General features: G+C 41.0%; 3 protein-coding genes across 3 annotated transcripts; 2 read left to right on the top strand and 1 right to left on the bottom strand.

Moving 5' to 3' along the window:
- Positions 1 to 37,148: 37,148 nt before the first annotated feature.
- On the top strand, positions 37,149 to 48,407 carry rab4b (RAB4B, member RAS oncogene family). Its single transcript, XM_067594785.1, has 8 exons — positions 37,149 to 37,346; positions 40,723 to 40,803; positions 42,016 to 42,130; positions 42,349 to 42,411; positions 44,968 to 45,122; positions 45,290 to 45,385; positions 45,539 to 45,715; positions 45,821 to 48,407. Exons 1-7 carry the CDS (start codon positions 37,331 to 37,333, stop codon positions 45,652 to 45,654), a joined length of 642 nt encoding a protein of 213 aa, XP_067450886.1. The 5' UTR covers positions 37,149 to 37,330; the 3' UTR covers positions 45,655 to 45,715; positions 45,821 to 48,407.
- Positions 48,408 to 49,185: 778 nt separating this feature from the next.
- ap2s1 (adaptor related protein complex 2 subunit sigma 1) lies at positions 49,186 to 55,641 on the bottom strand. Its single transcript, XM_067594786.1, has 5 exons — positions 55,478 to 55,641; positions 54,819 to 54,968; positions 54,228 to 54,341; positions 51,708 to 51,767; positions 49,186 to 50,861 (listed from the first exon to the last, which is right to left on the bottom strand). The coding sequence occupies exons 1-5, from the start codon at positions 55,478 to 55,480 to the stop codon at positions 50,760 to 50,762; spliced, it is 429 nt and encodes a 142-aa protein (XP_067450887.1). The 5' UTR covers positions 55,481 to 55,641; the 3' UTR covers positions 49,186 to 50,759.
- A 5,741-nt stretch (positions 55,642 to 61,382) lies between these two features.
- Positions 61,383 to 127,382, top strand: arhgap35a (Rho GTPase activating protein 35a). The gene is made up of 7 exons (XM_067594784.1): positions 61,383 to 62,159; positions 102,012 to 105,861; positions 111,991 to 112,132; positions 117,705 to 117,782; positions 119,408 to 119,539; positions 121,007 to 121,112; positions 123,052 to 127,382. Exons 2-7 carry the CDS (start codon positions 102,124 to 102,126, stop codon positions 123,533 to 123,535), a joined length of 4,680 nt encoding a protein of 1,559 aa, XP_067450885.1. The 5' UTR covers positions 61,383 to 62,159; positions 102,012 to 102,123; the 3' UTR covers positions 123,536 to 127,382.
- The last annotated feature ends 1,340 nt before the right edge of the window (positions 127,383 to 128,722 follow it).

The raw sequence follows: 128,722 nt of genomic DNA, 5'->3' as shown, positions 1-128,722 counted from the left end.
CTGCTGGACGAGAGTAATGACCTGAGTAGTGTCCAAAATAGTTTTTTGATTTTGCCATGTGACTCACTGTATAGTCCTCTATATAGTGTTCCCTATGCAGTGAATAGTGAATTGTTAATAAGTTAACAATTTCAGATGCAGTCAGTTTCTAAAATTGGGAAAGGGTTAAATCTGACTTCAAAGATTTAGCCTCACAGGTTTTGTCGGCACCAAGACTTGTAACTATGCTGGATCAGATGATTATAATTGCCCAAAATAGGCTTTTCCTCCTATTCATAGTTACATGTCTACACCGCAGTATACAACAATGGGCAGAGAATGACAGTTAGCTAGGTATCTTGTACTTGTTTAGAAGCGCTAATGATAGGGTAGGCAGCTAAAAGAGACTTTGTGTTGTCTGGCAGACTGCAGATGATTATGTTGTCCAGCCTCAGAGTGGGTGAAACTACAGTAGGAGTGGTGCCAAGTGGCTTAATTATGATAGTCACATTGCCTCCGCTTTCCACCAATATTTTAGCAAGAAACCCTACTGTTGTGTCTTAGCAAAGCAGCCATCTTGTGAAATGTCCTGTATACTGTGCCTGCTGTATCTCTGTGTGATTTAGCTGTGTGGTTTGTGTGTGTTTGACAGTAATACCTACCTGTCTACTAGAAATACAGGTTATTGTCTGTGGCAGGAACCTTCAACTGTCAGTCATGAAACCAACGGACAGGAGACATAATCAATGAGCCTGGAACACCTCTTAAATCTCACAGTGAGATGATTTGACTGTGTAGCTATGTGTAAGTGTCTTTCCACTAATTTAGACTGCTCTGCTTAATCCACATACCAAAACTATCCCCTAAGGTGCAAAAGGGAATTCACTACTTTAGAAAACAGGTGTGCTCAGTGTTAAGCAAACATACAGTATGTGGGTGTATCTGTGCAACTATATGTAAACATAAAACATGTCAATGAGCCAGCATCACCAAAAACCCCAAAGACTGTGGAACTGACAAAATATTATCATTCACTGGTGATGTGACTGTATGCAATGGAGCCATTTCATGGTCACAGGTTTATGGGGGTGAAACCAACATGGCTTCCACTTTGACAGATTTAGTTCAATAGGGCTACACAGTTAAGAAAAGCTGTAGCTCTAGTTTCTGTCATTATTTATGAGGTCATAAGTCCAGTTCCTAAAGAACAACTCTGCCCACTTAAATTACCCTGCCACCAAGAAAACTGTAAAATTTAAAAAGATTGTTTAAAAAGAATCACAAATTCACACTATTTAACATGTGTAAATTTTATCTCCATACATTATGGTCTGTTTTTCAGTCTTCTCTATCATTTGTACGCATGGTAGAGAACACTAAATCCATTTTATTCTGGTTTATTTTGTTTTTTCCTAAAAATCTTAAAGGAATATGTTGACATTTTGGGAAATATGCCTATTCTCGTATTGCTAAATAAGTGTTGAGTGCTGAGAAGATCAATACTCCTCTCTATGTGATAGCAATAGGATCAATCTTCTCAGCTAACTCTCAGCAAGAAAGCAAAAAGCATATTTTCCAAAATGTTGAACTATTCTTTAAGGATATTTAGTCTAAAAATATAAAAATCAGCCTAAAATAAAACTAGTATGTGTGTAATTGAAGAATGTAAACTTCGTGTCATCAAACCTCCAATTCCCATAGACACTGACATGACCTCATCGTCCTCAGAGGTAACTATGACCCTGGGTGCTGAATAGTTGTAGATATCCCTTTTAAATGAGTATTGTTTGAGGAGATAATGGTATTAAATGGGTGACCCAGTTGGTTGTAACCTGCTTTAACTGTAAAATGTCAGATGGTTGTTGAACTTCTCCCTCCTGTAAAACCACTTCCTTACATAACTTCTGAGAATCATTTAGGTAACAACTGAACTCTGACTCCACATGAAAGAGCAGCTCCGTAATCAGTTTTGATGTCTTAAAGTTGGTGAAGGATTTCTCCGGCACCCCTCAGATAATTGCCAGCATAATGACTGGAGCTCAGCCCACAGGGCGGGATTAATGCAGGACATTAACTACGTGGGTCAGGTTTGTGGGGTGGGAAGACATCCAACCAGTAGACTGTGGTCCACTTTGTACTTTGTCTTTAGGATTAACTGTTGCCCAAGCTCTTGTAATGCGATGCAATATGTCTGGGGCCCTGATTAAAAGACAGCCACATATAGAGTTAACCAGCAATTGAGTACAGTTCATTATTCTTGACAGAAATCAGCTTTCAAATTATGCTGAAGACCCCAGACTCTCTCTCGTAACCTTCCTGGAGCAAAGTCTTTTTACTTCAGTGACTTGTTCTCACGTTCTCATATGTTCACGCTTAGTGATTATGACACATCAGGTTTACTAAGAGGTGAGAATGGTGTTAAGGTTTGTGTGTGAGAAATGAACTAGGTCATTTGACATGTTCATTTTCACACACAAAAAAAAAACTATGGGCAATTCTGTAGGTCTAATTGAATTTATTTCTTACTTATATTCTTGTACCTCTTCCTCGGTGCTTTTCCAGGTAAAGTATTGATGAAGATGTTTTAGTGAGCAGACACAAGTCACATTGACACCCGCCATGCTTTGCATCAGTCAGTACTCCTGAATAACTCCACATAGGTGGTGAGGTGCCAGTTTACATAGATAAGTAAAATTTTCATTCAGATACTCTTCTTCCCTCTGTGCAGAATTTGGTGTGCATGGAAATAAGATCCATCCAGTTGGGTGGATGGGGAGGTAGTGACCAGCTACAGTGGTACAATGTTCCTCACTCCACTGTGTATTCCCAAATCCACAACCATGATATTATAACCACATTTCAGTATATTCCCCAAGGGTTTGATTATTGGGCCTCTATCTGTACTGTATATTCTTCCTCTATTGGCCAAATCTGGCAAAACATACGTAGATAACATGTTCATGTATCATGTTCTTATAATAATATAGTAATTTGTGCTCCTTTGGTTTTTTATTTTTATTAAGATTTTTTTTTTTTGCCATTATCGGTCAGTGGGCAGAGAAGAAGGAAACAAGAGAGAGAGATATGAGAGAGATGACATGCAACAAAGGTCTCTGGCTGGAATCGAACCAGGGATGTTGCAGTTATGTAGCATGTACATTAGTCATTCAGCTCCTTTGTGTCTGTTTTCTAGGCAAAACACAACCAAATAAGACGAAACCGTGTTGAACGAAGCAAAGAGTTTTAAAATTGTGGCCTCAGACAGATCACATTGCCTCTATTGCTTCAATCTATAGTCAGCCAGTGTCACAAAGATTTTTTTCAGCATTTCTAGGAACCATTTGTGCCCTGATAGACCGACATATTGCTATTCCGATTTATGGATCTTCCTTCTGTAAGAAAGCAAACCTTTAGAACGAGCTTCTGACAGCTTCTGGAATACTGAGTAAATATATAGTATGTTTGGGAGAACTTCTGTATAATGTTCTCAGTGCAGCAATGAATTTTGTTCTGACATTTGGTTGGCTGCATACACTGCAGGTGTCTCTCTCTCTATACACACGCCTATAAACACAAGAAGTCTGCAGCACTATGTTCCCATTCTCTTCGCTGATCATGTACAAGTTAGTAGGTTTATACTGCAAAATCTCTTAACTCATACAAGGCATACATTTTGTTTTCACTCTTACAAACATCTGAATATGGGTCATTGGTGGTCTTGTGTGACAGCAGCGTATTATTATATGGCTCACTGTATGTTTCAATGTAGTTCTCACCACCTGTATTATACTGTAATTATATAATGTTATGTAATTATATAGTTATACTGTAACAGATGTGGGGAATACAGAGCTTCTATACTATTGAACCAAGACAGGAAAGATATGAGGCACAGTAAATTGAAGGTCATTAATATCAAGTGTCTAGAGTCTATTAGGAAAAAAAGTGAAGGGAACAGAGATTACTTTGCAGGGGTTAGGTTGGTTTTATCCCAACAGAGCTGAAACATTTATTAATAGAATTTATGAAAGAATATTTAATCAGAGTTAAGGCTCTCTCCTTCCCTCTGAGGACTAAAGCTACTAACCTGCTGTTAGCTAACACTGTGGTAGCAGGAGTGGCCTGTCTGGCATGCTACAGTATGGCGTTGCTAGCAGGATTATGTTTTAATAAGCTTATATAAACACCCCCCACAGTGCGGTCTCATTATGGGAAGCTAATTGAGTCTCTCTGTGCCGGGGTCAGCGGGGCCTCTTTGAACAGCTCAGTGTTTTGCTATAAAGAGGCCCATCTCTGCCTCAAGAACATCTGTCCTGTGGTTTGTGGAACATGTGTCTTTCCTTCAGGCGAACTGTTTGGATGTCCACGTCGTTGCACTTGCACATGCAAATGTGACCGTGTAGGTGCTTCAGCTGTAGCCTTGATTTTCATCCACATCTTTATTATGAAAGTTACTACAAACTGTGATACCTCAAGCATTTTCTTTCTGAAGTAATTTTGCCATTTTGTCAGCCTGACATAGTTCTTTGTCCATGTTTGAGTGCTCTCACACCATTCCTCTATTCCTCTGAAAGCACCCATATAATGTGCAGCACCAATGATCATGTGAATTTTTTGCATGTCAGATTGTGCACTGAAGATTAGTGCTATGATGTACATAGAAAAAAAGTGTATGAAAGCAGAGGCACAACATCAGTAGGTGTCATCCATCTGTGCTGCTTATAAATGAAACAAAGTCACACAAACTACTTTTTTGTTTCAGCTCCATCATTTTGGTTTTTTTGTGCCATGGACATTATGGAGAACGAGTGTGTAAACTTAATTTTTTTTAAAAACGCACTTACAAAATGTCCCACCAGCTAGTATATTCTGTGTCATTTCATGTTGTACTCTGATTGGTTTGGTCTTGGACATGGGGTGTAGCAGAAGTCATATTGGGAGAATTTGGTCTTAAATTTGTGTCAGAATTTTGCAGCAGGCTGTCTTTGGTCATCAAAGCTCCACATCAGCTGTGAGTGCACATGTCTCACAGTGCAGTCAAAGACCACGGTTTTGGATTGACAGCCAAAGATTTCACCACGTTTTTCTCACAAATGTCAACTTTCATTCCAGAAAGCCCAAAATTGCAAAGGAGCCTTTAGTTTCCTGTAGATTTGCTTGTGGTTCGGTCTGTCCTAATGCTTATATGTTAAATTTTATTGCTTATTATGTTTATCCACACTAGCAGCATGGCTCTAGGGATGGTAATATCTCTCAAAATATTTTGGATGGACTGCAATTTTGTGATCCCCTGATGTTACCTCTAGAGCCATAATCAGGTAGACATTTAGTTTTGAGTCAAATATCTTGACAGCTATTGGGTTGATTGCAATGAAATTCAATACTAACATTCATGTCCCCCTCAGGATGAATTATAACTTTGTTGATTCTCTGACTTTTCAATTAGCACCATCATCAGGTTGATATTTTAATCTGTCCAGTACTTTGGTGTATGACCAAGTCCTGAAATTTCCATCAGCCTCAAAATGCTAAATTTGCACCTGATAGACCTGGTAAACATTATACCTAATGTATTTAGCTCAAAGCAACAAATAAAAAAAAAAAGAAAAGAAAAATGCTATATCTCCATTGTGATTTCTCCAGTTGTGGATGTAGAGCAGTACTGTAAACAACGTTGTCATTGTGGTTCATGCAGTTCATTGCTTCATTCACACACAACTACATGTGTGTGCTTATCACGTATGGCTTTTACAATGTATTGGGTTTTTGAAGAGGTAAAGACAGAGTGAGGTTGTATAATTACATTCTGTTGTTGGCTGAACATACAGTTTAAAAGATAATTAACCTGTTTTAGATACAATGTGATGACAGAAGTGGCTCCATATCTGTTCCTTATCTCCAGCTCTGCCACACAATGGAAACTCTTCTCCAGTGAGGATTTAATTTAATCATTGACTTGAGTTATGTCAGAATTTCACACAAAGTCTTTAAGGTTTCGATGGTAAACACTTTGGATTTATATTCTATGATGTTCAGTCATTAACCAGATGCTCTGTGCTTCTTGATAAGGAGAGCATCTGCTGTTTGCAGAGCTTCTCAAGTTGCCTGTTACTGTACTTGGTTTCGGCATTTAGTGCCAGATTGTATCTGGGGAATGAAAATGAGTCCTTCCCTGACTCCAGTAAGTGATACTGCTGATGAAACTGGAGCGTAGGAGTAAAGACTTTAGGGTCTAATTCAATAAGGTTTTGATTGAGAAACCACCTTTTTAATGTTTTTTGTACTTCCTCAGTGGATATTCCCTGGTTTGAATCCAACTGTATGTCTGATGTCACTAACTGAGATTGTGATTGGCTCACAGCTGCAGCCCACTTGGCTGATGTTATCTGATTGGCCTCCAGAGACATACATTGTTCTCTGTGTAGAAACGGCTCATGTAGTGACCTCATTTACTCAGGGACATATGTGAATATTTTTCTCTCCTTTCTTCTTTGTCTCGTTGTCCTTTACTGTTTATATCTCTTTACTCTGTGCTTCCCCTTTCTTTCTGTTGCCTCTATCACGTGTTCTCTCTTTATCAGTTTATTTTGTTGGCGTTCCCTCATTCTCAGTTTTATCGCTGACAGCCCGCAGTGCTTTGATCTCTCATATGGGACAAATAAAGCTACAGAGGGTGTGTGTGTGTTTGTACTCTTGTATCCATATGCATACACACATTTATGTCCCAGCCTTGATGTTGTCCCGTCGTTCACCACTGTTTGGACTGCAAATCCAATAGCCTCCAGTTTGACTGATTTACACAGGGCAAAGGCAGCTCAGATAACACGCAAGTGACTCACAGGGTTTAATATTGATCGCACACTGTGACTGTTTCCAAACCTCAGAGCAAAAATTACATTATCAAGAAAAGTGCAATTTTATTTCCAGAGTAAACAAACGCCAATGAATCAGTCTGCAGTTTTTGTGGTTACTGATAATGTTGGAGGTGGAAGCTGATTATTTACCCACCCCTGTGACTCATTAGTGGACTGACCAGCTCAACAGGACCAATGTGCCAAAGTGTACCTTGTTGCAAAAGTAAACATTGATAATTTTTTTCCACACATGCAAGATTGTGTGAGCTTGTGGTTATCAATTCTTACGAGAAATGTTGTCCTCCCAGGAAAAATGAAAGCATCAGTTGTTTCAGCTAGTGTGCAAAAACATTTGTTTTTGTTCAAGTGACAAAGCCCTCTGGCTGCCCTAGAAATGACAACTTCTTTCCATCAGATGCAAAAGAGGAATAAGTGTGACATTGTTACAGAGCCACAAAGCCTGCAGAGGGAGAAGGTTGGGGTGGTTGGATGGGTCGGACTTTGACATGGGAGACCACTGTTTGCTTCCTGTTTCCTTCCGACACTAAAGGTTAGTTTCCTTTATCCAAGACCATGATTGTTCACTAATCTTAAACAAAGTATTTTTTTAACAGTGACGACAAAGGTCGCCTAACCTTAACAAAGTAGTCATTTAAACCTAAACCACAATGTTCCCCAACCCTAACCAAGTCGTTTTCTGTGCCTAAACCTAACCTAACTTCAACCATAGCCATGTCAGATCATAAAACACTTTTATTTGTGCAACAGTAATGGTTTTGGAAGACGTGATGAACAGAAAAAAAACCTATATGAGTGTCTGAAATTGCAACTATAAATGATATCATTTGTGGTTTAATTTGCACTATTTGTTGGAAATGTTTCTGATTGGAACAGTTTATCTAGAGAAAAACACTTATTAGATATTGCAGGTTTAATAGCATCATATTTCCTTCACATCCATCAACTTTTCATCTTGCAGTGATGCAATGAAGATATAAAGTTTACCTTATGTTGATCCATTTTAATAACCGGTCAGTGTCTGAAGCTGGGTAATGTTACATTCCCTCATCATTTGTTTCAAACTGTTTGAAATGAATCATTAATTAAAGAGACAGTGGTGTCTTTCTCAGTTCTTTGGCACTGGATCAACACATATGCTTGGGCTGAAGAGATGTATCTTTACAGGAAACAGAACCACTCATGTCCAGGGACTCTGTGTCCTCCTCTCTGCTCTAATAGACACATGAAATCTGGATTTGGACCCTTAGAGGCTTTAGCACTGCAAGCCCAGACCAAGCCAGCTGTTGGCAGTTACAGGGCCAGTTACGTAAGCATGTCCCTCTCTCCCTATGCAGCCCCGGCTCCTTGCCTCACGCCACGCTGTGCGCAAAGCTCTTTATCAGTGACTGAGATAACACCTGCAGAAGTGCTCTACTTCCCTGTCCCTGTGCAGTGGAGCAATTTTACAGCCCATTTGAAAAACAGGATTCAACTTGTACCTTTTACGTAGTTTTAGTTCTTCCCCGCTTTTTCTTCTAAACGTTTTATTACAGGTTCTTTTCATTTGTGCTCTTATGAACTGTCTCTCTGCCTCTTTGTCCTTCTTCACTCTTGGCAGTCTTCACTTGTCTTCTTTTGTTTCTTCCACACCCACACTCACTCACTCCCTCTTTTCACCCCCCACTTCACTCTCTTTCCAGAGTTGCCCTTTATCCCACTTCTGAATATCTGCATTCACTCCTCCAATCGAATACAAAACACAATGACTTATTCTTCAGACCCTGGCCAGCAGAATGACCTTTACCTTCTTCTCTCTTTGCTCTCCCAAGTCCCTTTCTTTTATATCTTTTGATCACTCTCCATCTCCAAGTTACACCAACTTTCAGGATATTTTCTTTATCCAGTACTTTCTAGTCACTCTGTGTGGCGTTTCTTCTATAAACTTCATTTGTCTTTACCAGTCCACCATTCATCACCACTATCAAAACTACTAACACACACTCCTGAATCTGCCAGACCTAGTCGTCTCTTATTCCTGACAGTGAGCTCACACTGAGACTGTGTTTGTCCACTCAAGTCAAAAGCAGCGCTGCCCTCAATGATTGATTGCTCTGTAATCCCGCAGTAACAAAACAACAAACAAAATCTCTGTTTAAGCGTGTGCTGCACTGAACAGTAGGTAAGGAGCCCCAAGAGACGGATCACATGACTGGTTGTCCTGATGATCATCACTGTCCCCCTCTTTCACCAGGGGATATAAATGCTTCCATTTTTAGTGTTTAATTGCGGAAGCATTACCATCATCCACAAAGACACAGCAGCCCTAACTAGAGCTGAACTACCCACAGTGACCCCACGACCTCAGCCCCCAGCAAGCTTTGAAACCTGAGAAAGCAGCGCCGACCTCTGACCTTCAGCCTACCACCTCCCACGGTAACAGCAGCACCCCCCCTTCTCCCCGTTTCTCCCCCTTTGGACAGGATGTGACCTATCAGGAGGGCTCTGTAGGAGGGCCTTGACCCCAGACACTGTCCAGACTAAGTGTCTGAGACTGGCAACCTGACAGCAAGATGTAAGAGGTTCAGATAAGTGTTGAAAGAACAATAAAATAAACTGTTTATTTAATATTGCAGCTTATTTACTATCAATTATGTACACTTTAAATAACTGCTGATCACTTTCCAGATTATTTACTTATCTACCTTCCAGACTTTTTAGATTGCCATCTGATTCCCTATGTTACTTTAAAATAAAATCCTTTTATTTTGGTCAGTTATGTTATTGTTAAGTAGTTAAGCAGTTGAAAGTGATGGATGTGAAATCGCTGCACTGGGCCACAAGGCAATGATAACGTATCTTTGACAACAGACAGACATGATGTTAACTGTGATGGATTACTGATCTCAAGCAAGTTTCAAGTGTCTGCAAGTTGATTTTCATAACATACTGAAAAGAATGGAAGCAAATGGCTGCCTTGCATACAGTAAAAAAACATGCAGACATCCACTGCTTCGAAGAAATGAAAAGTCTATTTGATTTGTTATTTGATTTGATTTCAAATCATGGATATTCAGTACAATTTATCAAGCACAGATTCCCTACAGTGCTTGAGCCAAAGTTTTTTTTCCAGGTTACTTACTTTTTTACTGGTCCCACTTTTTACTTTTATCTTTTTTTCAATTGTTATTGTTTCTATTCTTTTCAGTGTCCTCTTCTACCCATTCTGTGCACTCTCCCATCCTCCCCTTGACATTATGAATGTGTCCAGTCACTGCCAGTAAAGTTTATAAGAACAAACTCTCTTTGTGATGCCACTGGGCAAAGTGAATCCACATCATCCATTTGCTTTTGTCTCTCTGTTTAGCAAGGGCTTTTCTCAGAGTGCACCAATGAAAGGTAGTCAAACCACCATCCAAACTTCCCTATTCATTTCAGAAAATGGCTTTGATGCTTTTGATTGAGGTGTTTTTGTCCGACTCCTTTTCAGTTTCGACTGTTGATTCCTTTCTGTGTTGGTCTGCAGAGCATCAGCCAACAAAACATCAGGAAGAGCTGAGTTGTTAAGAACAGGGAGAGGGTTTGGACGCGTTGGAAACAGGGTCATGACGTCTGGTGTGTGTCAGCAGCAAAGCTGCTTTCACCAGAAGAATGAGAACAAAGACCTGCTGGAGGATTTCACAGAGTCTAAGTACCTGCAGTTTAACAACGTGATTTGTTGTTCTGGTAAATGAAAAATTACCGGTTCAGTGGTTTAGTTTTTTCCTGCAATTCTCATTATGAAATGTCCTGAAAGTGGACTGTTCAGTAGTTTTCTGGCTTAGTTTGTGTACATGCACATTTTAGCCAGCTGAACCTCTGAGATGAGTTAAGGGAAGTTATGGAAAAGTAAGCAGATCTACTTAAGTACTGAACTGTTGTGCAGTAATTTAACTTGACTTCAGTATTTACATTTTATATATGTTTATATCCACTACATTTCAGAGCTAAGTTTCAGAGCTAAGTTTCAGAGCTAAGTTTTGTACTTTTTATGCCTCTACATAATTTGACAGTTATAGTTACTGTGTTAAGAGTTAAAGGCACTCTGTGGATTTTTTTTTTTGTAAACTGCTGAAGTTATGTTTATATTCAGTGTTTCTCACTAAAATACGGACTCATAAACTGGGACAGGGACAGAAACTATTCATTGTAAATGAGACCTGGCTTTACAGTCCAGTGACACCCACTGAGCTAGAGAGATGCAGAAAGCACCCAGCAACACTACAAGGGAAAGTTGAGAAAAGCTCAACTTTATGTCCTCTGACCCGGTGCCAGCGACAACCAACGAGAGCCAATCACACTCATTTTGATTCATGTGGAGACGGAAGCACAGCGTTAACTAATCCACTCCACTATGTGAAATAACTCTAAACAAAACAGAGGAAAAGCTGATCATCACAGTCTCTAGTTTTTCTACAATGTGTATTTAACGAGCTGCCAAGACCCTTAACAGAATGACGATGTGTGGAAACAAATCGCCAAAATTGTTGGTTCATTAGTATGGCAGCTACCTCAGAAAACAACTGCCCAGTCGGAGTAGAGCATGTAAATAACGTGCTCAACACAACACACCCACAGAATTACAGATTCATGAGAGACCAGACTGCCTACAACTTTGTATCCATATGTGTGAACACACTGTTAATAGCATGTTAAATGCATTTTTCCTTTTTGCATGCTGTGTTTTTGTTTTCCTCCTTGCTTAGGTTGGCACATTGCTACATTTCTGACCTTTTAAACCACCACCAACTGTTGATCAGTGCAATGTTTAAAATCATCAGCATTATTGTTATCACATCACCATATGCTAAAGGTAACAAAAAGGTAATCCACTCTTAAGAACATTGCTCCACAGCACTACTAGTGGTCGAAACCTCCACAGGATACCTTTAATGACCATATTGTACCATGCCAGGGAATAGGCATGTGGGAAAGCCTGCCAACATGTACTGCATTCTTACTGGTGTTATTGTAATTTACGCTGTGTTCTGCAGTGTTTTCATGTACTTTTCCACGTGTCATCTCTTCTTATACAATTAGTTCCCAAGTGATGTGTGCAAGATTGGTGACGTTCTCCCTGAACTGTTCAAGTTGAAGACTTCTCTTCCCATGTTCGCCACAATATGAAATACGATGCAGTTTTATGCGTTAAAGTAAATTACCTCTCAACAGTATATTTAACAGTTAAGATTAGTTTCACCTCAGTGAACTACAGACAAGAGTCACTCTGCTGCACAATGAGTACTGCTGCATTTTAAGTGCTTGACTTGTTTTATGTGACATTTAGCGAGTATAAAGGCTTAAAAAAAACAACAACAAAAAAAGATATTTTTATTGTAACAGACATTGAATGAATTTGAATTCTTCTTTCCAGTTGGGAGTGAGAAGGATGTATGTCGGTAAGCTGATCATGTAAATGTTTCCCTCAAGCTTTACGTCCAAAACAATGACAGAAAGAAGGATTGGATGTGATGTGTGTTTTACTTTAGTAAAAGTTTGAATGGAAGACTTAAACTTGTACATACTACCTAACTAAGATATATTGTACTTCTGCTACCAGTGGTTGATAAAGTGAGTAGGCAGATGTTCAGTGTCTCAGCCAAGGTTGAACAGCACACATGTTAATGGACACATGCTGGCCACTATGGGAATCAAACTGTGTGTGTGTGTGTGTGTGTGTGTGTGTGTGTGTGTGTGTGTGTGTGATCTCTCATATGGGACGCTGGGATGATGGGAGTGAACCGGAGAGAGAAAAGGAGGGAGGGAGGGAGTGAGGGAAGGACAGTGAGATACAAAAAGTCTGGGAAAAACAGAGGGCGGGAGAAAGAGAGCGTAGTTGACAGTGAGGGAGTGTGATGTGAGTGAAAATGAGAGAGTGAATCGAAAGTGGTGCCATGTTGCCCAGCTGTGGGAAAAGAGTCATATGACAGCTGCAGCCAACAGCCGAATCCAAGGAGAAGCTGTATTTATTGTTTTTAAGGTTTTTGTAAAAATGAGGATCAATTCCAAGGACAAAGTGAGGCTTTATTCTCGAAGGGATTTGAGAGGGATGGAGACAGAGAGAGATTAAATACCTCCTTGCGGCAGCCTCCTAATTGGTCTCATTACTGTGTAACTTCCTGGTGAATGCAGGCCGTTCTGACCTTGGCCTTTGAAATATAGACCCATGGCGTCTCAGAGCTGCTGGCCGAGGGAGGACTCGGAAGAACAACCACTCTCTCTGTCAACCAGTGTGTGTGTGTGTGTGTGTGTGGATATATGTGAATGAGCATGATGTGTGTGCTTATGGGTGTTATTGTGTTTCTTGCCTTTTGCCCAAGAAAGAATAGGGCATATGTGGGAGTTATTTGTGATCCGTCTGACGCAAATCTGGTACACTGACACAGAATCTATTTCCATGTCCAGTCTGCTGCTGATATGAATACTACATGAGGTCTGAGCCCTGGATTAGACAGCCAGTGAGTTTCCCAGATTGATGGAGGCTGATGAGTGTTGACGTACTTTGTGCTTAGACCTGCAACTTGTAAATTTCCCCTTTTTTTTCTCTGCACATTCCTCCCCCCTTATCTTTTCGCTTTTTCAGCTCAAACAGGAGCACTGAGGCAGTTTTACGATGTTTTTCTCTGCTGTCACACACAGTGGATGCTTGTCACTTGTTTGAGTGAAGGAGTGCAGGGAAAAGTCCCTGAGGCCAGTCGATGTCCTGGCTCATACACAACCCAGCCTGTTTGAACCCAGTATGAACAACTGTTCTGTAATTGTACATCACTTACACCATTCTTCTAAATCACAAAATCCATCCATCTTTTCCATCTTTAGTTTAATGTTCTGTCACTTTCTTTTTCACTGCCCTCTTTCTTTAAATTTCAGTCATTTCAGCTGCTCTCTATTAACCTACCATTATATTCAACCTTAGACATAGTTGTGGTAAATTTGAAGAAGTGATGTCTTTTACTGTATTGAAACTGAAATGGTCTGTTCTTGCAGTTTTTGTACATCTACAAGAAAAATAATTGCGATGTGGATTATGTTCAGTGGCAACATTTTTCCAGGGAAGGAAAGTACTACGATTTCTTCAGGTGCATGATGTTGACTAGATTGAATACGTTTCAGCAACACAAACACATTGTTTAAGGTCAGGGAAAGATAGTGGTTTTGGTTAAATGTTACCGTTATGAAGAATACATGGTGTCTCATACTTCAAGTCACTTTTGACTTTTTCAATATATAACCAAGAACAAAGAACACTTGCACGCTAAATAGAGGCTCCCAAAAAGGCAATTTACTGAGAACAATTACAAAGTTTGGACTTCATCAGGTAATATTCAGCATGTAGCCATGACGTCCATATATAGGCTTCACCTGATTCGACCCAGGTGTGGATCACAGGTTGAGTCAATCGATTACATCGACATATAGGGCACATATCAAGCTATTTACAATATTTACAACCTGAAACTCAAAGCTATCAACTTCATATCCACTACAAGGGTACAATCAAATTCCCTGACAGAAAGACCATCTGAATATAGTGATGGAGCAAGTAAATGTTATGGGTTACATCTTATTTCACCAGAAGGAATAGATCTATTTATACAAAAAGACTGCTGCTATAAACCCACTTAACCCAAAAATATATATAATGGTATACATGAGCAACCGAACACAGTAGATGATGAATCATCAGAGTAGGAGGGTTAGGAGATACAGTATATCTCCCTTTGGAGGTTTTCTTTCTTCACCAAGACCATGAAATTTCCCTAACCTTAACCAGGTGCACTGAGTTCCTAAACATAACCATAAAAAACATGAATCATGCTTTAGTCCCTATGAGCGGATATTGTTTGAAAGATTAGATATTGTAGGGAAAACAAACTAAATACTGTATGTTGTCAATAATCATTCAGCCACTTAGAGAATATGTTTATTACAAATGTTTTATGTCTTGACAAACTGTTGTGTTGACAAAAAAGGTAATTTATGTGGCATTGCCTTTCTGTCCACTTCTTCAGCTCTCTTTTATTTAAATATTTGCATTCTTTATTGCCCTTCATTTTTTAAAGAGATGAGCACTCCTCCGGTCATTACTCTCTGTTTGCTAAATTATAATGAATTATGCAGCACATTCTACCTCATTTCACATTCATTTCCCTGTTTGCCTTAACAGTAGGCTTTACCTCTCCAAATATCTCCCCTGTCATTCACCAAAAAGCACACACTCATTCTATCTATTCCCCCTCTTTCATTTAGACATCCTGCCATTCTGTGTAGCCTAAAATGAATGTTTGCCTGGTGACTGTGTTGGCCAGCTGCTGCAGATGTCTCAGTGGGCCTATAGATAGACTCTCTCTAGACTGGCAGGCCAATCTCCGAGCTGAAATCAGCTCATCAAACTACACACACACACACTGGGGAAATGTGGCACGGTCAGGCAGCACTGCTTTCAGTGAAATCCAGATGGATTTAAGGCTGCAAGACATATCACACAATACAAAAAAACCCGGCTTGAGTCCCTGTTGCTTGATATTCTATAATATATTCAAAGTGGAGAATAGAAGCAGTTTTTACATGGCAGTATATCAAATACCGTAGTACCCTAATTGTAGTTATTAGTATCACGTTGCCGCCGAGTGAGTTAAAGTTGAGCCAAAGCACTGTTAGCCATGGAAAACTTGAGTCCAAGTGACACCTGACATCTGTTTAAACAGTGTTGTCATCAGGGTGTCTGTCTGCTGTTTCCACCTGGGTCTGTCTGAATAACAATGTGTCTTTATTGTACCAAACTGGCTCACAATCTCTTATCTAAAATAATACAAGCCCTGGGCAATCAGCTGACTGCGGAGACTGAACATTCAGTGCAGTTAGCTTGTGGAAAAGAAACCAAAGAAAAACTGCACGCTCCTACATGTTATTTAAGAAACATGGGTGGGATGATATTTATAAAGATATTATACTGAGTATGTTTGTGTTTTTGAATGGATTTTTTGTTTTGTTTGATGGAGGTGGAACACAAATGGGAACGTTTGGGGGGTTGTTGGGGGGGTCAGCTGGTGGGAATGAGCAGCAGGTTGACGAATGACACAAAGTCTATCTGTGTCTCTGTCAAAGAGCCTTATTTATGAGTCGTGGAGCGTAGACGCAGATAAACAAGAGGCGGCATTCTCCTATCCCAACATGTCACAGCATGGAAAGACAGTGTACTGTATGTCCGCCCTTATGCATTACCCCATCCTTCCATCAACCACCCCTTGTTACATAACCCACCCCAAACCTCAGCACTGTAATGTACTATTCATCCACACACACATTCACACTCCAGTGAACAATGGACTAACTGATAGGCACACATGCACACAACCCACAGACCTTTGCAGTCAAAAGTCCCATATTTACTGTACTGAGCAGAATTTGCACATGATTTAGAATCCCCCATGCACTCTGTGTTTTATAGTCTAAATCTATTAAACAGACTTCTCTCAGACATTTATCCAGCACTCGCAGCTGCTTCAGACCCCACTGACTGCAGAGTGAATCACACACTAGAAACACCCAGTAACATAAATATAGTAAGATAAACACAGCCGACAAGCTGCTGGATGAGGCTGCTGCGTTATATAAAGCTGACGGCCTATTTAAGACATGGTGGCTAACGCAAATGCTGTCTCATCTCTTCGGCTGAAATTAGACATGCAACCGTGGCAACTTACACCTTACTACCAAAGAAAATATAGAAAAGATGTCATACCAACAATATAGTAAGTGATATAGTCTGTGAGCTGATGGAAAGTGGGCAAGGTCGGATGAGTGCTGTTTTATGGCCTGTTGAATGACAGAAGCCCCAGGCTGCAGACGGAGGGTATGACGTAACAAGGGGATATAGAAAAAAGGTAAATGATGGGTGCAATGGTGCGACTCCAGGCAAGACACTCTGGGGAGAAAAGGGGTGTTTGAAGAAAGGAGATAGTGGAGGACACAAGGGGGGTGGGAAGCAGACCAGAGGGGGCATAAAGAACCGATAAGGAGGTGGGAGTTGACATAAAGTTTAAAAAAAAAAAACAGTGTGGAAAGTTGGAGAAGAAGAGGAGTGGGGGAGAGACGTTATCATAAATCTTTTGTTAGTGAAACAGATACAGGCCATAAAAACTGTCCCCAGAATGAATTGCTGTGAAATATACACTTGAGCCGCAGAAACACTCATCAGTATCTCTGACGTCAGAGTCTCTCAGTATAAGAGGGAGAACAGTAAATATCAGGCTGGTTTGGAAAGTGGTTTGTGAGGATTAGGCCTAACAAAGGACACCTGCTTACCATAGCTGCTGCTGTGAAAGGCGGTAAGGCCGTTTACTGGAAGTCAAGCACACACACCCTCTCTCTCTCTCTCTCTCCCCCTCTCTCTCTTTCTCTCTTTCTTTGAAGGGTTATTATGGTGAACCTATAGTGGACTTTGTTCTCCTATGTGACAGAGGGAGCCCCTTCCAGCAGTATAGATAAGGCTTAAGAGGCCTGTGTGTCAGTGTGATCATGGAACCATGTAATAAAAACAGCTCTGGAATGCCTGTAGATGTTCATGTGTTTATTTAAGTCCACTGACACACACACAACACACCTGAGCGGCCACAGAGGTGTGGTGATGCAACTCAACTTGACCTGACTAATGCAATCAACCAACTCTCCACATAAACATTATTAATGTACTGGGTTTGTGTGTGTGTCCATGCATGTCAAACCCAAAATGTGTGTTGTTAGGATAGAAGGGTGATTCTCAGGTGTGACATGACCAGTAACTAAAGGCGGACGTATTCTCAGGTTTGAAGGACCTGTCAGTTGACTACGTCTAAAGGCAAACATGTTTATAGCTGTTCTGAGGGGTATAACTTCACACACTTGCAGATTGTCCCTCCTGGAAGGTATTATTGGCATTGCACTCTGTTGCACACACAAAACGTGACAAAAGATGGCTTCCCTCAAACATATGCAACTGTGGAATCTCTTCTTCTTCGCTCTATTTCAGCTGCCAAACAACAAAACTGAGTCACAACCAACATCTGGCGAACGGTTAGACAAACACAGCCCAGTAAACATTAAGTTTTTCCCTTCCACTCTCTCACTCTCTATCACTATAGCCAAATTCACAACTTAGTGGCTCTACTAAACTGGTTGTTTCTATTGTCAGACAACTTAAAAAGCATGAAATAGTGATTTGATCACAGCTCATAAATGATACCTGTTAACCAGATAAACAGTAATTCCTGCATTGAAATTAATACAAGTTAATGACAACAGCTGTACTGTGTGATTGTTATATTAATATTTAAAATGGGTGATCACAGAGTGGGATAGAGGTAACAGAAATAAAGCTGTCCCCTATCTTTACTTCACAATGTCTGTTTGTTTTTGTCCACAGTAAAACACAAGGTATCCATTTTCCACTCAGGAGAGAAAAACAAGCAATTTTTAAAATTTAGCCAGCTTAGTGTGGACATAGTCTGATATACAAAACATGTGATGGACATCACTCTGTCACATTTGTCCCCTGACTCCCTTGAGAGGAGGAGAATATGGACAACGAGGGCTGGAGAGAAGAGAGAGATTAAACACCCCTGCCGGGCCAATGAGGGCAAACAGGGGGCATGCATGTCACACTGCTGAGAGCAGAGCCCCTTTAAGCCCAGTCGCAGGGGTTTATCTCACAGCTCAGAACTGTAAACCACATATCAGCCTTCATGCCAAATATCAGATTTAAGGCTATATAGAGCATACATGTTACTTAGAATACTTCTTTAATGTTTTTGGCTTTCATCACTCCGAATCTAAATGTGAGTGTCAGCAAGGTCAAGTTATATCAACACTTTCTGGTTCTTTGGAAGTTTCCTTTATCCAAAATGATAAGAGCTCAGTGTTGGAAATGTGTGTTTGGTGTTTAATAAATAATATCCCCTATGCTCTACATTGCCTTGAGTCTCATGTTTGGCCTAAACACAGACACGTGTTTGATATGAGCCAAAACACTGTCGCTGTTCAAATATGTTTTGGATTCACTGAATATCAATAAATTCTTAAATAAAAAGTCAGGACACATCAAAAATGGTCTCAGTACTTAGAAAGAAATAGGTCGTCTATGAGATTTTCAGGTTTCTAGTCCTGGAAACATTTTGAATGCTTATTTTCCTGATCTCTCCCACTTTCTGTCCCACTGTCTCCATCATCCCCTCCAAACAAATAATCTCTATGGGACACATTATTTGCTCAGTCAGTGGACTGTTTGGAAAACAAAGATTTCATCAGAACCTTCCTGTTTGCAATGTGACCTCAGGACCAGGACACACACACACACACTTTGCATTCGTGGAAACACACAAACACGGGCACGTGTTGACGGGCACACACACAAACAGGGAAACAGAGGAGAGACAGATGCAGGAGTGTAATTTAATGTTTGTAGTCAAGCAGTATGCTCAGGACAGCATGAAGCAGCATTGTTGTGGTTGGAGTGCTGTGAATCATCCTGTTCAAATTCCTGACATTTAACATGTGCTCTTGAGGACACTAGTGTATTGATTGTCCACTTGTGAAACTGCCCCTCAGATATGACGAAATTACTTGCACCTGATTCAAGCGCAGAGGGCAGTTAAGGCTCAAACTCGGATCCATCATCCTCACAGATTTAGCGTGGGAATCCCGTGACAACTGCTATCTCTGCGTTAGACATCTGCCCCTGGACACTATCATGTGTCACATATGTATGCAACACACATAACATATGCACATGTATGAAAAAACACACACATACCATGTTCCCCAGCTGCTGTGGGTCACTTGTTTTTGTCACAGTGACCCATGTCTTCTGTCACTTGGGAGAAAACCAGAGCTCGTCTCAGGTTACGCTCAAGCATCTGCCACGTTTGACGCATATCTTACCCTCTCTGTCTTTCTCTCTCCAACTCACACACACACACACACACACACACACACACAGAATTTATCATACTAAATGACTGCAGTAAAAGTAGCAACTCCACCTTTTAAAAACACAAGTCAAAGTTATGAATTCAAGACAAGACTACAGAGGTACAAGTATATTGCCAAAAGTATGTGGACACCCAAATCTTACACCTAATTCATTAATTCATGGGGATTAATTAGCTGCTATAACAGTGTACGCTCTTTTGAGAAAATTTCCACAAGAAATTAAAGTAAAAGTACCTAAAATGGTTCTTAAGTACAGTATTGGAGTACACATACTTTGTTACCTTCCACCTCAAGCCCCATTGTGATTGTGAGGGTGAAATTTTAGCTCCTTGTGCCTTTTTTCTGAGTTGGAGAGATTACTCGAACAAGACACAAAGGGCCAAAACATTTGTTTAGGGGGATTTTGAAACCTGGAGTATTTACATAGTGCAAGCTGTCCTCATGACAGAAAATCTAAATCAACTCTGCCTTAAAATTGAGAAAGGAAAATATCAGAAACACGATATCTTTCTTGCTGCCAGGCTGTTCACCAAAATCCCCCTCATTTCTCCAAGAAAATCTCCATTGTGCTGATTCCCTAGAACAACCCCACCACCCTCCCTTTACTTTGCTGAAACTGAATGTTTCACTCACAGGGACTCATGTGATATGAACCATTTAGCCTTGTACACGATCATCATTACCTGCCTGGCTAAATGAGATGTTTGTGCGTAATGAAGAACACATCCTTACATGAACTTCTCTCTGTATCTGTGCCAGCAAATGTTTTAATCCAGAGTCTGTGATTTAGTGTAATTAAAGAGCAGGCAGAGCAGCTCATTTGAGAGAGTTATTGCATTTTTTTAAAACTTTTACTCAGTGTTCATAGAAACCACACAGGTGAGTCAAACACTGGTGTTTATTTTCGAATGCATCTGACAAAGTCTGAAAGATCTCCTCCCCACCTTATCTTTGTATCAATTAATCAACGACTCATGTCTGTTGCAGACACACAGACACACATTCCAGCGCTGATATGAATAGCAGCCATTGATGCATCTCCCTTTGAGGCCTGCTCCCAGCATGAGTGTTGTGCTGAGCAGGTAAGTGGTGGTGGGTAAACTGATCTACCCCTGGGCTCTACAGCACCCCACCTCCTGCAACCACATACACACGCACACACACATACGCACACACCGCTGCTATTGTCCCTCCCTCTATGTTTTCCCATGTCTCCCTGCTTCCTGGGCCCCTACGCTACCTGCCGGCACATTCCTGCCCAGCCGTGTCAAATCTCTTTATGTTCACACTCTTTGTTGCTCTGTTTCCACTGTCACTCTTTTTTTATTACCCTGTTTGACTGTTCCTCTTTCCCCGCCGTCTGCGTGTGTGTTATCTGTTATGCTCTGTCCACTGCTGACCAAACACAACATGACACACTGTCAGGACAACACAGCAGTAGGTGTACATAGACTCTGATCAAATATGACCACTTATAATTTAATTTCATTGTATTTCCTGCCAACACAATCTTGAATTACCATCATTTGACTTTATTTTTTAAAAAGAAAGACCTATCACTTCTGTGACATTGAAGGCTTTACTCATAATATTTAAAATATTTAATTTTGAAAATATTTTTACTGACACAACCTTGTAAAAATCCATTCATGTTGTATGATCACTGGCATTTGCCATATATTTTTTTTTTTTCATTGTGAAATTTGAATGTAAAATGAATTTCTTGATGTGTTGTGAGAACCTTGTGAAAATACATTCATGCCATAGAATAACAAGCGTTGACATTATTTTTAAAGAAAGATTAACTGTTTTTTGGAATTATAGAATTAAATTGTAAATTGATGGCAGAAAATCTAAAAGCAACTATTAACTGTAAATTTATAGACATTTAACAATATTCTTCAAAAATGTTAAATGCAAGTAAAATGATGTGAAATTTTACCATATTGTCTGTAAATTTACATGTATTTTTTTTTACAGTTAAGATCTATATTGCAATGGTATATTTTTAGGGCTACAGAGGTTTTCTTAAGCTTATAACTCCCTCGTGTAATCTGAATTCACCATGCATTGCAATGATAAATACATAATTTTCAATTACATTTAAATTGTCATATTTCAAATAATAACATTTCTCAATATTTAAGCGCCAAACCTTGTGCTGTTTGTTTTGAATACTTAAGCCCATTAACTTTAAATTGTGTAACTTTGAGTAATAAGCACACCATTATGATTTTACATTGATTTCCTTCCTTCCAGGCAGCCATTGACTAACATTAATTTCAGTAAGGTATGAAAATCTTAAAACATTATTGTTTTAAGATTCTTTTCCTGCCCACAGTCACAGAGGGGAAATAAACTGAAATTGCAATTTATTTAATATGTGCATATCATTAAAGTGATATTTTGGATCCATTTTTTAAAATCATGCTATTGTGTGGCCATGCATTTGTTACCATGTAAATTTTCAAAACACTCCTTGATGGTCTGACATCTGAGAATTATTAGTCAGCTGTCAAAAGCACCACAGTGACGAGTGATGCTGTCAGAAAATCAAATCCAAAACAAAACATTAATTTCAAGAGAGAGATACTGTAAAGTGGAGGTTTTAGTTTCTTGCAATAAATGGTTGCTGTCTATCTGTAGTCAAATACTACTCACAACATGACCACACAAAAATAATGTAACTTTGACAAAAGGATATTGGTGAAAGGCGTCTGACAGTGCCTACAGTAACCATTCCGAAACACTAGTGAGACTTTACAGCCTGATGATGTGCTGGCACAATCTGGCAGCTTTATTGGGGGTGCCTTCCTGCCTGGTGAATGCCCTGGGACCATTATTTGGTAGGTGATAAAGAGAGATTTACAACTCAGGGACAAAATCAGTCTATCTTCACTCCATCAGTCCTCCTCACTCCTGCACCAATGTTATCACTTCACCCTGTAGCACCAACCGTACTTCAATCAGTGAGGTTCTTCATCTTTCTGATAGGGAGGAGCAAAATCACACAAATCAAGTAAGACCACATCCTCAGGTGAGGATAAGAGAGATACCAGTTTCAGTACAAGCATATTCCCAGATGTCAGTGTTCAGTGTTTCCCTGTCTGTCCTTTGGTGGTTTAATGAGGCACTAAGTGACCCCGACACCCATTCACAAAGTTTAAAGCCCCTTTCACCCCTCCCTCCCTCTTTCTTCCCATCCTCCGCTCAACTCTAAACCCCACCACCAACAAATACATGTCTCTGATCTTCTTCCCCTTCCCTAACCTGCCATAATGCTGTACCCTGAAGTCATAGCCCCACACCCATCAGCCATCTTATCCTCAGGGGGCCCCCTAAGAGCCTGACTGGGTGGTCCCTCCCCCCTAGCCCAATCCAACCCCCCTCTTCAGGGTCAGAAGTCAGAGGTGAACCCCAACAGTGTGTGAGAAACGTGCTGCACCGTGTGCTGTGCTGAGCCAGGCAAGGAAGAGAGGAAGGAGTTGAGGCTGCCCCGTTTCCTCCCTGGCCCCTACGAGAGCCAGTTAATGGGGCTCCTGGGGTCAGCGGGACAGAGAAACACAGGCGTGGTGCTGGTGTTGGTTACAGTTTTGATTTATAGGACCAATTTCTTCTCCAAACGTGAGTTTGTTTGGGTTGAGAGGGAGGCAGAGCAGACTGGCTTAGGCTGAGGGGATCAACAGAGACGCCGTACAGGATGATGAGGGGAGATTGTGTGTGTACTTGTCTCTGTTCATGTGCTTATGTGTATAAATGTGTCTGATGTCTGTATATGTGTGTGGCAACCTAGATCCCTTTGCTGAGTGTGCGCTAACTTGAAGCATTTATTAGGGACTGTCTAGCCAGTGCCGTGTCAAAGGAGCTTAAAGTGATTTATTTGAATGGCTAGTAGAAGCTGGTTATTTAACTGGCAAATTGCTGTGTATTTTATAAATGATGGCCTTGATGCTGTCCAGCAGAGGATAACAAGCCTAGCTGGCAGGCAGAACCTATGCTGAGCTGGAAAATCTGTGATAATAACCGTTTCGGATGGATAACTGAGATAATATGAGGCCACCTTCAAAATATTTCTAAAAAACACAAATATACAGACTAGAGGTGGAGGAATAACTGTGAGTTCATGTATTACACACACATGCCAACATGCAAATCCATGCATGTAAGCATATTAACAATCATTTTAAACTGAAGGGGTGTAATTATACACACATCATGTGCAGTAGGTGCAAGGCTAATAAAAACGGCATCAACAGGAAAAGAGTAACGCCTGCACATATATTCCAAAGCCACAAATATCTTCAGATTTAAAACATTTCGATCCAAGTTGGATCTCTGTCAGATCAAAATGTTTTAAAAAATACCAATAGGCTGCCAGCCTATTCGATCCAACTTGGATGGAAGTTTTTAGATTGATGTTGTCTACTTTCATAAATATATGGCTTTGGGGTAAGTATGCAGGCGTTGCTCTTTTCCTAACAGTAATTTTGGAACAATAATAGACAAATGTTTAAAAAAAGAAGAATACCTTCATGTTCTGTCCAATCAAAAGGAAAAGTGTGTCTATTGGTAATAGGAAGTTCCTTGTCTGTGGTCTTATTAGACAGTTTGAATCATGGTTTGACAGAGATTCATTTTCTGGATTTTGATTCAAAGTGCTGAAAATGTCCACAGTTTTAGTAATAATCGGAGATAATAGATTGGGACAGGGTCATGAGCTACAGAATGATGTTCTGCCTGCGTGACTGCCAGCACTGGTCCAAATAAGGCCCATTATATACAATGCCAGCATACCATTCATATTATTAAAGACATATTAATTTTTTAAAAGTCAAATACATGTATTTAAAGCTTACTTCAAGTATATATATGAATATATGATATATATGACAACTCCCTGTAATCTTATAGGCTTTCTGGCACTGATTCCAGTGAAAATTAAAAGCATATTCAGCTCTGTGTTGCTTTCAGCCTCTTTTAGCTCATTGTTTTGGTTTTCTGGTTGATAAAGTTGAATTATTTTAGCTCTCACAGATCTCAACCATGAAAAGTAAATTCAGAACATATAAAACTACAAGAAGCTGCTCTCTGCATAGAAGGCTACTACTCAAGGACATTTTTGCGGCCTTTCCTAGCTAACTGCCCAATTTTAAGCTAGCCAAAAAGATTCAGATATTTTTCTTAGGAGTGGGTTTACCAGAGTGAATATCAGACTTGTTTTAATATCAGATACATTAGCTAAGAAACTTAAGAAGTTGCTGTATTATGTCTTGGAACACTACTGTGTTTGTTTAAGAGTCTTCTTTCTGCCCTCCAGCAGTTAATAAAAGAATACTGTCTCTATGCAGGTGTGTGTGTGTGTGTGTGTGTGTGTGTGTGTGTGTGTGTGTGTGTGTGTGTACAAGTACCTGTACCTGTAAACATACTTATTATTACAAAACACATGCCTTCATTCAAAATCCATATGTGCTGACAGATCTGTGTCAGTCCACAGTTGCATTTACAAAAGGGAGCATTTATGGCTGTGAAGCTCCACCTCTCCAGTTCTGCACCTTTGTTTACGGGAGCCCTCCGGTGATTTCATCACTTCTTCCCAACATGTAAGGAATATGCATTGAGTAAGTGCAGCATGATTTAGTAATGGATCAGAAAATAATCACATTTTCTGTGATGTTTTGTAGAAAATGTGTTGTAAGCATAAAATCATCCAAGTTGTTGATTCTAAGAAAACAATAGTATACAAGTAAAGTAAACCAGATGAGTGATATTCACTATTATTTTACCAATGAGCTCAAAATATAAGAGGAGACACATTTAAATACAAGGGACAGTCATTTTTGTGTATTCAAGTGATTCTGCAACAGTTTAGTTTCTGAAATTCACTTGCACAACCTCACACCCACAACGTTTCATATTGAAAAGTATTATATTCATATAATAGTCTTCATTGATGTGATTATAGGTGTGACTCATTTAGATTGAGGCGTAAACAAGTAAAAAACAATAAATAGATTAATTAAACTGGATACATAAATGCCTAAATAAATGGTAGTATTTCTTAATCAAGACAGTTTGACAAAATTGTTTTTATGTTTTTATAAAAGGAAATTACACAGATAATTCTTCAATTTGCATTTTGATTTTCAATTTTACATTTTCATTTATTAACTAAATGATTATTTATGCTGCACGCTGAGATCTGTGATTTATTTGTACATGTTGAAAGTTTAGTCTGAAAACAAGTACAAGTTAAAACCAATGTTTTTGTCCTATTAAACATAAATCAATAAACTTTTGGGCCTTTCATACTGAGTTCTTACAATCCATTGTCCTGTGGACCTGAATCAATACAAAACCTTGAAGACAAACAATCTGTGGAAGCCAGAAGCAAACTTCCTGAGTTTCACTAACATTCCCTCTGTCTCCACTGAAACCCACAACAACAAACACTTAAAAATAGAAAGATGTTAGTCACGTGTGTGGTGTTGTTTTGTAGGCTTGAACTTTAGTCAGTCAACACACCGGTAATGTATGTTTTGATCACCAACTTTTCCTTTACATTGTCACACTTGAGTGCTATCATCCATCTTATATGAGCATTACTAACTTTAAAATTGCAAGTAAATGTTGAGTGGAGCTTTTTAAATACAGGTTTATAATAGTTGTGTGTGTTTATGTGCATATACGTGTGTGTGTGTGTGTGTGTGTGTGTGTGTGTGTGTGTGAGGGGATTCTGAGAGGGGAAGTGACATCATGGAAAGTGATTGCTGTGCAAACAGAGGCTGCAGCCCCCAGGTGGGCTCTATGATTAAGAGATTAAAGAGGAAATGAAAGAGCTTCACATACACACACACACACACACACACACACACACACACGTGCATACACACATGCATACCCATGTCCAGATGCAATAACTAACCTGGATGTCTAGAAAGTACTGGAAGTTTGTTTGTGTGTGTGTGTGTGTGTGTGTGTGTGTGTGTGTGTGTGTGTGTGTATTTATGAGTCAGAGTGTGTCTAGAAGGTAAAGGAAGTTAGGTCATCGGGGTTGCCTGTCCTGGCCTGCAGCCACTCACAACTCTGAGTCAAGAGTGGAGGGAGCTGATTCAGCATGGCTACAGGCAAACAAATCCCAAATAAGCCTCATCCTACATCCATTCATACACATTAACACACACACGAAGAAAGATACTGTTTCCAACAGTGATTTCATTCTTCATCTTTGACAGTTAAATTCCATCTTCCACACGAGCACCACCCAGATCTAACATTTTCCACCTGAGTGACTTTGTTCTGCAGCTTCACGTGCTGTGTATACTCTGTTGCCATTAGTTACATGTGTGGTGATCAAAGTGAGGAGCTTACACAGTTTCCACTGCAATCACAGCATCGAGGCGATATTTGGCTTGGCATCTAATCAATACCACATTTACACCAGAGAGTAATTGCACTCTCATTGAAAACTTTACATGTAAGGCGAAGAAGCAGGCATCTTGTGAGGTATACGCTCCATATGTTGTCCATATGTTCTTATATTGTTTACTGTATGGTTAAGTCACACTTTAAGCGCCAAAAGGTTCTCAAGTCTTCTCCATGCCAGCCTTCAGCTGCTGGACACGGGAACGTGATCAGCAGCTCTGCACCGCTGAAGCCTCCTGCTGAGCCCTAGTGGAGGTTATTTGTTTCTGCCTTTAGGGGGGACTGGGGAAAGGGGAGTGGGTGTTCTGGTAGGGGGGGGTCCCTATAGAGAAACTGTCACAGCCTGAAGGTCTGCTTTTGTCTTAAGTGATGAGCAGGTTAATCAGTAATTAAGCATGTGAGACCGGGGGGAGTTCATTATGGGGAAAAAGTGGATGAAGTGGAATATAATGTGATGCATGTTTACGCTTGTGTGTGTGTGTGTGTGTGTGTGTGTGTGTGAGAGAGAGAGAGAGAGAGAGAGAGAGAGAGAGAGAGAGAGACAAAGAGGGTGAGACATTGTTGTCACAGTAACTAAAGAAGGGATCGGCTAAATTGCCACTTTCCCAGGTGAGCTCAAAAGGCCTTCTGACCCCCCTTACTCGGCCTCAAAACTTGTCACTTCCACAAAAGATAATGGCTTTGCTCCATTGTGTCCTGTCCACCCACCATTCAGGCCCCTGGACAGAGTGGTAAGACCAGCTAATGTAAAGCTGGGCTTCTAAAGGTCTACTGTTGGGCTAGGGTTTAACTTTATTAACTGAGGGTCCTTTGAGGCAGACAAGTCAGTCCTGATCCTTCAAGGAAATGAGCCTTTATGAAATAATACAGGAAAATGGTGACAGAGAGGCTAAAGAGAGAGAGAAGCCAAGATTAATTGAGCCAAGATGACAAGTCTGTGGGCTGTGTTTTGCGGTGGGGACACAAGGCTCAGAGAGGCAATGAAAAGAGAGGAGGCTCAGTAAACACAGAGAGGCACACTCCTGCTTGAAATGAGAGACAGTTTTGTTTGCGCAGACCCCGTCATTTGAGGTGAAGAGCACCTGCAAGTGAGAGGAAGTAAAGACAGGGCAGCAGCTGGACTACCTCAAACTCAGAAGACAAACTCGTCATCACCACATCACCACAATAAGATGTTTTTTCTATCCTCAACTGACCTTGGAATTTTGTTTAGACTGTTTTATTTCTATAAGGCGATTGTCTCAGTCAGAAAACTCACCCACATCGAGACATCGAAGTTTTGTCTCAATGCACTGTTTCATAGTTGATTTATATTTTACTATTGATTGATTATTTAAATAATCCTTTTAAAGTCATGTGTTGGCCAAATCGTTGCCTGAGACTGCCAAGCCGCAATGATATATTTAAACAGAGAGACAAAGTTCAGCCTCTGCAGTGAGACTTTATAAATTACTTCTGATAACATGAAGCTCTTTTTTATATTTACATTGGTCCTGCTTTTTGTGGTTGTTTTTATTGTTTTAGTTCTCTGCTCTACCATAGTTGTATTTCAAAATGTACTCAATAAATAAAGTTTATGATTATTCCGAACCGTACAAAAATCATAAAAAGAAAAACATTTCCTTCCTTCCTATGAACAAGTGACTATGAATTCTCTTCTCGTTCTTTCAGTTTGATGATTGAGTGCACATAGAACGATACTTTATTGTCCTTGGATGTCTGCACGTCTAGTAGCTCTATTGGCAACTAGTCCATTACATATTGAAACAGTACACATTCCTCTGCGTGAGAAGAAATGAGAAGAGTAGAATAAAGGGGAATGGCAGCATGAGGCGGGGCTGAGTTTGTGTTTGGAGCTTTTGGAGGGGATGTGGGATAAGAACACAATTAGAGGAGCTTAAAGGAGAGCAGCGGGGGGAGCAGAGCCGTGGGGAGGGAAAGGGGATGAGGGTGAGCTGCACACTCACCTGCACGAGCGGTCCGACCAAAGCACAGGTGTTGCACACCTGGGCCTTTGGGTGTCCCCATTAGCCATAGATTAACCCGTCTCACTGAGGTCAATGACCCTCTCTCCTGTTACAAATAGAGAGGGGATTTTGTGAGGTGGAATTAGGACACATTAACAGGTTCAAGCTTTTGACAGCTTTTCTGTTTACCTTTATTACATCAAAGGCTGAAATATATGATTAATATTTTGTTTTGGATTAATCTGACAATTATTTTTTCAGTTAATCAATGAATCATTTATCTTATAGAAATAGTAAAAAAAAAAAATGCCCTTCAAAAATCTCAGGTTGATGTCTTCAGATTGCCTGTTTTATACCAACAGTCCAAAACCCAAATGTATTCAATTTACAATGATATAAAATAGAAGAAAGCAGTAAATCCTCACACACTTAGTTGACTAGCGAAATCTTGAAAAAACAGATTCATTTTCTGTCAGTCAACTAATCGATGAAGACTAGAGTTTTCAGCATGACTGACATGTTTAATGAATTAAACCTTACTTTGCATGTTTGTTTGTGTGTCACTGGTTCAGAATTACAATGGAAAGAGTCAAAAACAACTGAATCAAAAACATTTCTTTGGTGAGTAATTCCAACTTGAAATTATTCCAACTTTTTCAGACACAAAGAGGATGTGCCCTGACATCTCTTGATTTGTGGACACATGGGTGTTGTGGTCAGTGATGTCATCCATCACTGCTCCTGACATCATCCTTAGGGGGCGACTGTTTTCTCTCACTTGACACATTGCTGCAGGGCCGACCAAGGGCATGCATGAACTTGGGAGAGCACACAAATGAACCCCACGGCTTGGAGAGAGACTCCTGTTCGCATACTCACATTTGGATTTCATTACAGATAAGTTCCACTGACCTAGATTGTGGCTGTTATCCTAGGATTTATTATATCAACTTCAGTATGGGATTTGTTTTAGAAACGGGCCTTCTTTTACTGCTTCAGTGTATACCTGTTAAAGAATTCACTACATAATTATCCCTTCAGGCAGGGATTTGTGTAACATTTGCATTTACGTGTCACATATAGTAGGGAATCATAGAGTAAAAATACATAAGTTGTCTTTACATAACAAAGTGAGAGAGTGGGATATGGGAGAGATATGAGATTATATCTGTCTGAAAAGGATAAATTCTTAGGCTTTCTGACAGGTGTGAGAGGAAGGAGACGGCTATAGAGAGGTGTTGGGTATATATGTGTGCCTGGGGGAGGTATATGAGCTCGCTGTGACTCTGTGAGAACGTGAGAGATAACCTTGGAGATAGAAGAGTTAGTGGCAAAGAAAGCAATTCAAGGAAGGAAAAGGTAACATCAAAGACAGATTGAGTAACTAATAATTAGTGTGATGTTTTTAAGTTTGTTTTTGCTCTACGTACATAGATACCATATCCTGGAGTCAGAGAAGATAGGTAATGAGGATTTGTGAGCAGCAGGGATTTCCTCCCTCCTCTGCACACACACAAATACATACAATGTAACGGAAAGACCCTTTTCTTCCCAGCAAGCATTAAGCTTTGTGTATGTGCAGTCTGGCATGTTCCTGAAAGGTTTGATGTTTTCTGGAGGGGTCTTTTCAGTTAAGTGTGCGTTGAAAGATGAACTGACAGTCACATTTGCAGAATACCCCTGAATGAAGAAATATGAGTTTCTGTTATTTGGAGTGGGAGAGAAAACAAGCACTAACAGTCAGCTACAGAAAAGGAGAGATGTGGCACCTTTGGCTACCCTTTCACTTTTTATCCCTGAGGAGCTGCAAGACGATCTTCGCAGCAGTATGAATTCCACACACTGTGAATGACATTATGCAAAGATTCCTTAACAAGTTACATCCAGCAGGCATGCACTTGGATCAGATGATAAGATTTTCCATATGTCAATATGTGTCATAACATGAGGCGAAACACTGTGATTGGTTAATTTAATGGGGCCAAGAGAAGACAGGAACAGATCAGGGCATGTTACTAATTGAAATATCATGTGGTAATGTTTATTTCCTTATGATTTCAGCGATGGTGATTCCAAACTTTTACGCAACTGTGACTGATGCAATATTGATGTTAGCTGAGATTTGACTGAGCCTCTTAGGAGAATGCACAACAGGAACCTTTAGCAGTAACATGGTGAGTAGGACAAGGATTATGTGTCTTCCTTTAAGATGTACACTGCCATTAATTTTCCTCAATAACTTCTACAATGCTCTTTTTTACTTTCAGCTCTTATTTTGACATGAAAACATGAGTTTTCTCCAGATAGTACGGAGTGAAAAGTTAGCAAATGCCACACTACTGCCGTCAGGCTGTAGATACAGGACTCTAAAGAGCTCACTTTGGCAGGATATATACATTCCAGACTCATCTGTGAGTGCGTGTGCAGGCACATGTGTATGTGTTGGGATACAGGCAGGGGAATGAATATTATGTGTTTATGTATATGGGTATGTTGCAGTGTGGTAACATGTATGTATGTTTCTGTGTGGAATATGTACAGGCTGTGAAAACAAATTTCCTGAGGGATAATAACGACTGTACAGTACATGTCAAAAGTTTGAACACACCTTCCCTTTCACTTGAATGAGAAAGTGTAAAGCACATTTATTTTCCTAAATAAAAGGTTGAGGAAATGTTGAAGAGCAAATTAAAAAAAAGATTCCAGACTATGGCCAGTTTTGAAGACAAGGATTAAGTCTAGTTTCAAACAGCACAGACAGACATTTTGACTTGTCATAGGAGGAACACAGGCATTACTAATGATGTTAACAATGGCTTCTCTTCAGATGTCCCAGTAAGCCATGACAGTGTGACAGTGACCCAGCATGCACAGTACCAGAACCATGAAACTGTAGCAGCCAAATGGTTCAGCCATCATTAGTTTTATTATTTACACGTGTGCTTCTCTTACAACGACATGTCAAAATGTCTTCTTTTAAAAAGGACTATTATTTTAGTCTAGGACGAGGCTTAATCCCTGTTTGGGAAACTGGCATTATGTGTTTACACCCACAGCTAGATGCAGAAACATTGGCTGTTGGTAGATTTGAATATGTTTCTTTTACTCATTTTACTTTTCAGTGAAAAAAACAAATCAGTTGTAGCTTAAAAACCTGCCTGCTCTTAACACCGGACCACAAACAACATTTGGCTGCCCTCCCCGCCTCCAGGCTGTGGCCTGACAGTGTGAAAAGCGGAAAGAGACAAGAGTTAGTGCTGTGGAAGTGAGGAGAGGTGAGTTTGTGCACTGATAGCAGAAGATGATTGAGTGTGGAAAGTATGGTTGATGCTGCCGGGGTTTAGATAGTGATCTGCCGCTGGAGAGGTCAGCAGGATTCTTTCTGCTAACACAGCTGGTCCTGTCCATGCTCTTAACCCTTGACCTCCACTAACAACATCTCTACTTTAACTAACCTAAGTCTTAATCACAAAAACAATATTGGTTAAAGAACCCAATAAACATATTTAATCTGCCCTTAATAGGGTGGACAAAATATAACTAACACCTCTCAATATAAATCCTCCAACATGGCTTTAAAGTTGAATCAACACCTCTTTAAAACAATTTCATCAAAAACTGAACATTAGTTCCTCTTTACTTTGATCATTTTCTTATTTTACACTATATACATATATATCTGACATGTGTGTGACACATTGATCTTGTTTTGTTACTGTTTTATTTTTATATGTTTGTAAAAATAATAGAAATATAATAGAAAAAACTGAACATTATAACCTTCGTTAATATGAAATTTGTTGTACGGCTGTTGTTTTAGACTGCATTATTTTTAGTTAGGTGTACCTAATAAACTGAGAATTAGCTATACTTCAGAAAGGCATTTGTACTTTTTTGCTGCAAAATCCTCTTAACTCTGTCATTTGCTGCAATATTCCTTCATACTTTTTCATTTAAGTGGTTAAAGTTATATCATTTTGGCTTCACTGTCACTTTGCCTGGGCAACACCTTGGTGTGACCCTGTGGTAAATGTGGACAAACTCTATTTGACTCTGACTAAATGGGTCATAAATCCTTGGTTCATTCAGGCAACTCATGTGGAATGGATTAACTATGTGAATACTAAGTACATAGCTGATATTTTGTGTCTAGGCTCTGACCTTGTCACTTCCTGCAAGCATACAACAAGCTTAGCACAGAGGAGATAGTGAGGGGGGGGCTAACATGATATTATGATATCCATGTTAGCCTAAGCAACAAGTACAGAGCTTGTCGAAGTGAAGTAGTGACCCCACAGACACAAGCTCCCAACAACACTGACAGAAAACTGCTTTCAGCTTGAGTTGGAACAATTATTCTTCCTAAACACTGAGCTAAAGTGACATGGTCAACCCCTTAGCATCACACTGGGTTATGGAAGCAGTGGTATGAGATGCCTGCGTTGTTGCCGTTCTGGGTTTGCTTAGACCCTTGAACTCATTGACATTCTTCTGTTTCTTTGGTGCTTGGTCTCACCCCAGTGTCTCCTCCTGTCTCCTACAGAGACAAATGAGCACTCATTATGTGCGAATATCTTAATGCTGCAGTTCAATCTGTAGTTGAAATCTACACCAACAATGTCATACATGTTGTAATGTCAATTATCTGATATACAGTCGCTTAGTAGACGTGTGCTGCATTCAGTATTCAAGAGATCTGAAAGATATGAATTTATGTTATTGTGTAACTGAGAAATTCTAAATGGCATTAGCAGTAGCTGTCTTCTTGTTTGTAAAAGCACAAGACGCATGTCTTTCCCTGCCTGGTGTAAACCAATAGGTCTGTAGGTCTCTGGTTCTGTTCTATTTTGGACCTGTCTGCTGTGGCCTTAAAAGAAGTTGGTTTTTAGTACATAACCTTCACGTCAGAAAGACTTCTTATGAGGAGAACAGTAGACGTGACCACATGCTAGCCTTCCACCCTAAACCAAACTGAAACAAACATGTCCAGATTTGTCTGTCGTCAGATTGTTTCATGTCCCTTTTTTCCCTCTTTTAGCAGTGTCAGAACAGACAGGTGTTTAATCTGATCAGAATAATATTAATGATTTGAACAGCAGTCACACAAAATATGAAAAATAAAAACATGACACAATAAAACTATGTTATAAAAATGATACTGGAATGATAAGATATCCATCCTTTTTATGGTCTTGTTTTCATAGATAAAATGAAATGATTGTAGAGTAGACTGTTGTCTATTTATAGCTGACTCTAGGGCATCCACAGCAGCACATCTCTCTTGATAAAGATGAAAGAGCACTGAACTATGAATAGCTAAAAGGAACCTGATATGCCAGACCTTTCTTTTTTTATGTGTGACCCCCAGTATTACTTTAAAAGATGCCCTCTAATTATTATCCCGCATTTCTTGATTTCAAAGACTGCAGTTCTCCTTTGTTGACGTGTGGCTCCCACTCCTTTACTTACAGTAAATCAAATAGCCTGGGGTGTCTGTGCTAATGTGTAGCACTCTACTAGGGGTTTACTGATATGAGTAGTGCAGGGTGCAGTTCAGTAAGGTGGGGTAGAAACTGAAGTGGATGCCCTGGCTGGCAAACAAACAGTTGCACAAGAGCTACTGTGTAAAGTATGCACATAAATACACCCCCTCAGTCTGAATCAGAGCTGTACTATTTGTTCTCAACCCCAACTCACATGCAAGTCTGTCTGAATGCCCCATTCAGTTTTTGACAGTAGGTTTTGAGATTTTTTCAGTTTTTCTGTTTCTGCAGTCACAGCGCCTCTGTAGTTGATGCCTGTTAGCTGCAATAAAACTCTTCTGCCAAAAAGCCCTCACAGAATTCTCATTAATGCATTCACACCTCATGCCTATTTTTATAGCGCTGTGTGTCTTAATAGCCCTTACTTCATAGAATCCCTTTGTTTCTGTATATAAAACAGCAGGTCATCACAAATCCCTCTGTTTTACTGTATGACCAATGAGTCATGATGTGACAAACACCTTTATGTTTTACAGCGATGCCAGCCAACTGCAGAGCTCACCTGTCTTGAGAAGTGAACCGCTCAAATTATCCTCTGGAAAATGACTCATTGTTTGTTGTAAACATTGTGAATGTCACTTGGTTTATGTGGGGCTTCCCTTATATGATCATCATGAAAACATTTCTTTTGATCTTGGTTTGAAACTGTCTGCAAGGGGCATTAAAAGGGTCTGATTCTCCCCCCTCCTCCCTTCACGTGTATTTGTCTCATGCCTCTCTGAAAGTATGCGTGAGTCCATCAGTTCTACCTGCTGTTAGTCTAAACTGGCTGTTAGAGACACAATAGTCCAAGGTCAAAATCCCCCAAAAAACCCACACACAAGCCCAAACAAATATCTGCTATGACGATGACACCTGCAACGGACAAGAGGACAAGAAAGAGAAGAGAAACAATGAGCAATGAGACACCCACAAAGGTAAGCAGGGCAACTAACGGAAGCAAAGGCCTCCCTCTATTCTTTCTGCCTGCCGCACACCTTTGAGGTCATCCTTTCTTGCAGCCCACCTTAGGAAAACATCCGTGCCCCCACACGACGCTGAGCCTTGTGTTTCCTTCTGTCTTTAATCTCAGTGAAAAGAGCTTTTAACAAGGCCAGGGAGGATGAGGGGATCTGCCAAAGCAGAACAAAGGCAGGGAGGAACTAGGAGAGATAGTAACAGAGTGGAAGAGCTCTGTAATTTATCACCTGTTGCCCCTGGGCGGCCCTGCACTCCACGCCCCGGGCTCTGTGCGATTGTGTCTGTGTGTGTATGTGTATGCAGGTATGGAGAGGTGATGAATGAATAAGCAAAGAACAAGAAAACAGATATTCCTCATTCCTCTAAAACCTCAAAAGACATTGCTTTGAGCAATTATCTTCAGGGGAAAGTAGTCATCTGCTTGCCAAAGACACCACATTTATGCATAATTCTCTTTGCCACAGATTTTGTATTCATTCATTCATTCATTCATTCATTTTTGGCAGCGCACATTTATGTTGTGATTACAATATAATTTAAAGAGAATATCTGATATATTTCCCCAAAATATGTAGGAGTACAAGCAGTGTGGCCAATAAATCAGTTTCCATCGCACATATCTTGAGTATAACAGTGCAAAAAAGAAAAGAAAAAGAAGTAAAATGATAAATACAAATGACCCAAAACTGTATATCATGTTATGTCACGTCATGTTGAGGCTTTAGGACTTGCAGACTGTACAACTGCTTTGACTACATCTCGCAGTCTCTAGAAAATTCAGTCCTCAAGTCACTTTATCTTTGTCTGCCACCTTGTGGCTTGCTGTTAGACGTACACTGCAGACATGTGATACTGTGTAAGTAAGGTTTAATTTTAGACTATAATATTAATTACCGGATCAACTAATTCTGACTAGACTAACATTGTGTTTTCTGAATGAAACTGTTTTAATTGATAATGAGAAATGCCGGTAATTAGACTTGAGTGGTAATGGTGCCTTCAAATTCTCTAAGTGGAGACTTTCTTTTCATTACTAAAAACGACTTTTCGTGAATTTAGGTTAATTAACAATAAAACAAAATGGAAACTGTGGTATAATAGTCTTTGTAATCTTTTGCTTTACTTAAAAATCCACGGGGACACACTTTTGACAAACGGAAGGAAACAAATGCCAACTTAATAATAAATTGTCTAATTCCATCTAATTTTCTTGTTGATCTTTGGGGGTATTAATGAGGTATACGATATAGACTCAGAATATGATATGTGTACAAACCAAATCTCATCAAATTCCTGTTATTCCAAAGAGACACCGGCTTATTTTCGACCATTTTGTCGGGTTTGTGCCGTTGATCATGAATTAAAAATTCCAACATGGCCAACGATACGTGAAGGCAACACTAGATGACGAATGACGTAGCACGCAGCCGCTGTGTTTGGTTATGGTCGGAGCGAAGGTAGCTAGGAAGGGATCAAGGAAACCTCTAGCATCGTAGATAAATACACCAAAGAGGTGTGAACCCAGCGAACACAGCTGTCACAACACCGAGACAACAGTAAAAAAAGGTCCGACTGAGTCCTTAATACAGCGAGGGTCAACATGTCTGAGACATACGGTATGTTTGTGCGAGGCGGTGGACTAATTTCACGCTTGCTAGCTGTTACATACACTGAGCTCTGTGGTCTGATGTGACAGCAAGCTAAATGAGTAGCTTAGGTTAGCTGCTGGCTAACCTGCCACCTCATCATGTCTGATTGTTTTAATAGTGATAACTACTGTTTGCTGCTGACATTTCATATGAGTAAACCGCCGTAACTGATGTGCTTCATGTGTATTAATTGGCACATCTATCCTACGATGGCGGAGCGCAGTGCTTCCTGAAACGGTCAGTAACATCAGCAAATAACGTTAGATGGTGATTCATTTCCAGGTAAAAAAAAAAAAAAAAAAAAAGTTAGGACAAACTTCAGACACAGAGCTGCAGTAACATGTCGATACTTGAAGGACGTGTACACAGACGCTGAGGTAACCCGAGCTTGCTGAAAGTGAACCAGATTGGGTGACCTTGCAAGCTGTAATAATGTTGCATGCAATCATAGGTGCTGTGTATTTTGACAGAAGTAACGTTAGCTATTTAGCTGCAAGGCCTAAATGAGGAAGTTGGGTAGCTGTGGCTAATCATCCCTCAGTTACCTGTCGAGCAGTTGCAAGAAAGGCGTGGTCTCCACCACATCCTCAATCCCTGTAGCTTCACCTCTGTACTGCAGACAGTCTAAACTAATGTTTATAAAAAAACATAGTTTCACCTGTCTGCGAGCATTGGCATTATATGCGAAACCACTAGTGCTACTGACAGGAAGGTATTTCTATCCTGTATAAATTCATTTAACACGACTCTGTTTGATAGTAGGAGTTGCACAATAGGCCAGACACTGTAGACTGAGTTGTTTTGAAATGTCACACCATCAGTCTGTGCTGTTGCATCCCCCCCCCCTCCCCACCCCCCTCCATCTCTCTCACACACACATACTCTCTCCATCTGTTTCTACTTGTTCCCTGTATCCCTCATTCCTTGTATGAAACTTTATCCCAGTGGGCAGTATTTATGTAAAAGTGCCAGCGCTAATGGTAGCTGTAATAGCCTTTTATTGATTTCTGTCTCAGTCTCCTGTGCTGTCTCCTCTCCTGGAGGGCCAGTAGTCTGGCCAAAAATATATATATATATATTACAGTAAGTACAATAAGTACATGGCCACAATAAATTTTCCCAGAAATTCATTACATTTTTCATTCTTTATGTTTTTGTTCTTTCAATAGTTTATCGTATAGGTATAGAATTTTTTTTCTAAAAATCAAATATTATTATCTGATAGATTTTACCCACTAATGTATTAGGAGTCATTTTTCAGAGTGATTCTGAAGTAAAGCTCTACATGGATACTACTTTGATAAAACAAAGAATGTTTTTTAGCATTTGTTTGGTGTTATTGTTTAGTCTGGAAAATCTCCATCACAAGTTCCTAGAGACCAAGTTGATGTTGTTTTGACCAACAGTCCAAAACCGTGAATGTTAAATTTATTGGGATATAAAACAAAAAATAAGAAAATCCTCACATTTGAGAAGCTGGAACCAGAGGATGTTTTGTGTTTTTGCTTCGGAAGTTACTGAAACAATTACTTAGTCATCGAAATTGTTGGCAATTAGTCATTTCAGCTCTATTAACATCACCTAACATCATCTTGCGTATAAAAAAAATAGTATGTTGTGTTGCTTTGCATTAACTTTAGCCATTAGTACACGTGACATTTTGTATCATATTTTATTACTAGTGAAATTAAATCTAATATCTCCAATATCCATATTTGCCTTCTGTCTTGCGCTGCATTCATGGATGAAACAGATGCATATGCAATCAAGTGCCCTGTGCACCAGACATAAACCTTAGGTAGATCTGGGCCTGATTGTGTTAAATGTTGTCACAGTGTAAGTGAATGCACATACCACTGATAGTCTGTCTCCCTCAGGGGTTATTTAATATTGATGTGTAAAAGAACACAATAGCCTGAAAGGCTGCCGTTGAGGAGGGCAGCGCTGCACTCTTCTCTCCATATTGCTTTGACATATTGACAGCTTGATTGTTGTATGCAGATCTCACAGGGGAATATGTGATGCCTGTGAAGACGCCGAAAAGCTGAGGCAAGCTTTTAAAACAGAGCTGTTAGCTTTTGATCCTGTCAGTTTTGCTGTCACGGCCATTGACGACGCGTGTTTGAGATGTTACACTGACTGCTGTTGCAGAAGAAAACTCAAAGTGCGTGTTGGCACCTTCGCTTTGCTGCCGCCACTCTGTTGCCATGTATTCGACCTCTAGCTCGTGTTGCTTGAGAAAACACCTGCTTCAACAAACAAAGGTGCACTATAAACTGTGCTGGCAGCGTGTGTGTGTGTGTGTATGTGTGCGTGATAGCAGATGAAGGTGGCCTCAAGAGCACCAGCATAATAAGTTTAAATGTCACACAGGAACAAAAGATCAATCTCATCCGCTCTCCCTTTTTTCCTAAACAACTGCCTCTTCTGTTGACCTTGTGTGGAGCTGAATATTCACAGGATGTTCACCTGGCTGCTAATCTCAACAGTAGTCACTAATCATTTGCTAGGCCAGCACCCCTGCCTGCAGAGCCAGCGCTTAAGCTTAAACCGAAAATTGCTTACTGTCCTTAAACTCCAACTGAAGCAGGCTCTCCAGAGGAAAGGTGTAGTTTGCAATCAGTATTTTCTTAAACACACCACCACTCTCGGATTTCCTGTTATTCTTTTACTACCTCTCTGTGCATTACTCACTAACACAGACTCAACTTATGTGTCTCCCACCCATACTTTTCATCTCCTCAATCATTACATTGTTTAATATCTCATGGATCTAGTCGGAAGTGCGGCATAGCCTACGTATGTAAATGCCTATTGCCCTATCTTTAGTCACAGCACACAAAGACTGTCTTCACTTTAGATGGCCTTACATGTCAGGGGCCTTAGTCATTTGGGCTCTGGATCATCTGTGTGGGATGGGTTGTACTCTCCGGAGCAAGGGCCCACTCTTCACAACAAAAACAACATCTGTACAACCAGCTGGCTGTGGTCATTGAATCCCTGTGCAAGTCAGTTACCTCTAAGCCATGTTTAATAACTCTAATACCTTGGCTTTGCTCTAATGACATGTATTATTAAGTGCTTCTTCAAGGTTTCAAACACGGTCATTCTCCACCTCAGACAAACAAGCAATTAAATTAGAAGTAAGCAGCATGTTATACTGATTGCATGCAATGCCAGGTGATTAGAAGGCTAATTTGGGGTTGTTGGACACTGTGAAAGTAGTAGCTCAATGGGATTAAAAGGATTGTCTCTGAGGATGGAAGAGCACAGAGCAGCAGGTTTAGATTCATTCCTGACATTGGTGTTGCATTGATCGCTACCTCCTCTCTTCTGCTTTCAGACTTCCTGTTTAAGTTCCTGGTGATCGGCAGTGCCGGGACGGGGAAATCCTGCCTCCTCCACCAGTTCATTGAGAACAAGTGTAAGTTCTCCTTCATTAAAGCCCATTAGTCACGCCGGGGATCTATTACAGTAAATATGTAATTGTATTGTTACACAGACACAGAAATTGAAACGGCCATGTAATTAGTCCTGTTGATTTCATAAGTCGTTTCATGCCGTGCACAGTCAGGAGGTGACAGAGAAGTCGCAAAACAGTCACTCTCACTCTCTGCTGTGAGGTTGCACTCACAGTTCCTCCTGAGAAAGTCATTCTTTCACAAAGGAGCAGAATAGTTTCGCGTCTGCCCAGATTCCTAACGTTAACAGACAAACATAAGGCATGACGCCACGATTCACTGGTTCAGACTGTTCCGGACATGCAAGACCTAAAAATAAAATACTTTTCAGGATGCAGAGATGAAAATTTATCAAGCTGCACAGTTAATCCTCCGTGGTGGTTTGTACTTTCCATCCACGCCCATATACATACACAGCTTTCAGTATGAGCAGTGAAGCGCATCAGTACAATCCAACAACACCGTCACATTGAGTCAAAACAACACCTCTTTAAAACAGTGTCAACAAACATTACAAGTGTCATAGAGGTAGACTTTGTGGCAGACCTGTTGTACTGCATTGTATTAAATTATACACAGAACCCTTGAAATTAGGTGTTTTGTATAAGATTGGTGGGTGGCTTATAACTAAAACTTTTTTTTTTCGTTCCTGCAGGTAGTCTAAATAAATAATCAGTGTGATCTATGCAAGTAGTGGTCTAAAAATCCACTAAAATCACAAAAAACTCAGACATACACACAACCACTAACACACACATAGATTAATTTAATTAAAGACGTGTTAGGTCCCTGTGCTGTCAGCAGAGAGAGAAAGGGAGGGCAGGTTGACAGTGTTAATCTCCTGGATTCCCTCTGGTCCTCTGATGTGGATATGAGCCGTTTGAAGATAACAGCTCATGTCTATTCAACAAGCACAACACACCAACATATTATAGATTTAAACTGAGATTCTTGGAGCAGAGTTGAAAGTGTCGTCTCCATTATACCGGTGCACACGTAGGTTAAATGGAAAGACTTTACTCTTAGTGCCACTTTTGTTCAGAGTGTTGCAAAGAAATAATACATAAGTGCATTATTACAAGACCAGCACCAAAGTTACTGTTCTGCTCTGCTAATAGCTCACTTTCTCTGCATTTTTTCACTCTCTTTTCTCTTTCTCTGTGCTCTTGCTGCAGTCAAACAGGACTCCAACCACACCATAGGCGTGGAGTTTGGCTCCAGAGTGGTCAATGTTGGTGGGAAGACAGTCAAACTGCAGATCTGGGACACTGCTGGACAGGAGCGATTCCGGTAATGTTCTCCAATATTTCCTGCTTAGAAACAAAGTTTTTGAAAATACGAAGTTACTGTGAATTGCTGAACACACATGCTTCACAGTGCAACCACAACTTATACCGCTGAGCAGCACCATTGGAGTAGATAAGTGCTGAACTATAAGGCACCTTGATGATGATGATAGTAATTCTGAATTCAGTATTTTAACTAAGATGTCTGCGTTCCCTCCACAGTTCTGTGACACGGAGCTACTACCGAGGAGCAGCAGGAGCGCTCCTTGTCTATGATATTACCAGGTAAAACAATCGCTGCATTCTTCTAATTTTACATACTCCCCATTGTGGGATACACAAGCATGCTATCCACATTTTCTGCCAGTGTAGGAAAGCATTCAATGTTCTATAGACGTCCATTCTCAGTGCATGTGTATTGGAGGCTTCAAGTTTCCACATTACACTTGAGAAAGTTGCCTGTTTGACCAGGATCGGCTTCCGAACTAGTCGTGATGTCACAAATCATGCTCGTTGGTACGTGTCTTTAAACTCAGATTTAAGGTGAGCTCAGAGAAACTTTCTTTCTTCAGCAGACGAAAGTGAAAACATCCTTCTATTGTCAAACTCTGCACATACATCATTCTGCACAGTGAAGGTCAAACATCCAACTGAAGGAACAAGACGAAAAACAAATATTTGACAAGAGGTGGACTTTAACTTTTCCACAGGCACCTTGGGACAGCTGACGTTTACTAAAGATAGCGTCCAAAACAACTTCACATAGTGTTATAAGTTAGCATACACGTTGTACTGTCTATTTAGCCTTGTGCTTCACAATGCTGAAACAACAGCAGCAACCCGGCTCCGGCGGGAGAAAAGCATCTAACGGCACCACAGGCCCGCTGTGTCTTCCTTTCTAGGTAATAGATCGGCCTAGATCTGCCCCATTGTCACCGATACCCAATCTAGCTACTTTAGTCAGTATCGTACCAGATATCCAATATTAGTATGCATCCCTACCAGGAACACAGAAAACAAGGTTTTTTGCCTAAGTAGTAATCACACTGAGTAAACTTAGTGGCCTCAACAAAATTTTACAAAAATGTAGCTTGTAATCATTTTTCTCCTCTCTCTCAGTTTTTTAACTTTAATTTACACACTTTATTTTTATGAGTGGTGTAAATAAATAGTGTCCATACCACCTCCAGAAATTGTGCAATTTAATGACTATGTACCAGGACATACGGCGATGTGAAAACCAGAACCCACTCACAGGCTTCTGTTCCATAAGCTATGGGTTACAATAGAGAGGTTGTGAAATCAAGATGGAGTGAATTCAGTAATGCAGAGTGACAGGAGTGTAATACAGTTTGTGTTTGTGAGAATGTATGGGGTTTTGTGGAGCAGGGAAGTGGAGCGCAGACTGGCAGGAGCTGTAATATAGTGGCATCCTCTGGCAGGCAGCAGTCTGGGGAAAGCAGAAGTCCATCACAGAAAGTGTCACTTGAGGAAAAAACAGGGAGAGCGAAGGGAGAAAACTGCACAGGGAGGAACCATGAAGATGGGGAAAACAAGAGCGAGTGGGAGATGGAGACATTTTATCACTTTTTACAGGTGAAAAGGTTAGCAGGAAGATGGACAGGAAAGTAGATGAAGGAGTGAAAGAGTTTGTGATTTAGATGGTGACTGAACAGCCTGGGTCCCCTCAGCATGTGAATAAGGGATGATGTCATCCTTTAGCCGTTTGTGAGTACAGCTGTTAAACATAATTTTCTGCTGACCCGCACCCACACCCTCATGCTACCATGGACACCAGGGTCCTGTCTCCACGGTGACCGGTGGCTTCAACCCAGAGAAGGTTCCATGAAAGTTCCCTCTGTGACTCAGTCTCTATCTGTCTAACCTTTAGACCAGCTGTGTTGTGAATAAAGTTGGGTTGAGTTGAGTTAAAGTTTCAAAACATGTACTTTTGTTTGTTGCAAAACTGTTGCTTTGTAACGACATGCACAAAGACGGTATAAATTATTACCCCACCAAGAGATAGGCTATAAAGTTTCAAAATTTTATTTGATTGGCTAATTCAAGTTAACTGACACTAACTTTAATGCCCCTTGAAGACACAGTAATTATGATATATCTGAAATATTTCTGATCTCACACTCTTGCAGATAGTATTTTTTCCTTGGATGGGAACAATCTCTGGCTATTAAGCTAGTAAGCAAGCATTTATGTTAAGGTGTTTCAGGTGTTTAGATGAAGGAGGAGGCCACTATTTGAGGAAGAAAAATAAAAATCCATTATAAAATTACCAAGTTGAGCATTGTTAAAATTACATATCCTCCTTCTCACTCATTAAAAAAAACCCAGAATCTATGATTTGTGATGTCACAAATAATGCTTGTAGGTACACGCCTTAAACTCAGATTATCGGTGAGCACAGAGAAACTTTCCTCCTTCAGTAGATGAATGTGAAAACAGCCTTCTAGTGTCAAACTCTGCACAGTGAGGGTAAAAACATCTAAGTAAAACAACAACAGGCGAAACACATCTTTGAGTGGAGGGCGGCTTTAATAATTTAATTTAATAAACAGAAATGGGAGTGCATTCTTTACCACACAAAGTCCTGTAAATGGACACCGATAGCATATGTGCATGTGGTTCCATTTATACTTATACTTACAGGTGGACATGTTAACAGGTGTAGTCAATGTGTATGTCATGTGAATCCTGACGACTATGGACATGATTAACATTTGAACTTAACATGCTACAGGGCGACGCTTTACCCCAACTATACAACAAACTTGAATGTGTCCTCTCATCCCACTATGTGTTCATCTGTCCCGTCCTGTCTTACAGCCGAGAGACATATAACGCCCTGACCAACTGGCTGACAGATGCACGAACACTGGCGAGCCCAAACATTGTTATCATCCTGTGCGGCAACAAGAAGGACCTGGACGCAGACAGAGAGGTGACCTTCCTGGAGGCCTCGCGCTTCGCTCAGGAGAATGGTAACTGATGTTAAATCCGCATTATCTCACATGTCAAGTCTGCATCTCTACTTCTTACTTCTTCCACTTGCTTGCCATTATTTATGCTTCCTTATCTTATCTTTTGTTTCTCCTTTTTTTTTCTTCCACCTTGAATGTGTGTTTTTTTTTTTTTTCTGCATACGTAGAGCTGATGTTCCTGGAGACCAGTGCTCTGACGGGGGAGAATGTGGAGGAGGGTTTCCTGAAGTGCGCTCGCACCATCCTCAACAAGATCGATTCAGGTAACGCCTACTCATTTGTTTGTCGAAGAGGTGTCTCTGACTTGGGTGTTTCTGTGAGAGTGAAGCCCTGTGGATCTTCCTGTACGGCTGCATGACAGTTTGTAGCGTATTTGTCTTCATCTGTGACATTTGTCGTTTTGGTTCATTTCAAAGGAGAGTTGGACCCTGAGAGGATGGGTTCAGGTATCCAGTATGGAGATGCTTCGTTGAGGCAGCTGCGACAGCCGAGAGGCAACACCACACAGAATAAACAGCAGTGTAATTGCTAGGGATCGGGGCCCCACCCTCACCTCAGCATACAGGCCCACACAGAGAGGATGTCCCCTACAGGTCAGTGGCAATGCTATCAACTCATCTTTATCTGGAATCTCCCAATATTTTTTTCCATTTTACTTGTTATAATACTTCTACTTCTCATCTCCTTCCACATCTCAGCTCCAGGTGTTTTTTGGTGTGTGGTGCCCTTCCCTCTGCAGTCTCACACACCTTGGATCACCTGGATGAGTGGTCACGGAGATCACTGCAATCCCTGACCCCTGACCTCTGGCAAGAGTCTCTACTTCTTGCCTGAGGAGGTCAGCTTTGCCCCTGCGACTGGACAGGGAAACCCCTCAGTGTGAACACACTGGGATCATAAAGAAGCTGAAAAACGGTTTCTCAGTTGCTTACCAGACAAGGACAAGTCAAGGGTTGTGTGTATGGGCTGCCCCACTGTTGTTTTTATCTCTGTGCTTTTCTTTCTGGTTTTAGTAATATGCTTTCTACTTTTGCACATCTTTGGTTGTAAATTATTATTGTTAAACTGTTCTGCATATATTCATAATTCAACCTGTCCAGATATGATTCATGAATAGCTTGGTCAGCTTTTTTTGAGTTGAAACATTGATATTTTGCTTTTTATTAACCATTTGTTTGAGTCCTTATTTGCACTCAGTTTTCCTCTTTATAACTTCAGTCTGTCATTGATAGTGACTAAGTGATAAACCATCTAAACGTGTCCTCTGATGAGTAAAGTGAAGTCAACATGCACAGAGTTTGGTTTATAATTACTGTATATAAATATAAACCAGATACAGTGTGAATCTTTTATAGGGTTTCTGCATTTGTTGTCCAGTAGTTTTTCTCAGAACTGATCCAAATTGAAGCAGCTAACTGGTGGCATAAAGTGCATTTTTGAAGTAATACAGATCCAAATGTAGAGCTCGAGGCTTTTACTAACTCTAGAGTGCGTGTTACATTGAGTCTGTTGAATTTTTGCTTTGCGTTAAAATGCACTATTATGCTGTAGAGTATTGGCCATAGTGAAATACTCGATATTGCGAATTTTTAGCACTCCCATCACCGTGTCCCCAAAGGGAATGGTCCAGTCACTCCACTTTCCACAAAATGAGCTTGGTGTTAGGTTAAAAGCACAAAAAAAGAGATATTTTCCTCTTTATTTTACTCCAATGGTCCCAAAGTCCGTAGATTTCCATGATCAGATTTAGCCCATGTTGAAATCCCTGCATCTCTGGTCTCATTACAGTAGAAGGTTAAGAAAGGGTCATCAATTCTTTGCAAAACTAACAATGTCTTTGACTCCTCCTGCTGGGCTTTTTTCTCCATTTTCTTGACCTCCCTTTAATTCATGCTGGTCCTCATGCACATACTGTACAAGGGACGTCACAGGAAACCACAGTTGGTTTTGCCTCAGTGCCATGTTTGGGGAAAAGTTCCTGCCGCCCACCCAGTTCCCTCATAGAGGCTTGACACAGTTTAATCGTGCAAAGTTGTACGCGAGCCTTGATTAAAGTCAGGATTCTGTTTTTAACCCTGCAAGTAGTTTTTACTTCTCCTTTGTTTAGCACAGAAGCAGCTGTCTGCTCTGATACATAGTGAGTTTGCAGAGCTGACCCAGATGTTTTCTCCTTAGATCAGACCCTGTGTTGCCCCAGAGAGTAGGGAATTTCCACTGAAACATGCTTTCCTCCTTCCACGTAACACTTGACAGTAAGGTCTGTGGTGGTGCTGGAAGAGAATGCGAGATAATAACTTTAAAAACTTCCCAAACTCTTGCCCTACTGTTGAGTCAAATGCACTGCTTCTGTCTGAACCACTGAGAGCAGGTCAAACCGACCCAGCCAAGAGGAGATCAAAAACAAACTGCCTACAAAAAACCTATTTCTCATGTCTTCTCCTCATGTGTTAGCATATTTCCTCCCAGACAAACCATATGAGTTTCAGCTCAATTGAGCCAGCACACCTACAGGAGGAAGAAGGTGAATGGTGCAAACAGGATATAGGACATATAAGATATCAAGAGACAGATGGTCAAAACCATTTTCACAAAATCTTGGCATTGTGTGATAGTTTGTCTCCTTCTGCAAGTGCACTTTTACTTTTTTTTTTTTTTTTTTGTTCTGTTTATATGCTGTAACTACAGAATTGTACATTTTATTTTACTTGAACTGTATACTGTAATAAAGATTTTAATTGTAGATGTTATCATCATTTCTTACTAAATAACAACTGAGATCTTAATTTGATTCCCTTGTTTGTTGCTGTCAGGAGGCACGACTTGAGTGAGAACTCCTGCTGTCTGAGGTTTAATTTGTTTATTACGCGCTGCTGACGTGGAGGTAATGATGAGAGGATGTTGACTTCCTGTAGCTGTAGGAGGCCATCAGTAGCAACTCTGATCACTCATATTCACAAGTTGTTGCAGACATGGCACAGCCTCTTTATCTTTACTGTTGATCTGTACGTATTATCTGTACAGTTCATAATAAGAGCTCATAAAAAAAGCCATATAAGGATTATTTTCTGACTTCAACCTGTATGGATTCAGTCATATCATGAACGCAGTCCAACTCAGTTGTTTCTTAGTAACTAATGTTATATAATCCATTGAAATACTACTGTACATCTCAAGTAACCTATGCTGTAAATAAGATTTGTCTATTGTCCATTGAGGGTGAGTGTTGCTCATTGATTGTAATGATTATGCAATTCCCAGTAAACTTGCTTGGTTTTTCAGTTAAAATCTTTCACCTGTCTCCTGGATGTTAATGAATCTGTGCTCAGGTTGTAGCCCGCAAGAGTTACAGCACACCAGATTCTTGAATATTAGTGTACTGTAACTGCCTTTCCTGTATTCACAAACGTGAGCAACGAGTTAGTGCACATTCAATTGATAGCCAGCTGAATAGGCGAGCCGTGAAATCTAACAATAGAATCCATGTCCATGATTCATTTGGCTCATCCGCCATTCTTCAGTCAAATCGTTTCTCTGAGGCAGTCTGGGTGAGGTTAGGATATCAAGAGGACTCAGGAGTAAATGCCCTTCATGTCCAATTGTCTGGATTTATGCTCCTGGGTCGATGGAGCAACGGCTAGAGTGGTTTAATGTAGCTGATGTGGATATATTGACTGATTTATTGATCCTAGACAGGCTGTCAGTATGACCTCATAACCAAATAGCATAATTTACCATGGAGAGGCTGATATGACATGCCACCAGATGGTGCTAATTCATTGGATTTAAAACATTAGGGTTCCTGTGTTTAAAGATTACTTTTACAGGTTAATTTATGAGGTCAACTGTTTTCTTTTTTCTTTAGGTCTTGTTAAAAGCTGAGGCATACTGAATACTTGCTAAGCCGACAAACATGTCAAGGAAGAATATTTATTACCTGAATTTTAAGGAATTTAACTAATTTTCAGGCAATAAGGTCTAAAAGATACAATTCCAATTTTTAATTTTGATGCAATTCCTTTTTCATATAAGATTATCATCAATTAGAGGAAGAGACCAATCAATGTTCATGTATCACTTCATCTTTTATTTTATTTACATATAATGGGACATATTGAAGTGGGTAGTTGAGTAATACATACAAACACACATCTTCCATCAACAAACTCACACAGGTGGACGAGAAGGGAAGCAGTACATATTTCACTATTGCCTAATCATTAAAAAAATTCAAAAGTTCAACAACAGTAACATTTGAAACCACCTTTGATACTTTTGTGACTGGATATGGTTAAAACTAGAGTTTGACAGGTAGTCTCAACAACATAAAAGTCGATTTTTTTTGGCTTGTTAAAGAAATTTAAAAGCCTGTTTATTTTATGTGATGCCAAAGGAATTTCATGGATTTTAAACAAGTAAATACTGTTCAGATCATACATAGAGTGAGCAGGAATCACTCTTTCTGGAATGAATGTGGTAATTTCACAATATTCAACGTACGCAAGATACACGGTATGTACAGACCATACGAAGCAAACTTCACAGTACTGCTTTATGTAAAATATACTTTGTATTTCCAGGTTGGTTTCCGTCTGAGTGTGTTTTAAGTGTTTTAAGTGTGACCAACAAGCACCATTTATTGTAGAGTTGCATCAGATGATCTGCATTACTTGAGATGCCATCGTAATGATTACAACATCCAGAGTGCAGCCGTCTGAGACAACATAACCTACACTGTTTATCATCATCAGTCGTGAGGATGTCTGACACAGCACAGGTTGCCATAACACACCGTCAAAATGGCACTCATCTTAAGTACTCTCCATTTAATTATGAACTTGCTGTGGTGGGTCAATTGCTCGAAAGGGCTTTCTAGTTGTAGTTTGCTAGCACTGTGATCCAGATATAAAATGCACAGTTGCCATGACGAGTCTATTACGACATCACTGGCAAGGTCTTGGCTTTACACAGTTTTTATACAGGCGGCTGGCTGCAAGATTGTTGTAAGTCAGTCAAGTGCTGGATGCACATGGATGATTATAGGCGGTTTCTCTTTATATATGGTGCTTGTTAGTTACAGTAGTGCCTTTAAACGAATATTGAGGTTAATGAAGGGTAGAGAGGAGGGGGGGCACGGGAGGGCAGTGTCACACTGGTGGATCTTTTTCAGTGTTTCCACACTGCACAGCAATAAATGCAAACAGGTACTCTATGAAATAACTAATTCCTGCAGCCCCTAGATTTGGGAAAAGTTAATGTAAGATATAAAGTTAATTGTAACTCAGAGCGGTATATGAAATGTCAAAAGGTCATATCTGCAACATGTTGAAATGTACTGCCTTTATACGAGGCGACTTCATTAGCCGTACAGATACAGAATATTGCAACACATTGATTGCTATGACAAACAGGTTACCTTAACTTCCATATTACATATATCCATTTGTAAACAATATTATGCATTTCTATTTCTAAACAGTCCCCTCCTGAAGTTCTGTAAGGGGTGTCGTCTGCTCTGTCGAGGCAGGAAAATGATAAGGGGGGGAATCCTTTCCAGAGTGACAGGAATAAAGGGTGGGGTTAGTTTAGGTGCCAGGGCAGCAGATTAATGGGCAGATAGGAAGGATGGTTATCTGTTTTCTACTCAAGCGACTGGAGCATGAGGAGCTGCTTGAGGACCTTGGTCTGACTGGTCTCCCTGATTTCTCCTGCTAGGAACATCTCATCTACCACCGTGTACACCTGGAAACAAAGACAGGCCATGTATTACAGGACAGAAGTGCTCCATCGTTGCGAAGAGAGGAACAGAAAGACTAAAATAAAGTATGAATATGACAAACCACATGTAACATAGCTGTGACTGAAAGCAAAGTGACACTACCTTCTTCCCTATACTTGAAAGGATTGGGTTTCCTGGGAAATTGCTATACAATGCTAAGTCATCATCTAGCCTGTTGTTATCATTGCACAACTTGACCTCTGTGTCATCAAAACATTAAAAATAACCAGTTGATGACTAAACACACTGAGTGGCTAATGTTAGCGCAGACGAATAAACATGGAGAATATGAAATCACAAACTTGAAAGGAGTGGGTGACTTGAGATTTTAAAATAGTTTTGGCCTAAGAGCAGCAGTAGATCAGTTTCATTTTCCAGAAATGAGGATTTCTCTTTTTTTTCCTTGTTGTAACATGTCAAACAGTGCTGTGACAAACGTGGGTGGTGCTTTGCTTAAGCGAAACATGGAGGTGGATGTTCAGACACTTTATTTAATTAGCAAGAAAAGTAGCAACAGGTGGGGGATGCTCAGATGTCTTTGCTGCTTAGCATTTACATATATGTATGTATATATATATATATATATATATATATATATATATATATATATATATATATAAATTTAGTTTAATTTCACTGAATGACTGCTGTGGTTGAGAATTACAGTGCATATCAGTTGCCATGGTATTACAAGGAAAGACATTTTCTCATCAGCCTTTTGTCCTCCTCTGCTCCTCCTGTCTGATCAAGGTGTTTTTAAAGTAATGTGAAAATCTCACAAAGCAAAAATTATCTCTCGATGTCCTTACCTTGTAGAAGTTGAACACAAGGTCCAATTCACACACGTTGTGAAAATACTCATTCAGCACCTGGCAGGAAAGAGAGGAACAGTTTTTATTTAATCAGATAACAGCCAGCACATAACTAAATAGTCTACTTTGAGAAGGCATAAAGATATACGGTAATTAGTTGAATGTGATGCATTAGTGCAGAAATACAATGACGCTGTAGTAGCAGCAGAATCCACTTAACAACCATGTAATAGGCTGATTTCCACTACAAGGACATCCATCTAAAATATGCCAAATTAAAATTAATGTGGTTCTCGTCTCATCTTGTTTCCACAAGAGATGATTTTTAAACTGATATAGTATCGTTTACAATGGCACACCTACTGACCTCTTGTTAAGAATTTGCTAATGAGAGTAGTATTGAAGTACCATGATGTCCTACTGCGAACTGTTGTGCAATTCAACTCCGTTTATCTTAACCTGATATTTTAACAGTTTTCAAATCATTGCATTGATTTTCAGATGGTTATTTGTCTATGAATCTGTGGGCAAATCTAACAGCGAACTTTATAAGCACTAAGTAAGACTGTAAAACGCACTTAACATGCATTCCTTCATAGTCAAACATTACATGAAATGACCTTCACCCCTGGACTCTGGATAGAAAACAGTCTGTTTGTTTTAGCCAAAAACAAACAGTAGATCGTACTTCAAGTGCACAATTGCAGTCAGTACTCTTTAAATAAAAATATAAATTGGTTAGAAAAACAAACAGCTGTTAAATAGCTCACCAACTGACTGAACAAGATGCAAATGAGCTGCCTAATGCCACCTTATAATTACCAAGTTTTATAATAAACATAGCTAGTTATACTGACTAAGTCATTGATTTAACTAAATAATACATTAATTACCAAACTAAAGAGTTTTATTTCAAATGCATGAGATGTCCACCATTCAAGAAAATGACACCATCTATCCCATATGGACCATTAGCATGAAGGTCTCCAGAGGCAGAATAACTTGTGTTACGTCATTTACGCTATACTGGCTGACAAAACGAATAAATCTGAAATCTAGATTCTGCATTTCTATAATGAAATCCTTCCAGATCCAGACATTTTTGTGTCATCATACATTCCTTCAAGCAACACATGGCTGGTATACAAATTTGTCAAATTATCATACATAGGGGGGGACCTGTTGTGTAAGTTTCTATGGAGTTAGGCTCTTTGAAAAACTGCAATACAGACACATTTGTCAAAATGATGACATTGTAAATACTATGGTGGAAGGTAATAATACACAGCAGTTACATTGAAGGATGAATTATGAAAAGAGCAAAGATCAAGGCAGGCCAGGGCACACATGTCCTGAATGGAGTCTTGTTTTTCCATTAAAATGACATTGTCCTAGGTCTTGGGCCATGATGTCCCTACTGATCTTCATCAAGCATATTTAGGCCTTGTGACTCAGTTCACTGAAGATATTATGTAAAAAAAATAAAATAAAAAAAAAAGTCATGGGTTCACTTAAGGGCCATGACATTTGTCACATGTCATCTAACTTTTATTTATTTGCTTGTTATAAATGTGTAATTCAAGAAAACAATTTACAAAACCACTTTTCTCCTGATATACTTGTGAAAGTAGCATGACTGATTCACTTAACTGAGCTCTATGCACATACACTCTCCTTTAAGTAGGCTACTGTTTGAAGAAAGCATTTAATCTATGAACAGCAATGATTATGCTTTCACGATTAAATACACTAGAATTATTCCTTGTTTATAACCATACACTGATGTTTTGGAAAACTGTATTTGTGAGGCAATATCTACCAATTATAAAACAAAATAAAAAGAAATGCCCAGAATCAGATTATATTATTTGAGTATCTGCTATCAAGCAATATCTGAAATGTTGAGTAGGAAAAATACTGAAATGTTTTCAGTTTTTTGGGGGGGGGGTTTTCTATATTTATCTGTCTGGGTGTGGTGGTATTTGTCATTTCAGTATCTGTGCAGTCAGCTGCTGTTTGTGATTGGTGATCAATTTGCTATTCTATTGCTGAAGGCTTATTTCCAGCATCACTTGACCTAGCATTATCTAACACTGATTACAGTTAATGACACACCAAACATAAAAGGAATTTGAATGTTCTTGCAATGATCTGATCATTTTGATTCTGTTGAAAACAAAATGTTGGATATTTATCATAGTGATTTAGATACCATTGTGTAGTTAGTGTAGAGCCACCTTGTATGATGCTTAATGTGAGGCATATCACCCATAAATTTCAATATTGAATAAAACACAATTAATTTCCTCAGCTACATGTCATTTGAGTCTAGTTCACAGTATAATTCTCACAAGAATGCAGGTCTGATATTAAGAAGCTGCAAGACAGTAGAGGAGGGGACATTTTGAAGAAAATCATTAACAGACATTCCTGAAAACAATCAGACCATGAAAACTAAATCATCATAGTTCGCTTACTGAGTATCTCCATATATCATGTGTTGTGTGCGTCAGTTACCTCTACAAAGTTGTGGATTCCCTCGAGGTATGCCAGGTTGTTATCAGTCACATCCACACAAATGCAGAAGTACAGTCCAGCATAACGCCGGTAAATGATCTTGAAGTTCCTGAACTGTGAGAACACAAATAAAGCCTTTTTAACAACATTGTCTCTCATGTAACGACAACTATGGTAGCTTCACTTGAGTTTAAGTTTCCCAGCTTTGAAGTGAAACACACCCAGTATATTTCTAATGACGTTGAAAGAAATTTCCTATTAAGTCTGACTGATAGACCAGCTTTTTGTTTCTTTGGATGGTATACTGATAAAATGCTACATACTGGCTTCAGTGACTTTTTCAAATTGCTTCTTAAATGTGAATTCTGCCTTATCATTTTTTAAGTAGCAAGTGGAACAATACTTGTAATGTGGGACACAAATGAGTCAACCAATTATTTCACTAAGAACTTGCCACAACAGAGTTTGCATGGTTTCTGTCATTATACTGTGGGACTTGATAGGATTTAGAAAACTTTGGTCCAGCTGATCAAAGTAACGAACTGAGGTGTGTCAAAAATCAAACATGCATACACACAATATGATACATACCTCCACAAAGTTGGTGTGCTTGGCATCCCTGACAGTTACCACAGCATGCACTTCCTCTATCAACTTCTGTTTCTCATCATCATCAAACTGCATATACCATTTGGCCAGTCGTGTCTTTCCAGCTCGGTTCTGGATCAGGATGAAGCGGATCTAAAGCAATGCAATAACGCATTTTACAAAACAAGAGGGACAAAAAAACGATTACAGCAGGAATTGTGTAAATACAATGCTTGTCCTAACTGTCTAGGTCAGGTGATTATAGTATACAGAAGATTCATAAGTCATGACAAAATTATCTAACGTTACCTGTTTGGCTCCTAACTGTCAATCGTTTTATAATTTAACGTTAAATGTGTTTAATATGTTGCAAACTAATAGAAGGGCGTCTAAGAAGCAGTTATTTAGATACTAGTAGCATTAGCTGGACCACACCCTTTAATTTTGACAACAAGCTTGCACAAGTCTTTTGACAAAAGTAAAAACTACTGTCTTACGACTTATTTGCTATAATTGGTGGCTGGTTTCTGTTTTAAAAACATCGTGACATCAATTATGTGGCCTTGGCATGCTAACGAATGAAGAGGTTATCTGGCTAAATGCTAGCCAGCTAGCGGTTGTATGCTACTATGAGAAGAAAATAGTGCTGTGTTCATATTTACCATTTTCGTCTCCTAAATATGGACCTTATAAACTCCAGAATAGCACGTTCCTGAGCAATTATGCTACACTTTTACATAAATACATCAGTAATTTTTTTCGACCGCTTCTCCGCTATCTTTCCCCAGCTAACAGGAAGTGAAAATGTACGCTAAATGACGTTGCATGATGGGGAATGTAGTGTTTGTCGTCCCATTTAGAAAACATGGAATGCAATACGCTACTACAAGTACCAGCATCCATCTGCGGCTGTGTCGTGCTTTGGATCACATGAGAAGCAAAAGGGCCGTTACCATTATTCTCTCTGTTCCTTATTTCAAATATTTTTCAGCTCTCTAAAATCTCCTCAAAACCATAAGAGTATATGTAGAATCGATAATTTTAATCATATTTTTGGAAACATATAGAATTGGCTTTATTTTATAACTATTTAGTGTACTTTTATTATTATTATCTTATTTTATTGTCTTTGTCCATCTATTTTGTATTTCCTGTTATAAGACTTAATTATAATTTCGATTCACAATGGTTAACATTTGAACTATGATGAAATGTAATGTGTTATGATAAATAAAGTTCTAATTTTAAAAAAGGGGTCACTACTGCTATTTTCTGTCACAGCTACATTTTGATGTATAGTTACTAAATACAAATTAAAACAAACTGTGAAGATAGTTAAAGATGATAAACATTGAAAACATTTTCATGTGACACTTAACAAAACTGATCAGACTTAAAATGCAAGTTTCTTAAAGGGAAAAAAAGTTTTACTGAAATTAAATTGAGTACACTACAAGATTGTCCTGCTCAGGATCATCAATATTTTTTATATGAAACAAACTTGAGTATTTTCACCAAATCAAATAATAACAAATATGCCATCTTCATTTTGAAAATTTAAAAGAAGTATTTTAGCCATTTCATAATAGGCCTAATTGTGTTTCAGTGTTTATGTGGGTGTTTATGTTTAGCCCACTACATTTGTGCCAAAAAAAATAGCGATATATATTTCCACCCTCTTGAGGTTACATCCAAATTGTGGCTGTTTTCTGCAAAGTCAGGGCTCAGAGTTTGTTTACTGGTCTGGTTGGGCAGCCTATTCACCGCAGAACATTGCCCAGACAGCTTGGACAGCTTGCCTCTATGAGCGTTCTGGGCATTTAGGGAGTCAGAGGGGGATGGGGGAACCGTGATTGTCAGGGATTGCACAACTGTGAGTGAAGGAATGTGCTTGCCCTTGGGACCCAGAAATATTTCAGCTGCAAATACAGAGAGGGTTGAGGTAGGACTGGGAAAAAAATAAAATGAAAGGGAAAACTAACCAGTGGCTAAATGAAAAGCACAGAGTTTTTCTCCCATGTAATGTTTGCAGCTTTACTTTATTCATTTATTTATCAAGGACAACATACATTAATTACCACCAATATGATGTAAATGTTTTAGATTTAACCAAAAGGCTCATTTTCATCTGCAGTCCCTGGGCATGTTGATGTAATACATTAAAAGAAACAAGCCAAAAGCAGACAACATCAAAGCACATATAAGAGGATAGAGCATGAATTAATGAAAAAAAAACATTACGGAACAAATACAAGCACATAAAATGTATCAGAAGCTTGCAGCAGACAAGGTCAAACATCCCAAAGGACCACAAAACTACAATCTTATAAAGAAATGCAAAAAAAACCCCAAAAACACAAGGCAGGCACATACACACACTAAAAGTTGTGTTTTGACGTTAGTGAGTCCAGGGTAATAAAATCAGTGCACGTGTGCTACTGTTTAGATAAGAATTAAAGAGTGCAAATAGCCTTGTGTATCATAATTTAATAGTTAAATGAGTAAGATTTCTGTGATAGCCCATAACTGAAAAAACTGAGGTAGGAGAAAGGGATGTAAAACAGAGGCAGATTATTCAACAGAAACTTTGACCCCTGCTAATCTTGCTCTGTGTGATTGAGGTCGTGCAAATATTGCTGAGAACACAGTGACTAATGTGATTGGACAGAGGCTTGTGGACTTATTCAAACGGAGGGCAGTGCACCTTGAACCCTGCCTGGCTGTGTATTTAATGAAGGGTCACTTTTCAAACTATCAGCACACATAGTGTATTACTTTATACTTTAGTTTTATAAATCTTGTGGGGCAAATAGAACTTACAAATGATTATTTCTTATATGGTTTTTCATGCAGTACTTGTTTACCCTGAATTTAACTTAACATGCTTCTGAGAAGATGTCTGTAGTGTTTCCAGGGTGCAACGTCTCAGTTTTAAATATCCCTTAATGCGTCAAATTTAATTTCAAAATCAATCAAGTGGGTTTTACAATGCTATGAGGTATTTGTTTTCATATCACTCAGAGTTTAGATTACCACATTGGAATTGCATGTTCAGGAAGTTCAAGTAAGGACTAACAGAGGCAGAGAAACAAGAATTCCAGGAGAAAGTCCCAATGCAAGACACTAAACATCTGTTTGAGCTGTTAGTACAGGCGCACTATTGCAGACACATCTTCAAGTATGTCGGCTGAAAGCCTGAAATCTTCCTTAGAATCTCATTTTTATCATTTAGTGTGTCATGTGTTTATCAGACAAAAATGTCAAAACATGGCCTCCCTGTCTGTGATATATTAAGTTTCTGAAATCATCAAAGCAGAGACAAATTCACAACTGTTTTACCAAGTGGGACCACTCAGTACACAATACATATAATTGAGAATAACCTTTGAGATGATTGATTTTCTCAGGAAAGGTTATTAAATATTTTCCCTCTGTGCTGCTTGATAAGGTTTTAGGTAGGAGTCCTCTACAACAAATCTATTACATGTGATGAAGCCCTGGAACATAAAAATCTGTTACGGGATAACATGAGTTTGTACAGGGAAATGGGGATCAGTTGTGAAAGGAAGTGGTGTGTGAGACATGGGGTCGAGAGGGCAAATGGACCAAAAATAAAGTCAATTAATTACAACCATGATGACATGAACACATTCCTGTTGTTTTTTTTTTCTGTAGCTCAGAAACAGTGTTGCAACAGAGCAGACTGGAATAGAGTGGAATAATCTGACATCAGTGATTACATAAAGAGAAAAACAGTCCCTACTTCTCAATGATTGTGATGAACAACGTTGTTTATGGTGATTGTTTATTGAGATGCCTGATAAAATTTAGATAAAAAAAATGCATCATATTTTATGAGCTGATCACGTGCTCTGTGAGTAAAACGTTTTTCAGGTGACTAAAGTTGTCAAAGGTACAATAAAACAATAAAAAAAACCCACAAAACAATTAAGACAATAGTTGCCTTTAATTAACTTGTACTGCAGGGCGGGTCTGTTTCTGTCTCCATTCATTTATTAAGTGTTGTCCTGCCGACCAGATTATTGATTATCGCAACTGTTCTGATAACCATTGCATCTGTCTAAACTTCTGTTTGTTTGTTCCACAAGCACATGAGCTTTCGAGCTGTGTGCCCCTCTCTCTCTTCTCTCCTTCTCTCTCCCTATTTTCTCCTCCTGTCCTCTCTCGTCTCTCAGGCATCTCTTACTGGACCAGCATCTATCCTGGAACCGCTCTGCATCCCTGGCTTTCTTATCCTTCTCTCTCTCCTGCGTGAATAATGTCTTTTCTTGCCTTTTCTCCCGTGTATGTGAATGGTGTGATGTGAGTCTCTCCCATGTGCATGTGTAGTCTGTCCTCCCTCCAGGTCTCCATGGTGATGGAGGTCACGTGGCTCAGATCCCATTCTGTCCTGGTGGCACCTGGAAGCTGCTTGGCGTCCTCTTTATCACATTCTTCATATATATTATAAATCCATCATAAGTTTGTTATCCTGTTCAATGCTGTATTTCTGCAATTTGTCTTTCTTGTTCTATTCTGTACACAACATCTATTGCATGTCTGTCTGTCCTGGGAGAGGGATCCCTCCTCTGATGCTCTTCCTGAGGTTTCTTCCTTTTTTCCCCTTTTAAAAGTTTATTTTAGGGAGTTTGTATTTATTTGAACTGAGGATCTAAGGACAGAGGATATTGTATTGCTGTACAGACTGTAAAACCCTTTGAGGCAAATTTGTGATATGTGATAGTGGGCTATACAAGTAAAATTGACTTGACAATATTTCCCTAAATGTGGTGGAGTATAAGCATAAAGTAGCATCAAAGTACCTAAAAATCACTGGGTTAACATTTTACTGGGTTTGGGTCAACATAGCACCAACATAATACTGGGTTAATGTTACCCAGTAAGCCACTCAAGACAAGGGGTCGTGTTTGTTTTAGTGTTATTTTTTATTTTACTGTTGGGTTATTTACCCAAACAAAAGTTTTTTATAATCCACTCTTTTTAAACTTACATCTCATGGTTTGTTATTGATTGTAAATAACTTCTGAATGTCATATGCACATTATTTTGTAGAAGCTCTTTTCACTTAGAATATATTTTTACTTTATTTACTGGGCCTATATTTTGTTTTTTAATATAAATTGTATTTATGTATTTACATCTGTCTTTTGTAGTGGTTGTAATTTTTCTTACTTTGTATAGGAACTTGTGTTGTTCTCTTACCTTCTATTTTTTGATTGTTATGCACCACAACATGAAAGCAAATTCCTTCTAAGTGCAAACCTACTTGGCAATAAGTGTGTTTCTGATTCTGAAGCTATACTGTTTATAGCTAAAACTTGTTGTGTTAAACACCAGATCAAAATAGCAGACTGCTACTGGGTAAAGTTAACCCAATGTTGTGTTGGTGCTATACTGACCCAAACTGGGTAAAATTTGATCCCAGTGATGTTAGTGAGTACTTGAAGTAATTTACTCTGGAAAATTACTTCTGTACAAATGATTTTCATATGTTTTACATAGATTCTTGTGTGTGGTGGTTATTTGTTGAGTGGAAATTTTTGTTGAGTTGAGTGGAAATTTTTAAGAATCTCACTGTGTTGTTGCATCATATTTTATAAGCAGATCATGTGCTTTGTGTGTTTGACCAATAACAAAGCTGTCAAAAGTACAACAAAAACATAAAAAGGAAACATAACAATAAATAAAAGTGCAATGTGTCCCTAAATATCACAGAGTATAAGTATACAGTAGCATCAAATGGAAATACTCGAGAAAAATATAGGCTTACTAGTTGAAGTAATTTACTCTGGAAGATTATTTGTAGAAATGTTTTTCATATATTCTTTTGTGTGTAAACTTGTGTGTATGTGTGTATGTGTGTGTGTGTGTGTGTTTGTGGTCCAGGTATTCCTCATGTTGTCGGGATGTAAATCTGTTTACACAGTCATGTCGTGGGGACTCGCCTCCCTTATTAGGACAAAAAGCAAGTCCCCTTGATGTAAATCATTAACTTTAAGGTGAAGACTTGGTTAAAGTTAAGGTTAATTTAGGGTTATGTCAAGGTTAGGGTGAGGCAAGTAGTGGTTAGGGTTAGAGTAAGTCTCCAGGAAATTAATGTAAGTCTATGTAATGTCCCCGAAAGTGACCATGATTTGACATGTGTGTGTGTTATTATTTTTTGTGTGGGCATTTTTAAGTTACTCACGTATATTTTAGTTTTCTTTCTTCTATATAGGCTACTTTTTTTCAATTTCTTTATTTTTAATATGCATACAAAAACAAAAATTCCCCTATATACAATTAAAAGACTGTATGGATGTATAAATGTATGCATGAAACTGCTAACTAACTAACTAGAAATAAGATTGCTTTACCATTTTAGACTAGTGTAACATTTTATAAAGCATTTAATTTGTAATGTTCAGGATAGGCTGTTGAAAATCAAATATATTTAACAGGTGATTATTTAAGAGTGCATGACCGTTTACATACAAGACTAAGCAGTCATATAAACAGTGCGTGTGTGTTGTAATTGTGTCCATGAACCGCTGGGCGAGACTCACTCACTCTCTCTCTCTTTCTCTCTCTCTCTCTCTCTCTCTCTCTCTCTCTCTCTCTCTCTCTCTCTCTCTCTCTCTCTCTGTTCTCTGTGAATAGGAGGGGAGATGCTGGATTCAGGAGAAGGTCCGCCATTATCGGGAAGCTGAAAAAAAAATAGACTTAAACACACCGTCACACATTTAGCCTGTACGGGGCTTAACATTAGAAAGGAAAATACAACGCTTTCTCTGTAGCTGTTGTGCACTGAAAACGGCGCTTTGGTGAATGAAGGCAGAGCGTTACGGTCGCGTTTGCTACGGACTCTTTTTTTTTTTATTTTTGACACAACAAAGGAAATAATAATTGGTCAAAACAACGTGGTGGTGAACCAAGAAAGGAAAAACACACCGAAACAGAGCTTTCCAACGCCTCCCCCTTTTTTCTCCTCGCAAGACGTTTCCAGTCGTGGTGAGAAGAGAGTTTGAACAGCATTTTCTCCTTTCCTGAGGAGAATTTAGTTGTTTTTTACCCTTCTCAGACACACACACACACACACATAGAGAGATATGGATCTCGTTTCTGAAAACTTCAGACTGATGAAAATCAGCAGTTAAACATGGGAAGCAATACAGATAGCCTGTTTGCTTAGAGAAAAAGAAAGAAGCGGAAAATAGTCGATGTGAGTGCTCGCGGGGAGTGTTTTTTTTTGTCTGTTTTTTAAAAAGTCTCACCGGCTGTGAGTCGCAGAGGACCAGAGATAGAAAGAAAGGAGTGGATCTGGAGAGAGGGATGAATGCTATGGTATGTAGACTATACTCTTCCTTTGCACCAAATTATACATGTGAACTGGCCATTTTAGAGAGCTAAACAATGTTGGAAATCTATTTGGAGGCGTTTTTCCCTCCTCCTTTTCTCTTACATTGCAGCCTGGGTAGGTTTCTTTTATTGAGGTGAATAACAAGAAACTGGGAGTTAACCTAGTGTGATTTGAAGCCCCTAATAGTAATTATTGTTATTATAATGATGATGCTTGTGTGTAAAAATGTAGTGGGTTACGTTTTCCCTGTGCATGTTTTAAATGGGAAGTTTATGGGGGGTAGGGGGGGGGGGGTCATAAAAACATGGATCTAGTCCAAACATTAACATTGTTTGTACAACAACACCTGGAATGTATTGGTCTTGTCAGGCCTGGAGAAAGTCCCCAGTATACCTTGGAGCAATAAGGAGTAATAAGGATACAATTGCGAGAAGGGAAATGGGATATTTGGGTTGGACTGTCAAGCAACTACTTGATTCGTGTTTTAAAATTAAACGAGCCGAATTGTTAATGAGGTTTGGTTTAGTCTTAAATTGTCTAAAAGGGGGGAATTATTGGTCCTGTTTTGCCTTTTTTGAAGCCTCAAATCTTGATCTCTTGAGGTTTTTTTTTTTGGTTATCTCTTTTTTTTTGGATATTTCTTTTATGAGTAATCATTTTCGCCCTTATGAGATGTCCCACTAACTATGCAAACATCAAACCTGCTTGTACTGTACTGGTCTCCAATGTGTGTACGCCCTCCTTAGTTCCCTGTTTCATTTTAACTGTACCTGTCACACAAATGACTCAGATCTGTTTAGACAGGATGTAGTTCTACTTATTATTCCACTAGTTAAATATCTCAAGTGAGGATTTTTTTTACCTTGACACACTGGATGCTGCATGTCTTGTTTACCCCTACATGTTTTTAGATAACATACAGACTAATTAGGGTTATCTGATAATGACATTTATATTAACTGCTACTAATGTCATTAATCTATTTTTGTGCCAGAATTAGTCACCAATGTGTCACAGTTTAATCTCACTTGCCACTGCAAAGTGGTCATTGCTCTGTCAGCCACTCCCTTGTTGTCAAAATCCTTCCACTGGACTTCCATACTTTGCTATTTTCATTCCAAGAGAAATTTCTCTCTTACCTGTGTGTGGAATATTGTTTTAAGGTGAAGGATTGTAAAGAGTTAGATAAGTGAGTAAATGTCATTGAGACTTTGAGATATGGCCTTATGGGCTGTGTACTGCTGTGTCACTGCCAGATAGAAAGGGCATTTTCAAAACAGGAACTTTGTCATTTGATAATGGATATTTGGTGTTGTGTTGTGCTTTTTACATCCTTTTCAAGCACATAATCTCGTATTGCTCGGCGGTGTTTCGACTGAGTGCTTTTTGATGACTTTCTCTCACTTTGATCTTAATCAACCAAATTGGGAGGACAGCGCCAAGAAGGAAGTAAACACACACACACACCCACACACATATACACACAGGTTCTTTGGAAAAAGACAGTATCTTTGCTCTCAGGTAAATGCATTAGCAGCTGTCAGCACTTCTGTTCTCTGCTTGATTGGGCCCTTTGCAGTGCAGTCACACCTCTCCAGGAAGCCTCTTCTTCCTCTAATAGCCGTGCCATTTGCCCAGGCAGCAGGCTAGCTACCGGCGTACCCACTCACCCCTGTCTGTCTGCCTCTGGGCTGCAGATCGTGTCGTGAGTCCCTGGACTAGAACATGTTCCTGGGATTAGAGGAGGACAGGCTTTGCTCGTCAGGATGTAGGCCAGAGATGTGGATACATCCTTTGATTAGGACACTGGGAGTGAGATTCTGTCCCATATTGCATGGACAGATAAACACAGGGTTTGGCATGCTTGGTGACAGAAACAGTATAGGGATATCTACTCTTCATATCACATCTAATTCTACATCTTCACTTGACATCTCAATGTTAGACTAGTAATCAAATGAGAAGGGTAATTGGGAAGTACTTGAGCCTTTTAGCGCCAAACATGTCCTAAATCAGTAGGACCTAATGTGTGCCGGTTATTTTAATAAGGAACGATGTGTTTCTGGCTTGTAATACCACTCAATTTGAAAACATGCCCCATACCATATTATTTCCACGTCAACCCAGGCTTTTATTTCCACAAAACCACCGTGCCGTTGAATTAAACGGTGGCCTTTCACCTGCTCATTTGCAGATTTCACAGCTAGCATACCTGTCAACGCAGGGTGACTCTGTGTTTGCCAAGGATGGAAAAATTCTCCCTGCTCATTTAAAATCATGCCTTTTTCGCTAAAATCTCTCTTTCTCTCTCTCTCTCTTGTATTACAGGATAGGTTTGCTTGTGAGCCAGTGTGAGCCTGTGTTTGATGGAGAAAGGAGCTAATTATAGCGGGCAGCTTTGGAGTTTGGTGGACCAGATTACAGTCACTCTCCTCTCAATGGCTGCCTTGTTCTGGTGGCCGATTATTAGGCAGGGAGAAGTGCATTCTGGGATGATTGTATCTGAATTTCCATTAGAAAGTGTGCCTGCCTCGGCTGAACTGAGGTTCTCTTCTCTCCCCACTGTTTCAGCTCCCTTGCTCATTACAGATTTGCAGATGGGGGCAGTTTGATATAAAGGCCTCTGTAGTGTGCCCCTGTTCTGTTTCAGAGCCAGTTTAACTCTGTATCCTGAATGACCGAATTATGTACAAGGGAACTGACCCCAAATCAGCCATGCTGACATTGCCTAGTTTATCTTTTAGGGAACAAAATAATTAGAGGGATCACCAGTATTCCTCTACACATATATCAACCTTTTTTCACAAATAGCTCACCTAAGAACTTTGATAATAATTCTCCATGAAATCAATCATTAACAAAGATTGCACTTTCACTTATATTCCAAGCCCACCTTCTTATGGTATTGCTTTTCCAATACAAATGCATTATTAATGGATAATTCTTGTGGAAAATATGGGCTTTAGATATGATTAATGGTCTAAATGGTGGCTATAGGGTTCTGTTGAAATAGTTTTAACTAGCTTCCATATTTCCTTGTGAAAAAAAAAAGAAAAAAAAAGACAGCAACAGTGTTTGGAAGCACGGTGACCATGGAGATGAAGGACCAGGATGTAAGCCACAGAGGAATGGTGACCTCTGGACGTGAGCGGCTCTGCTTTGCTATTCTAGATACAATTACACAACAAGGGGACAAGGGTAATGGGCTATGGTAATTTGGAAGAGCTGCAGAGAGGGAACATGAGGAGAGAAACTAGGAACAGCAAGAGAGAGAGAGTGACACAACAAAGTAGGTAGTCAGTCGGAGGAAAAGAGCTGCAGGAAGGAGAGAGTAAAGTAAAAGCGCGAGCAAACTGTGCTGCCAGTTTCTGCTTCAGGCTGTGTTCCTGGTATGTGCCCTTTCAGCTTTGTGCTCAGGGATCAACCAATCAATGACAGCCATAAGTAACCCTGCTGCTTGGCTATTGGCCACAGCTGAATTCCATGACTCAGCATGTCTGTAGATAAGATGTTATGATTGAGTTGTTGCCAATGAAATGAGGCCACTGCCCGGAGTTCAATAGGTTGGACTTCTGCTGCTGTAATCGCACAAAAGTTTGTACCACCTACAGAAAGTGCCAACACTGTTCTTAACCATCCAAGTTTTTGGTCTTAGAAGGGAGGTTTCATATGTGTATATTAACACGCTAAGGGTATCACAGTCTGTGATTGTTTTTCAGTGAGTCAGTGTTTACGGTGAGTGTACTTAGGTGATTTTGAAAGGCTGGAAATCTCTCATCCTCAGAAACAAAGAGAGACTGCCCTGAAATCCACCTACGCAACTATTAAAGGATAACTTTGGGCATGTCTGTGGACACACGCTCACACATCTCCCACAGAAACCCGATGCTTAGTTTTAATTTTTGTCTTAACCTGTCATGCTGGCCTACCCTTTTTCTCATTTGCAAAGTCCTCAGACTTTGCCCAAATTGGGCTGGAGTCAGGAGAAGTCCCTGTGTGTCATTGTTAGACTTTTTCTCTGGAGATTCTCCCTCGTGGCGCCCCTAGGTTTCCTGTAGGAAGTCCACCTACGATGTCTGGTTGTGTGTGTGTGTGTGTGTGTGTGTGGGTGGGTGGGGGGGTGGGGGGGTGGGGGGTGGGCAGGAGAAGTGGATAGGGTGGAGGAGAAGAGGTGAGGGGAAGAATAAGAGGAACCTTTTTAACTCTGCTAATAATCAGAAAAATAGCCAAATCAGAAAAACGCCTAACATAACCGCCTTGATGAGGACAAACTAGCCAGTACTGACTGAAACATTTCCTTTTATAGTTTGTCATGTAAATGCTGTTTCCAATTAATTGCTATTTTCAGATACTTTCTGCACATGCATGCGACTTTGAGTCATGGCAGGTGCCGTGGGTGGCACAGCTTCTTCTGTTAATTAGCTGCGGGAGTAGTTCTGCTTATTCTCATATAACTTGTTAGTTCAGTAGAGCAGTCAGGAAATAATATTGCCAAGCACTCATCACATGTCCATCATTTCCCATCCTTTTCAAAAGTAAAGCGCGGTGGAGGGCAGGATGTAGCATATTGTGTAGGTGAGAACACCTTTCCGATTACCAAGTGTGGAACATGTCACCATGTCAGGACACCTTGTGCAGTCATCTTATTTAATGCTGGAGTTCTTCTTCCTTGGCCAGCATTGGTTGGATTAATTTTATTCAGAAAGAGGAAAAAAAGAGGCTCCTGTAACATAAACTTGAGTGTGTGTGTGTGTGTGTGTGTGTGTGTGTCTGAGAGACTTGAGGAGTGGGGGTGTTATCTTTTAAGACCGGCAGTGCATAAATAGCCCTTTTCCATACACGTGTGCTGGCTTGGTTTGACTTGGTTTGACTCAGCGCAGCAGGGATTTGCATCTCCATTACAACAGGGCTACCCGCTTGAAGATGTGTCTTCAACCGATGATGCGCTTGTCTTGAGTCAATGACATTTAAAAGCAGTGCCCTCTTAAGCGCTGTTTACTCAACCCCCCAGGAAATGTGCAAGGCTGTGACTAGTGGTCAAAGGAATGGCTGTAAAACAGTGGATACATCTTTTTGAGCATCACAACCCCCACAAAATGACTCGTTTCACAATCAGAATTGGATCCATTCGGTCCGAGAACATTTGGAATGTCTAGAAGAGCGGCACAATTGAATCATTTTATCCTGATTCAAGTTAGCGGAGGGCTAATCCAGAAGTTAGCTGGCTCATCGCTGAATGATGACAAAGCTTATGTGATGTCACCGCAACATGCTTGGAGGTCCATCTTGGGCATGACTCGGCGTAACTCAGTGTGTTTTAAACTGTTAATGAAAACGCAAATCAACACGGCATGGTTTACTCAGTGCGGCCAAAAGTGCCAATGGAAAAAGGCTAAAAAGCTGCTCCTGTTGGGTATAATATACAACTTTGTCACCCCAGCTCCTCGCCTCTACTCAAAGTGTTCTGTAAACATTGTAATTAGAAAGCTATTTTCTTCTTCCATTGCATTTTTACACATTAGTCATAATGAGGCTTGTTTTTTAGGAAGTAAGCAGTAAGTTGTCTGTCTCTTTGTGGTTGGATTTGTCCCTTGTCGAAATATAACCACTTTAGGTATGTGTATGTGAATGCTCATGGTTAATGCATATTGACACTGCTGGACCAAAATGTTTTGTTTGTCTGTAAACCGGTTGTTTATCACGATGTCTGTTACATGCTGCTCCTGTCCAGTGTTCTGACAACTTTATTGTAAGTGTCTTCATACACCTGCAGCGCTCAGATAGAGAAGAGAGATGGAGAGAAGCATGCAGAGAGGTTATTATACTTCTAACATATTTTAATTAAAGCTGGCAGGTAAAATTACAGACTAATAGGCATCACAGAAGAAAGGACGGAAGTAGGGAGGCGAGGGAAGGGGAAAAGGGCCAGCGGACACAGACAACCTTGACCCCAAGTTTTTCTCACTTTTCTCAAACCTCTAAGGTCTATCGATCCCTCTTGTTGCACCCTGCTTCTTTCTTTCTTCGCTTTCCCACATTGTCACTGAATATTTATATCTGTTTATTTCTGTTCCCAATGACTCTCTGTTCATTCCTCAGTTTTTCTGTCCTTGGAACACACTGCAGTGTTACTGTCAGCTGTGGTTAAAAGTATACTATGCAGGATTTCCTAAAAAACAATGTATAGACTAATACAAAAGTAATCCCTCTCAATCATCACTTATGATACACTAGAAATATGTGGCAGTTTATTTATCTGCAGAGACCCCGCCCTCTGCCTGTATTTTTTTTATTATTTTGCTGTGTTCTGGATGCTTCTGGCTGTCAACCTCTGGGTGGGTGGGTGGGTGTATAGCCCCCAGCCAATAACAGTGCACAGGGTGTGAGGTCTGGACTCGTAGCGTAGAGACCAGGTTACATCACTGTCTATCTCTCTTCTCTGCTCCGCTCTGCTCTCTGTCTCTGTGTCATGGATGTATAAAGAGCTGCAGGTCTGTGTGTCTGTTTGACTGAGGGCGGGGCTGAGCTGCACGCACGCAGAGCAGAGAGGCCACCGCAGACAGGATGAAGCTCTGCATTCACAGAAAATCTGGCAATGTGGCAGTTTCCCACAGAGTTGTGCGGAGGTGTGGGCGTATTTATTTGTGCTTTAGAATATAACCGCTGTGAAACAATCAGAAAATAACGTTTTATTCATCTGATTCATGGCTTTGTTCTCACCAGTGCTGCTCACTCTCTTCATTCACTTTCTAGCTTGCTCAACCACCGCTCGCTAGTTGAGCCAGGAGGAGGGGCCGACTTTAAATGCTGTGTATTTACAAACACCAACTGACAAATCCTGCATAGTATTAAGGACACAGGAAGGGTAGCACCTTGTCACAAGATGTTTGTCTCAGATGTCACCATGGTGGCCTTTGGCGTCTCCCTAGTGAATGTGCGCTGACACAATCTCTCTTCCACACATACAAGGACACACAAAAACCTTGATATTTGGACAAAGACATTTTTTTTTTTTTTACAATTTTGTGATTAGGTGTTCTTAACATGGAGCATGCCCCAGGCATTTTAACATTTGCAAATCATTACCTGGCTGTTTTATGTTTTTTAATATTCATGGTGGATGCAACTCAACTATGAAACTTTGGCATTGTAAATGGAAAACTGTTGTTTTCAGTCAAAAGGGCATAAAAACGGCTTGCAAAATAAATACACTAGTCCACACACACATACACATAGACACAACGTGACCAGCAGGGGCTGACACCTTCCCACCCTCATAACATAACTGCCAGAGTGGTTCTGGCCATTAGGCAGCTGTGTGACAGTGGACATCATATCCTCTTTAAGGTGAGAAGATAAGGTGGCTGTTCATAGCTATTTGTTATCACAGGCAGCGAGGCCTTGACACCTCCACATCCCTTATCTGGCCCAGTCCCAGTTTCTGGCCCTAGCTGAGGATCATGCAAGCCGTGGGCTGATGAGTAAGCACTGCTCAGCCTGCGGATGGCTGGGCCTGACATTATCGATTGCAGCGCCACCGCCTGTCATCCAGCCACCACTTAGCTAATGATGTCCATACTATTGTCTCACAGCTGGGAAAACGGCCATAAAACAGAGAGCGGCAACTAACGTCTGAGGGAAAGATGGATTTTACCGATAGAGGAGGCACAACCAAAGCAAGCCTGAGTGAAGTGGTTATATTATCTTAGGATAGTAGCACTGTCATTCTTGGTATTGCCTCCACTCTCTCTGTCTCTGCCCCCCTTCTTCTTTCTTTCTGTTGTTGGCTGCCTTCATTTGGTGCTGGTTGGTCCATCTGCATGGAAGAAAGACAGACTACAGTTTCTGACAGCCTGCCAGTCTCTGCGTTGGCCCAGTTTTGACCTTGTTAACTGTGAACGTAACTGTTGTTGGGCAAACAGCGCATTTGTTTGAGCCAAATAAATACTCGCAGTGATGAATCACCTTGAATGGCTTGAATCTAGAGGCAATTAGCAAAGGCTGCCATGAACGCTGTAAAGATATATATCCACTGTGCCATTTTAGAGGATTGTAAATGGATTTTGCTCCAAGTTGGGTTTTCGCAGGGGTGCCACGGGTCGTTTCTCTTCTCAGTGCCATAATTTCCCAGGATGCAGTAGGGGCCCCGAGGTCCACAGCTCTTATGTCAAAGTTCATTTCCTGTTGCAGTGCTCCAGCAGCTCCTGAGGATCCACCATTTTGTAACATTGCTGATGAGGACCAGAGAAATGTCTCAATTCACCAGCCATTGCTTACAAGTGTGAATTTTTCCCTAAAAACATATTTCATAGTTTTCAACTATTTAAGATCAACTGACTAATTAGTGATGTGTTGCCATACCACAAAAACTGCAGAGAATTTCTCACAAATAATCTAAAGATTTGAAAACTCATCATGTTACAGTCAGCCTTGCAGTGAATAAACTGTAATTGTAGCTGACATCACACTATGCCTAATATAGTAGAAGTGTGAAATTTTGCATCCAGACTAAGACTAGCATAGTCAAGTCACTCTACAGGAGGCACAAAAGTTAGACAGTTAAATGTGATAGCTCACAACAGTTTTTGCTGATGTTTCCCTTTCTAATAATACTGCTAATGCACCATCATTGGTTTTAAATATGCCACAATCCTGAGTCTGCACTCGTCCTGCCTTTTCCTTTGTTGCTATGCTGACTTCTATGTATGTCATAAGTTGCAGAGATAAAAGTAAGGGAAACATGGGTGAAGAATGTAAACATTTCTAGGGAGTTGTTTTCGGTCCGAGGGTTGTTCAGGGAGAGGACAGCCTTGCCACACCACGGCTCGTATTAGTCACAGTCGTCGGAGAGAAGAGAATGCAGACCTTTTTGCCCAATGAGGGAAAAGGTCGATGAGAATGCAGTTTGTCAGGTCAGGACGAGCCGGGCCTGTTGTAGCTTAAATCCATGTGACTACTAGAAAGAAGAAGAGGCAGCGAGAGAAGTGAACCACAGCTGGGCTCATTTTGGGTGAAAAATACATTGGCAGATCACTTGAGTGTGCAGTTTGTTTATTGATTGTTATCATCCTAGATATTGGTATTGTGCAAGAAATGTGTTTGCAGGTACATTTTGGTTTCAGTCACAGTTTATTAAGTGTCAAAGCAGACTTACATTCCCACAGAGATCCTATCATTGTTCTAAAGAGAGGATTGCTCTGGTGAGTATAGTGAGGAGGACGGGGTCTATATTGCAAAAATGGTAGGCAGCATCTCACTCTGTACATTTGGATTAACATTTGATTTTTGCTGTTTATATGGTTTGAAATGAAATGTTGCATGTCCCCATAATTTATGTTTTCTACTCATTAGAAAGTGATAGATCTATTATTACTCTTTATGGGTGTATCCAACACTGTTTCTAATATTTTTTTTATTATTTTAATGATGGGTTAGGGTTAGTATTAATGTCTGGTTTGTTGGCATTAAACCTGACCTCTTGATTCTCAACAGTGAGGAATACTCTTAACTAATACTAGTCTGAAGTCGCTGCACATGAGAAAGCCTGTCAGTATTCATGGTAGGTTGTAATGTTTTCAGTCATGCAGCAAGACGCAAAAGTAGTTAATCACTAATGACTAATGGGGTATTCATCCCACAGTGTTTGTGGTAAATGCTGTTTAAGAATTTCTCTTGTTCTCAGTTGTTGATCATATCTGGTCAATGAGAAGAAATGAAATCATTAATGTCTTTTGATAATTAAGAAAGACACTAAACAAGCTCAGAGACATCATGTCATCATGATTGCAATTCGTCCTCGCCAATATTCAGCTTATTTGAACAATTTTTCTAATGGGTTATTTTCACTCTGACTATGCCTACAGTGTCATACATTTGGTCTCATTATAAAATGTTTAGTGTACCTGACATCAAATTTAAGGCATATCATTTAAAAAGAATTTATTAGTGATTGGATATGCTTTTACACAAATAATACATGAATCCACAGCCTGGATTAATCCTCATTCCTCACCTCGCTATAGCCACAGAAAGACTGAACAAAAAAGAGTTCATCCAGAATTTAAAAAACAACCAATTTTTGCTCCAATTAGAGACTACTGTGTTCCCAGTTAAACTGCCGCCTCAAAGAATAGCCATTTGAAGTTTTCTAAAACACAGCCACATCGAAAATGATTAGAAGAATAAATGCTGGTAATTAGAAATCCATTCTACTCCGCTACTGAAGTGCAGTGCGGGGGTACTGAACTGATGGTATTTATTTTAACTGTAAGTGTTGGATATGCTGCTTGTAGCTTTGTAACATCACTTGAGACATTAATATGATTATTGTAAACAAATACGACCATTTTCAAGGGGTTAGCGGCATTTAGCAGATTCGTCATAGCCATTTACATTCTGTGCAGAACAGCTTTTCTAGATATTATACATGATTGATAAATGGCAATGACATTGATGTTTTTGCTTTCTAACAAATGCACAACTCCAGTGCTGTTTTGCTCTAACTGCATAGTTTTAGCTTACATTTTCTAAATGCATATTCATTGTAATCAAGGGCTCATTCCTCATGTTGCAATACACAACAAATACAGATGGTGATGAAAATGGGAAAACATTTTTGTGATAGAAAGCAACAGAATATACGTGAAATATCTTAATTTAGTAAAATACAGAATGTAATAAGTAGCACCTTTTTTAAATAATGATTTTAAATAAACTCAGGCATGATTTCTGGTCATGTCTGGGACATGTCATTGGAATTATGTGCCATTTTAATCTTGGAAGACCCAGAATGAAAATTCAGAATCACCGTGATCGTAGTAATTGGAAATTACGTTGCCTTTATGAGCTTCCTGTCAAACCTCTGCCAGAAATGACACATAAAACTGTCATTATGGGGATGTTGACGTTTCCATTATTTCCACCTGCTGTGTGTATATATATGTGTGTGTCTGTGAGAGAGAGAGAGAGAGTGTGAGAGTGAGATCAAGAGTGAGAAAAAAGTAATTTAGAATAGCAAGACCTCATAAAAAAGAAGAAATGTAAGAAAAAAGAAAAAAGATCTAAAAGTATTTCGGAGCCATCAGCTCTGGCGCTGACACAAACATGTCAGATCATTTGAGTCATGCTGTCTTGATTGCAGGGCACTTCTTGTTTGTGTTCGATTTGGTTGAGCAAACCAAACAAGTGCCTGAGACTAGTTCAACCTGTCCTTGAACTGCAGCTCAAGGTATTACACATGAGCGCACTTACTGTCAGACCTTAAAGGTGACATATTATACTCCTTCTCAACAAGTTAATATAGGTCTCTGAGGTCCACAAAACATGTCTTTGAAGTTTTTTGCTGAAAATACCCCTGAGATTATGCATTCTGGCATGCCTCTATGCTCCTCTGTTGCAGCCCTGTTCTGGATGGGCTGTTTCTGTGTCTATGCAAATGAGCTCCTGCTCCCCACACCCCACTCTGGAACTGGTTGTGGCTTTCCGGCCGTGATACAATGCGAGATTATATGACCGCAACAGGAGAGACCTAGGGCTGTTGACAGTATTCATATTCATACTGGAACTGCAACGGAGCTGCAGTAGCGTCACTAATAACAGTATTATAATAACACCAAGGGTATCTGTGGATCAGAATGGATGTATTAGCTTCGGCTTGACTTTACGCACACTTCCCAGCAGGCCACTACAGCTTAATGGTCTATACAAGTTAGCTGCTGGGTGCTAATTAAAGTTACACAACATTGCCAAGCAAAGGAATTCCTGCAGTTTTAACATTTCTTTTTCACATGTGTATTGTTACCGTCATGGCAAGTCTATCAAGTAAATTTACATAACGTTACAGCAGCAACACACACATACTGGCGAAGATCATGTAGCCGAATGGGCTAACATGTGACAACAAAGCTAGCTGAGCTAGCGCTGCAGTTCAAAGTTCCACAAAAAGCAACATGAAAAATGAGTTACCACCATACAACCTACTACTCTTGTTATTTAGTTGGCTTCAAATGAGGCTTAACATTTACACAGTTTCTCTTGAATATTACAACATTTAGTCCAACGTTACTAGCCATATTAGCCGCGCAACATGCTAATGCCAAGTTCAACAGGCTAACCTGCTAAACAAACAGTAAAACAGCATAAAACATGGAGCTTCCAAGTTTGAGGTTGGGTCACTGACAGCGATATTGATCCATCACACACACATCCAGCAGTTTTCCAGTCATAGTGGGGACATTTCTATCAAAAATTATTGTGAATCCAACAGGTCTTCATTTCCTCAGATGATGGGAGAACATAAAGACTGTTGTGTTGGTTCTTGCAGCAAACAACAGAACTTTGATTCAGTTGAAAAATTGATTCAGTAGGTTTCAGTGGGTAGGGACCGTCAGCCTCGTGGGGGAGGTCTGTGTTCAACAGATCCCTTTATGACGTTATAAAGGGAGCCAAATATAAATGGTGTTTTTGCATACACATTTACTGAAAGATGGAGCAGGAGAAAAAGAGAGAGGATGGTCTTTTCTCATAGTTTGGGGGTCTCTAGACACACCAGGGACACACATTTATGTTGAAAAGACGTGAAAAAGTTAATTTTGCATAATATGTTACCTTTAAGCAAACTCTGTTTCAACATACTGGCATATTACACAGACTCCCATCCACAATATTTCAGTTTTTACTTCACAACTATGTAAATATATCCTCTCTCTGTCCCACAGTCTCTCTGTGTTTGGCCATAGTGGATCAGATTCTAGGAAATTGTGCAACTCTATTCACATGCAGCTTTTAGACCATGGAGCAGAGCTTACATCAAGGGCTGTGCCTTTTCCTCCCCTCCTTTCCCTTCGCCTGTTCCTCCAGAGGTCATAGTTGACAGGAGACATGGGTGGGTGATGTCAGCCCTCTCCTTAGGGATCGGGGGTGGTCCTTTGAGGTTGGCCACCAGCTCCAAAGCCAGGATGGGAAGCAGTGATGGCAGAGAGAGGGAAGGAACAGCTCGCTGTTGTTCTACTTTGTTTGTTTTTTCACGTCGTGCTAAAGAGGGAGACACAGGATGTCGATGGTTAGGGCTTTATAGCCAAGAGCAGCTTATTCATGATCGATATGCTAGAGAAGGCATTTGGTAAACCATAAGGTTGCCAGATGTGAATTTAAATTATGATTCAGTATTAAGTTTGTGTCATCTTTCTCTGGTATTTCCTTGTTTTTGCTGCATCGTCTAGTCTAGTAAAACTTGTTATTTACACTGTAGGAGTTTGCCACTTTTCAAGCAAAGGTTGTTTTTTGTGCACTGGGTCGTTGACTTGTTCAGAGGGTTTATAATGTTCAACATCATGTGCTAAACACTTGTGCAACGGTTGTGAGAGCTCTGCGAGTGTGTTAGGCGGTGCTCCTGGGGCTCCCTGATGATTTACCATGGTAAACAGCTCCCACTGCTTGCACAGCTGGGGCACACTTGATGAACCTCTGCAGTGCATATACAGGGGGAGATGGAGAGAGGGATGGGGAGGAGGCAGACACACATGAGGGGGGGGGGAGAGAGAGAGAGAGGAGAAGGGGAAAGTGACTGGACTGATAAAACACAGGAATGCTGCGAAGGCCTTCGGGGCGGGATGCAAACTGCAAAAAGGACAAGCGAATGCAGGGGAAACAAGAGCAGAAAACTGATTATAAATGACAAATCCCCAGCTCTCACAACCAAATAGTGTTAGCTGCTGTATCCTGAGGGTGGGAAAATGCAACAGTAATAGCTCAGACTCCAATCCAATCTCCTGTATGTATTTTGCGCACGTGTGTGTGTGTGTGTGTGTGTGTGTGTGACTGTGTTTGTGTATGTGGCCTCCTGAAATTCAGACAGACAGAGACAGGAAATTTTGCCCCTCTCCTCCTCTGTCCTCCCTTCATCCTCTGCCCGTGTGCTCGCTGCCTGACGCTGATTGGCTGGGGGGAAAGCAAGGGATGAGGTTTTGTCGTCTAATCTGCCAGCAGATCGCCACTGATGGGTCTCTGTAGAATGGCTTTGGTAAATTACTGTTCCAGGGAAGGGCAAATCCCTTCTATCAGATAGCGGCTCTCTCTTCATCTCTCCCTCCTTTCCAAGTCCCACACTCTCTTTCTCTTCACTACATCAGTCAGGCTTTGACTTTATCTCTTTATCGCTACCTTGCTCTGCTTTTCTCTTCTCTGTAGCTGTTGGCCTCTACTTCTTTTTGTTTTTGTTTTGTTCTTTCTTTCTTTTCTTCATTTGTTCTTTTCATCATTTAAATACCCTGTTTGCAGTGCACCTATTTGTGGGTCTGCAGTAGAGTGAATGAGATGAGTTTGTGTCAGAAAGAGACACTGTGGATTTTGCTCTAAGGCTTCTCATTGACATTGCTGCGTAACAGGCTGTGTGTGAACAGTTTCCCTTATCCCCTGGCGCATGTTAACAAGATGGACCAGTTTTTAGGGCGGCCATCTTACCTTGCCCAGTCTGAAATCACACAAGAGATAATACTGTACATCCTGCCTCAGTGCCTGGAGGAAGGTGTTTGTGGAATAAGGGAATAGTTGACTTGCATATGGTTTTGCATATACGTTACAGAAGGTAAAACCTAACAGGGGCAGAAATAAAGACAGTTGGGGAGTGAGATAGATACTGAAAGAGAAGGGAGTGTTTTTGTAAACCTGTAACTGACTGCCTGAGGTGGGGAATGTTGCCAGGCATGGAAAGCCGAGTGGAGCTTCAACTCCCAGTGACCTCCTGTGTTTTGTTGCAACTACCTCTAACCCCTCCTCAATCACGTGAAATGGCCAACATTGTTGTTCTGAGCTGACATACGGCAGCCAGCTATGTCTGATGTCACACCACACTGATACTACAAGAAACTCCAGGTCCTAACTACGTAATAATTAGCAGGTGGTGTATAGTAAGAGGTGGAGAGGCCACACACTTTTCATTTAAAGTGTGTTTTATTGGTGTGCTGTTTGTGATGGGGTGTTTAATCAACCAAGATTTACAGTAACCCAACCTGACAGAAATATCTGGTTAAGGTGGTTGCTGCTGTTGTAACAGTTTTATAATGAGTACTTTTACTATTTATCCTGTTTTTGATCAATTTTGGGACATGAGGTGAGAAACCTGGTTATTCATAACCCTGTATGATACTTTAACACTGTTCAGTTATCTACTCGTGTGCGGCAGTGCAGGTTTGTCTTTGATTCTATTATATCTCAGCCATTTCTGTACCAACCGGGTCATCTCAGCAGTTAAGGATGAAACCCAGTTTGGTTTCAGGCTGTCATGAGACTACTGCTACATTTACCGCTCTACTGGATCACCAGTTACATGGAAGATGAGAGCAGCAATACAGTTTACCATCCACATTACAGATGTCTGACTTTCATTTCAGTGTGTAGATCATCATTATATTGTCATTATATTTCATCAGAATAATTATAATTGGAGTTGAGGACACGTCTGCACACATGCCCACATTCATGCCACAGTAACCTGGTTTCTATTGGAGTATGCCGGCTAGCAATTGAGGTTTCACAAGAGCTGGTTTCTGAAACCAAGATGTGATGTTTACATGTTTACATGTAAAACATAACCAGGATAAAACAAAAACCTGTTTGAAACCAGCATACTCATGCACATTTTAACCCACTTAATCACTGTGTTGAACTGAATTTAACAAACAGCTAAATGCTCAGCAGTGGAAACAGACGTATTTAGACTTCTACCCACTTCTTTCGTTTAGTTTCCGCCTTAGTCTGACTTTGGACTCCATTAAATAACTTCTCCTTTCATCCAGCCCCCCCGCTGCTACTTTCTATTTCTGCAGTTAGAAACCCAGTTACAGTTATTCATATATATGGTAGAGGAAGCTGTGGAAATCAGGTTTCTTTAACCCCCTACTCTGATTTATAGAAAGCAGATTTCTTGTTTACATGCTGTTTTAAGAAATCAGCTTATTGAAGAAAGCCAACTGTAACCAGGTTACTTAGGTGCATTTAAGCGCACTGAATGTGTTGATACAGATTCTAATAATGATCAAACTGTATGGCCTAATTCTCGCTAGTGTACCACCACTCATTAGAATAACAGGAGGACTCGTGTTTGGTGAGCCCCACCCTTCTTTATCGACTCTCTTTCCCTGCAGTCTGAAAGGAAGCATCTGCCTGCCCCTCTGCCTCCCCACTGCTCGCCACACATGCTCTCTCCCTCTCTCTCCACAGCCCACACTGCTATCGCCGCGGCTGTTAGCTATCCAGCTCGCGCCGATGTCAGAGCCTCTAATCTCTCTAGCATAAAGGCCATGCAAAGGGAATTTATGTTAGTCTGCCACGGGAAGAAAGGGAGAAGCGGAGAATCGTTTGAGCAGGTTGACAGATAAGGCTCTTGTGCTTTCTGTGTGGTGCTTTTTAAGCCATGTTAAGCTGCTTAATTAGACATAATCTACAGACCCCAGACTGAGGCGGAACTAATGAAGTTAAAAGACTCAAATCCCATCCTACCATCACACTCTCCTCTCCTCCACACCATCACTCGCGCCTCTCTGTCTCATAACTGCACTCCTCCTGTCTGCTGCCTACCATCACACTCTCCGCTCTCCTTCCTCCTTACATCGTACTCTTTTCCTTTCAACACCATGAATGTCTCCCATCACACCCAGACGTTCTGTCCTGCCCCAAAATAAGCTGATAATTTCTTGATCCCTTCGACTAGTGAAAAATTTTCTGATTAGTACCAGCATGTGAAATGTATAGGTCGAACTCCAGAAGTAGACGTAAGAAGTAGACATCTTTATGTAACTGTTGGCCCTCCTTTGATGTACCTTTTGTAGCACAAGTTCCTGTTGGCAAAGAAAACTCAAGATGAGAAAAATATAGTTTGTGAGTTAATTTAAGTTTAAAAAAAACCTCTAACTTTGAAGAGATTTTAGTTCTTTAGTGATGAATATGCACAAATATTGTAATACAGTACCCATAATATGGGTATGTGATATGGTCATCATCACACAAATTAATGAATGCTGTATGTTGAAGGTAGTTTAAGAAAACCTGAACACCTCTTGCTCAGGGTTTATACAATTATTATTTTAGTCAGTGCTAGGTATCCAGTGTTATCTTGACAGAAAAGGAATCCTGCAAACACAAAACAAAGAAAACAATATAATGAGGGCTTTCTGAGGTTAGGCACTAATGGTTGCAATGATCAAAATTCCAAAGGTTGAAGCCAGACTGAGAATCTAGGGGAAGTGGTGAGTGTTATAACAACTTACTTGGCAGACTTGGCCGTCTTTTAGCACATTTCCATCTCTGCTGCAGTTCTGCTTCCACGCTCTTCGCTGCCCTTGTTCTTAAGCCTTCCCTCTCCCTTCTGCAATAAGAAACGGATGTGTCCCTCATGTCACTAACATACTTCCCTTTCCCTAATCTCACCATGACGCAAATCTGTGCCCTTGCAAAATGTATGAATATTCATCTGTAGGTGAGTTTACAGTACACTTTGTTCATACACCAGCTTTTGATGAGCCCCCTGTTGTTGCTGTGGCATGTTTACATATCTTTCCTATCTCTGCATCTTGCAGGACCAGCTTCTTTGTTGTGTTTTGAGTTCTCCCTTAAGCTACACAGCAGTTATTTTCTTCACAGAGGAGCGGCTGGCACGCTAGCTGTAAACGCTCGGGTCGCCTGACCAGGAGGAGATTGCAGCTGACCATTGTTGGGTTTCATCATAGCTGTGAATGCGCTGCCTCGCTGGTGATGGCCTGTCAGAGAATTTTCTTTACCCCATTATCTTTTTGCTTCTCCTTCATGTCCTCCTTTAGCCATCCCTCTTGTCTCCTGGAGTGGTTATGGCCTTTTGTACTGTCAGACTCATTCTCTCCACTAAGTCCTACATGTGCTGGTGTGTATTTACATTCATTCAGATGAGGCAAATGTCAACACTGGCTGAACCTTTAGAATCAAAATTACCTTTAGTTCATATCAGATGCTAGAACTTTACAGGTAATATTTTCCTGAGCGTATTTATTCTTCTCAGCCTCATTAAATTCTGCCTTCTCTGTCTCCTGTGGCCTCTACTCCTTATGTGACAAACCTCTCCCCTCCTTCCCTGCTGCCCGGGTCCCAGTGCTGCCTGGTATCATGGTGCTGTTGAGTGGATCTGAGGGCTGCTGCATTCTGGTCTTGCTTGATTAGCCAGCGTGTGATGCTGTAGGCAGCTTTGTTTTGTTGCTGAATGGGCTGTTCCACTGAGAGCATAGGAGACGACGAGGAGGCGATGGAGAAGAGAAGGGTGGAGTGGAAAAGGAAAAGCAGGAGAAAGCTGGGAAAAAAAGATAAAAGCTAAGGGGGGGAAGGATATAAAAGGAGAGGTGGGGAGGAGATAAAATGAGACGGGAGAAAAGGCTGGAGCAGAAGGGGGAAAGCAGAAATGAAGAGAAGAGAAGATGGTGATGCAGAGGAGAAAAGGGGGGAAAAAAGAAAATTACCTCTCCTCCTGTGGAGAGGGAAGATAACTGTGAGTGTTTAGAAATGCTGAGGTGGACAGAAGCCGTATCTTCCACCAACACAGCACCTGCTAGTCTGCCTGCCCCCTCCCATTCATTGACCGAGTTTTTATTGTGGGTGTTTGTGTGCCTATGTGTGTCTTTCAGTCTGAATGTGTGGGTACACATTATTATGCATACAGTGAGTATACCATTTTTGTTTCAGCCTATAAGATAGGTGATTTTGTGCTCAAAACATGTTAATACTCAGACACGACAAATCCCAGAGTCCCTGCACTGCACCACTTTAATACATGCATGATGGGCTTTAGCTAATAGATTTTCTTGTAAAATATGAAAGGAGGTCTGTGCAGTAGTTCCTCCGTTGGTGTCTTTACATATCAAATTTGTACATAAAATACAGCTTTTCTGTAAGCCTAAGGGGCCAGGAGCATTGAGTTCTTTTAGACGTCAGATTGGAGGCTCTGATAGTCACACTGCAGGTGCAGTTGGTTAAGGGCGTGGTCACTGAAGAGGCAGAATAACTGAGAGGAGTGACCATGTTTTGGGTGGAATAATTTGAGAAAAATATCTAAATCCTTTTTTTCTGACCAAAATCAACACATGCATTTTTTTTTTAAAATTGTGATTATATTATCTATAAATTAAATTACAGGTCTGTGTTTGTGGCCTACATATTACAAAACAAGCATAGTTATACCTTGCATTATCACAAACATATTTTGATTTGTACATGAATTGCAATTAGTATACTTGACATTACTCAGTAATATTCATATTTAACTGTGAAAGTGGCATTATATTTATATTATGGTAATGGTTATGGTATGGTAATGACAGACTGTTGGTATTAGACAGAGTACAGGAAATGTTACTGTGAATTGCTCTGCATTGTAAATGCGCAAGCTAGAGTTAGCTTCATAGACTGGCGGGACAGGCTGGTTCACAGCTTTTAATCCTGGAGAGCTTTTGTGGTGATAAGCTTATAAATCACCAAGATCATTTATAAAGAAAAAGAGTTGTCTCTCTGCTGGTCTTTTATAAATTGCAAAGAAAAAATGTGCCCCGACATCTAAATTATACAGAGGGGTTTTTCTTCTTTGACTGAACAACACACAACAGCCTAATGTTTACTTTTTATAAGATAAGATATTCTTCTTGTCCTCTTAAGAATGTTTTTCCTTGTTGTTTCACCAACTCACACAGCTAACTGTATTAGCTACAGCTGAGTAAATTCGCTGGTGGCAATTGTCATTAAACTTACTACAGCTTATTAAGACACTGTTAATTATGTTGGTTAAAATTGCGGCACTTGTGATTTGGAAATTGCAGTCTTTCCAATTGCTTGTTGTTCTATATAAAAACCATTAATCATTCAGTTTTCCTTTATAGTCACTGTTCAAACTTCAGGTGACAGGCTTCAGACGACCACCTCATGCAGATACAAATACAGATTCTTGTAAGCGTGGACCCAGAACACCATCAGCCCTCAAATCCTCACCTGCTCTCCTAACCTAGCTCATCCCATCCTCTGTCTGCTGCCACTCTGATGGCTAGGCTCGGTGTTTATCTGGGTGTAGACAGATGGAGGATGATGAGAGAGTCCAGAAAATTTGGGTTATGTTTTCATTTCAGCATTAAAAAAGAATGATTTTTGTGCTGCCCAAGCCCTTCTTCCCGAGATGTTTTTGTGTGAATTCTGTACGTCAGTGCCAACGTGTATGTTTGGTTTCGTGGAAGCAGACTGTGTTGTAGATGGAATAAAGCCCACTGTGAGTGTTGACAGCATTGGCTTGTTAGTGCTGATGGGGTGGATGAATGCTGAGCACTGTGGGCTAGAATGGAAAGGAGGATCAGCAATGTTTTCTTGTATGCCTGTATGTGTCTGAGTTCTGCAAATCTCTCCTGATAAATTCAAGGTTGTACATTAAAATGAAAATATGACAATGATAAGCCCCCTTGAGCTCCTTCTTTGCCATCTCTGAGACTCACTTCCTCTTACATTGGCTTTCTGTTCTCACTTTCTCTTATTCCTCTGTCCAATAAGTGATTCCTCTTTTCTGCCTCCTTTTTCCTTGTCCTAAAAACCCCCTTGCTTTCTTTCTTGGTATCTCTATATGTTTCCACTCCTCCCTTTTTTTACAAATAGTCTGTTTAATAGGCGATTGGAAGAACGCACACACATACAGCACACATCCATTCACGCACAAGCGAAAGACTGAAATAAAGAAGCCCTTATCTCTCCTACCAGAGACACTTCGTTCATGTGCTCGCATGCAGATGAATAATATATGTGGACACAAGCGCGTACACACACACACAACGCACAAGTAACCCTATTCGATTGGTGTTGATGCTGACATGGGCCGTTGTACTCGGGCGCTTTTTGTAATGCAACTGTGTACATGTGTGTGTGTGCTCTGCTGACTGCTGTCACTGTGAAGGGATGTGGAGTCTCCAGGGGCATGGTGATGAATGGGAGTGTTGTCACTAGTCAGGTCCAGCTGCCTTTGTGCTGTCTTTATGCTGCATGTTCTCCTATTATACCACGAGTGTTGCGCGTTTGGTGTGTCTGTGCGATGCACGGAGAGCAAGCGTGGGTGGGTTTTGTGTTAATGTGGCTTGAACGAAACAGTTTCTTACGTGAGATGGTGTTAAGGTGTTCATGTGTCTTACGTGTGTGAACAAGCTGTTAACATGTGGAGGAAAAAAAAGCGTCCTCATCTTTGTCTGCAACATGTAGACATGCGTAGACATGTGTGGACGTCTGATTGCACCGGGCACTCATCTCCTACATCAGATGAAATAGCTGCGCTCTGTTCATTTGCATGGATAATTGTGCAAAGTGTGTGTGTGTGTGTGTGTGTGTGTGTGTGTGTGTGTGTGTGTGTGTTTGCCATGCAGTCGGAAAGAGGGGGTGTCTCCTGTCCCAGCGTCTAGATGTCAGTGTTTGAGCAGTGGGCTCTGAAAAAAATGCTGTCAAAGCAGAAGCTGAATAATTTGCCTACAGACACATTCATGATACGGTGACGTGTGTGCATAAATTTGTCTTCCAGTGGACCGGTTGTATGATGTGATATCAGAAAAACTCACACTCTGTGTGGTGGTATTGCTTCCTGCGATTCTATACTGTATATGGATATGGGTCCCACTGGGATCTCTCTTAAAAGACAAGGACAGTATGCGCACTATAGATACCATATTACACACTTTTACATGAAGAGTTTTATAGAATTTATGCCTTCTTCTGTGCTGTGTGAACTAGAATACTAATAACTAATTAATACAGACCAAATGTAAATTTTAGCCCTTGACTACGCAATATGTCAATATGTGATGTCCAAGCTCAAAAGACAGTCTGGGCGTGTTTTATTTTAAACCTGTGGATCCCAAAACTGCAAAACAGCCTCCACCTATTGCTAGTAATTACTGAGGCATTCAGAGCTGGAAAAGTCAGTCGTAAAACCCATGGCTAACAGACATAGAAATGGTGGTTGGGTTTACATAGCGGGGATTCATCCTTCTGTACAAGCACATCTGGCTAGAAGGGGTTTGATTGATCACTTTTATTAGCAGCAGACTGGACCAGATAAATGTAGAATAGCATCATCTTGGCTAATCATGTTTTCTCTGTCTCAGCAATAAGGTGTTGTGGTCTGTTTCATTCTGCATTTGTTTCCAGTTTCCGAACATGAGTCAACATTGTTTTTTTATTTATTCATTCTTCATTTTTTTACCCATTACCACAATTGTCCCCTAACCACTTGGCTATTATTGTAACCATGAAAACAACCCAGATCATAAAACACTTATGTGCGTCGCCTGGAGTGCATGGACCAACAATTATATGCTGTTGTTTAATTTGTTGGATAATGTGCTCTGGTTCTAGTAGAGTCAATGAGATTATAGCATGACTCAAAATGAATAGGCAGGTTTATGATTGGAAGCATTATTCTGACTGTCTGGGAAGCAATGGTGGACAGTTTTGAATGTTATTGAAAAGTGTCCTCCAGTTCAGTGAGACTCACTGCTCATAACTGTAGATTGATGCCTTATAGAGGCCTTACAGAATTTACAAGCCACATTCTGTAAAACATCCACTTTCTGACCTGTTGTGATGCGGATGTGAGTATAGAAAGTCTTCTGTGCCTGGTCTGAGCCCAAACTGTCCTCTAGAAATCTAGTTGGTATTAATCGTGTATCTGCATATTAGTCATTTCACTGCAGCTTTACCTTGCTGATATTGCAGAGCAAAGATACTGCAAGCCTATCAAGCATAACTTAAGAGGCAACAGAGAGGACTTGCTGGCTTTGCAGTGCACCACTGCCTTCCTGCGAAACCAAATCCCAAAATTTGGTGCACTCATAATGCCTTAACATCTTCACCAACATTACAGTCAACGTTAATGTCGTTGGAACTGAATGTACTTGTGTAACTGGAGCAGGTGGTGGATTGCTTGATACACGTGGAGCGTGGTAATTTGCATGTTATCCAGAAATTTTGCCTTCGGCTTGAATGTAGCCTGCGTGTATGCTCCACACCTACCATACAGGATACTCGCTGTCATCTTACTCAGCTCAACCTCTGTCGTTTGTGTTACCTTGTTAATTTGAACCTCTTTTATTTTTGAGAAAACTAGAGCAAGACAAGAGTCAGACTAAACTACCTCATTCCAGTGTTTATTTTGAAAAGCATTTAGCAACATAGGTGATAATAACAAAATTACATGAGGGCTTTATGTTATTTTCGGACACACGTAACATGCTCTCACCTCCCTCTGCTTCTTCAGGGATCTAAATGGGAATCTGACTGGAGGTAAACACGTCATTGTGTAGAGCAGCCCAGCAAACAGACAGCCTGACAGGCCAGTTAATGGGAAGATGAAGGGATAGGGTTTAATAGGCAGCAGAGAAAGAATAGTAGATTTATTTAAACAGGGCAATATTTACCAGTCTGGACAATGTCAGATTGTGTTTAAATTGGCCATCGCTGTTCCTCGCCGTGTCGTTTGTCTTTAAATTCTTCTTATTTAATTCCACTCATTCATTATCATACTCCCCCTGATTGTGCCAAGAGTTTGATTTAGCTTCTATCATAGGTTGTTTCTACTGAGGCAAGAGCCTCACTTTAAAACCTAAACATCAGAGTGGCTTGTGGGACGGGAGCCAGGAGCAGTCTGCTGCTACTGCCGTGCGCCGCAGCCACTGAAGGATATTAGAGGTTATGGGACACTAGGAACTAATATTTTAGGCAAGTGGCCGAAATTAACTTTTGGACTCACCCGCCAAGGGGACTGGTAGATGAAAAAATCCACTGGCCAAGCATATTTTTTACCGACCAAAATAATAATTAGCCTTTTTGTGTCACATATACTATATTTGTTTCAGTACATTTCATTGAGATAATAAATATTGCCAAGCGCCAAATGAGGGTAGATTTTTGGTTTTGGTAAAACTAGGTGCGCTTGAGATGGTGACTGGCTCTTCTTCGTCTCAGACTGTCGCGAGTGCTCCGACAATTTCGCAGCACTGTTAAGATGCACATAAAAAACAGCGTATTTACACTGTATAGAGACAAACATGAGTAATTTCCTCCGAGCCATCATGACAGATATTTTATTACATGACTATTTTGGTACAAACATTTACCCACCAGTGTGGCAAATAGCCCTATGAGATTTACTTTCCAAACAGAAAATCTGCCTGCATTTGGTGCTTGGCAGGTGTTAATTTCGGACTCTGATTGTAGGCATGTTGTTTCAAATCTATGTAGTTGATAAACTGAAGACATGCTTCTGGCTGCTGAACAGACTCTAAATGAATCTTTTATCTGTGATTAAGTTGTGTATAGCTGTAGTAACAGGTTTCCGTTTGTGACTGGGCTTACCACTTTCCCTTCCTTCCACCTCTAAGGGCCCTCCATAGCTCTCTTTCCCTACTTCTCCTCTCTACTGCCATAGCGGAAAGTCTCCAGTGTGCAATAGGAACGAGGCTTTATCTGGCTTAATTCGTTTATTCCTTTCTTTCCGGTGCCCCCCACCCTCCCCTCTCCAGTAGATTTTATCTCGTTTGAATGTTTGGTTGTGTCCCCCCTTGCTATGTAGATTGACTTTATGAATGAGCCCACACAAGGTCATTTGGTCATTGTGCCCGTTGAGGCTTTGCACACACAGCTCACACATATTTCTGTTATCTTTTCATATAAAGAAAAAAAAAACTGAAACTTGTTGACTGGCTCACACCTCCTCCCCTTCCTCTCTCTCTGCTCAAATCCCCATGGAGACAGGGGAGGAAAGAAAAAGAACCAAAGTGGGCTGGAGAGATTGAGAAAGAGAGAGATAAGAGAAAAGGGAGAAACCCTGATGTGTGTTGAGTGGACGCTGGCAAAATAAGCCCACTTTACCTTCACACGACAATCACAGTAATGACCTTAGCTTTAGCACTCATCGATAGATAGACTTGCATCTTCGGGGGGGGGGGGACAGGTGGAGTGTATGAGACAGTGTGTGTGTGAGTGGCCCCCTCCTTTGTCTGAGATCAAGGATTAGAGAGGCTTAAGGATGGTACGCCTAGCCGGCTGTGTGCATTTCTGTGTCTTTGTGAGGTGAGCGTTATCTAAGATGACGTCAGCACTGAAAGGGAATGGTGTTGCATTTGAAACACTCGAGTGTAGAGGCTGCAGTAATAACTGCCCCAGTAATGTTGTGAATGGGATGTTTTAAAGACAGGGATATTCTTTTGGTTTCATTTTTGCAAGTCATGACAGACTGTGATGTCATTATAACTTTTAAAACAGGATTATTTTTGTCCCTATTCTCATTGAAAACTACCAAATTGGCAACACTTCCCCTACGATGCATCTGTTACTGGTGCATCAACGGTTAATGATTGTTTGATAGCATAGCAAAACAGAGCATGATATATATGATATATAATTATACATGAGAACAAATCCTTATAAAACATGTATTGCTTATAAATCCTTCTCATGCAGGTTTAAAACAGCTAAAAATGGCAACTGTTTTGGTAGTCATTTTTAAAGAGAAATGTAATAATGTGTTACCGGTTACACAGGACATTTTATAAGATATTCGTTGATGATGCTCAATATCTGTATTGAGTGCTTACTTTGATCTTTAATGTTAGATTTCTAGTTTAGATCTTTCCCTTACTTATGAGTTAGTGACGCTCTTCAGGCTGCTGCTGCTCAGGATCACCAGTGGGTCCTCCTCTGTGTACAGCTGGGATGCGTTTAAACAGATGGGAGACAAGCCAGAAGACAACCGCTGCTTAGAACCATAACCAGAGCAACTCACCTGCCATCCGGAGAGAGACACACCAAGAGCAGGCTGAGCGGCCAGAGAGCAGAAGGGTTTCTGCCGAAAACAAGCACCGAGACCTCGGGAGACATGAGAGCAGCTGCTCACTAACAGCTACGTGTGTTTACACAGCAGAGAGCAGGAGGGAGGACAGACGTCTCACTCCGCTACTCTGTGCTGCGACTCTGCTGCTGCAGATGGTCACGGAGCAGACACTTTGAGTTTATAAATGTAACTCCGTTGTATTGCGCTGATATGCAAAAATGAACTAAATGGTTTTTATTTCTATTTTTTAAACAATAGTGGCGGTATGCCTGAACCCCACCCCCTCCCCCCACTGCACACTTCTTCATCCTAAGGCCTTTTCATCTGGCAGAGCAGGAAAAACAGCAGTTCTCCCATTCATTTGAATGGGAGTAGTGTGTTTAGGCTGTGGGGGTTCAGCAAAGAACCGCCGTCCAACAAGAAGTTAAACCAGAATCAACTTTTACTGAAACGCAACCCCACGTTACGCTGTGGTGTCCAATCACGAAAGGCGTCGATTAGACCGAAGACGCCCATTGGAAGAAAAGAGAGAGAGAGAGAAAGAGAGCAGTGGTGGTCGAGCGAGCTAGAGAGTGAATGAAGAGAGGGAGCTGCAGTAGCGAGAACAAAGCAGTGAATCAGAGAAATAAAGCTAAAAACGTTATTTTCTGATGGTTTCACGGTGGTCAGTTCTAAAGTACAAATAAACACACCCACACCTCCACACAACCCTGTGGGAAGATACTGCATTGCCTGCCTAGGGATCCTTGTTTTTCCTTCTTCAGGCCTGTGATGTCAGTGAGAATTAGGACCTCTTAAAGCTACCAGCATGATTGGCCAGTATGCTCATACGAGAACCCTGGGATATGAGGTAGTGGGGCGCAACAGTGCCAATCGAAGGGAAAAGAAGCGATGGGTGGAGAGAGAAAGGGAATGGTGGAAAGAAGTCTTGGCATCATCACCAAGTACAGGAATTTAATTGTGTGTGTTTTCATGGAGTGGGAAGTACTGTAGGGGCAGGAGAGCTGCTGTAAAATCCAACCTGGTTCCTTTCCTGTTTCAGCAGAGATAATGGTCTAGTTTTCACCCCCTGTCTTTTTCCTGAGACATTCCTCCTCTGGGCCTGAATAGGGAACAGGGCAGGCATAGAAACTAGTTTGAAGAATAAATAATATAGTACATATAACTTTCAGAAGTGAGGGGGAGGATGAGGTCAACAGAGGTCCATATTGATTTTTTTTTCCTATATGGCTGCATCTGTGCTGGTGTCTGCTATTATGTTTACCACATTGAACGTATTGTGCACCATTGCAAGAAAATAACTTTGACTTCTCTCCTAGTCTGCAGCCTCTGTAGCACTAATCTGATCCACAGCCTGTCTTGACAGATCCGGGCTTCTAGTTCAGACTACTGTTGTGACCACTGGTGGCCTCCAGCTGCCATGGGGAAAGGGTTTTGGAGAGGACAGTCCCCCTCTAGCCCATATATTTATTATGAATAAGTTTCTGCATTCCAATAATTAGCTAGCAAGATACTGTGCGTAGGCTTGATGTGCTTTATCGCTATGTCTTGTAAATATAGCCTATCGTATTATAAACAAATTGGCTGACTTTAAAACAGAAAAGATCATATAAAGAACATAAAGACCATATACTTTTAGAAAACAATATTTTTTGATTTATAAAAAGACAAGCAGTGTTGTACTGATGTCTCAGTACAATGTCCAGTCTCCATTTCCTCAGTGTTGCTGTCTTCCACTCCTCTCATGGCCATATACTATTACGAGAATAAAAGACGATGTTGTTGCGATAACATTAATCAAGTGTTTATAACTGAAGTTTTACTGAGCTGTGTCTTCCCACTTCTATTTCACATAACACCAAAACTAGAAGCAATGAGTAGATAATAGCAGCTACAGTACTCTAGTGATGAGGATATTAACGAAGAGCACAAGACGGAAATTGAAGAAGCCTATTTATGGGTTGTACAAGCACAAGGACACACTTACAAAATATCCGGCATACTGCATAGTTTTATCTCAGTGTGGTAAAAGCTAACCCTGAAAGGCTGCATTCCTCAGACTTCGATGTAGACAGGACCGACTGGGCAGTGGACACAGCTAAGTGAGCCTCGGTAGGGCAGAGCTCGGCCTTGGGCCCTAATACTGCTGCAGCTGCAGGCAGATCAGAGCAGTCTTGAGCTGTAATGGCGCTCCAGTGTCTGTCTAGAGACTCATTTAAAATGGATGGTCAAGCAGTAACCCCTGTAACCTCTGGACTATCTGCCCCAGAGCCTGTCAGCTTCCTCCACTCAGACTGCAGAAGGACCTCAGAGGTGACAGTCCCACATTTGCACACACATGCGCTGCTTTAAGTGTTCAAAGGTGATGTGTTACATATGCATAGTCTGTTGGAGCTTGCAAGCTTCATTAGACTGCAGTAGATATGCTGTAGTAAGGTCTCATTCATTCATCTCTGCGCCTTAATTTGGTTCATTTCTTGTCATTGAAGAGACGAGGCAGAGACTATTTTAGTTAGGGGTTATTAAAGCATGGAAATGTTTTATTTGTTTGGCTTTCTATTACCCCTGCATGAATTGCACTTTGATGGAGCTCGCAGGAGGGCAGAAAGAGAGAGTGAAGCTCTTGGAAAAAAAGAAAGTGATAGAGGAAGAGGGGAAGGGAGGGAGGGGAGGAACACTAAGGGGGAAAAAGCCTCTGCAGCCATCTGCTTTTGTGCCAACAGTTGGTTACTGTGGCAACCAGTAAAAAGTCATTATCTTTAATTGACACTGTGGCAGGTTCAGGTGTTTTCAATTGTATCATTAGCTTTTTTTTCTCTCTGCAGTGACTCACCCGTCTTTGGCAGCATCCTCCACTTCATTATGGGGCTTTATTTTTTTCCCCCGTGTCATCCTTTCTTTTAGTGTGCTGTGTACCTTTCTTTTAGCCGCTTCAGTGGGTGATTTAAGGTGTGTGTGTGTGTGTGTGTGTGTGTCTCAAGCACTTGTCTCCCTCTGTAAGGTTATCTCGTTCCTAGGTCATGCACTATGATGCTACTGTGCTATTTTAGATGGTGAGAAGTATTGATGGATGACACAATGACAGATAAAGCAAGAAGTGATAGGAGAACAATTTAAAAAAATAGCTGAAAAAAAAAAGACAAGAACATAAAAATTGGAAGGCAGCAGAGATGACAGTCAGGTAGGTGGAGGGCAAAGAAGTGGAGAAAGTAGTTGTCTGTCCTTTTTTAGCAGGTCCTCGTTTCTTTCATGTTGAGGCTTGTCAGGACGGCAGCGGCAAGAAGTGCAGATGAGCAATCGTAAAGTAGCCCAGTCTGTGTACCATTAGCCAACCGCAAGTGCTAAGCACTTACCAGAAGATGCCTGTGTTAACCTCCTCCTCTTCTCCCCCAGCGCTACACCACATTACATGGCCAACTCTCTCTTACTCTCCGTCTCACCTCACTTTGCTCAAAACTCTTCTTGCTCTCATAATATTTTTCATTGCCTCTTTTATGATCTCAGACCCTCCTCTGCCCTTTGCAATACATCCACACCTAACAAACTCTCATTATTTTTCTTTTGCTCATTTCATCTCTCTTCTTGTATAGTGTGACACACCCAGGCTCTTGAAAGGGTGAAAATAATTTTGTCTCTCGCAACTTTGAGTCGCTCAGAATGAGAAATACAATTTTGCGCTGGTGTCAACAAACAATACAAGCATTCAAAAACTATCTGCAGTTTTCAAATCCATTTTGTTATAATGAGCCATTTCTCACCACCGCCACTAGCTCGGTCGATCAGTTTGTGGGTACAAAATGTGTCCAATTAAATGAAAAAATAATTACACAAACAAAGCAGTATTGGGATGCTTTGTCTACAACTATTGTTTGAATCTGGGTTGCGCCTTCAACTGTCGCAGAGCCTGTCAAAACCAGTTGGCATTGCAGTGTCCAGGCGTACCTTTTTATTACTGCTCGCTGCTTTATTAGCTTTCCGCAGAGCAGGGAAGGATTGAGAGGATTGACTGGAGATGCAAGTGGAAGTGGCACCTATTGACTAGTTTGTCTCCTCGTGCTACTGGCAGGGTGCAATGATGCTATAAGGATACTGTTGCCCAGGCCAGCCCATTAGCACTTAGGCTGCACACATGAGAACATGACAAGAACAGGCCACATACAGTGTGGCATTCACAGCCTCTCATTGATGCACCATAGCTGCTGGCAGACGCCGTTTTCACAGACAACACTTTATGTTTCTGAACTTATACTTTTCTTGCATTCTGTAGAAATTGGTTTATATTATCTTTCATTTCCCTCTTGGCCCATCCTTGTTCCTTCATTTCTGTCACTTTCAGATTTAATTGGCCTCAAGATTCAGCAGCGCATGAACATTTCTCTTGGTGAAGAGAGCAAAAAAAAAATGTATTTAAACTTTTGCTATTCAAGCAGAGAGTAGGCAAGTTGAAGGGCATGTGTATGTGTAAAATGTGAACGTGCATAATCTACGTCGGAGCATACGGTGTAGGTGTAGGGTGGCTCTTTTTGTGTGTGTGTGTCTGTGTGTGTGTGAAGACCATCTGTCACCTAGTAACAGTTTGGGTGATCTCTGGTTGATGTAAGATTTCCCTGTAGGGATCGTAACACCTGATTATATACCAAGCCTGCAGGTTACACGTCCAGATGGAACAACTTTAGCAGCATTACACTTATGTTCTGAGAGTTGATCAGAAGGAAAATAATTGTGTTGTGAAACATGTTCAAATGTGAAACTTGGCAGCAACATTTTTGCTGAATCCTGTGTCCTGGTGTCCTGGTTTTTGTATTATATTTCTGGGTATGAGGGTCATTTTAGCTGATGATTTTCAGCAGGTGCAGGAGTTTATTAATGACTGTCTATTTGATATATAATGATATACACCTATGATAAAGGCTATGGCTAATTGTGCTAAATCCTTATTTAGTTGACTTTTATTTTGGTTGTATGGTGAGTTAAAAGGCTAAATATTGATAAATAATTTTGATGATTAGATAGGCTTTGCTAGCTAATGGTGTACCATCATATCTAAATGAATGTAAATGAAATATGATTCTGTGTAATTTTAGCAAGTGCTTTTTGAAGTTTGATCTCCCAGTAGCAGCCATTTTGCGCTCCCCATCCCTCCACAGCCTGTCCATAGTAGGAAGCAGGCAATGCAGGAGACACAGGTGAACACAGCCCATATGCTGCACTATGGAAACTACCATACTATCATAGTAAGGCAAAACAATGGAAGCTTTACGGCTGTAATCAAGTAATTATTGCAATCAAGACTGTACCGTGAGTTTGGTCTGGCTGTTACAATCTTCGCAGCAGTAGATAAAGTGATAAAAATTAAACTCCGGTGGCAGCAGCATCGCTCTGTGAGTGTGCACAGCTTTCCCGTCTCGTTCACCATCTGGAAAACACACCCAGCACATCTATTAGGTGCCCGCTCCAGCTAAGGATGAGCGCTCCACTGAAAATGGGTTAATAATGACAATTAAATTGAAGGTAATGTTAGCAGCTGATCTGTCGCTCACAAATCATAGTATTTTATGTGGATGGTTTTCTCTTCCCGAGAGTGGAATTGTGGTTGTGAATAAGCGGGAGTCACTGAGCCGAGTTATTGAAAAACTTTGAAATGTAAAATCATATTTGTTTTATCAAGACATCCTCTTACTACATGATGCCCTTCCACTCCAGGTCAGAGTGCAGAGTCGGCTACAGTAGTTATTTGGGAGATAAAGGGGATGAAGTTCTGCTCAGCTGCTGCTCAGTTATTCTATTCTTTCAACAGTATGAGAACTCCTTTTCTGGTTTATGGACTCTTTTTATTGAGGAAATCTATTATGCACGGTCTAATTTTATTTGTAAACAGAGAGAATGTGTGTGCTGGAAGCAATTTTCAGTTTACACTAATGCACCAAGACATATACATATATATTAATACAGAGAGATGCAGAATTTTTTTTCCATGCTGTGTTTAGGTATGAAAATCTTCTCCAAATGATATCCAGCCCTGGGTACTGAAATATGAAGGGCATCCCCAGTTCCACAATGAGACAAACACACATATATAGTACACAGAGCATTGCTGTCAAACCAATTACACAAGCAGTTACAACTGGAGGCTCTTTAGGTGGAAGATGAGCAGTTGGCTTTGAAGACCCACCTTCCAATCCCCCTCTACAAAGAAGTGCTGTCATATTAGACCACAAGTCTGGTGTGTGTAGGATGCAAGCATTGCCCTATGTCTGCATTTAACACCCCCTCCTATTGAGTCTGTTTAACATATTTGTGTACGGTCTATATCTGTCTGTGTTGTAACTGTTTGTTTGTGCTGTTGCATCGAGTTTGGCTGGGAGGACAGGACAGCTGTATTGGGTGTCTGGATGTGTGTGTATACAGTTGTGCTGATGCTGACAAGCCTTCTAGCAGGGGAGCAGGGATCAGATGTATGCTAATATTACCAGCAGACAGTCTGCTGGTCTGACAGGGGCTGGGCCGCCAGGTTACTGCTGCAGAGGAAGACATAACTGAAAGAGAGAGAGGAAAGGTGGGGGCAGAGGGTTGGGGGGGGGATATAGAGAGAATGAGACAACGGCCAGGGGGAGTAAGTCAGTTCATGCCTGGCAGAGGGAAGTAAAAGGGAGGGAGGAGAGAGGCCCACAGATGAGTCTTTGTGCCAAAAGAAAACACAGGCCTGTCTGTCTTTCTGACCTTGCATGTAAAGCAACAGTTGTTGTTGTTTATGTTGTATAACTTGTTGAACAGAGAATTTCTGGAGCAAATATGTCCATGTACCACAGTGCACAACTTTCAACACCAGTCAGTTAAGCTACTTTTCACATGTCTTAGTTGTAGATCTACATGCTATCTCCATCAATGACTAATACACTCTCTATTAACTGTGAAAATAATAGTGAAAATGTTAATCATAAGTTCCTAGGTTCCAAAGTGACACCTACAAATGACTTGTTTTTGTCTGACTAACAGTCCAAAACCCAAAGATACTCAGTTTACAGTCATGTGAAACAGAGAAAGGAAGAATGTTTTCACATTTGAGAAAATGGAGAATATTTGATTGAATATAAGTAACCTAATTAATTACATTTTCTGCTGTTGATTAATATTCTGTTGATGGACAGAATTGACAGAGTGAAATTAAAACAATCAATCAACAATTTTTTTCAGCTCTAACAGCATTATTACCTCGTGAATGAATGAAGAACAGTAAATGGTAAATTACTTGTAAAAGAACAAGTACATATTAGAGACTAAAATTAAAGCTGGTGTTGAAGTTGGCTAAGTTGTGGCGGAGAAACACTGTAGCCTCTCACTCTTCACTTGCTTGCTGTCAGCCTGGAGAGAAATGACCTTATCATTGAAGAAGGTACCGTGACTGTGAGTACTTGTGCATGTATGTGTGTGTGTGTGTGTGTGTGTGTGTGTGTTTTTGTAAGAGTGGACTTATGTGGCAGTAGTTCGAATTTATAGCTGTCATTGTCCATGTTTCTGGCACATTATATTTAGCTGTGCTATCAGTGAGGCCTTTTGGTGCAGTTGAAGAGGTTAAACCGCAGCGACACACTCCTCCTTTCTCTCATCCTTCCACTCTCTAAATAGGCTGTCTTCTGTCGAGATCCTTTCTTTATCTGACTTAAACCTCGCTCTTTCCTTTGTCTTCACTCCGTGAATTGTTTAGTTACAGTGTTGAATTTCAGATTGGGCTGTGAATATGGTCTTCTTTGCCCTCTTCCTTCTGTCTTATTCCTGGTATCCTTTCATTCTCAATTGTTAAGTGTGTTTGTTTATGGTCTTTGTCCTTCTTATCCTTTTTTCTGCCCTTAGCCTGCATCCTTCCTCCCTCTGTCTGTCTGTCTACCTCTCTCCTCAGGGGGTCTATCAGTAACTGGCTCTCTGTCTCTAGTGTGCCAGGCGGAGGGAGGAAGTGGAAGTGAGCTTATAGCTAAGAGCTCGGTGAGACTGGCGACATGGCAGTTCCACTTTAATTTACTGAAGACTATAATTCACAGATAAAAAAGGACATGACAGATTGGTGTGAAATGAACAACATATCCTACTTGATATCTAAAATGGTGCAGAATTAGAAGACATAGAATTGCTAATCATTTACTTCGTGCCCATATGTGTGTTTCTATTCCTGTGTCCCTGTGCGCATGCAAATGTGCTGTGTGATAGTGCAGCCGAAGGGGGGATTTGTTATCTGTGTCTCCGGCCTTTTATTTTTTTCATGTGGTTATATCACCATGCCATCGGATCATGCTAATGCACAGACAGCGCCACTTGTGATCCTGCAAATGGAAAGATGCAAATAGCCGTAGCTAATCCACAGAGTGTCCATAATCCCAGTCACAACTGACCAGCTCTGCTGGATCAGGATGTGATGGCTGTTTGGGTGCTGCATTCATATTTTTGTGTATGCATTTTGTATGTTATAAAGATTATATTTTTAACATTTTTCTATGCTGGAGATATAGGTTGATTAAGTGCAACTGTTTTCTTCTTATCTGAGTAATTTATTACTGTTGGATTTGCTCATTTGGTTTGGTTTGTGTATCTGCCCACATGTGAAATGCATTAGCAGCAGTACAATTGCAATGTTTATGTTTTTTGTCGGTGTGTGTATTAATACAGTAGATGGAAAGAGTGAGGAAATTTGTATTTCCTGTTTGGTGAGTGATGGATGGAGGTGCCACATTTGTGGAATAGACAAATGACTTCTGTTTTAGTGACGGATACACTGAATACTCTGTGCCACAGAGCACCTCATGCTAAGTGCAATGAAGGTGATGTGCTGAGGCAAAGCTTGTTGAGTAATTGCTAATACATGTGTGTGCAACAGTGCTTATGTGCTGAAAATAAATTTTTATGAAGATGTGTTGGACCTGTCATCATCAGCCTTCATATCATATTTATAATCCTCCACAACATTGTGTACATTCGTCTGTCAGTCTATACCCGTGTCGAGTGAGAGCACAGAATGAGCAGGAAGTGGTATCAGTGTAAGGAGGACTGCTCCCACCCACCCACCCACAGCCCCGAACCCCTGCCCTCGACCCCAGCTTCTACTAATGGACAACAAGTCTCCAGAGAGGGGGAGAAGAAGGGGGGAGGAAGAGTGTGGGAGTGAGTGATGGAGAGAGAGAGGAGTCATAATGAAAAAAAATCTTGACAGTTGGGGATGGGAAATCCATATGATGAAGATAATGTTGTGGGTGAGAGGCAGAAAAATAATAAGGGAGAGGAGAGCGGAAGTACAACTGGATGTAGGCTTGCATCATGCAGAAGGAGTGAAAAAGAGAGGGAAAACATTTTTTTGGCAGGGAGAGCTGGCCAGCCGTGTATCTCAGAGAATAAGGGAGTGCAAGAGTTTTTTCCCTGCTGCCTCTCTGTCATCATCATCACCATCACACTGCTTCATGACTATTTCATGACCTTTGTTTCTGTCAATTCCCAGCTTTCCTGAGTGTATAATACTGTACGACCAGAGGGCTGGCTGGGAGACCATGCAAGCAAGATTCCTCGTTTATCCTCGTTTAGCAATTTCAGTATAAACTGTGTTGCAGTCAGCACGGAATATCTTTTTAGATAGTTTTTCTCGCTGTAGTAAAGAATACCATTAGGAATATCTCTGAGATATCTCTGAGGTGTACTCACACAATATTCATATCATCTGCTAAATACTACACTTCCACATAACATTTATTAGTTCCCTCACATCTACTTTTTTTTGATTTTCCCCAAATCTATCCATGTAGTTCATGTGCAACATGTCAAAGAGATAACGAGTTCTTTGGTATATCAAAACAGGCCTTACTGATCAAGACTCCCCTCAACCTCCTGGCCGATGCTTCCTTGCTAACTCTTCTTCTTAGCTCTGTAATGAGAGGAATGCAGCCATCCCATGAAGGCTGCACAGTCCCTCATCATGCTGCTTCCCTGCTGCCCTTTGTAGCACGTGTTTTCATGAACTTCACGCCCTGCTGCCCCAGCATTAGCTCAGGCTACACTCCAATACCCTACAGATGCATACTATCTTTCCCAGCTTCTCTCGTCCTTGAGACAGTGGGTGACCTAGAAAGGGCTAGTTCAGTCGAGGCAAGATTGCTGTCGTGTGTGTTTCGACCAATTTAAACCAATAAGTTAGAAAACACTTGTAAGAGAAAGGTAGGAGGAAAAAGTAACAAGGAAATGGAGATGTGGTATTTGGGTAGGCTCTGGTTGTAACGCTGTTTGTGATTAGGCAGGGAGAGAGTGATGTGACGGGTCAGACCCTGACCCTTAACTCATCCAGGCCTCGCCACACCCTGCCCCTCTTCCCTGAGGGGATTCCAATGTGCAGCTCACATGACCCAGGCCACTGACCTCTCCCCTTCCCCTCATAGCCATTCTTCTCCATCTGCACTAACTTCCCACCCTCTGTCCCCTCCCCCAATGCCTTCCACTCCTTCCTGCACCTCTTCCACCTCCACCTCCTCCTACTGTCTATCCCTCTCCTTTTTCTGCTTACCCTCCTGTTTCAGGGTCAGAGGCAGATGCAACACAAGCACTAACCTATCTGTGCCTCAGCTTTAAACAGCCCTGGGCCTCGAGACAGTGGTATGTGGCTGGACATGCGCACCAGACACCAGGCCTCAGGCCTCAGGGTGAACTGGGAGACTGGCTGCCTGACTGCTCTACAACTGGGCTGCTGCACTAAAGCTAGTTGAGCTCAGGCAGTGGTGTCTTTATAGGTCTACAGAAAGAGGAAATGTATTCCCACAATGACTAGATCTATTGTGTATGAAATGCTGCACTTAGTCTACCAGTAGACGGGCTGTTGAAACAAGCTGAATTGTGCAGTTGTCATATATATTCTACGTTTCTGTCAGTCTCATGAGGCATTTTATTTCCCTCCATTATCTGCTGCTGCTGTGTTCCAACCATTGCATCCTCACATGACTTAAGACTCAATTCTGAGCTGTCTGTTTGCTTCTCACAGCGACATGTCACCCGGACAGACCAGACAACAAAGAAAACTGCATTAGGTCTCTTTTGTAAAAAAGTACCATGGCTCTTTGTCACATGCACATGTCTAGCTTTAGTTCAAAGTACCCCACTGCAGTAGTAGTTGTCACAAAATGTGTATGAACTTGCAGATTCACATTCACAAAGCGCACATGCAAACATTCTTAGAAAAAGATAGGTGGGGTCAGTGAAACAGATGTTAGCTATGCATCTGTGAGAATGTTGAGCCTGACTAGCCTCCAGGTCCACAGGAACTTTAAGAGTGCTTGACTTAATTTAATCCAGACACTCACACAACTGGTCACAAACATAAACTATTTCACACATGACACGATGATCACCCCCAGCACGTTACATGGGATGAGATCTGAGTTGCCTGTGTGTGTTTTTGTGTGCACATGAATGTGTGCATGTTTATGTGTAAACTCATATAGGTCACTTGTGCTAAAGTGGGTCTGCACTAAGGCTATCTGTTAATGTAACACCCTCTGTCAGCTCAGTAGGCGGCTATGTCAAGCATGTCATAACAGTTCAGTCTGCATAGAGATGCAGTTCACAGCAATGTCTGCAGTAGCAGAGCGCACAAACCTACCTGAAGTCCCTTTTGGTTGAGCTCCAAATAGATATCCACAATTTAAAATGCGGTCAATTCTTGGCTGACAAAAATAACAGACACATTTACAGAATGGGTCTTCTACATGTCAGATATTTATTGATGGATTCCACATACAACCTTTCATTTTTATGTCTTTGAATCCCAACAGGAGGGGATCATGTAGATACAATATATGAAATATGATGATTAGCAGACTAGTTACATGTTCTGTTTAGCCAGTAGACCATATCCAGGGATAGTAGGTCATGTTTTTCATGGCTGATTGTTGTCAAGACTGTCTGCTCTGTAATGTGAACACAACTAGGTCAGGACACAGGTGCACTTTTAACCTGCTGACTCTACCTCAATAGATACCACACCTGCAGGTCTTCTCATCTAGCCAAGGCTGTGTACACTGTACTGTTTTTTTCTAACTGGACATGTTCAGTGATCACAGACTTCACACATATGTGCATGCACACAACACAAATCATAGACTGCATAAACTGGTGTGTGCACACACACATACGAATGAAAGACAAGCAAATACACTAATGTGGAGCATACATTCTTACAAAGAGGGTCTGGAAAGAGAATACCATGAATAAACCACAATTCTCAGGTCGTATACCAATTCGTATGTGTCGACCAGCAGGTCAGACTGAGCACAACACACACACCACACTTTATTATTATTATTATTATTATTATTATAGGGACTAGGTCTATCTCAGGATGCCTTGATACATTTTTCATGCATGTTTCCTCTACAAATATCAAAAAACAAGACATTCTTTTTGATATTGACTCCTTTTTCTTCTGGCACTTGGTCATACACCTGGACTGGGAACTGGGAAGGTCTAGCCTCTGTAATGTTAATTCACAGCCTGATTGATATTGGCTTTACAGAAACTCTGGCTTTCAAGGCTTTGCCATAACTGTCAGCTTTCAACTTCGATTAGCGGCACTCAGCTTTTAAAATCAAACTCAGAAATATGGCAGTACATGCAGTAGTCGATACATGGCAGGTGTGAGGTAGTATTTTATCTGCAGTGTGTTCCACTGTAGTGAGTTTCTTACTCCTCCTATCTTTTCCTTTTCATTGCCCACACCTCTTGTATAGCAGTGCTGGACTTTGAAGTTCATCTTTGTGCATCCACAGTTCTCTGTTGTCTGACAAACTCAATTCAGAAGCAATGACGGCTTTGTCTGCTTTTGTGCTCTTTGTCAAAAGAGCTATTCATGATTAATAGTGGTTTTAATGTCTGTTTTACTACATTAGCTGCTCAGTTATGACATGGAGAGGGTGGTCTCATACTGCTAGTCTCTGTGTTGGCTGTCTAACAGCTTTGGAAGATTTTTCTTCCTTACAAATTGTGCTGTCAAAGAGGGCCATTCCATAAAGAGCATCCCCCATCCCTGGTACTGTCTCGCTTGTTAATTTATTTTTAGGTCTGATCTACTGATGATAGAATAAATTATATTGAGATTGGCCAGTCAATAAAGCCTCTAGGTGTATGTGCTATATATCTTGACAGCACAACACCAATTTGTTGTATCTACTGTAGAAAAATATGTTGAGACATTAGTGATGGCACATCAGCCAACTCTGATCTGTTTGCAGAGTGCTGTTTGGTGAGAAAAATAGGAAAACATGTTTTTGATGGAGATGAGTCAGCCAACAGGCAATGCAGGCTTTTAAAATGCAGATGGCTTTCCCTAGTTGGCCAATTAGTAACTTTAGCTCTGGAACACTTATCTGCTTTCATCTTCTTGTGTGTGTCTTTCATTTGGGGTGCAAGGAGCTTAGTGTGCCTGTTTTCACAAGTGTGTGTGGTGTTGTATGTGTGTGTATGTGTTTGTGGGCACATTCATTTGTCTGTGTTCCGTGATAGTGAAAAGCCCACATAACTTTATTCTACTGCTGCTGGCAGGGAGACTACCAACCATGCTGTTAGATAATATAATAAGCCAAAACACACATTGAGTCTCAACGAACATAGGAATGAAATGTGGAAGGCACCACTGTTAGCAGTGCTGTTCTGGCAGTATAAAACCTAAATGAGTTAAATGGGGAAAAATTGCCTTTTACTGAGCTACAGCTGGGTTAAGTAATGTGCAGCATTCCAACAGCTTTGCCACTGACCTCAATCTTTTCAGAAAACATTCAGTGGAGAAATAGGATCACAGATTAAACATTATTAACAGCACATCGGCACACAGTAGGAATTTAGATGAGAGACACAATAGCTCTCTAATAATAAAGCCTGTCATTGAAATGTTTTTTTCTGTCTGTATTTCTCTAGATTAATTATATCTCCCCATTCTCTCTCTCTCTCTATCATGCAGGGCCAGACCCCAGTCCAGTGAGCTCCTCTTGCATGGAAAGCCTCCTTCTTTGGCAGCCTTCTCCTCTCCCTAGAGCTTGTGGCCAGCATGGCAGGATGAGCCTCTGCCAGCGATGATGATGGCCAAAAAGCAAGATGTCCGGGCACCCACCTACAACCTGGTCGTGGTTGGGCTGTCCGGCACGGAGAAGGAGAAGGGCCAGTGTGGTGTGGGCAAGTCCTGTCTGTGTAACCGCTTTGTTCGGCCAAGTGCAGATGACTTCTACCTAGACCACACCTCCGTTCTCAGCACCAGTGACTTTGGAGGCCGCGTGGTGAACAATGACCACTTCCTGTTCTGGGGAGAGGCTGGGCGGACGATGGAGGAGGGGCCAGAGTGCCGTATGAATGTGGTGGAGCAGACGGAATTCATTGATGACCAGACGTTCCAGCCACACCGAAGCACGGCACTACAGCCTTACATCAAGAGGGCAGCTTCCACCAAGCTGGCCTCGGCTGAGAAGTTGATGTACTTTTGCACAGATCAGTTGGGGCTGGAGCAGGACTTTGAGCAGAAACAGATGCCTGAGGGCAAGCTTATGGTGGATGGCTTCTTACTCTGTGTGGATGTTAGCAGGGGTATGAACCGTAGCTTTGAGGACCAGATGAAGTTTGTCACCAACCTGTACAACCAGCTAGCCAAAACGAAGAAACCTGTGGTACTGGTTCTCACCAAATGTGATGAAGGAGTTGAGCGCTATATTAAAGACTCACACACCTTTGCCCTAGCCAAGAAGAACCTACAGGTGGTTGAAACATCAGCACGCTCAAATGTCAATGTTGACCTAGCCTTTCTTACACTGGTTCAGCTAATAGACAAGGGTAGGGGAAAGCCCAAAATTATCCCTTACTTTGAGGCACTGAAACAGCAGAGTCAACAGATTGCCTCCGCCAAAGACCGCTACGAGTGGCTGGTCAACCGAATTGTGAAGAACCACAATGAGACATGGCCCACTGTCAGTCGCCGCATGCAGTCAGCCCCTGAGTACAAGGACTATGTTTTCCTTGAGGGGACTGCTAAAGCCAAGAAGCTCTTCCAGCAGCATGTGCATAGACTTAAGCAAGAGCATATAGAGAAACGTAGGAAGGCCTATCTAACTACTCTGCCACAGGCTCTGTCTGTGCTGATACCAGAGTTGGATGAGATAGACCACCTGAGCTGGTCTGGAGTTCAGAAAGTCCTGGAGACAAAGAGAGATTTCTCCCAGTGGTTTGTAGTGTTAGATGACACCCCTTGGGAGACCACACCACACATTGATAACATGGAAGATGATCGAATCCCCCAGGACCTCCTGGAGACCCCTGCAGCTGAAACTATCTATGAGACCCACCTGGAGCAGCTAAGGACTGAGCGCAAACGGGCTGAGATGAGATGGGAGTTCAAGGAGAAGCTAAGTGTCTCTCCATTCATCACACCAGGAAAACCCTGGGAGGAGGCCCGAAGCTTCATCATGAATGAAGATTTCTACCAGTGGCTGGATGAGTCTGAATATCTAGATATCTACAACAAACATCAGAAGGAAATCATTGACCGAGCCAAAGAGGACTTTCAAGAACTGCTTCTTGAATACTCTGAGCTCTTTTATGAGCTGGAAGTGGATGCAAAGCCAAGTAAAGAGAAAATGGGAGCCATTCAGGAGGTGTTGGGTGAGGAGCAAAGGTTTAAAGCACTGCAGAAGCTTCAGGCAGAAAGGGATGCTCTGGTATTGAAACATATCCACTTTGTCTACCACCCTACAAAGGACACCTGTCCCAACAGCCCCCATTGTGTGGACAGTAAGATAGAGCAGATACTGGCCTCCAGATTCCCTACCCGCTACCCGTCATCAGACAGTTCAAGACTGGATGGGGGGAGGGCTGAACGGATAAATCTTGTCATCTTAGGGAAAGATGGGCTAGCCAGAGAGATGGCAAATGAGATAAGGGCCTTGTGCAGCAGTGATGACCGGTACGTGTTAGATGGCAAGATGTATGAATTAGCCCTGCGTCCCATTGAGGGCAACGTACGTCTGCCAGTCAATTCCTTCCACACACCAACCTTTACACCTCACGGTTGCCTGTGTTTGTACAACTCAAAGGAATCCCTCTCCTATGTTGTGGAGAGCATAGAGAAGCTTAGGGAGTCAACCATAAGTAGAAGGGAAAGGGAAAACAGCTTAGCCCACCTCCCACTGTCCCTCCTTCTGGTCACCAAGCGGGGGGTGGGGTCCATAGGGGATATTGGGGGGGAGACAGCTCAGACTCTTATCCAACAAGGGCAGCAGGTGGCTGGAAAGCTTCAGTGTGCCTACCTAGACCCTGCCTCCCCGGGTATGGGCTATGGGCGCAATGTCAATGAGAAGCAGATCAACCAGATGCTGAAGGGCCTCTTAGAATCAAGGAGAAGCATAGGGAGCAGCTCTCCTCCCTTACCCCCTCCATCCTCTACCTTCAGAGACCCTCAGTCACAGCCAATGCTAGAGGCAGACCTGAGGATAGTCATGTGCCTAATGTGTGGAGACACGTATGACCTAGACCAGCTCCTTGCTCCCTTCCTGTTCCCCCAGCATTGTCGTCCAGCCTCAAGCCTCAGCAGTGGCACCTCCGTTCTGCTGGATCTCAGTGTAGGAGGACAGAGGCAGAATATTGAGTTGTCTTTGCTCTCCTTCCATTCCTCATTCTCCCTCCGCAAAACCAGGCTGGTCCACGGCTACATTGCGGTTTACTCTGCTCGCCGTAAGGCCTCTATGGAGACATTATGTGCTTTCCTTTGTGAGGTCCAAGACATCATCCCAGTCCAGTTGCTAGCAGTAGGGGAGAGCCAGATGGAGCTGTCAGACTCTGAATCAGCTAAGGAGCAGATCAGTCAGGGAGAGGAACTGGCCCATGAAATAGAGGCCAGGTTTAACACAGTAATATGTGGACATGGTGGGGTAGTAGGGGGGCTTCATAAGATAGATCTTTTCCAACACTTTCTCAAAGAGGTTGTGGAGAAGCGTACTATTGTTGAGGCTACACACATGTATGACAATGTGGCTGAAGCATGTACCAATGAGAGCATCAGTCCTCGCTGTGGCTCTCCCAGTCCAGTTAACATTCTTATGGACTCAGAGGATGATATCGACCCATCACCACCTTATCCAACCCTGAGAGAGGATGGTAGTCTCAGCTCCCACCTTGGAAGCCTAAAGCTGACAGATCTGGATTCAAGTGATACATTTTCTGTCATTTCTGAGCTCAGCACTTTTGAGAGCAAGCTGAACAACAAGGTTCCCCCACAAGTTAGGCCCAAACCTGTCCGTAAGGTCAACCTTGGCCCCTACATGGACCAGCAGGGTGGCACCAACCGCCGCTCCTTGCCCCAAGCTGTCACCTGGGCCCCAGGTAGCGATGGTGGCTATGACCCCTCAGACTATGCGGAGCCAATGGATGCTGTGAGCAAACCTCGACCTACAGAAGAGGAGAATATTTACTCTGTCCCTCATGACAGCACACAGGGCAAGATCATCACCATCCGCAACGCCAACAAAGGTCACTCCAATGGGAGTGCTGGGGGGAATGGGTCTGACAGTGAGGCTGATAGCAGCTCACTGGAGCGCAGGAGAAAGCTGTCAGCCATTGGGGTAAAGCCGAAGCTTTACAGAGACAGATCCAAACGGCTCGGCAAGTTCAGCAGTTTTAGGACGAGCTTCTCAATAGGCAGTGATGATGAGATGGGAGGTCCACCCAAGGCTAGCCAGGATGAGGGAGGAGCCCAAAAGGACAACTCCATTGAGGAGAGTGAGGACCCCAAAAGAAGAAATATCCTCAAGAGCCTGCGCAGGAATACAAAGGTTAGTGTTTGTGCATCCATCTGTATTGAGTTTAATATGGGTGACATATGGGCTAAATATGAAATATAGCTATGTTAAGTGACTGAAAAATCTTAATCTTAAATTGAGAGCATTTAAATTTAATTGGTTATTTGAACTATTCATGAACATAGCAGTTAACAAATGTTATTCCTAGATGTTGCATATTTATAAGAAAAACATCCATTGCCCAAATACTTTTGAAATATTGAGTTTCTTAACCAAAGCTTAAAATAACCTCATAACTGAAAGGTACCATTTCCTAGTAAGTTTTTTGGCAGGGAAAGTGTCACTTGTTTACATTGTGAAAATCAAATTTTTCAGCAAAACACTGACAGCAAATAGTATCTAATGACTAATTCAGCAATACAGGATGTTGTGCACATGTATGTTTATATTTATTTCTGGGTAGAAGGGACAAAGTATAATTAGTTCTTGGCTGAGATTCAACACCTGTTTGTCTTGGTGGATAACCATGTTTATCACTACAAAAAATAACTAATGAGTTCAGTATAATCTCTCTGCTTTCTGAAGCTTAGCTCAGTGAAAACATGGCATACTTTAGGAGTTCCTCTGAAAGCATGTCTGCCACATTTTCCCCTGACCACTCTGTGGGAGCCCTCCAAACAAGCCTGATCATCAGAGGAAAGAGACAAACTCCAGTCACTATAGTTCTGTACCAGAAGGCAGAAACTCTTAATGAATAGGGAAAGAGCGACAGTATACACTGTGCTATTTTATTTTGTTTGTGCACATGTGTATGTCTGCTTGGTTGCATCAGGTTTCCCATCATGAAAGCTGGCATATTTATTTCAAACAGATTTTGAAAGCATCAACAACTGTCTTACATGAGATAAGACAGATAAGTTCACATGACAACAAATTAGAACTAATGTTAACTTTCAGGAAATTAGCTGTGATCATTCCTTCAGGAAATTATCGTACTAACAAGCTAAAAAAATAGGGAGAATCTTATTAAAATAGGGAAAATTGTAATTTACAAAACATGACTGTGCTATCACCTTGTTTGTAGCCTCACCTTTACTCTGGCTCTTCACTGTTGATAGCTTAAATACCAATGGGTGCACTGCATGCACCATTAGTGATCTTGACATTAGGCGTCATCTAGTTAAGGCAGTGTGGTTTACTGTTCAGATACTGCACTTGTTCCTTAGTCTCCAATTCTTTCCTGTCAGCTTGACTTTCTTTGCTTCCTTCCTTTCATTCTCTCATATTCAGTGTTTGTCTTCTCTTACTGCTGATTCATACTGTCTGCTTCTCACATTCCTGTCACACACCTCTCTCTCTCCCCATTATGTTCTCCTCATATCTTTCCTTCCTCTCTATTTTCTGCTGGAGTTTTTTTTTTCTTTGCACACACAGGTATCTCCCTCTTCTACTTGTTCCCTTGCTCTGTCTAGCTCTCTCTTTTTCATTTCAATGCTTGTCTCTCACACGTGTTGCAGTGATACTTTTGACCTTACACTGTTTGGCTTATCAGCCCGGTATGTTGTTCATTCACACACAGCGTGGCACAGAAGTGCCAGCTGAATAAGAGGTACAGCTGTGTATGTTGTGCTTGTGCGTCTGTGATAATTACCATGGCTGTCAGTAGGGTGGAACAGGAGGCAGATGATTAATGTTTTCACACATTCAGCTGTGATGTCCAAGTACCTGTATGAAGGCTGTCTTCTCACATAGCTTTAAACTATGTTCTCTTCTTGCACTAACTGATTTAGCTCGAAGTGTACACAGTGCCATTTGTCCATTGTGGTATCTTCGGTAAAAAGCATGCAAGGACAGCAGGGTAGTTTATTGGTTAAATACACTACGAATGAAATGGACAGCCCAGTTCAAGCCCCACACTAGCAAGCTACAAGCTCCAGTGGCTCTGACTTTTACTTGACCCTATCCTTTAAGGGGGGACAAGTGGGAAGATGGATCAATAAAGTATCACATGACACATTCTATACCTACATGTTTCAAAACAAATCCCCAAGAAAATTGAAGCCAGCAGAATTTAGTTCATCATTACTCTGATTAGTGTCTCTGATTTGAGCTCTACAGTAGGTCTGGGGTTCTGAGTATCCACATTACAGGCCATTATGGCTTAATTGTGGCTGTAACAAAGTGATCGGGTTCCATCACCTGTTTTCCTAAGCAGCTGTCTCAAAGATAAGACTCCATTTCAATCTGCTACAGCCTGAAATCCCCTCAGGATATGTTATTGAGTTATTTGGTCATCTCAGGGAGATGTATCATAGCAGTGACCAGGGGTTGGAATAAAATGCCTTTCCTGTTAGTGGCTTGTCAAGGTTAACACAAAGTCTGATTTTCAGTTGGTTTTAGGGTGAAGGTTTGGGTTTATGCAGTGTAAACACTTCTCCTGGTCCCGGCCTCAGGGTACTGTCTACTCTGAGTCATGTCGGGTAGGAACAAATAATTGAAACTAGACTCTGAGCCCATTTAAAAAAAAAAAAAAAAAAAAACCCTTTACCTCGGGCAATGACCAACTGTGTCTCCGTCCCGCCCGCCCTCCCTCAGCAAGAGGCCGGAAATGTTTCCTCTCTCTCCTGCAGCTTTTTTCAAACCTCCTCAGCCAGCAAGTGGAATGTTTCAAATTCCTCAGTCACCTAGTTCCAGTCTAGTGTCCTCATGCAAGAAACAGGAGGGAGGCAGACAATCAAAGAAAAGGAGAAAACACAAACCACAGAAAGAGAATAAAATGGAGCCAGACAGAAATAAGAGTAATGATAGAGCTGATTTCTTTTTTTTTTTTTTTTTTTTTTTTTTGTATTGCGGCTTGGTGTTTTAGCGTCCTACGGCGTGCGGTGTATGTAAACGCTCAGCATGGTGTCTGTATGTTATTATTAAGGATGTGTTTTGTTTGTCTTTTGTGGTAGAGGTCTGTTTTGTCTTCTTGGTGCTGGCAACATATCCTGTCTCAGTCAGCAACTAAAAGGAGTGGCCAGAAGGCAGAACTGCAGGGGGAGAAGACAGTGAGAGAGGAGAGGAGAAGGAAGGCGTGGGGTGTGGGGGAGTAAAGAGACAGTCTGCTAAACTGAGATAGGGCACAGATATACAACACAGTCACTGTGATAGGACACAAATAAATTATGAGCTTCTATTTGGAGCTAAAAAACCAAGCTGCCAGTGAGCAATGACAACACAACTCTGTGTTACCACAAAAGCTGTTGTCTTGTAGCATCACGTCTATTATTACTTCCCCTTTAATTCAGGTTTTTTTGTTCACATGTAAATGCATAAACACACATTTTACATGTGTACAGATATGCAGCTAATGGCCACATGTTTAAGGAGTCCTGTATGTTGAGAAAGGGAGTGTCACAGAGGGGATCAGGCAGGGCAGTGAGGGAGGTAGCTGGGAATGATAAGTGAGGGAATTCCAGTCAGGACAGTTTGAGTTTTAAGAGGACCTGCTCATGTGGGGTTGTAACAGAAAGATAACTGGGCAACAGTGACTGACTTGCTAGGAAAGTCTGCAGTTATTTAACCTTCATGTTTCAACACAGGACCTTCATCGGCAATTGTTAAATGCCTCTTTCAATAAGTCAGTCACTGATGCTGGGTTATTTTTGAAATTTTGTTTTCTTGTCACTTGAGCATCTGAAGTAGTGACACTTCAATCTTTCTGCAGATTATTATAGACCCAAGGTAGAAGAGCTTGACTGATTATTGAATTTTTTAAGCTTTTATTGGAATAATAAAGAAAACAATAACAATATATTGACTGATATTCTACAACAATTTTGTGACAGTTTATCAACAGGCAAGTAAGTATAATAGTACATTAGAATAGTAAACATTATTAAAAATGGAATTATTTGGAATAATAACTACAAATAAAAACACATAAAACAAAACTGTTAAACTTACTTTGGGAAAAATTTGATATTGCTGCCAATAAAACACACATTTCTGTTAGGCCTCTGATATCTCTTTTTAGTGTCTGCCAACATACGCTTTGAAAATGAACCTCATATCACCCAGTAATATTGACCTGGAGATGTAATGGTCAGGATGTTTTAGGTTGAAGCCTAATGAAAGACAATAACTTAGCACTGCTGAGCTAGTTGAAAGACAATATAGATAAACAAAATAGTAAATTCACTAAATGTTCAGACTACAGGCAGCACAGAAATATGCCCAGATGAGCCTTTGTTGATCTCCTCAGTCTTAATTAGTGTTTCCTTGCCTGTTTCCTTGAGTACTGCTGTGAGTGATTGTGTATATATGCAGTATCGAAAATGTTTGGTGGAGTGCAGTGAGGTCAGTATCTGGAGCAGAGGGCATGTCGGGCTCCTTCCCTCTAATGAGAACTCCTCTGCTCCTTTTCTGTGTCTGTCTGTCAGGCCTGCACTGCTCCCACAGTCTATGTGCCCACCCAACCATACATCCCTGCCTAACCACCCAGCCTGCCAGGGCAGTGCCTCCGGGGGCTGACAGACTTACTAGAGATCCAGGCCTCAGGGGCCTTCAAAACATTCCCTATGAACACCATTAAAGTGCAGTACAATTACGGCTGATGCCTCAGCCATACGGAGGCAGGCAGAGAATGTTGACAGAGTGTATTAGAGGTCTCTTAACAGGAGCTGGAAAGTAATTAAACAATGAATAAGAGAGTGATTATCTGAGAAATGTGGTGCAGTAGAGAGAGAGAGAAAGAGAAACAGTCAATGCCAGTGTAAAGAGAGCAAGAAGAGATGAAGAGCCGGAGCGATGAAAGAACTGATGTATATCTTACGGATGAACAGAACAGGGCTCAAGACAGGAATGTGTGATCACTTATCAGTTAAGGTTTGAAGGAATGTGCGGGATGTGTGTATGTGCATGTGTGAGTTTGTACAAGTAGATACTAACATGAAAACACAGTTACTTTTAAATAAGGTCATGGTATTTTCCATCTATATCAAGTCATTTTAAGTACAATGCTTGTTGGCTCAATGGGCCTCATTCACAAACAGTCGTATGCACAAATGTTTTAAGCATTAATCTGGGATTCATCAATATATTCTTACCTGAATTTGTTTTTACTCTGTGAACAAATTTAGGATAGCCTAAGAACATCAAATCATAAATGTCCCACGGTCTTAAAACATGATATAGTCAATATTTATTCAATGTAAACAGTATATTAGAATCACAATCATTTAAAAAAAACATTTTAAAAACAAAACACATTTAAAATTGTGAAATTGCTAATAATACACAATTTATTGAATAATTATAAAATTAATTGCTAAAATGTTGTAATCTATAAATCATCATCATGAATGTAAGGAAATTATTAATATGTTAAAATTGTCCAGTTCCCACTTTAAGATGACAGTAGCTTATATATCAGAATTTCCATATTGGAATGTGAGAGCGATCCATTCCCCCCATCAGATTTGGCTATGTGATATCTGCAGCTTGTTAACCAGCAGCCTGTTCAGTGTACTCACAGTCTGACAGTTCAGTAGTGGTACAGGGAGGGGCAGTCTGCTTTTGGTACATCACGGCTTGTTGTGGACAGAGATGAAACATAATGTGCACCTGGCGCAGCAGTAGAGATTTATTTAGGTCAATTCCACAGATCTACACATTTACTAACTTTTTATTTTGTTACGGACGTACTGAGTGGTAGTGGTGCAACAGGTATACAGGCTGTATACAGGATTCACAATTGGGCTCCAAACAGTTGTGCCAATGACATGATTACCAGCGAAATCTGCCTTTTCTGGCTTCTACTTTGAAACTATTGTTTATATTTCACTAGCAGTAAAGTTTTTCTACATTTTTACCATCACAGCCCTCTTTGCAATGACTGACAGCTCTCTCCACCACTGCACCGCTCCAACAGGGCTTTCCTTATATAGAGAAATGGAGGCATGGTGGTATGCTAATAAGTATTGGTAATTTTGCGCGCACACTTATTTTGTGCGCAAAGTAAGAAATTTTCTACGCACATATTAGTGAATGAGGTCCAGTGTCATTTTTGAAATGTGTGTCTGTGTTAATCAAGTTGACATAATATAAAGTCATGAAAACAGTTTTCTCTGATTCCTCCCACTAACCTTATCTGTCTTCTATTTTCTTTTTTTTTTTCAGAAACCGCGACCCAAACCCAGACATTCCATCTCAAAACCCATTGAAAGCAACTACTTTGGTATGCCGTTGATCACCGTGGTCACTCCTGAGAGGCCAATCCCCGTCTTTATTGAGAAGTGCATCCGTTTCATTGAAACGACAGGTAAGAATCTACGTGATGGTAATGTTGACTTTGTAAGGACTGCAGATGCTTATTGTTATCCAGCAGGATGCAGTGCAGGCTGTTGTTTTGAGTCATTTAAATATTAATTGTATTGCAAAGGATCCATTCTGTCTCCGCGTGTTCCATACCTGCCTCTCTTGATTTATCCATTTACTTTTCTCTGCATTTTTGTCTTATCTTAATCCTCCTCCCTGGAGGGATTGTTACCTACTCTGGTGTTCACTGCTGAGAGTGTAATTCCGTAGTCCTCTTTAAATCACACACAGCCTTTGTATCTATGTGCGCATGCATCTGTGCTTTGTGCAAGTTTGATAAATTTAGTGCTCGGCTGAGCTGTAGGCTTTGTAGGTGGGCAACTCCAGAGATATGAACCATGTTGGCATGTCAACTTACTTTTTCGTAAACTCGATAGGTTCCTTATTTGCAAATGCATTTTGCAGTGATATTTGTATATTTAAATTCCCTGCTGTTTTTGTCGGAGAGATTGTGTGACACCTCCCAAACTGTGATCATGGTGGCTTCTGTTTCCAGTGGTTACAGTCCTATTTTTTTTGTGCTAACTTTAGAGTCAGTCATCAGAGCCACATTCAGAGCAGTGTGATGATGAAAAAAGCCAAGTAGGATCTTTTTAAGGAATAAAGTTTGTTAAGGAGTCTAATGTTAAATTAGTTCTGTGTATTTTAACTAAAATTCTCTCATCTGCTTAGATAAACATTGGTGTGGATCAGTGTGTGTGCACAACTGTGTTTAGCTAACAGGTTTTCAGTCTGTTGCCCCCGACAATCCTTTCCCCTCTCCTCTCTCCTCTCTCCTCTCTCCTCTCTCCTCTCTCCTCTCTCCTCTCTCCTCTCCTCTCCTCTCCTCTCCTCCCCTCTCCTCTCCTCTCCTCTCCTCTCTGAGTAGTGGGAGCACAGATGTGGTTGGATAGCCTCCCTTAACCTTGCTTTCCGTTGCCCAGATGCTAAAAACCCCCTGCCAGGCTGCTCTGGTGCCCCGCTGCCCTAAGACTGCCAGCTTGCCTCACACTCAGCCACCAGCTGTTACACTAAACCAGAGGCGTCTTAGTGCAGGGTCAATGTGTTTCTATAGATATAGAAACATTGCATCTTTCTACACTGAAATACAGTTCTGTGTTTTGTTTACAGCTAACTAAAATGTGGTTTAGAAAACTTTATCATACATCTTAGTGATGTCTAAAAAATACTTTAACACTTAAAATTCTTTTTTTGTTTCGTTCCATGAAGTGAGATGCTTTTGAGCAAGTGAGTGTGTCAAAACATTGCTGTTGCTTACTGACATGCCAGTGCATTCCACTGTAATCTCTGTCCTGATTAAAGACTCTGTATTTGTGGATTACTGAGGCCTTACCAAACATTGACCATCTTCCTACGTGTTGGAGTGCAGGGGCACGGCTCTAGATAACAAGGCATCACGTTAGATTTAACCTCACCCTGCTCAGATGTTAACTGGAGCAGTTACAGTATTCAGTTCTGGATGAGGGAGATAAAATAATTCAATATGCGTTTATGTACGTACACAAGCTTGTGCACACATGAGGATGAATGCTCCTCCTGCAGAGGTGTTTTCCACCTCTTACCCTCGCTCCTTCAGTATTTCCCCCCTTTCTCTCCTCCTGTGTCCTTGTTTCTCTATTTCTTTCTCCTGATTCACTCATCATTCTCTCTCTCTTTGAGTACCTTCACCTGTCAGATTTGATTTCTTTCATCTTATTCCTAACCTATATTTCTATCCCTCCCCTCGTCCTATCGTCACCTCTCTCAATTCACTGTATTTTTTCCTGCTCGTATTCCTCAATCTCTTCATCCTTTGAGCATAGTGTGTGTGTGTGTGTGTGTGTGTGTGTGTGTGTGTGTGTGTGTCCTGTGTTTCTTAGCCAGGGGGTTGCCAGGTAATGTTCTGCCCCATAGCTCCCTCTGTTCGATCAATATCACAAGGTAGGAAATTGGAGGATTGTTTGGGCTCAGCTGTTTTCTATGTGTGCATAGCTTGCTCCTATGTTATTTGCGTGTGTGTGTGTGTGTGTGTGTGTGAGGAATGCTGCCTCACAGATATCTGACAGTCATATCCAATAACAGTATGTGACCTAAAATATTTTATTTACATACAAAACACATGCTGTGCTGAATGGCGCACCCACACACTGGGACGACTGGGAGGGGAAATGAATAACAATGTGTTATGAAATTTCGATTGTAGTCGCTGTAAGTCAGACTTTACTTCCCTGTATCTGCGTCTACAATCTGTGCGTGTAATGGCACTTACAGGAAATTACCGTATAGCGCTGACACTATGTTTGTCACTGTAGTGTTGCTGATAATGAGTTATGTTGTGAAGCTGACCCTGAACCTGTGGCTTTGACCCACATCCTCCCCTTCTCCCTCCAACTCAAACAATAATACCTTCAGCTAACCAAAACCCAGCGTCCCTGCTTTTATTTTTATCTTTTTAAATGCCATCGATAATCTTCTTACAGACTCGTGTTCATATATCTTAAAAAACCTTGACTTTCTTCACTGTGATAAGAAATATTTTGGGATCCCTGTTTAAATTCTGGTCATTAAATTTTGAATGTATGACTACAACAACCAAATGTTGTTATTTTATACATGTCGGAGGCATGTGTTTGGCAGTATGCATGATAGTACTATTTTCTGGTTTCATATTTACTATTCAGAAGTCCTATTTCTTTTGTTGCCTCTCTTATTCATACTTCATAGCTCACTCCCTTTGTCCTTGACAATAATGGGAGTGGATTTGGTATTTTGTGTTATTTTCATGCACACTGAGCTTGTAGAAAAGCAGCTATATAAAATCAATCCATAGTGACTGCTGTTATCTCTCCTTAGCTCTAGCTTTCTCTCAGCGTGGTAGCCACAGTGTGTTCTGCTCTTGGGTGCCGAGGTGATGAATGTGTGTTAGCGTGTGCGGGCATATCTGCTGGCCGTAGGAGCCTCCATAGCGACGTAAAGGGCAGCACCCAGCGACTGGCTGTCTCCATGGTGAACGATGAAATCAGCCTTTGGGCTGCTGAACCCAGAGAGACGCTGGAGTGTCGTCAGACAGTAACATGCTGCAGGAGCGCAGCCGCTAACTGCAGGAGCATTTATCACGCTCTCAGAGTTTGTGTGATTGCAGGTTCACACAGGTGTGTTTTTGGCCACTTGAGTGCTGCTGGAAGCTGTGAACTCACCATAGATGGGTGTATTTTTCAGTCTCTAATCTGTTCATGTGTGTGCAGTGCATGAGGATGTAGGCACCAACAGCTAAAAAAGTGTTACAGCTAATAGGGTATTTATTGGTCTTAATATGCACTGTAGTAAGGATTAATAATTGCCTAAGGGAATCGAGAGTTATTAGTAAAAGTTAAAGGAAACATAGTTAGAGGATGCAGATAAAACATGTTTGTCGCAGGAAGTGCTCATATTGATGTTGACCCCAGGAAGTGCTCGTGTTTTGTTTGACCTCAAAGGAAAAGGAATGCTGTTGTCTGTTTTGGAGAAACTGTAAAAACTCTTCTATTCACCTTCTGTATCCACAGACTTTTCTTCCCCGCCCTCTGCTTTGTTGCTTTCTTCCATTCTTTTTATTCTCCTATAACCTCTGTCTTTTATGTATTTTGCTGTTTAAAGTGTGTTTCCTATCCTTCTATATACCCCTCCTTATCTTAATCCCTTTATTTTTTTCTCATTCTCTCTTTCATCAGTCTGACCCTCACTCCTGTGCGTCCTCACACTCCCCCACTATTTTTCTCATCCTTGGGTGCTTGTCCCATTTTGCCCCCTATATCTCTCCCCCCACCCACTGCTGCATTACTCCCCTGTCCCTATCTCTCCTCCCATCCCTGTTTTCCTAGTGTCTGGCTAGAAAAGCTTTTGTGGATAATTGATTGGTAGAAGGAGGAGATCGATGCTGTATGCCTTGACTGAGAGCTCTCTCATTTCCTCCCTGCCTCTCTCTATCTCACCCTCTTTTTCTGCCACTCCCTATCGCTCTCACTCCCTTTGGACTGCTCTTTGTCTCCCTGAATTGCCACCAAAGTGTGAATATAGAGCAAATTACAGGGTAGGGAGGTGGAATCTTATTTGTTTTTAAATTGGAAAAAATACTAATGAACCAAAATGAAGTGAGCCTCCATTCACACCTACAATCTATTTGCCTTTTCATGGTGTCAGTGTGCCACTTTGACTCAGTAGCTTGCGTGTTCTGAGTACATGGCTGTATTTCTGAAATACAAGAAGGATAAAGGGAAAATTTACTTAGCCTACCACAAAGGGTGTAAAGTTTTGTATCACCCCAGTCTTTCAAATTGGGGGCCAATCTGCAGTTCATCTGACATGCTACATTAAATAAGTCCTGATGCTAGGCTGTCGAAGGCATGTTTTATGCATATCTGGAAAACTGTGGAACTGAAAACAAACTGTTTTCTGCTGCTGAACTTGAAATATTTTGAAACTGCAATAGTACTTTTTTCCCACAAGAGGAAAGCTATACAACATGTGAGGAAATTTTATAGCTTAGTTAGTATTTGTCAGTTCAAAAAAAGATAGTCTATTTAATTAAATGCCTCTTGGAGTTATAAACGTTCAGTGTAGGAGATTTGTCCTTAAACTTTAAAACTTTAGAGTACATTAGATTATTACACTGTTATAGAGTAGATTATTGCTGTAAACACTTAATAAAATCCAGCAGACCTCCTTAGTAAGTATTTGATTGGCTGCCTCAATCATACCACACTAGACTGCACCCGCTGTGAGCCATTAAAAGTCAGGAAACATACATATTCAAGCAGAAGGCAAGGAAAACAGAAAGGTAAAATTAAGTAAGAAATAAGTTTGTTGCATTGCTGGTCATTAGTCTTGTGTTTTTATGTTGCTGAACTCCTATCAGTATATTGATTTCTATGTCTCAACTATTACTGAATATGGACCCAAGTTGTTTTATCACTCATCATTCCTCTCTGGTATTTCTATTGGTGAGTGGGCACCTGGAATACTTTAAACACATATGAGCTCAAACATGCACATTTCAGCTGTGCTGCTTTTCTTCCATTTTCCAGCACATCACCTCCTGTGCGTCCTTTTAGTAAATATAAATACAATTTCTGTTGAGCATCTAAAAATGGGCTGCAAATCCTTTGTAAACAGCCCCTTGAGAATGACTTTGAGAAGGAAAAGCACATGGCATGCACAGTTCCTCAAGTCGTTTTTATATGTGTGGCACTAAGGTACCCTCAGCTCGTCACTGTGCACCAGCAGGCTCTTAGCAGACCTGCAGGAGTGCTTTATGGGTTTAATAAATAGTGCTAATAGTGTGTTTAGATGGAAGGGAACATAAGGAAAGGCCATTAAAGCAGCCTAGAATAACTACTTTTTCAGCCCTTAACAGTGCATCTACACACCACATAATGATATATCAAAGGGTTCTTGGAGGTGAATGACCAGCTATTATAAATACTTGATTCTTGTTGCAAATTAAAGGCATGAAAAGGAGCGCTGTGTTGATAATGTTACTTGCACTCTCTCTCCACCAGGTTTGAGCACAGAGGGCATCTACAGGGTCAGCGGGAACAAGGCAGAGATGGAGAGCATGCAGCGGCAATTTGACCAAGGTGTGTAACTTCTCGTATATAGTACTCATATGTTCTTGCTCCAGCTGTACACTCACTTGCTTGGCGTGAAGTAAAAGGCCATGAAGATGTGTGTGGGTGTGTGTATGTCTGACTCTGTCTATAACAAGCTTGAATTCCCTTAATTAACCAGGGAGCGCTAATTCTACCGAGGGAATTGGCCTTCGCTTCCTTTTAGACTGTAGAGCTGCCTCCTCAGTCTTCAACCTGCTATTGTGTGCGTGCGCATGTACACACATGTGCATGTCCATGTGCTCTCTCTCTGTGTGCCCATGTGTATGTCTATCAGGTGTGGGCAGTTAATTACCTCCAGATTGGTTTGGTTAATGAAGCATGTCACTGGTGAGATAGATGGCAGAGCAGGATGGCCTGCGAATGCGTGCGTGTATACGCATGTGTCCACGCATGGTTGAGGTTAAATCCAGTTCAGGTAATCAGAGTTGAAGCCCTGCATGGAATCATTCTGAGCCTCGGCCCAATGGGACAAGACAGTTACAGGTGAAACTACAGTGCAGGTGTCTCATAGCCACACTGAAGATGGCACTTCATTGGCTCCCTGAAGATTCTGATAACTCATTACAGGAGAAAGCAGATTCAGAAGCACCGCACTCTCAAAATGGGAGCACGCCTCAGACTGTTCAAGAACTCTGAACAGTCTGAGGAGTATCTGTAGTCCTTTTTTTTGCCTCTCTTCTTTCCACACATCCCACCTTTTGTAAAGTTGTAAAGTAAAAATTTATCAGAAAATGGCTTTTTTAATTAAGTCTCTTCCTCTATCTGCTAGAGTGGTGCTCTAGTGGCTCTGCTGTCTGGACTGTCTCTTCACTCATTTCAACTTAATAATAGTCTATAGTTCATTCTACTTCTATATATTAAGTAGAGTATGTAATTCAAAATGCTCAGATGGTGCATCATCAAAGATGCTATTCATTTTCTATTTGTAAGTGGAGTCAAGTCAGATTTATTTATATAACCCAAAATCAAATCAGACAAGGCTTTACAAAATCTGCACAGCAGATGACTCCCTCTGTCCTTAAACCCTCAGTTTGGATATAAAACTCCCCCAAAAAACCTAAACTGGGGTCAAAAAAGGGAGACACATCAGGAAGGGCAACAAAGAAGAGATCCCGCTTCCAGGACAGACATGCAATAGATTTCATATTTACAGACAGAAATAACAAGAGTAACAATTCATAGTCTATTCATAGTTTGTATTTACTAAATGATAATGATGAAATAACCAAACAGGAATTTGTGTTTTTTTAGCTTATCCAGCAAATTGAATACTTGACAAATCAAGGTACTTCATTACATTGATGAAAAAATTGTGTAAAAGTCCAATATTAACATAAATATCAAAAATTGCAACATTGCCCACAATGATCTGATATAACCAGAGATATTAAAGGGATAACTACTTTGGTAGAACATGTGCAGCAAAATCTCTGGTTGAATCAACATCATGAGCTTCACAAAGGTAGTGTACAATATGTGATTATTATGGAGTGCATGAGATTGTAAGGTGTTTCTGTGATATATACATGGTCTTTGTACTTCATGAACTTCCAGAGGCTAATGTATTTTTCCCTCTCTATCTTTTTCACCAGATCACAACCTGGACCTTGTGGAGAAAGACTTCACCATTAACACAGTTGCAGGAGCGATGAAGGCCTTCTTCTCTGAGCTACCTGAGCCTCTGGTACCCTACAGCATGCAGGGAGAGCTGGTGGAGGCCTTCAGTAAGTCCTGGGGCTCTGGTTTGAGAGGACAAGGGGGCTAAGGGAGGTGGGGAGGGTTCACTAAAACCCGAGGTGTATTGGATTTTGCCTGAAATCCTTTTCCTCCTTCGTTGTAACTTTTCTTCAACTAACAAGCAAAACTCTTGCAATCCAAATCCATCCATGGGGAGAATTGGATTTGTCACTCGGCAAGGAGCTGGGGAACTGAAGAGAAAAGGGATGGAGGAGAGAATATTTAAGGCTTCGGGAAGGGGAATGTGGTGGTGATTGCACATGATGGAGGGATGCAGGAGCACCGTGGATAGCAGGGTCTGGATGAAGTATGAGAAAACAGTCATGTTAGATAAACGAGTGTGCTCCTCCGCTCTCTACTGCCTCTCTTTTTCTCGTTGTGTCCTGTAATCTGTCGGAATGGAGATTTAAGGCATAGCTTAGTCTTGCATCGCGCCAGAGAGATTTACCCGCGGGCCGCAAGGCTGCTGTCACTCACCGAGCTCTGCATGTGTGTATATGTGTGTTTTTTAACGACTCCAGTGAGACCCTTCAGCCGTGACAGAGACCTGATAAAGCTCCTGCAGTCTGTGCCACAGTAGAGGAAAAGAAGAAACAGTGAAAGAGAAAAGTGAGGTTGAGTTAGAGACAAGAACATGCAGTTTGAAAGGGAAAAAAAACCCAGCAAAGACGAAGAGATGGAGGAAGAGGGAGCTTTAGGAAAAGCTGGGCGGATGGATTTCAGTGACGTTACTTGAAATAAGATGTAGGAAGTTAGTTAAGTTTTGATCATTGATGATGGATGTGCAGCAGGAGGAACTGGGACTGTGTAAAGTGATTCCGCCTCAAATCTGTTTTTGATCCACACTGACCTCATTGTGGGAATACATGCTCAAATTCTCTGATTGTAAATCATGTTTGTGATGTGGAGGAGAACATCTGCTGCTCTCACTGCTGCTCTCTGCCTCGCTCACATACACACTGGACGGACTGTGTTAGCTGGTGACGTCAGCTTTTCTGACTCACTCCTCGCTGCCATCAGGCTTAACACACCCTGTGTGTGTGTGTTTATATGTGTGTAACTGGGAGTTGTTGCAATCTGCAGGACACTGTGATGGGTGTATGCGTGGTATGTTTCTCCGCTGGAATGTGTGTGGTCTTTGTCTGATTTTTTTTTTTTTTTTTCTTCTGAGAATTGTAGTTTGGCATCATTATGAAGTGTATGTGTGTGTTTTCGTCCGTCACTGGGATGTTTGAAACATGTGCTGTTGTAGGATGAAATCACTGTGTCTCACACAGATTTTTTTTTGAGAGCTGAATCCAATTGCTTTCACTATGCTCTTCAAACTCTCCTCTTCACCATTGCACTCCCCCCCCTCATTCCTCTTCTCCTTTTACTCCCTGCTTTCACTCTCCTGACATCTTTTCTTTCAGCCACTTTCCTCTAATCTCTTGTCTCTCTGTGTCTCCATACAGAGATCAACGATAGGGAGCAGCGCTTCCAGACGATGAAGGACATTCTGCGCCGCTTCCCCAAGGAGAATTATGAGGTCTTCAAATATGTCATCAGCCACTTGAACAAGTGAGTGAGTGATGGGGTCAGAGACGGCCTCTGACAGCCGTGCTGACTACACCGCCGGTCACCCAGTCAAGTGACCCAGCAGTGACATCACCGAAACCAGCTCACTGACAGAATAGGGGTTTTACTCGGGTTGAGTCATGATCTGTGTTTTGTATGTGGATGCCAATAGATTTATTTATTAATAGTTCTACATTATCCCAGGTATTAAAGTATTTGCTGTGCTGTTTGTTGCTACTGTGACAGCTTAAAATATAAGAGTTAAGGAACAAGTATGACTAACTGACTACTGTGCTACAAAAATGCAGGAAAACTTAATAATCTATGTTCAAACTTTTGCATAGTTAGGGGTCCAAGCAGCAAAGCTGCTGGAACCATATTGTATTTGTTAGGATGATTATTATTATTGTGCCCTAAAGATATCTGGGTCTCAGAAACTGTAGCAGCTACAGTTCCCAAACTTGGCAGATAGGTTTGGAAATCTCACCCACTACTCTACCAGAAAAAATTATTCTGATTGGCCAGATGGTGGCGCTATAACAACAAACTTTACGTTTTGGTCTATAACTTTTGAACCGTAAGTCTTAGAAACATATAAGCTAGAAACATATAACTATCCATATAAGCCACGCCCATTTGCATCTAGATAGATTCTTGCCATTTTGAATTTTGTCCAAATCTGCTTTTTCACTACTCCTCCGACAAATTTTGAGCAATTGGCATCATATTTGGCATATCTGGACCAAACTGGAAAAAAATTCTTTTTCAGATTTTGGTTATTCCATACCATTTTGAAATTATAATATAATTATTATTTTTAAACCTGTGTCTTTAAGTTCAATAAACATTCATAAATCAAAATTGGCTTTAGTTATTGTAACCAAACTTGGAGCACGTGTTTAGATGCTAGGTCTGAGCTTCACTGTGCAGTCCTGGCACATTCTGACACTAGGGGTTGCCACAAATAAGAAAAAGTTTATATCTCATAATTAGCTGCATGGATTTGAGTAAAATTTTTTCTACATGTTCTACAGTCATATTCAATTAATAACTTTTGGTCATGACTGACGACTGGTTTATAACCGTAAACCTGCGTTTTCATCAATATTGCAGTCAAAACTTCCAAAAATCATTTAAATTTCACCATAGGTCCTAGAGAGCTGAATTTTTTTTCAGCACATCCACTGAATTGTGACAAAAGTTTGCCTCATTTTGCAAAATATGCAAAATCAGTTAACATCTATGTCTCAATATTGTGATATTGATTTCAACCATATTGCTCAGCCTAATTTTGAAGTCAAAAACATGAAAGGGATATGCACAGACAAGAAGGGTGAAACAGCACTTAATGTCTGAAAGGATGTGGTCACTGTAATTCTATATTTTTCTTATTGTCAACAAATCCCGAGAATTGACTGAAACCAACAATGTGTTCATCTGTCTCTCAATACTTTCCTACCCTATGTCCCTACCTTGTCTGTGGCACTAAGCCCCATTCATTCATTCATTCTAAAATCTGTAAAAACTGGTCACAAATATATTGTTTCATTTTTAAAGAATGCTAAGTTGATTCTTCATTTTTTTAATTTTACATTTTACAACATTACTCATACAGCAGTAATTTGTAGATATGTTGGGAACTTTTTTCAGCCACAAATGAATACGAATTTGGTTCTAGTGAGTATTTACAGCAGCTGGACAGGGTATGTGAGAATGATTCAAAATAAACTACTGTGCCAAAATGAATCTTAATGATGGTGTGGCTCAATTATGTGTTTTTAATAGTAAACTACTACAGGGAGGAATTAGCTACAGTACGTTGGGCATTTTGACCATGTGAAAACTTTTTGCTAGTGTATTAGCCTGAGCTTATGTGATCAAGAGTTTTCTTTTGTTGGTTTGTGTCTCATTTTGGTTTCTCTGTGTTATCTTACTTGCCCAGGGTGAGTCAAAACAACAAGTTGAACCTGATGACCAGCGAGAATCTGTCCATCTGTTTCTGGCCCACACTGATGAGACCAGACTTCACCACCATGGACGCCCTGACTGCTACCCGCACCTACCAGACAATCATCGAGAGCTTCATCCACCAGTGCGCGTACTTCTTCTACAATCAGCCACTGGCTGACGGCCTCCCTGGCTCCCCCACCTCCACGCTCTCCTCTGGCGGAGGAACCTCAGCCTACTCCTGCATGGCTGGAGGCTACTCATCCTCGCCAACTCCGTCCCCCACTCCCTACGTCCTCCCCGCCACCCCTCCTGTCATTCCGCACTATGGCCCTCCTATCCACCACCATCACCACCATCACCATCAACATCAGTCCCCACCCCACTCCCCACCTCCTACTCCCCAGTCACCAATCCCTGCCCTGCTGCCACCCTCCCTGCACCCCCATCACCCTCCCACGGAACAACACACGCTGTGAACCAGGGATCAAGGGAAAGAGAAGGAAAAAAAAAACAAACAAAGAAGACGGATAACAAGATATAGAGAGATTTAAGGGGTTCAGAAAAAGAGATTTTGAAGTTTGGGAAGGAACTGAAAAAGATTAATTGAAACTAGAACAGGAGGTAGGAAGAGAAGTTGGGAGAGATTGAGTGAGATGCAGTATGTACAGGGAGAAACCTACATGTTTGGGAGAAGGGGGGCGCATCAAACACACACAAGGCAGAAAAGGGGAACACTGAAGAGCCTTTGAACTGGCAGTATGATCTTTCTCCCTCCTTGCCACTTTACCCCACTGTTTCTCAGTCTCACTTCATCTAGACCTGCCCTCCTTGCCTTATAGAGAACCTCTACACAAACACACAAATGAAGAGTGAATTGTTGCCAGTAACTGTTAAAGGGACTCAGGGAGGGACTCAGAAGTGAAGTGCACGGGGAACCCACAAACAAACACACACTTTACACAAACATCCAGTGGCCAGTGTGCCTCCGACAACCATTCTCCTCAATCCCTCAGCCTCTCTAACTCTGCTGGGAATTTAGGTGGGGTGGTGCACGTTTCTCGCAAACCGACCTACCTAACTGTACCTACCTGGAGGCTGCGGCTGGGGCAAAGTGGAGCAGAGTCCTGAACACGTGTTTGTTTATTTTACCACCATACCAGAGGACTTAAGCAAGAAACATGTGTTACTGCTCAACTGACAGGATGTTCTGTCCTCCACGACTCACATATTCCTGTCTATCAACCCCTCACACGGCTACACACACACACGCAGACAAAACAGTTTCAGTCGAAGCAGTATGCCAAGCACAGAAAAAAAAAAAAAAAAACCCAACCAACCGGATCTGCTGAGCAGCAGATTGGGGCAAAGGATTATGGGTGTTCTCACACCCTTGGCATTCTGGGAAGGCACCTCCCAATCTCCTGTTGGCTCTCTCTCGCTCTCTCTCAGTATGAACTTCAACCTCATGCCCTGTCCTTGTAAACACATGAAGAAACTGCTTAAAAAGTGGATTTTTAAATCTTGATTCTACACTCAGATCCCCAGTTTCACTTTCCCGATGTGTTTTTTTTTTTTATTATGTCATCCTCTTATGCACAGAGAAACCCAGGCCTGTCAGTCAGTGAGTGGCCTTGTGTGTAAGTGTTTGTGTGGCTGGCTATCTTGTCTGTGTGCGCATGTATCCATGCCGTTTTGTTTTACCTGAATTTCCCTGTATTAGGCAGATAGTGGAATAATTCCAGTGTTGGACCTTCACCTGTCATGTTGCTTCTTTCACGCTGTGGTGGTTTTACAAGCGAGTCAGCGCTGCAGTTTTCATAGTAAGGACCTTGTTCATAAAGCACTTTTCTGAGCACTTTGAAGGCACATTTTAAATTGGAGCTGCCATGACGCGACAGCCACCGTTCACTTTATTGTCAGTCCACCCTACTCACTCTCTCTCTCTCCTCTCTCTCTCTCTCTCTCTCTCTCTCTCTCTCTCTCTCTCTCTCTCTCTCTCTCTCTCGCTCACTCTCTGTCTCTCTCTCTCTGTCTCTCTCTCTATCTCTGGGAGCACACCACTGACATCTAGAGGAAGTAATGGGTATGACAGCCATAACCTCGCTTCAACCACTGCATGGGCGTAGCACCATTTTCCTACTGTGGTTTTTGTAGCGTCAGCTTCTCTTATAGGTGCAATTGTCAAGATTTATCTTCATTGTATGTCTGGTAAAATTATATTGAGAGCTCATGAAGTGTACATAAAACAGCAGCACACAGTTTTTAAATTTGGTACAAATCAATTGAGATTATATACCGCACCAGTCAAAAGTTTGCACACACCTTCCCATTCAGTTGAATCAGAAATTGTGTCCAAACTTTTGACTGCTGCTGTAGATCCAGGCTCTGTTGCCTCAAAGCATGTGGCCTCATTGCAGTTGATTAGACATGTGGTGAATGAAATTGCTTTTCTGTTTTCTACTGTTAGTTTCCACTTCCCTGTGGACACAGAGGCACTCAGCTCGTTTTAAAGGAGTGCATACTACTTCCCATATTTGAGTGAAAGGAAATGAAGACTTAGGATAGATTGGCAAAATGTAGCATTACAGGCCAGAAAGAAGAGCTGGAAGCGAGACTCGAGCGTTAACAGGTGGGAGGCTTATTGCCTGAAATAATCGGTAACCACTGCTCCTGGCCTCAGCACGCTGCCCTCTTAGGACACAGCATTATACCTCTGGAAGGAAGACTCAAAACCTGCTCTTAGTGGACTCGAAATACAATTCGCAAGGGTGTAACCACTACACCAGACTGCCCCCGCTGGCACTGTTATGCCACCACATCCCCTTGTCATTCCCTGTCCAAGAGAGACAGTTGGGTCTGGGAGAGACAGCAGACAGAACAGACAGGCCATTCATCCGACTGCATGACTGGAATGGAGCATCACAAAATTCCTGGGCCCAGCCTGCTGTTACCGTAGAAACCGGCGAGATGGGGCTTGAGGAGAATTGCTGAGCCCTGATCGAAGCAGCTTTTGAAATGTGTGTGTGTGCGTCTGCGTCTCTGTGTGTGTGCATTTCTGTGTTTGTGTGAGCTCAAGAAAGAGTGTGCATGTGAACTTATGTGTGTTAATGTTAAGCAGATGCTCACCAAGGTCACTTATTCTGTTTGACACTGAATTGCATCTCTGCATGTCTCCCCAGACTTTCCTCTCTGCCCAAAAGGAAAAAAAAAAACCTTTTAACCAATCACTGAACTCTTAAAGGAGCTTTTATCAGTCTACACTACCTATTTACCTTGTGCGTGGGTGTTTGTATGTGTGTGTGTGTGTGTGCGATGATAGATGAGGAGGAATTAAGTATGGGTTTGAGCTAACATGCTAGCATGCTGTGCTTGGCAGATGGCCAGACAGCAGCGTGATCCAAACAAACGTGAAGGAGAGGAATGCAGTTCTCCTCGCGGTCATTACCCCGCTGTGTAACCCTGTTAGCTCGTCCAGATTACACACACTGATCCTCAGAGAAAGTGTGAGAGAGATGAGGGAGCGATGGGGGAGAGTGGGAGAGGGGGGAAGACGGACAGCGAGCGGGTGAATGGGATCATTATTTGGGAGATGGAGGGAGGAAGGAGGGGGTGACCACTGGTACTTGTGTGTGAACGCCGGCCAGTGGCGTTCCCTGTGTATATCAATGTGTTAATACTGAACTGACTGTGAGGCAGCCAAAGACTGTGGAAAAAAGGGTCGAGGGAGAGATGGGAAGCAAAGTGACAGTTTAGAAGAACAATTGAATTTAAAAATGTGACTTTGGTTCAGCGATAATATGTGGCTGCATTGCTTTTCTTTTTTTTTCTTTTTTTTGCAACAATGGTGACAGATGTCTGTTAAGTTAAAATGAGAAACAAGCAAAACTATATTCAAATGGTTGTTTATTTGTATGTTAGGGGGTCTAACACTTTGCCCTTTAGTCAGTGGTGATAGAAAAAAAAAAGTTTCTTTTTATGTTTTATTTTAATAATTAAAAAAATACAAAGCATTTTTTTTTTTTTAACAATTTCTTTGTGAACGATTGAGAGACCAGCCCAGTATAGTGCATGATTACTTCCCGACCAAGGAAGAGGGCTCCACCACTCTCACTATTTAAGAGATGATAAAAAAAAAAAGAAATAATGGGTGGGGGGGGAATAATAAAGAAAAAAAATAATGAAGTACTGTAAACTGAAAAGATAACATCAAACAAAAAAACTGTCATTATTTGCTGAGTATGGTAATTTGTCTCAATGGGAATGGTGTATACAGCAAGGCCTTATGTGATCTGTATCATAGTTAATAAATCAAATCTTGTAAAATTCCTGCTTCTTGCCTCTTTGTTTACACAATGACCTGCTGACATGTGGTGCAGAGAAGGAACCCTTGACCAACTTCGAGGAAAAAATTGACAAAGCTTTGGAAAAAGCTGGTATGTGGACTTGAGTTAAGAGGTCAAACTACTGTTTTCAAGGTCAAAAATGAACCTCTAACTTGCTATTTATAAACCACGTGTAAGAGGACTGAAACACATTGAAAATTGCAGAAAAGCATAATTACACTGAACTGTATAAGCAGTATAGATGTGAGAATACTGTTATTTTGAGTTTTCAAATGAACTAGTTTAACTTAGAATTCTGACCCTGAACACAGCAGACAAGTAAGAGGCAGGCTGGCTTTTCACGTTGTGATATGCAACAATGCAACCTGATAAGAGGAACATCAACAACAGTAAAACCACCATCAAATATTCACCTCAACTTCTTGCTGAGTCACGTATTGCAATACATTACAGTCATTTGGCAGATGCTTTTGTCCAAAGCGACTTACAAACGAGGCAAGACAATCAAGCGTTAGAGGATAATGACTCAGAAAGAGCCGTGGTACAAATTTTGAAGTACTGTAGCTGACCAGGTACAAGTGCAATGACAAAGAGCACTTTGTTATTCATTAAAGTAATAAACAACTGGAACTAGAAAAGTCCATAAGAAATACAATAAACAGTACTCAAAATATATTTGAGGTTCAATGTCTTGCGCGAGGACACTTCAACACTCCACTGGAGAAAACAAACCCTATTATTAATGGCCAACATGCTCTACCAACAGAGCTTTAGTCACGCCATATACAGTAGAGGAGCTAAATACACTGCAACCCTGATCCACCTTTACAAAGACAGGCCCTACTGACACAGACATCAACGCATATTGACACAAGAAAAGTATGTAAAGAGCAATCCCCGTAATTGTTTATTGTTAATCCATCACACACAACACTGAAACTGGAGCTTTGTAGTTTAGTTTAGATGTAATTACAGTACGACTGCAACTAAAGGTTTTCATTATCGATTAATCGATTAGTTGTTTGGTCTAAAACATCCCAAAGCCCAAGATGCCATCTGAAATCCTTGTTTTGTCTTGACCAACAGTTCATAACCCATATATATTCAGTTTACTATCAAAAAGGACTAAAGAAACCAGAAAATATTCACATTTAAGAAGCTGGAACCAGAGAATTCTAACAGCTCTTTAAAAAAAAGCAATTGATCGATTACCAAAGTAGTTGGCAAATAATTTTTTGTCGATCATTGCAGCTCTAAATTACAGTCGTAGGAAGATGTGCATGAATTAACTTTTTTCAGCACTGTGGTTCCCTTTTCATC

The sequence above is a fragment of the Thunnus thynnus genome, chromosome 7 (assembly GCF_963924715.1).
Source record: "Thunnus thynnus chromosome 7, fThuThy2.1, whole genome shotgun sequence".
Lineage (NCBI taxonomy): Eukaryota > Metazoa > Chordata > Actinopteri > Scombriformes > Scombridae > Thunnus > Thunnus thynnus.
Note: the sequence above shows the minus strand (reverse complement) of the source record. Positions and strands in the feature narration are given on the sequence as shown.

Excerpts from the sequence above, each read along its gene's own strand:
- rab4b (XM_067594785.1), top strand. Across the intron at positions 45,123-45,289 it reads GCGCTTCGCTCAGGAGAATG|AGCTGATGTTCCTGGAGACC; the intron begins GTAACTGATGTT and ends CTGCATACGTAG. Across the intron at positions 45,386-45,538 it reads CCTCAACAAGATCGATTCAG|GAGAGTTGGACCCTGAGAGG; the intron begins GTAACGCCTACT and ends TTCATTTCAAAG.
- arhgap35a (XM_067594784.1), top strand. The coding sequence starts at position 102,124 with ATGATGATGGCCAAAAAGCAAGATGTCCGGGCACCCACCTACAACCTG. Across the intron at positions 112,133-117,704 it reads CCGTTTCATTGAAACGACAG|GTTTGAGCACAGAGGGCATC; the intron begins GTAAGAATCTAC and ends TCTCTCCACCAG. Across the intron at positions 121,113-123,051 it reads GTCATCAGCCACTTGAACAA|GGTGAGTCAAAACAACAAGT; the intron begins GTGAGTGAGTGA and ends TTACTTGCCCAG.
- ap2s1 (XM_067594786.1), bottom strand. Across the intron at positions 51,768-54,227 it reads GAATCCACAACTTTGTAGAG|GTGCTGAATGAGTATTTTCA; the intron begins GTAACTGACGCA and ends CTTTCCTGCCAG. Across the intron at positions 50,862-51,707 it reads TTGTGTTCAACTTCTACAAG|GTGTACACGGTGGTAGATGA; the intron begins GTAAGGACATCG and ends CTTTGTTTCCAG.